This window comes from Coenobita brevimanus, chromosome 83, assembly GCF_032717465.1.
Source record: "Coenobita brevimanus isolate Jiangsu-jjx chromosome 83, ASM3271746v2, whole genome shotgun sequence".
Classification (NCBI taxonomy): Eukaryota; Metazoa; Arthropoda; class Malacostraca; order Decapoda; family Coenobitidae; genus Coenobita; species Coenobita brevimanus.
The window spans coordinates 517,620-661,798 of NC_137036.1; the positions used below are offsets into that span (position 1 = coordinate 517,620).

The 144,179-nt window shown below is 43.1% G+C and overlaps 1 protein-coding gene, 1 non-coding gene and 1 pseudogene across 2 annotated transcripts; 2 read left to right on the forward strand and 1 right to left on the reverse strand.

Moving 5' to 3' along the window:
* Positions 1-1,683: 1,683 nt before the first annotated feature.
* LOC145409809 (uncharacterized) lies at positions 1,684-118,651 on the forward strand. Its single transcript, XM_080280115.1, has 51 exons — positions 1,684-1,706; positions 2,742-2,854; positions 3,635-3,696; positions 6,540-6,695; positions 7,553-7,629; positions 9,523-9,632; positions 11,027-11,230; positions 12,756-12,884; positions 13,959-14,057; positions 20,306-20,464; positions 24,124-24,228; positions 28,464-28,622; positions 30,353-30,529; positions 34,100-34,252; positions 39,539-39,613; positions 40,708-40,749; positions 41,819-41,974; positions 50,515-50,592; positions 54,812-54,970; positions 59,151-59,393; positions 62,261-62,455; positions 63,404-63,508; positions 63,982-64,136; positions 68,270-68,394; positions 71,575-71,729; positions 72,737-72,832; positions 73,691-73,803; positions 74,242-74,326; positions 76,876-77,043; positions 80,197-80,417; positions 81,451-81,564; positions 81,711-81,824; positions 82,046-82,159; positions 82,229-82,568; positions 84,387-84,557; positions 89,173-89,289; positions 90,957-91,099; positions 92,886-92,976; positions 95,008-95,082; positions 96,427-96,626; positions 97,656-97,790; positions 99,754-99,931; positions 102,656-102,782; positions 105,878-105,999; positions 106,866-107,027; positions 110,100-110,162; positions 111,388-111,540; positions 114,920-114,980; positions 117,230-117,294; positions 118,153-118,232; positions 118,373-118,651. Exons 1-51 carry the CDS (start codon positions 1,684-1,686, stop codon positions 118,649-118,651), a joined length of 6,801 nt encoding a protein of 2,266 aa, XP_080136241.1.
* Positions 24,934-25,052, reverse strand: LOC145409965 (5S ribosomal RNA). The gene has a single exon (XR_013899192.1). It is a non-coding gene; the product is annotated as a 5S ribosomal RNA (ribosomal RNA).
* LOC145409986 (5S ribosomal RNA) lies at positions 92,613-92,730 on the forward strand (annotated as a pseudogene).
* Positions 118,652-144,179: the final 25,528 nt, after the last annotated feature.

A 144,179-nucleotide genomic window follows, 5' to 3' on the forward strand; every position in this document is an offset into this window, starting at 1 on the left:
GTTGAGGGTGTGGTGCATGCTGAGGGTGTGGTGCTGAGGGTGTGGTGCATGCTGAAGGTGTGGTGCTGAGGGTGTGGTGCATGCTGAGGGTGTGGTGCATGTTGAGGGTGTGGTGCATGCTGAGGGTGTGGTGCATGCTGAAGGTGTGGTGTTGAGGGTGTGGTGCATGCTGAGGGTGTGGTGCATGCTGAGGGTGTGGTGCATGTTGAGGGTGTGGTGCATGCTAAGGGTGTGGTGCTGAGGGTGTGGTGTATGCTGAGGGTGTGGTGCATGTGAGGGTGTGGTGCATGCTGAGGGTGTGGTGTATGCTGAGGATGTGGTGTATGCTGAGGGTGTGGTGTATGCTGAGGGTGTGGTGCATGCTGAGGGTGTGGTGTATGCTGAGGGTGTGGTGTATGCTGAGGGTGTGGTGCATGCTGAGGGTGTGGTGCATGTGAGGGTGTGGTGCATGCTGAGGGTGTGGTGCATGCTGAGGGTGTGGTGTATGCTGAGGGTGTGGTGCATGCTGAGGGTGTGGTGCATGCTGAGGGTGTGGTGCATGCTGAGGGTGTGGTGCATGTTGAGGGTGTGGTGCATGCTGAGGGTGTGGTGCTGAGGGTGTGGTGTATGCTGAGGGTGTGGTGCATGCTGAGGGTGTGGTGTATGCTGAGGGTGTGGTGCATGCTGAGGGTGTGGTGTATGCTGAGGATGTGGTGCTAAGGGTGTGGTGTATGCTGAGGATGTGGTGCTGAGGGTGTGGTGTATGCTGAGGATGTGGTGCTGAGGGTGTGGTGTATGCTGAGGATGTGGTGCTGAGGGTGTGGTGTATGCTGAGGGTGTGGTGTATGCTGTGGGTGTGGTGTATGCTGAGGGTGTGGTGCTGAGGGTGTGGTGTATGCTGAGGATGTGGTGTATGCTGAGGATGTGGTGTATGCTGAGGGTGTGGTGCATGCTGAGGGTGTGGTGCATGCTGAGAGTGTGGTGCATGCTGAGGGTGTGGTGTATGCTGAGAGTGTGGTGCATGCTGAGGGTGTGGTGCTGAGGGTGTGGTGTATGCTGAGGGTGTGGTGCATGCTGAGGGTGTGGTGCATGCTGAGGGTGTGGTGTATGCTGAGGGTGTGGTGTATGCTGAGGATGTGGTGCTGAGGGTGTGGTGTATGCTGAGGGTGTGGTGCATGCTGAGGGTGTGGTGTATGCTGAGGGTGTGGTGCTGAGGGTGTGGTGCATGCTGAGGGTGTGGTGCTGAGGGTGTGGTGCTGAGGGTGTGGTGTATGCTGAGGGTGTGGTGCTGAGGGTGTGGTGCATGCTGAGGGTGTGGTGCATGCTGAGGGTGTGGTGTATGCTGTGGGCCTAGTGATGCTGCATTATTAATCATTTGAACACTAAGGGTCATTACGCTTATCTGATTTACTCCTACGCTAACCTAAGTCCATCCCCCTGACCTATCTTAACAAAATACAAGGCTAACATCCTAACTTAATGTAACCTAACTCTGTAATAGGCCAACGTAATCTAATCTAACAGGTAATATCAGACAGCAAACACTTCTCCAACCGTTAGTTCCTCTTCCATGTTATATCACATTATTTCTCTCTCACATCCTCAAGGAATAGATTATTGTCAGATTTTTCTTCCTGGCAACGTTACGAAATACTGAGGCAGTCGTTTTTAGTATTATTATAGAGTATTAAGTTCATTTGTACTATGGCAGTGGCGGACGTGCAGGGGTAAGGGTAGGCTGGCGGAATGACCCTCGCAAAGGTGAGTGTTCTTGCATCAACAAACTCTCCGTGGTCGTTTTCGGGGCTGATGACTGGAAACTGTATGTAGCCTGTAAAAAGGAACAATGTGTCGGGCTTTTAATGTATGGTATACGTTATTTGAAACCTCATTAGGAAAGAATATTGTTTCCAAATCATGTGTCACCTTTTACACATTTCAAAAATTAAATACACGTACCAAATCGGATTTAGGAGGTAGGTCTGGTGCAGATTAGGAAGCAAGAGAACAACTCAGGTAATTCACATGGTATTTTCCGAAGAGCGATATGGGTAACGTGCCATTCCTTCCTCTCTTCCAGCCTTGTGTCTCTCAAAGACCGAATTTTATTAACTTCCATCTTCTAGAATAGCGTCATTTGATTTAAGGTGTATTTTGCAGCAGTTCTGAAAACATACCCGGTGCTATAAGAGTTTTCAACACGAACTTTAGGATACACTGAAAAAAAATGAGATGGGTGATAAAGCTGAGCCAAGAGTCCATAAATCAGTGTGTAGGCGTAGAGGAAATAAGTGAATATACAAGGTTCTTTTGACATGACGGTAGGAGAATGTAGATTGGCGAACAGAACGTGAGGTGCAGTCTTATCTTTTATGCTGATCCACCGGAATGTTTTTCAGATATACATGTAGAGTCTTCAGGTGACTGCACTAATGGTTTCTTGTAACCAGGAAACCATTTCCTACGTTGGGTGGTAATCATATAACCAAATGGCGTCTGGTGGCCCTGTGATTTAAGGCCTTTCATCCGAATGGAAGCCATAAGTGTTTACATCAGAGAAATGATTGGGGTTTATTGCCCACATAATGTCGTTCAGGGGCGTGAGACTTAAATGTCGAGAGTATGTATCGTAGCCTAGGTTCACGCACTGCTGATGGAACAAGGAAGGAGTGGATAATGGATGGATGGATGAGGCTCAGTACATCTGTTGAATTTAAACACCATATGTCACTTCTTTCCCCTCTCAATCTTCTACCACACAGAGCCTGGGAGAACGTGACTGGGGACGGGGACTGCGCTGCCCTCACGGCCAACACCAAACTCAAAAGATTCTCTTGTGATACGCAGCTGCCCTTCATATGTCACCGCAATATATGTAAGTGGCTGCAGCAGTTATTACTATTTATAACTTACAGCATCCATGTGCATTCTTGTTACTATGATTACAACTTACCGCAACCCCATGGAAAGTTTTATTTTTTTTGTCAATATTATTATTATTATTATTATTATTATTATTATTATTATTATTATTATTATTATCATCATCATCATCATCATCATCATCATCATTTATTTCAAAATTGCGATATTTCAAAAGCCATTTGGCCTAGAGCTTCAAACTTGGTCAACTTAGTCAGACAGCTGACCACTTCTTTTGGCCAAATATGGTGACGATCCGTCAACCGGATCTCTGGATAATATCCGGAACGCAAAAAAGTGGGTCAGCCACGCCGTCTTAAGAACCGTTTAAGCTAGGAAGCTGATATTTTACTACAGTATACTCCTGCTGACGCAGTGCGGTGAGGGGTGTAGTTTCAATCGACTGATTATTCTTTGATATCATCTGAGATGATATCAACTGAGACTTTTCCGTACATTTCGGATGTCACCTAATTTCCATGAAGGATTAAACTTAAAGACGCCAAACTTGGTGGACTTATAGACTGTGATGACCTAAGGTGACAGGCACAAGATCAGTGACCTTGGCCTCAAGGTGCCTGTATAGCACGGCTTCTGGTAGGCAAGGGCTGTGGGAAGCTTTTCCTTATGAAAATTGTCTTTGGACAATTTGACGCTGTCACCGTTTATCAAGGAGAAGCATCGCGGGAGGCCAGGCAAGCAATTTCATGGATTTTCCTGTCTTTCCCCACAGCCACACCACCAGCCTGTGAGTTTGACGACGACTGGGAGGAACAGAACCACATGTGCTATAAGGTGAGCCAGCAGGGGCACCTGGGGAGCAGGGCAGGTGAGGAGGAGAGCAGGACTGAGGAAGCATGAAAGAGAAAGAGAGAGAGAGAGAGAGAGAGAGAGAGAGAGAGAGAGAGAGAGAGAGAGAGAGAGAGATGTGCCCAAGGAGAGATGAGGGACGAGGGGAGGAGGAGGAGGAGGAAAGGTCAGGAGGAGAGAGAGGGACTGAAGAAGCATGAGAGAGAGAGAGAGAGAGAGAGAGAGAGAGAGAGAGAGAGATTTGTGTCCAAGGAGAGAGGAGGAACGAAACGGGATGGAGAGAATGTCAGTGAGGGAGTAAAGCATGGAGGGTTTAGGAGAAAAGGGATAAGGTGGAGAAATAAGCAAGGGAAATCACGAAGAGGCTATGGGTGAGGAGTGAGAGGAGGAGGAGGGAAGGGAGAGAGAGGAGAGAAAATAAGAGAGGAACTAAGGGAAATAAAAGGATAAGGAGGAGGAGGAGGAAGAAGAAGAGAAGGAGGAGGAGGAAGAAGAAGAAGAGGAGGAGGAGGAGGAGGAAGAGGAGGAGGAGGAGGAGGAGAGATAATTAGTAATGGAGGAGAGAGAAGAGAGGTCTAGGAAACGACAGGAGGGGGGGGGGCGGAGAGGTGAGGAAGAAAGAGTGAGTGAGCAGTAGGGTGAAGGAGGAATGGTCTGGAAGGTAGGGTGAAGAAGGAAGGGTCTGGAAGGTAGGGTGAAGGAGGAAGGGTCTGGAAGGTAGGGTGAGGGAGGAAGGGTCTGGAAGGTAGGGTGAAGGAGGAAGGGTCTGGAAGGTAGGGTGAGGGAGGAAGGGTCTGGAAGGTAGGGTGAAGGAGGAATTAAGGGTCTGGAAGGTAGGGTGAAGGAGGAAGGGTCTGGAAGGTAGGGTGAAGGAGGAATTAAGGGTCTGGAAGGTAGGGTGAAGGAGGAAGGGTCTGGAAGGTAGAGTGAAGGAGGAAGGGTCTGGAAGGTAGGGTGAAGGAGGAAGGGTCTGGAAGGTAGGGTGAGGGAGGAAGGGTCTGGAAGGTAGGGTGAAGGAGGAATTAAGGGTCTGGAAGGTAGGGTGAAGGAAGAAGGGTCTGGAAGGAAGAGTGAAGGAGGAAGGGTCTGGAAGGTAGGGTGAAGGAGGAAGGGTCTGGAAGGTAGGGTGAGGGAGGAAGGGTCTGGAAGGTAGGGTGAAGGAGGAAGGGTCTGGAAGGTAGGGTGAGGGAGGAAGGGTCTGGAAGGTAGGGTGAAGGAGGAATTAAGGGTCTGGAAGGTAGGGTGAAGGAGGAAGGGTCTGGAAGGTAGGGTGAAGGAGGAATTAAGGGTCTGGAAGGTAGGGTGAAGGAGGAAGGGTCTGGAAGGTAGAGTGAAGGAGGAAGGGTCTGGAAGGTAGGGTGAAGGAGGAAGGGTCTGGAAGGTAGGGTGAGGGAAGAAGGGTCTGGAAGGTAGGGTGAAGGAGGAATTAAGGGTCTGGAAGGTAGGGTGAAGGAAGAAGGGTCTGGAAGGAAGAGTGAAGGAGGAAGGGTCTGGAAGGTAGGGTGAGGGAGGAAGGGTCTGGAAGGTAGGGTGAAGGAGGAATTAAGGGTCTGGAAGGTAGGGTGAAGGAGGAAGGGTCTGGAAGGTAGGGTGAAGGAGGAATTAAGGGTCTGGAAGGTAGGGTGAAGGAGGAAGGGTCTGGAAGGTAGGGTGAGGGAGGAAGGGTCTGGAAGGTAGGGTGAAGGAGGAAGGGTCTGGAAGGTAGGGTGAAGGAGGAAGAGTCTGGAAGGTAGGGTGAGGGAGGAAGGGTCTGGAAGGTAGGGTGAAGGAGGAATTAAGGGTCTGGAAGGTAGGGTGAGGGAGGAAGGGTCTGGAAGGTAGGGTGAAGGAGGAATTAAGGGTCTGGAAGCTAGGGTGAAGGAGGAAGAGTCTGGAAGGTAGGGTGAAGGAGGAAGGGTCTGGGAAGTAGGGTGAAGGAGCGGTCTGGGAGGAAGAGTAAGGGAGGATATGGATGAGGATGGAGGAGGGTGAGGGACTGAGAGAGAGAGAGAGAGAGAGAGAGAGAGAGAGAGAGAGAGAGAGAGAGAGAGAGGTGAGAGCGTGACGAGGTGTAACATAGTGAGAAGTGAGGGGTTGGTGGGGAGTGAATAGGAAGGAAGGGAGAATGGTGGAGAGGGGTAAGGGAAGAGGGATGAAGGAGGGCTGGTGAATGGAGGAGGGAAGAGGGAGAGAAGGGTGAGAGAGAAGAGAAAGAAGGGAAGGACGTCTAAAAGCCTCCTAAGCCCAAGAAACCACAGTCCTTAGTTACATAATCCGCTGTGCCAATAATCTGTGAAAGTTTGTAATATGCTAGAGTGTTACTGCCTGTCTGGCTTGAATTCTTACTAATCCATAAGCCGAGTTAGTTCCCCGCCCCCCTAAAAATATATTGAAAGCCTGACACCTTAACTTCAGAAGGGGTGGCCACAAGCAAATCTCCTCCATATCACCTTTTCCTCCGCCATCAGTCTGCCCTATCGTCAGCTCACATCCTTTCTCTCATACACCGCAAAAATAGAGGAAAAATCTAGAAAAGTTCAAGAATGTTCCCAAGTGAGTGGAGAAACGTTCCGGAAATTTTGAGCTTAATCTCTTTACACAGTGGCAGGTTTATAGTTTATGGCAGTTATATTCAAGTTATTATATTGAACTGAAGACAGATTTTTCAAACTGGAATGGCAGAATAACCTCCATTAGTTCCTTGTCATGAGAGGTCTTTCATAATTTAGCCAGATCGTTTGGAGGAAGCAGAAAAAAATAAATAAATAAATAAATAGCAGACGTCACTGGATGCATGGAGTTAAGACAAGAAAACCACCATAGCAAAGTTCTTCATCCGTATTTTTCAGAGCCCGAGCTGGACCAACTCGTGGCACGATGCTCAAGTGGACTGTGAACTTGAAGGCGGCTCCCTGGCCACCATTGTCAGCGACTTTGAGCAGCAGCTGGCACATGACTTTGCCCTCATCGCCGGGGACAGCCTCTGGATTGGTCTGACTGAAGAGGTAAATTGGCATCAACAGTTTTTTTTCCATACGAGCGTCTTTTTTTTTCTTTCATTCTTCTGGTTTTGGAGATTTATTTTGAAAGAACTCTCCGTAAGTTCGTGTTATGGACAATGAGAATGAGAAAGTTGAGAGATGGAATGGAGAGTTGTATGTAGAGAAGAGGAGAGAGGTGAACAGATTAGTAAGGGTAAGAAGAGAGTGGATGAGGAGCTTGAAAGGAATTTGAGTATCAAGTGGAGGGAATGTAACAGAATGTTCTCCCTCTGTCACTCCATCGCCACACCTTGACACGTCAGCTAGGAAGGGGCCACATCCTTCGTGTAGGTACTGCCTGGGTGTCTCTTGCTTTCATCCTAAGGTTACACGCATGGGGCAGGATGAGACAGCTTTGATCTGGTCATTATGGGGTGGAATACTGCTTGACTGCCATCTGATAGTCCTGGGTTCGACCCCTGGCACAATACAGGCGACTTAGTCTATCTATCTATCTATCTATTGCCAGACGCCTTAATCCCATACGGGGTGGCCACAAACAAATCGCCTCCACGTCGCCCTGTCCCCCGCCATTTCACTGCCCTGCTCCCAACTCACACCCGCCTCTCTCATATACCTCTCCACTCCATCCCTCCATCTCATCCTTGGCCTCCCCCTCCCCCTCTCCCCCTCCACCTCACTCACACACACACTCCTCGTCACTCTCTCATTCTCCATCTTCTGCACATGGCCAAACCACTTCACTGTGTTTCTCCTAACGCTTCCTATCACATCCACATCCACACCACAACGCTCCTTCACTTCCTCATTTGTCAGCCTGTCTCTCCATGTGACTTTGTAATAATATAATACTTCCACAGGACCACCCCGGGGACTTCCAGTGGGCTGACGGGTCCCCTCTTAACTACACCATGTGGCAGCCAGACCAGCCAGACACGTAAGAGTGTGTGTGTGTGTGTGTGTGTGTGTGTGTGTGTGTGTGTGTGTGTGTGTGTGTGTGTGTGTGTGTGTGTGCAATGACAGTCTTTGCGAGTTTTCTTTCTATTTTATTTAAAGTTCTCTGACTATATTCTTGATTAGTATGAAGTGCAGTCCAGTCTTATGATACAATACGATGTTCTCTGTGCAACCATATTGAACTGCACAGAAAGATACAAGGAAATATAGCACAGCACGACTTACTGGCAGTGATGTTTCCAAGGCTGCATGGCGTGTGTGACCAGAAAGGGATCCGGTCCTCTCCCCGGGGCGGATTCTTGTGATTAAGATACAATGGTTTGTAAGTGTACTCACAGCTGTCTCGAATGACTTCATGAACATAGTGCAGCTGTACACAGTTCTTAATTTTCAGCGAGAATATTTGAGGCTAATCGTTTCTTTCCCATAGGTGTTTTGAACTGAAAACAGCCGTCTGACCTAAGCCAGAATAAAATACAAGATTCACATTTTTGAAACTGAAAAGTTAATCCAGTAGCTGCCAGTAACCTACCGTGCATTTTGTTTTGACTGACCTCAGACGACAGTGCTGTACTCGTCAGGTCTAGGGCACCGAAGCTGTTAAAACCGACTGGCGTAACCCACAGCATCCCAACATGAAACAACGCATGCACGGAAGCCAACTACCAACGCAATATCCTAATGAGAGGGAGAGGGCAGCTTAGGTTCCTGCCTCCCTGTTTCCTTCAGTGCTTATAATTCAACTTCCACTTCGCATTCTTGGTCATGGTTGGTGGGATTTGAACTTGAAAATAAAAAAAAATGCAAGGAAAAGTTAATGTACATGTGGATTTGGCGACTGCGCTAGTGGCCTTCTTAAGAACTGTCGTAGAGAACTCGAATTTCAGTGCTCCTTGGGACTGATTTCTTTTTCAGCACTTAACCATTTCACTACAATTACGTCTTTTAAATATTCTTGCATTCTCCAGATGAATGTATTCGTTAAGTAAGGCTTGCCAAAGTTGGTGATGGGACACAGCCTTCGTTAGCACCATCACTGGAGAGGTCCTTCATGAACCGAATAGCAATGTCTTGGGGTAGTAAAAAAAATGACGCTCTGAGGCTGAAGAGGTGATGGAAATAGCATTAAACACGAGGTGACGAAGAGGAAACTAAGCCCTTATAGTTGTTACAAAAAAGGTAAATAAAAGAAGTCAGTGAGTCGTTCCTACCTTACTGACATTTGCTGTCTTACTGGAATGCGTTTAAACGATTTCGCATCCTGACATATGTTTTTAAAAGACTGCCATAAATCAGGGCCTTGGTTACTTCTTCGCTTCTCAGTTTGAATGAGATGGTCAGGGTCGTGTTTTCTCCGGTGTTTTATCTCCACTAACACCAGAAGGTTATATTCAGCTGATAGCGAGTTTGAGGAGGCTGGAAATGCTACGGTTATCATCAAATCTTTCATTTTAGGGACAGCTCAAACGTTGTACGAGTATACCAGGCAACGGCAAACAATTATATTTAACGGAGAGTGTGCTGCAGAGTCGGAAAGTAGCGGAGAGTGTGCTGCAGAGTCGGGAAGTAGCGGAGAGTGTGCTGCAGAGTAGGAAAGTAGCGGAGAGTGTGCTGCAGAGTAGGAAAGTAGTGGAGAGTGTGCTGCAGAGTCGGGAAGTAGCGGAGAGTGTGCTGCAGAGTAGGAATGTAGCAGAGAGTGTGCTGCAGAGTCGGAAAATAACGGAGAGTGTGCTGCAGAGCTGGAAAGTAGCTGAGAGTGTGGTGCAGGGTTGGAAAGTAGCGGAGAGTGTGCTGCAGAGTAGGAAAGTAGCTGTGAGTGTGCTACAGAGTTGGAAAGTAGCGTGAGATAATGCTGCCGTCTTCTTTGTGTCAGGTCTCAGAATGGGTACGGGGCGGCAGTGGTGGACGCTGAGTACTCTTATGGGATGTGGAAGGTGGAGAAGGTTACTGATGAATTCCACTTCCTTTGTAAGAAGCCTCAAGGTTGGTGTGTGTGTGTGTGTGTGTGTGTGTGTGTGTGTGTGTGTGTGTGTCTCTCTCTCTCTCTCTCTCTCTCTCTCACAGTTCTTGTCTCTCCTTTGTTCGTATAAAGTGTGCACAAGGAAGGCCGCAACTGTTGTATTTTATTATTTATGTACATCCAGATACTTGCATTTATCTACGTAGTAAATAATATGTGTGTATCTATCTATCTACCTATCTATCTGTCTACAATATCTATCTACCTAGCATCAACCCCTTCAAAACTAAGGACTCTCATCTGTAGCATGTAACTGGTAATTGTATTAGAACAATAGTGAAGACATAATCATTCCTGAAACACCGATGTAGCCTTACTAAGAGACTGGAATTCTAACTTGATCTTACGTATTTAAACCTGTTCTGGCATTTCAATTATCCCTTTCTAAGCATAACTATTTTTAAACTAGCTCAGCCCGTCTTAGTCTATAGTATTGTAACTTGTTGCAGCCTATTTCAACAAAACTTAATCTTCTTCAGTTAAACCTGTACTGAATGAAGCTAGCCTTACCAAGATTACACTTTATATTCCCCTGTACAAAGAAAATGGGGGAAAATGAAGCCTGTGGTAATCATATGGGCATTTGTCTTCTTAGTGTTATTTTCCTACCATACAATTTATATTCCTAATCTGATTTTTTTTGACCATGCCTATGTGAACCAGGCACAGTTGATTTGCGGTTGCCACACTCGGTTTATGTCTTTCTTGTTATAGGTCACTGTCGATGATTCATGGCCCCATAAACCACTCCATTCCAGTATGTTCAGTTCTATACGGTCCTCACCCTCCTTAGCTCTCTCAATTTTCACACACACCCTCCACATTTGCTTTGTTTATATTATCAATTCATTTATCACTCATTTCTTCGTTCGATCGTACAAACCTGATGTGTTTTGATCCAGCCTAACCTACTCTCCAGACCTACCTAATCCCACTGCAGCCACAGAAACATGTTTGCTTGGATGTTACATGCTCGAGGACTCCAGCCGCTCCTTAGGCTACAGTACGTTAAAGTCTATCTATCTGTAGCCCGATGCCCAAATCCCGCAAAGGGTGGCCGCAGACAAAACGCCTCCAAGTCGCTCTGTCACCCACCATTTGACCGCCCTCTCCCTAACTCACTCCCCCCTCCGTCATATACCTCTCAACTCCATCCCTCCACCTCATCCTCGGTCTTCCCCTCCCTCTCTCTCCCACCACTTCACCTACATACACCCTCTTAGTCAGTCTTTCATTCTCCATTCTCTCCACATGTCCAAACCACCTCAGTGTATTTCTCCTATTTTTCTCAATGTTAAAGTGACATACATTACAGTGGCCTTTTTAGCCTGACCTACCACGTTCCGCCATCACACAGGAGCGTGCCTGCCTGGGTGGGAAGTGTTTGAGGACTCGTGCTACTACTTCAACACAGAGACCCATGACTCCATGACGTGGATGGCGGCCAAGGATATGTGTGACAGCGTGGGAGCCGCCATGGTGGTGCTGGATTCGCCCGCTGAGGATGATTTTATTAGGGACCACACTCCTGAAGGAGAGACGCTGTGGATTGGCCTGTACAGTAAGTGATGATTTGCCTCAGAAGGTGCTAGAATGTTGCTAGATAAATCAATAATAATAATAATAATAATAATAATAATACATATGTACATGCATACATCATACATACATACAACATACATACACACAAACATACATCATCTAATCTTGTGTTGCCCCATGAGGAGCGTAGGAGCCCGAGGCTAGGCAATTGGTCCTGACATTTAAGATGAGAGTGACCAGCCTCACTCATCCCTGAGTGTCATTACATGAACAGTAAACCCCAACCATCCCTTGGATATAAACCTGCACCGGTTCAATCCGACTGGAGCGCCTTAATTACCCACAAAACCACCAGGCGCCATAATTTGGTTATATGGTTACCACTCAGCGTAGTAAATGATTTTCCTGTACCATTTGACTTGTTGCTCAGTGCAGAGTCACCCATAGACATATGAAAAGGGAAAGAATGAAGGACAGAAGGACAAAAGAGGCAGTGTAAAGTCACCCGTAGGCAGAAGGCCGTGGAAAGAATGAAGGAAAGAAAGACGGAAGAGGAAGGAAGGAATGGAGGGAGGAGAAGAAAGGGCAGACACCCGAGAGCAGCACTACATCGAGTGAGTGGATGGTGAGCGCCCCCACCTATCACATACAAACACTGCCACTCCAGCATAATGCATTTTCACATCTACTTCACACACTTCCATAAAATATATCTGGCTATGGCTCAGTAAAATATATCTGGCTATGGCTCAGTAAAATATATCTGGCTATGTCTCAGTAAAATATATCTGGCTATGTCTCAGTAAAATATATCTGGCTATGGCTCAGTAAAATATATCTGGCTATGGCTCAGTAAAATATATCTGGCTATGTCTCAGTAAAATATATCTGGCTATGACTCAGTAAAATATATCTGGCTATGTCTCAGTAAAATATATCTGGCTATGGCTCAGTAAAATATATCTGGCTATGGCTCAGCAATATATATCTGACTATGGCTCAGTAAAATATATCTGGCTATGACTCAGTAAAATATATCTGGCTATGTCTCAGTAAAATATATCTGGCTATGGCTCAGCAATATATATCTGGCTATGGCTCAGTAAAATATATCTGGCTATGGCTCAGTAAAATATATCTGGCTATGGCTCAGTAAAATATATCTGGCTATGTCTCAGTAAAATATATCTGGCTATGTCTCAGTAAAATATATCTGGCTCTGTCTCAGTAAAATATATCTGGCTATGGCTCAGCAATATATATCTGGCTATGGCTCAGTAAAATATATCTGGCTATGGCTCAGCAATATATATCTGGCTATGGCTCAGTAAAATATATCTGGCTATGGCTCAGTAAAATACATCTCATTTGTCTCAGAAGAACAAATTAGAAATAAACGTTTTGGGTAATCTGGTACGGAAGAAACTGTGACTGCATGGGACTGACACGAATAACAAAATTTTAGTCATGTCTTAGGGGAATATTAATCAGTAAAATTGGTCATATGTGTCTCAAATAAAGCAAATTAATTATGTTTGTTTCAGGCGACCCAGACCAGAAGAAGCTACTGTGGGTGGATGGGACCGAGATGAATTTCACCCAGATGTCACAGGAGAACATAGACGATGCCCTCAGCTCTGGCACCCAGCGCTGCGTCCTCTTCAATACCATAGGTGAGGAGAGGAGAGCAAGCTGGCAGAATACATGTTGTTCTTACTAATCTAGTACTGCCCCCCTCCCCCTCCCCTGATTTTGGACACATGCCACATAGCCTGTACCTGATGCCCAATAGTCTGACTTCGCACATGAGACTGCACCACACATCATCTCATGACCACTAGGGCACCAAATACACAATATCCACACTGAAAACATGCAAGGGAGAACTTCATCAGGTCTGATGTGATAACTGTCGTGGGATAGATGACATGTGGTAGGTGTGGTAGGGCTGTGGCAAAACTGTGAAGACTATTTTAACGAAATTCATATCCCTAAACTGTTTTCGCCTCAGCCGGGGATCAGTCATGCGTCCTTTTGAACTGCACTGCAACACTTAAGAATGTGACCACCACTTTCCCCCGATAGCTTTTAAAAAATTGCCACTTCAGCTGAGCGCTAGCAGATATCATTTGTTGTGATCATGGGGAAGGAATTTTGTGTTGAAGAGCGAGGTGCATCAAGTATGTGTTGTGGTGTAAGGAGGTGAATTATTCTGAAGGTAGGCCTATAGGGAGGTATTGGTGAGATTTGCCTTAGTACTAAAGCAGGGAAGGAAGATAGCCACACCAAAAACTATCTGGCAAGGTGAACTCGTCTCTGGGAAGGATAATGTCTAGTGGAAAGTGATAAAGGATGTTGTCAGGCTGAAGATCGGTTGGCTGTAGCGGCTGTGTTTGTGTGTATATTTGTCAACTGAGGTATGCCTGGAGGAGGAGGGATGATGGTGATTCAAACGTGAGATGCCATTTTCAGATTTAATGAAAGAATGACTGTTTTCATGATTTATTTATGTCGTTTTCACCTTATATAAGAGTGGAAAAGAGCAATAGGATGATGATGATGATGATGATTAGAAACTGGATTAGGAATGATGATAATTATGATAAAGATGATATTGCATGACTGGATGATTTTATAATGGTAATAAAATAGGATTAGGATATTGATAATGAAATAGGTACATGATAATGCTGACGATGATGAAGATGAAGATGATGATAAATATTAATACTGTGTTGCTCTGCCAGATTCCGAGTCGACGTGGGTGCCGGTGGTGTGCAGCAATGAACTCCATTACGTGTGTGAGGTGCCAGCCGGCCAGCCCATCACACTCCTTCCCAACGACAGTAAGTTAGCATGCCACTCCTTTCATCACCAACACACTACCAACACCAGCCATACTGCCAACACCATCCAGCCATACTACGAACATCAATATACTACCAACATCAGCTATACTACCAACATCAGTCATACGACCAACACCAGCCATACTGCCAACACCAGCCATACTACAGTACCAACATCAGGCATACTACCAACACCAGCCCTACTACCAACATAAGACATACTACCAACACCAGCCATACTACCAACACCAGCCCTACTACAGTACCAACATCAGGCATACTACCAACACCAGCCCTACTACCAACATCAGACATACTACCAACACCAGCCATACTACCAACACCACACATATTACCAACACCACCCAGCCATACTACCGTACCAATTTGGGAGGTGGGTCAGGAACGGAGCCTTTCCAGGTCTCAGTAAGAATGTTGCGCATCATTTTCATGAAAATATCCATCTAACGACCTCGGTGATTCCCTGACATACGTCTCCCTGTCCCTTCCCATTGAAACTGTTGCTTCTTGAGACATATCTTGCTGCTCCTGATGCCCAGCCAGTCTACTAGCGTGGTTCACATCAGCTGCAACCAGTGTCCGAGATCAAAGAGAGGATTTGTCTTGCTAGGACACTGGTTACTGTCCTGGTACAGCACTCTTGTGATGGCACCCACCATCCACTTACTTGCTGTCATTCGGTGACTCCTGTAATTCAGGAAACCATTTACTACGTTGAGTGGTAACTACACAGCCAAATGGATGGCTGTTGGTTTAGTGGTTATGGCACTCAGCTGGATGAGGCCAGTAAAGTGTTACGTCTGGCGGAAAGATGGATGTTATTGCCCACCTAAGCCAGTCAAGGACGAGCGAAGCTGGTAACTTTCATCTTAAATATCAGGACTGGATAGCCTTGTGCTCCTAGTGGGCCAAGAACATAATGCATAATAGACTGACAGATAAAACTCCAATTAAATTAGTCAACAGAGTAAGGGCAGTGTTCTAAGTGGCATAAGGGGAGGCCTCGTAATATCTGTTCTGCAGGGATTTACCTGTTACAGCCTAACGTCCTCTTGTAGGTTATTTATGTAGCTTTATTGTTGACATCGTTTGCATCAATCCCATATAAGAGGATATGCCTGTATAACGCGCAGAGTAAATTGCTGAGAATGGGGTTTTATGACATCTCAGTTACCATTTAGAATACGACTCACCGTAAGTTGTCAAGGGCTGAGAAGAGAGTAAAAATCCTGAGGCCTATGTGAGAGAAAGAGGGAGACTGAAAGACTGACTGATTGACTGACAGAACAAATGACTGGCTGACTGAATGATTGACACACTGACTGATACTGAATGACTGATTCAGTAGCTGAGTGACTCATTAACTGACTGATTAGTTAATTGACTGTCCTACTATTCAATGACTCATTACGGGGGCCTTCGAAACCGAAAATCGGTAAAAAATAAAATTTTTGAGAATGTTTATATCTTGTATCTATAAGTGTAGCGTCTTTCTGCAACAATATTTTGGTCCCATGCGCAGTTAAAGGGACCAGACTGGCAATTAAATACCCATGTGTGGCATGTGACAGCTGTGAGGGGTTGCCAGTTCACAGGTAGATCGCGAAATAAATAGTTTGAAGGGGAGGGGAAATGCTTTGCTTAGTTACCCTTCTATACATTCTCTCTTATAGGCTGCGTTTTCTCTTATAAACGATGTTTACAAACAATAGCTCTCCTTCAGGGCTACCAGTGCTTGAAATTTCTTTCAAAATCTTGAAATATTTGTTTTTAGATTGAAAGCTTGAAATAAAGTTGTGCAAATCTCTCGAATCTTGAAATTTATATAATTTACGGGTATTATTTTACTTTAATCCCACCCGGTCGCTGGAAAATGTGACTTATCTCTATATGTCGGGTGTATTGAGTACATCATTTTCTTCTCAGTAAACATCCGTCGCAAATAAATACTTTCCGAGATATATGTTATTTTTCTTAATTATTTGAAGGATCCAGGAGCCAACATGGTGTTCACTCGGTCTAAGTCGGCTGGACTCGAGTGTACTCGGCTGGTAATTTCGTATATGTTAGCTTTAAGAACAGCCAATCAGGCGTCGCAAAGGAAGAGGGACTTTTGATACCAGCCAATCACAACAGTCGTAAGTAAAACCAGCCAATCAGCTTGAAGTGTTTGTGGGTGACGCAAGTACGCCCGAGGTTTGAAAGTCAGTCACAGTCATGGCCTCCGGTGCTGAAGAATGTGTTGTCGATTTCAAAGCTTGTATCGGGTGTAAGACGGACTGCTGGCAGATTATCAAGGACTATCACAGTAATAACGAAACATCTATTGAACTACTATGAAAACACGGGGTTTTGCCAAGTGCAGTGCAGTGTAAAGAGTGTGATTTGCCCTGCAAATATCGGGAAGACAGACATCAGTGGTACTGTGGCCGGTGGAAAAAAAAGTAGGAAGAGTAAGGGGAAGGTGCAGTGCAAATTCACCGTTTCTGATCTCTAGGTAAGCATTCCCCTAGGATAGGTTAGGTTAGGTTAGGTTAATGTAATGGGGGTCTGGGGGGCGAAGCCCTCCAATTAGGAAACACGGCCAGGGCTGGGGGGTCTGGGGAGCAAAGCCCCCCAGTTAGGAAACGAACTCAAGGAGCTGAAAATTATTTTCCCGAAGGATTTTAGTGTTCTTCGTTTGATTTGGATACCAGTTCCAGTCGGAAATCACTCGATTTTCCGTGTTTCCCCCACCCAAAACCACGCTTTCCCTCAGGTCCCCCATTATTCTTTCTCAGGAGTTTCAGAATGCAATGTTTTAGTGTTATGTGATTCTGGTGGTCATTTTCAGTGAAAATTACTCGTTTTCGTCGTATTCCCCCAATAACCTTGGTACAGTGGGGGGGGGGGTATGCAAAACGAGTGATTTGCGACAGAAATGACTATCAGATTCACATGAGAAACACTGTAAAACATTGCATTCTGAAACTTGAGAAAATATGGCAGGGTGGGACTAAAGTAAAAGTTTACCAATTTACGCCCCGAAGGAGAGAGAGAGTACGGTTCGTACCACGTACTGTACAAATGAGTTGATCGTGACCAGCTTTGGTAGACATTGGGTATAAAAGTAGCAGCCTACACCAACATTGTTACATCCTTATTACTGTGGGGATTGGTTCATATCTTACAAATTCAGCTTGTGGACTTTTTTTTTTCCAATATTCTAACATAATTATAACTAAGCTGAGGTGGGGTTGTACCGTACTTGGTGATCTGCGAAAGTCCGCAATTGCTAGATATACAATGTAGCGGAAAACCCCGCTAGCCCCGCTGCACCGGTCAGTTGACTGACTGACGCGCGACTGTCGGCGGAAACGCGCACGTGAGCTAATTATTGTATTTCTGGTCATGTCTGATGTAATTTTATACCTTTCTATATATATTTATGATAATCCTAAGGTACTGTAGATCACGGAGATATGAGTAAGTAGAGTGACTATTAAGCTTTAAGGCATGTTTTAGGCCAGTTACAGAAGATCTACTTGTGTTTACATTTGTTTGCCTGCTTCTGATGTTATTACCTTGTATCTAAGCTTCAGTGCATTCAGGGTTTATTAGCCTACAGTAAGAGTATAATAGTTTTCAACCCGCTTTTAATATTATGAGGAGTAACAGGAGTATGTTCTTCTTTTGCATGTCCTTTATTAAAGAATTACGTTTTATAATGAAAACTACAGCAGCAATTTTTGTATGCATTTTGTCGTCGTATGTACAGTGAGTCTGTGAGCTTGAAATAATAAAAATTGCATGTATAATAATGATTGTTGCTGTTGTCTGCCATACCGTGAAATTTTTTTATTGATTTTGAAGGAAATTTGATACAATTCTTGAAAGATATTTTCTCTGGCGCTGGTAGCTCTGCTCCCCTCTATAAAAGAAGAAGAAGAAGAAGAATCTGTGAGTTCCGGCCATGGCTATTTTATTCTCCTTATATTATTCGTGCTCCAGTGATTATAGAAGATGCCAAAATGCACTAAGAACATAGAAGCTGCAGAGTGCTTGCTGGAGGCTAACATAATCCCCAAGGCCCAAAAACAAAGTGTTGTAAGTAGCCCAAACGGCAGTGCTGTGCCAGTATGCCTAGAAGATATTTCTCCTGGGCCTAGCTCCCCCACTACTATATCAAAAGATTTTTCCATTCTGGAACTGTGACAGGAGCTGTAAACCACGATGATGAGAGTAAGGAGTAGGGACGTGAGGCCAGTGTAATTGTTAGTGTTTCTTGGTTGTATGAATTATTTGAGGAGACATTAGGTTGTAGTGGCCGAGAGAATAACCTCTGTTATGTGCGAGGCACACTCAGATTGCTCTCGGCCATTGAAGCAATAATCATTTCTCAGAAAAGTAAAGAAGTACTGCCTGAGGGCCTTCTAATCACCAGCTCCAAAGAGCCATACCCGCCGCTTCTTGGGAGGGTCCACAGGCCTTACTGGAGCGATAGGACAGGTTAAGGTAATAAGGTTGTGACCAGAGGAGCCCAACAGAATAAAAGATTAACAGTAAAGAAGAAGGATTAGTTTTTAGGAAGAGGTAAAATATGTTGGAACTCTTTCCAAGGCCATCAGGAATATGGGTAGGGTGCTGTATAAGCTGATCAAGGTCATGAAGAATAGAAATGATGTAGGCTTGTTCACCAGGTGGATCAGTGAAAGGAGAGGAGAGCCAAAGGTGGTGATGAATATTGAAATTACCTAGAATGAAGATTTCAGAGAATTGAGAAAATGATGGGATGTGTTCCATCTTACAAATAAGATAAAGAATATTTCATAGTGGAATTTGGGGATAAGTAAACAGTGCAGATATATTTAGTCAGAGAATGACAGGATGGCCGAGGCCTGAGAGTAGAGAATTCAGAATGTTCAAGTTTAGGATCACGAGAGCAAGGGATGTTGTTGCATACATGTACACAACAGCCACCTTTGGCACTGAAGTGAGTATAGAGAAAGTAGGAAGAAACAGAGAAGGGTCTTCTGTCAATCGCCTGATGGATGTATGGAGGTGTTTGTTTATATATTTATATTTTTATTTCTCAGTTTATGTTTTCATTCACTTATTCACTGGGATATCTTTTATATATATATATATATATATATATATATATATATATATATATTCATTCATTCATTCATTGCCAGACGCCATGTATCCCAAACGGGGTGGCCAAGGGCTTAGAGTTAATTGTTTTACAGGGAGGGGCACTAATCCTCCACCAACCCCACTTGACACGTAGGGATGCCAACAGCATCTGGTGTTCCCAGGCGGTCACTCATCCAAGTACTAACCAGACCCAACGTTATATATATATATATATATATATATATATATATATATATATATATATATATATATATATATATATATATATATATATATATATATAAACTTAATAGTGTAATTACTTTTTTATTTATTTTTTTTTTTACTAGAAACATATGTCACTCCACATCATGGTAGGAACAAGACAAAGGGCATACTTGATTTATGCACCTCACCCCTCAGTGTTTTAGGAAGAAAAATTATTTATGGGTTAGAGGGACCCTCAGGGGTCCCATCCTGCCTCATACTTGGTCCAAGTGGAGGTCTTCCACTGTGCAAAGTTCGTGGTTCTAGGTGAAAAAAAAAAATTAAGGTGTTGTCTTCCATGAAGACCGTCTCCCTCTGTGAGACAGATGAGACCCACCTTGCCCACAATTTGGTCTGGGTGGAGGCCTAGCACTTTGTAAAACTTCGATTTCTAGGAAAAAACGATGTCAAGGACCCCCAAAGTCCGCCTCCCCTCGGGCAGCAGTCTTCATGGACTCCATGCTGCCTAAGATCAGGTGTAGCTAGAGGTCTGTCAGTGTGTAAAAATAATGTCTTTATAACAGTGTTGTCTGGGGCCCCTAGGGTCTGCTCCTCCTTGTGGGGCAGCCATCGGGGGTTCCACCCTACCTAAAACTTGGTTCAGGTGGTACTGCACTACTGTGTGAAATTACTTTTTTCTGACACTCCCCTCCCCTCTTAAGGTCTGAGTTCCATCTTTCTAAAAGATACAGTAACTCAGTGGGTATGTGAGTAACTGAGTTATGACCCTGTCATGGACTGCCCTTTGTGGATGTGGCAGAAAAGGTCATGGTGATGATGATGATGATGACGGGAATGGTGATTCATTTTTTCCTTTACTGGTTTTCTTGATTCCTCAGACATGCGGTACTGTCCAACTGGATGGGATCAACATTGGCACCACTGCTACTTCTTTGGCTGGAATGAGAAGACTTGGCCAGAAGCTCGACGCTATTGTCAGTGGCATGATGCAGACCTAGCGTCAGTCCTTACCTGGGCAGAGGAGACCTTTGTGTCCGGTATGTTGTCTACTGATGGTTTCTTGTTAGCCTGAATGAAGGAAGCCTGTGTGTACAGTACGTAGCCTACAGCGGGTCTGATGTCAGTCCTTTTAATGGATGGAGGAAGGATAGACTCTTGGTCTGTAGTTGGTTTGTTGTCTGTCCATTAACCTCATCCATAATCAATGCTTTCTGGACGGGCAGGAGTTCTGTATCACCGTGACCCATAAAAACTCTAGCCTTTGCCTGCCCGCGTTCAGTGGGGTCATTTGTACAGGTTACAAGGATGCAAAACACTCCCCCTTCCCCTTGCAACCACCCGCATCAGCAAACATTTGGTGTGATACAGCCAGCGTGGATGGGGGCGGACTCCACTTGTATATACGATACTGTGGTCTGCAATCGGTTTGTTGTCATATAAATGAAAGACATTATACTCGTATACTTCCGATACGTAAGGTAAGAATGAGTCACCTTACTTGCTAGTCATATTGCCCCTGCATTCTGCCAACACTTTGCTATCATTTGATCTGAATGGGGTTGGGAATCATCTGTGGGTTAGAGCAAATTGTTTATAATCATTTAAGTTCTGAAGGCCAATGAGGTCTCCTTGATTCAATTTTTGCTTCCCCGTGACGATATTATGTAGCTTACAAGAGACTTTGAGTTGGATGAGGGAGCTGTGGTCTTTAGCAACATGTCCACCACTGATAGGCACCCTTCCTAAGATGAATAAAATAATCTGGTAGTAGTAAGAATACAATGAGAAATGTATCATTGGACTGAAGGAGTAAATGCCAGTAAAATGTTCATGTTTTCATCAGGGCTTCCTTGTGCCTACTCCTTGACAGTTTAATTTAAAGCACGTTCATTTATTTGCCAGTTATTTATGAAAGCGATGTCGATAGTAGAGAGAGAATCAGTTGCAGAGGTCACTTTGCAACTACCAGTGTAGAGGGGCAGGGATTCTCGCCCCAGTGAGCCTTGTGCTGCTATGCACGCCGCTGGTCAGGACCTCTCAACAAAATAATAGTTATATAGTCAGAAATACTGATTCATGTATGGAAGGGAATAACTCAGAACATCTCGCAAACCAACGTGACGCAATAAATAATATGTTGTAAGTACATTACTGGAGATAAGTACAAAAGTATACAGGGACAGGAGGGCTGACACAACCAAATCAACTAAATGAAATGTAGTCTTCCAAGAGTGCTAGGAAGGAGTGAATCTCCCTAACAGTTCCGTCGTTTGTAGCCTTCGACGTATGGCTGATTATGGTCATGTTCCCTCACACCCGAGCACATTCAACTACAGTATATTTCCCGCATTCCGTTGGTGCCGTCTAACTGTATTAACGCAATCCACTTAGTTTCAGCGGTTTTATCCACGTGTAGAAGTTAACTTTTTAAAACTCTAGAACTGATGATGTTGTGTTACAAAAATTATAACCAACATTGCACACATTGTCCTTTTTTTTGGGGGGGGCGAGGCCGAGAATATTACTTTGCACAAACTCATGTATTCAGTGTTTGGGTTTTTGATACATGGTCAGGAAATTGTAACGGCCATTGTCGTCTTTATCTTCACACGAATTTTTCCAGCCATGTTTTTAATTATTGAAGTCCTCTGATTTTATCTCTAGTACCGTGGTTCACTCTTTCCTAGTTCAGATAGACCTCTCCCAAACGTTTACAGTTATCTCGGTCTTGTACTGTTTCTTGTCCATTCCAGAACCCTCAGATCTCTGACGAATTTTCTGTGTTCATTGATTGCCCTTTTTTTTTTCTGGGATTTGTACCTCATGATATAATTTTTTATTTCGTTGCACCACCTAGTTGCTGTTCTTGTTCCTGGTCTTTTTAAATCAACTATTACCCAGTCTGTTGCTTACCTTGTCCGTCTGTCATCGTGTCTTCTACAAATATCATCCTCCTTTTTTTTTTATTTTGTTATGTCTTCAACCTCATTTCTTTTCTCGATCCAAGCTGACTCATTTCCATCTCTTAAAGTGACTCCAAACATCGATCTTTCCATATCTCTCTGGGCATTTCTTAACACTCTTTCCAGTGGTTCAGTCATTGGCCATGTCTCGGAGCTGCAAGTCATTACAGGAAGAACACACGGGTTGAAAGTTTTCCACTTTAACTCAAAGGTAAAGTACCCTTTAATGAACTGCTCTCTACCAAATGTGTGTCAGCTCAGCTCTATGTGTCTACTAATTTCAGGTTTGAATCACGGTTTAGTCTGTGTAAATTGCCTGAGGTATACAAATTCAACTAATATGAAACCTTTATTTTGGATTCTTGTTTCCTCAATATGAGCTTGAGTATAAAATATAACTTTAGTCTTTTTGGTATTCATCTTCAGTTGTTTCAGTCTCTTATCAACTGTTGCAGTCGTCCACTTGACTCACTAAAGAGAACGATAACTGCGAACCCGAGGTTACTCAGATACTCATCTTTTTTTAAAATGTATATTTGCCATGTGTTATTTTGTGTGTGTGTGTGTGTGTGTGTGTGTGTGTGTGTGTGTGTGTTTAGATATATTCATTGTCTGTTTGGCGCTTTATGGTCACTTTTCCGTCTCTGTATATGTCGAACAATATTCTGCAGTAGTTTTCATCTGCACTTTGTTTACGAAATGCACTCAATAACGCTGTTGCTTCTACTGAATCAAAGGTATTTTTGTAATCAGTGAATGCCATACATAAAGATTTCCTGTGCTTATTGTCTTTACAGTTATTTAATTTATTGTATGTTTGTGGTTGCTGACTGACTATCCACTTAGAAAGCCTGCTTGTTCCTTCGTTTAGTTAGAGCCTGGCACATCTGAAATTCAAATGGTGACGATCCTTGTCAATAATTTGGATATAACTGACAACAAGTTAATAAGACTACTTTCTTATATATTATGTTTATTATTGCATTTTCCAGGCTGGTGGGACTTTTCCTTCTGTGACACATTTTATAAAGGGTTTTGGTAGTTTTTCCAAGGCAATATTTCCAGCTCACACCCATAACTATACCCTTAATATATATATATATATATATATATATATATATATATATAATTATCTTCAGCACTTGCGTCCACTGTTGAACAACGGCCTTCCCAACCTTCTCAACGTATTCCTTGACTGAGTCATTCTTTGCCACTTTCACCTTCTCAAACTTGAACTTGATATATATATATATATATATATATATATATATATATATATATATATACACACACACACACACCTCGAGCTGACACATTTGTAATCTTCCATTCCACTCTGCCACATCTCATTCATCAGCAAAGCATCTCCTTCCTTGCATCTTCCTCGCCCATTCATGCCCAGTCTTACACATTTCACACCCTTCCACTCCTCCGCTTCACACCTTTGTTTCACACAATGCCATCACGGCATGTCTCGCACTCTTGAACGCATTCCCCACCTCTTGCTCTCCTCATTCACGCCGCTCACATTCCATATGGCCATGCTAGTCTACCCGTTTGATTGGGACCCTGGGCAGGTACTGGGTCCTCCGAGGCTCTCCGAAACATTTGCCATGATTAAAGTAATTTTAGATAGGGGAATCGGGGAAATTTCAGCCACGTTTTCGTAGAGGTGGATGCCGTCTGTTGGAGTGAACGTGTGTGATACTAAAGACTAATGTTGTCTCTTGCAGTTTTCCTCTATGGAGACTCTTGGCTGGGACTCAATGACCGGGCTGAGGAGAATAACTTTGTGTGGAGTGATGGCAGCAGCGTGCTGATCACTGACTGGGAAGAAGGTAAGTCTCTCTCTCTCTCTCTCTCTCTCTCTCTCTGTCACCTGTAAAGTAATTATTGATGAACATTGATGTATCTATCTATCTATCTATTGCCAGACGCCTTAATCCCGTTTGGGGTGGCCACAAACAAATCGCCTCCACGTCGTCCTGTCCCCCGCCATTTCACTGCCCTGCTCCCAACTCACACCCCCCTCTCTCATATACCTCTCCACCCCATCCCTCCATCTCATCCTCGGCCTCCCCCTCCCTCTTCCCCCCTCCACCTCACTCACATACACTCTCTTCGTCAGTCTTTCACCCTCCATCCTCTCCACATCACTAAGCTGGTAATTGTCTGAGTTTATTCTCCTTTGTTAACATCTCTTTCCAATCATTGCACTGTATACCAGCATGAGGTACCGTGTGATATTCATGCCACCTGTGTAGATGATATTAAGACTTTATTCCAGTGACGTATTGTTTTTAGTCACGCTACAACGATATTAAACAGTTGTAGATTTCAAAGTTTCCCTACAGCTGAGGACAGTCGTTCCGTATTACCGAGTCTAAATCGACGCACTTGTCCTGAATGGAATAAAGGATTGGAGATTCATTCATTCATTGCCAGACGCCATGTATCCCAAACGGGGTGGAAAAGGGCTTAGAGTTAATTGTTTTACAGGGAGGGGCACTAATCCTCCACCAACCCCACTTGACACGTAGGGATGCCAACAGCATCTGGTGTTCCCAGGCGGTCACCCATCCGAGTACTAACCAGACCCAACGTTGCTTAACTTCGCTGATCAGACGGGAAGCGGTGTACTCAACGTGGTAAGGCCGTTGGCGATAATAAAAGGTGATAGCTTACGACCTATAGTAAAAACTGTCCCTGGCAAACGGTTGTGAGTAGGACACCCAGGAGATGGAGCTTCTGTGTGAGACGACCTTTAGGGGTCCCACACTGCTTGAACCTGGCCCAGGGGGTGCCTACCATTGTGCAGAAATTTTTCTACTACAACTGTCATAAAGGCTGGACTCCATTCTCCAAGACAGTACAGTAACACAGTGAATGATTAGCAGAACTCTTGTATTATTTTCCAGCTAACACTAGATAATGTGTATTCTTCGTCTTGCAGTCAGTGCTTTTATTTCTTCAAACCACACATCTGGAAAAGCTGTTTACCGGAGAGTGACGACGGGAATAGATGCGACTTGGATACCTTCACTTCCACAACCGATGGAAGTCAAGTCAGGTCGAAACACTTGCATGCCCCTGATATGCAACGTTCCCCATATGGCGATAATTCCTTAGCGAAATTATTCAGCTGGAAGTGAAACTGTTAATATTCTCTTGCACAGTACTGATGCAAGTTGTGCCCATATTTTAAAAAAAGTGATGATATGAGAAGCAGTACTGTACTTTAGGGCGCATGCACAGAATTAATCGGGAAGGAAGTGTTACGTACTCTCCATGGTCAGAGAGAGTATGATGTTAATTTTTGAGTGTAGTAGCATTCAACTGCAACCATTTATATATTGTATTGTTGTTTATGCCACGGTGAACTCAATCTTTGCATGACCTCTTCAGTATGGTGATTTTTTAATGTATTTTTCTCACCACCAAACGGTTTTATTCAGCTTAACAGGACCGCCTATCGTGAAGGAGCAAGTCCCACCGATTTGAGAGGTCTCCTTAGTTGAATTAAACTGTTTGCTTGTATGAGAGGTAAAAAAGACGATTTTAAAAATGATCTGGGTGAGGACGTCAGTTTTATGTTAAACTTGATATCTACTGTACAGTGTTTATTCAGCTAAGAGTAGACCTTCAGTTCATGGGGTAAGATAATTTGTAGCCTTTACTCTCTTATAATTACCTATTCCACTGCGATGCTCGGTACCAGAAAGAGATGCCTTCATGTAGTGACACCAGTATAACGGACGGCTCTGCTGCCCGGTTATACACACGTCCCTTGGCTCCCTGCACATCCTCCAAAAGAGAGTGGACTGCAGGAGAAAGGCAGCTTCAGCCTTAAGTCTGCTTGGTTAACATTCAGTTGAACGCTGGACTGCAATCACTTACATTACTACTGGTGTGTTCGAAGGTAGATTCTCCCGTAGGCTAATAATATAAGATTTTGTTCAGCTGACAGTTATCCAGGCAAAGAAATAAAAACTGACTTCATTGACCCTTTAGTTACGGACACACCTTAGTACATTATGGACACCTTAGTATGTTACAGACACCTTAGTATGTCATGGACACACCTTAGTACATTATGGACACACCTTAGTACGTTATGGACACACCTTAGTACGTTATGGACACACCTTAGTACGTTGTTATGGACACACCTTAGTACGTTATGGACATGCCTTATTGTGTTACAGACACCTTAGTACGTTATGGACACCGTAGTACATTATGGACACCGTAGTACATTATGGACACCTTAGTATGTTATAGACACCTTAGTATGTTATAGACACCTTAGTACGTTATGGACATGCCTTAGTGTGTTACAGACACCTTAGTACGTTATGGACACACCTTAGTACGTTGTTATGGACACACCTTAGTACGTTATGGGCACACCTTAGTACATTATGGACACATTGTAGTACGTTATGGACACACCTTAGTACGTTATGGACACATTGTAGTACGTTTTGGACACACCCTAGTACGTTATGGACACACCTTAGTACGTTATGGACACACTTTAGTACGTTATGGACACATTGTAGTATGTTTTGGACACACCTTAGTACGTTATGGACACACTGTAGTACGTTATAGACACACATTAATATGTTTTGGACACAGTACATTATTTCCAACAATAACAGGTGATTAACTTCAGCTGACAGATGTCCCACCATTAGCACTTTGACTACTATGGCGTCATTACTAAATATTCATACCACCTACACACAATTTTACTTAATTTGCCGGCTGAGAGGTTAAACTATTTCTTCCCAGAACTTATTATCTTAGGCAGGTAACGTTGCTGGGTGTTTGCAAGAATTGTTATAAAGATTTCTTAGGGGTGAAGGGGTTAGATGCCGCAGCACAATTCAGCCATTAAACTCTTCACTACAATGGCATCTATTATTTCAGTCTTTTTTTACAGACGTTTTATCTAATCTTAAACTAGTAACGTTCGATATAATTGTCCTTACCTCCGTGAATGAGTCTGTATCTAAGTTAAATCCTGTAACAATAGCAAGGAGTCAGTTTAGCATCATTGTAGTGAATGGGCTTGATATAGTCTTCATTAACCCCTTCACTATGAGAGGCCAGTAGTGGTTGTCTTTGCTGAACAGATTTGAAGATAACGAGCATAATAACTGTGACTTCCTCGTAGTGAAAGAAGAAGATATAATCCGGAGTTAGCAGGAACAAAATATATATACTCTGTGAAGAACAGAAACGGAGATGGGCAGGTCATGTAGCAAGAATAAGGGATAACTGATGGAACAAGAGGCTGACTGACAGCCAAGATACTGTAAGAGTGGCAGAAAAAGGCTAGACAGGAGGTGGAGAAATAAGATGGAGAAATTTGCAGGAAAACCGTGGCAGAGATTGTCTCCGTCGAGGAATTCTTGGAGAAGGTTGGGGGAGGCCTTTGTTCAGCAGTGGACTTGCAATGACTGATGATGATGATGATGATGATAGCGATGTGGGAGGGGTCTGGAATCTGGAAGCAGGAAGAATTAATAAGATGTAACTTTCATTCCTTCGGTATGATGGTATTTTCCTTTCCTGAATAAAGCAGCGTTGTGGTATTTAGATGGATGTGACTGAAAGCATTAAGAGAAATACTGTGAGATGGTTTGGCCATGTGGATGGGATGGAGAGTAAGCGGCTGACCAGAAGAGTTTACGGTGAGAGGAAGATGAGATGGAGGGATGGAACGAAGAAAAAAAAGAGAGAGAGAGAGGGTGTGAGTTGGACTAAGGGTAGCCATATGGTAGACAGGGTGACATGGAGGTGATTTGTTTGTGGCCACCATTTACGAGATTAAGGCATCTAGTTATAGACAGATAGAGTAACCTCGCAGTATCTAGAACAACCTATATAAAGCTGTGACTATAACCTTCAATAACTCATTCGCTCCAACAGTTCGTCAGCTGGGTAAGAATCAGCTTAGTATAGCTATAGGCGTCTCAGTCCATCACTACCACAGTTCTCTCCGATGCTAAGTAAAATATCGTGGAGGTGGCGAGAGTAAAGCTAATTAAGACGTCACCTACAGGGGAGCCCAGCGGAGGTGACAAGAACTGCGTGGAGATGGACCGCATCACTGGCCTGTGGAGAGACACCGAGTGTGAGGTGGAACAGTGCTTTGTGTGCAAGAGGAAGGCCTCATCCTACCCCCTGGACGTCATCACCACCACTACCGCCCTGCCTGACTGTGAGTTCATAGGAATTCCCGCAGGCATAAGTCACTTCATAGTGCCTGTTCCTTGGTGATTTATTTTTGCTAGTGCTTCTTAATATCTACTTGTATGTGTATGTGTGAGATGGAGGGATGGGGTGGAGAGGTATATGAGAGAGAGGTGTGGGTTGGGAGCGGGGCAGTGAAATGGCGGGGGACAGCGACGTGGAGGCGATTTGTTTATGGCCACCCCGAACGGGATTGAAGTGTCTGGGAATAGAGATAGATAGATGTGTGCAAGAAGGAAGCATCCACCTATTCCCTGCGTGACTGATATTACAATGAGCAGTGTTATGGTGTGCTTAGGTGCCTTCACAGTGACGCATTCTCAGTGACACATTTTCCTTGACATGGCACAATATTCTCTTTTATGTAACGGATGCACCACCACCACCACCACACTTCCTGGAAAATGAGTTTAAGCTTGAATTGATGCATAGTCTGACTGCCATAAGAGATATCACAACATCTCTTCCTACTGCGATTTATTTTCCTTACTACACCTGAAATACGTCAAATTGGTGTTTTTTTTTTTTATCTTATTGTTGCTGGTGTTAGATGATTTTACTGAGTTTAGGAAGAACCCCAAGTAATAAATGGGTTGTTGAAGGCCATGTCTGTCCCCTCCGAATCAGAGATGTCTCCTAGGTTAGTTAATACCGCCTGGACACCACAGGAGTATAAAATAAATGATGCCATTGTAACAAAAGAGTTCACATGCACCTGTATGCAACGGATGCATCACCACCAATGGCATGCCTGGCTGTGAGTGTACCATTCGTCTGCTTGGTAGGAATCGAACATATCTTGATTTATGAGTTTCCCTGCTTGAAGTTCAGCAGTACACTGAATTACAATGACATGCTCAAGAGCTGTATGTCCAGTCAGGCAAATAAGTCTTCCGCCCCGCTGCAGTGGTAATGCTGCTGTTTTACATATAGTTTGGCCTGGAGGGCCTGTGACTGCTGACTCACATGTTTGTATAGACTAGGAGCCTCATTTTATATGTACGAATATATCTATATATATATATATATATATATATATATATATATATATATATATATATGTGTGTGTGTGTGTGTGTGTGTGTGTGTGTGTGTGTGTGTGTGTGTGTGAAGTGAAGAAAAGAGTGTAGGAAGGCAGGACAGTGCCAGGGACATTGAGCTAACTGTACACTGTTACATCGGCACAAACATTAACTGCTTCTTAGTTTAATTACGGTACTAAACTCATATTCATACATTCCTCACCATTTGTTAACTAATACAGACTGTGTGTGTGTGTGTGTGTGTGTGTGTGTGTCGCAGTACATGTCATGTAGCGGTGAAGTGTAATACACCTAACTATGCATACTTCCATGTATATTACTAAGTACCTACTTACGAGTATACTCTCTCTCTCTCTCTCTCTCTCTCTCTCTCTCTCTCTCTCTCTCTCTCTCTCTCTCTCTCTCTCTCTCTATATATATATATATATATATATATATATATATATATATATATATATATATTTGTTTCCCTTGTCGTCTCTGTCTGTTTATCAGTCAGTCAGTCAGAGTATCTGTCATGTGTCGGTCAAAAGCACCCGCCACAGCCAGTGCGATGAGCTACACGGAGAAATATTTAACTTCAGTCTCTCTTATCTATCAGTCTGTCTGTCCATCTGTTTGCATATATATCTATCCACCTATCTCTGTGCACCAGCCTCAGCGTGTGGGGAGGGGTGGAAGGAGAACCCAGACACAGGGGAATGTTACTATCTGGTGCTGGAGGAACTGACCCTCGCTGACGCCCGCCTCCATTGCCACGAGCTGCCCTCAGACACTGCCCAGCCTGACCTGGTGTCCATTTACTCACTGCAGGAACAAACCTTCATCTTTAGTGAGTAATAATTAACGCCAAAATTAGTGCATATATTTGTATTTTGTTTTTTAGAGGGTCAGAAGTCAAGGATCCAAAAATATGCCATACTGTATATCATGCTTTCAGTGACATATATATTTTTTTAGGACCAGACATGCCCTGTACAACTGGTATATGATTCTTTTATACCCACCTCAGGAACACTGTCCTCTCTAGTGCATAACAGTCTTAAAACCAAACTTTGTCCACATCTTCAAACCTTCGTAAACAAGTCAGCTCTGGAACTGTCTCCCTCTGTCTGTATTTCCTGCTGCCTATGATCTCCAGTCTTTCAAACAGTGTGTCCAGGCATCTCAAAATGATCGGATCTTGAATTTGGCTCTCTATTGTATTTTGTTTTTCTCTTGGAGGGAACTGTTACTGCGGGCTCATGGCCTTTGGTTCCTTCTTCCTCGCATAAAAAAAAAAAATCATGGTCCAGTGTGTTGCGTATTTACATTTGCACTGTCAGAGAGCGGGCACCTAGACCAAACCTGTGCATCTGACGTCAGTGGCTCATATACACCGTCCCAGAACCATTTCGAGACCTAATCAGCTGTTACTAAACCTATTGACAATATTCAAATGGGTTGTAATTTCCAGACACCATCTCGAAACATTATTAGAAGGAAATAAGATTATGTTGGGTAATCATCAGTAACAAATCTCGCCATAGTAGTTTAGAGCAACAGACGTGCCAGTGACGTACTGACTGTGTGCATTCCACTAAAATGTATAATAACTCAAGCTGTGAATTCCAGTTAAAAATATACAATTTTTTTTACATGTCGCACGTGATTATATATTTTGATTCGTATAATTATTTAAGTCACCTAGTTTGGCTGCAGTCAATTTTTTTTAGATTTTCATATTTACTAGGTAGGTGGGGGCGCTCACCATTCACTCACTCGATGTAGTGCTGCTGTCGGATGTCTACCCTTTCCTCTCCTCCATCCTTCTTTCCTTCCATCCACTTGTGTCTTTCCTTCATTCTTTCCTCGTCCTTCTGCCTACGGGTGACTTTACACTCCCTCTTCTGTCTTTCCTTCATTCTTTCCTTTTCCTTCTGCCTGTTGGTGACTCTACACTGAGTGACAAGCCAAATGGTTTCCTGTACACCAGGAAACCATTTACTACGCTGGGTGGTAACCATATAACCAAATTTTGGCACCTGGTGGTTTAGTGGGTAATTATTGCGCTCCAATCGGATTGAGCCGGTGAAGGTTTATATCCAAGGGATGGTTGGGGTTGATTGCTCATATAATGCCACTCAGGGATGAGTGAGGCTGGTCACTCTCATCTTTAGTGTCGGGACCAACTGCCTATCCCCGGGCTCCTGCGCTCCTCATGGGGCAACGTAGGATTGGATGATGGATGGATGGATGGATGGACTAGGCATTTTGACACAAATGGATCAACTCAGTTTTGAATAGGTTTCATTCAAACAAAATAATATACATGTTTTGGGGTGCTAGCTTTTCCTTGCAAGAGCTTTCTGATCCAGACTAATGGAATTTTACATTTATGGACAATTAAAATAATGAATGGAATTGCAGGAATGTAGTTACACTCAGAAGGGCATGGTAGGTCAAGATGTACGTGGATGGATAATGTGAATGAGTGTGTGAGAAACCAATACATGAAAGCTGATGACACTGGGATGCTGACAGGGATCGAGCCTATTATTTATGCACGAAGGAGAACATGGTAATGAGTTGACATCCTGTTAGAGCATAATAAGCATCGGACTGCCTGTGATAGACACTGTGAAACAGGTATGTAAAGATAAAATGTACGGGTGGTTGTATCTGTTATGTGGAGTCAGGATTCCGGGGGCTTGAATGATGAGTGAATGTTCCGTCCATTTCACTCGGCATCCAGCTGATTATTACACCCTCTGTCGTTTCTTGCTCTCAGAACCCTACCTCACTCCAGTCTTTGGTGGGAAAGACAAATCACTGTAATGATGATGATGATGATGTTGATATAAAGACTAACCAATTTCAACAAAGCTCTAAAGTCATATCAGTACATTGCATACAAAATATATTAATGAGAGTCTCCTGAGGAAGTGCAAAAAAACTATAGTAATTAACTGTACCTCAATGTACTTGATGTGTGTCAAGGGTAAACCGTCGTTGACTCAGCACGATGATGCCAACTAATGTATGTGTGTCTATCTATCTATTGCCAGACGCCTTAATCCAGTAAGGGATGGCCACAAACAAATCGCCTCCATGTCACCCTGTCCCCCGCCATTTCATTGCCCTGCTCCCAGCTCACACCCCCGTCTCTCATATACCTCTCCACTCCATCCCTTCATCTCATCCTTGGCCTCCCCCTCCCACTCCCCCCCACCACCTCACTCACATACACTCTCCTCGTCAGTCTCCCATTCTTCATCCTCTCCACATGGCCAAACCACCTCAGTGTGTTTCTCTTAACGCTTCCTATCACATGCACATCCACACCACAACGCTCCTTCACTTCCTCGTTTGTCAGTCTGTCTCTCCATGTGACTCCACATGCACCTCTCAAATACGGAAACTCTATTTCCACTGCTCTCACTCTTGACTTGTGTCCTTCCAACAAGATCCAAGCTTCACTTCCATACGTTAGAGTTGGTATCACAAATACTGTCATGTAGCTTTTTCACTTCCATGCTCACTTCCATGCTTCTTATCACTGCTTTCAAGGAACTAGCAACCTTCCTTCCCTGTTGCACCCTTGCAAGCACTTCACCCTCTAAACTTCCATCCTTACTCATCACACTACCCAAGTACTTAAATGGACTCACATTTTCCATTTCCTCCTCATCCAACCTCACTGTACATTCACTGACTTCACTTCTCTCAAAGACCATACCTTTACTCTTCCCTACATTGACCTTTAGATTCCATTTCTTACACACTCTCCCAGACTCATCCACCAAGCCTTGCAGCTCCCCTTCGTCGTTACTTAACAACACAGTATCATCAGCAAACAACAGTACAGGGAGTTTCCAAACACTGCCCTCTCTCACTAGGGCTGCTCCAACATCCACTACCCTACCTTGTATCTCTTTTTATAACCTCATCCATATACAGATTGAACAACCATGGAGACATGATACATCCTTATTTCAATCCAATCTTCAAGTAGAAAAATTCACTCAGTTCACTATCCACACACACTGCAGCCTTAGCACCATAATACATACTCTTCACGGCCTTCACCAATTCTTAATACTTTCCACAATCCTTGTCTATCCACCCTGTCATATACTTTCTCCAAATCCATGAAGGCCGCATACAACTTCTTTCCCTTCCCTAGAAACTTTTCCACTAAAGATCTTAGAATGAATATCTGGTCTAAAAAAATGGCCCAAGATTAACCTTTTTGGGACACCAGGCATAAGTGTTTTGGTAATATTTATCCTATATACTTTCTGTGCTGAGGCTACATATTGCCTTATATATGGTGCCTGGTAACGGATAGTCTCCCCATGTAGTGTACTTGATGCTGCTCACAGTTGGAATGCTTATCCTACGTGCTTTCACCCCTGCCCAGCCTACGTCTCGCAGCAGCACCTGAGTCAGACGTCTCTGTGGCTGGGTCTGAAGAACACCATAGACGGGCTGGCCTGGATGGACGACTCCCCAGCCCCTTACTTCAACTGGAACGACGGCGAACCCAATAACCCCTACGACCAGGAGTGTGTCGGTGAGTTACCATTTACACAGTATATTCCTTTACACATCCTTAATTCAGCTTCACATTCTGTATACAAAACATGAGGATGGACGATTCAATAATTCTATCATTTCTAACTTTAAAGACGGAAAGCTCAGTGCTGTTTTCGCCTAGGAGTGTGTCGGTTAGGTTGTGTTGTAATCCACTTTCATTCATTCAGTCATTGCCAGACGCCATGTATCCCAAACGGGGTGGACAAGGGCTTAGAGTTAATTGTTTTTACAGGGAGGGGCACTAATCCTCCACCAACCTAAATGGCTCACTTGGTAAGCTGCTGTACTCACGCAGTTGCAAGCGCTGTAATCCACTTCCTTTCCTAGATTTAACCTCAAGTGGCATATATCACTTGACCCATTAACCCCTTCAACCATGAGTGTGTCAGTTTAATTACATACCTGTGCTGTATCACTTGCTAAATTCAACCCGATATGCCATACGTGAATTACAGAGAAGAACCCAGTAATTCCTCCGGCCTGGCGGAAGTGAATCATGTGTAAATTTTCACCTCTGTTTTAGTTCACTGCTGGGCTTCAGGTTCACGTTCTACTTTCACCACTTCAGTCGGGTGACCTTTTTATCCAGCAACCACCGGATGGTTTTATTTAACTCAGGAAAGGTCTTTATTCAACTCAGGATGGGTCTTTAACACAGGAAAGGTCTTTATTCAACTCAGGAAGGGTCTTTAACACAGGAAAGGTCTTTATTCAACTCAGGAAGGGTCTTTATTCAACTCAGGAAGGGTCTTTATTCAACTCAGGAAGGGTCTATTCAACTCAGGAAGGGTCTTTATTCAACTCAGGAAGGGTCTGTATTCAACTCAGGAAGGGTCTTTAACTCAGGAAGGGTCTTTATTCAACTCAGGAAGGGTCTTTATTTTAACTCAGGGTTTTGAGTAAGAAAGGGGTTAACAAGGGCAGAATCACAGTCCAGTTGAATCCCTTCACAACTGTGACTTCTTATTTCATGTTCTTTCTCCAGAAGATTTTATTCATTCCAGAAGAGATTTTCATATTTAAGGAGTTTAGTCCTCATTAAATTCTTCACTGCCAGGGACCTCTCCTGTGTTGAATAAAACAGGGGGTAGCCTGAAGAAATTAAGAGCCAACTAACTGAAGAGACTGACCCTTTTAATCCGATGACATTTACTCAGGCCACCAGCAGCTGCTTCTGTTCACCTTAAAGATAATCTCTAGTGGTGAAGGGTTAACCAAGCTTCTGTCTAAGTCATCTAGTTTGAAAAGCGTCTTCTAAGCTGAATAAAACTGTCCTCAATGTTGTTGTTCTTGTTTTGGTGGTGTTTACATATCACTAAGCTCATCTGAATGTGACCCCAGTGGACTGCAGACTGAAATTGTACTTCCACTACAGTATACAATCCATCTTTCAAGGAACAGGGAGAGAGTGAAGGGATGCTCGTAAAATGTCAGTGCGTTAGTGTAAATTATCTGTGACATGGGGGCGTCATTCTCTAAACAACCACCTATGTAAGAAAGTAAATTTATGTTCCACCTCGCATCATAAATTCATCTTCAGTTTCCAGCCCTTAAATTTCACCTCAGATCCCGCAGATAACTTCACAATGCAGAATCAGGTTCGTATGCTGATAGTCATAGTGAAAGCTGCACCAACATCACTTTCCACATCCTGTTTGGCATCACGTGCATAACTTCGCATCCCATACATCACTTGGCATCCCACTTGACATCCCATAGATAACTTGACATCCCCCTTGACATCCCATAGATTACTCGACACTCCTTTTGGCATCCTATACATTACATGGCATACCACCTGACATTCCATGGATAGCTTGAGATTCCACGTGGCATAGCATAGGTAACCTGGCATCCCATCGACAACTTGGCATCCCATTTGGCAACCAATAGATTCATTGATTCATTGCCAGACGCCATGTATCCCAAACGGGGTGGCCAAGGGCTTAGAGTTAATTGTTTTACAGGGACGGGCACTAATCCTCCACCAACCCCACTTGACACGTAGGGAGAGGTTAACTTAGCATATTATTTCATTTTACATCCCAAATTAGAGTTCACAACCCACATTCCACCTGAAACCACTGAAACCTGTGACATATACCGGTACTTAGATTATCTTGTTACTCCAGACGATGTTATTCAGTTCGAGAAAGGCCTCTCGTATGGAATGGATTTTCCTGAAGGTAAAATCTCTCGTTAGCTGAAGAAAAGCATCTGGGGCTAAAGGAAATAAAGATATACAGTATAGCAAGTCCTTCTGGTGACCTGGCTAACTTCCTCAGTTCAGTAACATCATTTTAATTGGCTTCGAGTTTCAGGGTACAAGGAAGTTTAAAATATCAACATTGATAATTTTAGCCGTATTAGCACAAATCTCTCTTAAAACAGAAAAATTTTGCCTGAAAATAGCTTTGATATAATATTAAGTGCTTCAAAAATAACTGTATGCAGGTACTTCAAAAATATGCTTCGTTTTTGCCATAAATAATGAAATTACAACATTGAAGATTTCATCTTCTCGTAGCGTCTGAAAACCTGTTCATTATTTTCCTTATTTGCAGCTAAATTGAAGCACTGAAGCACCCGTCTAGCAATAAATTCTCATTCCATTTCTTTCCAACTCTCTAGTGCAAGAGTTACCCGTTACTCCCAGTCCTTTATTTGTGCAACGGGCCAACTCTGGATCTGTCTCCCTTTGTCTGTATTTCCTACATCCAATGATCTCCAGCCTTTCAAACGCAGTGTGTCCAGGCATCTCAAAACGAACGGATCTTGAATTTGGCTCTCTTTTGTATTGTTTTTGTTTTTTCTTGGAAGGAACGGCTTGCGGCCTTCGGTTCTTTCTTTCTTGCTTAAAAAAAAAAAAAAAAAAAAATCAACGCTTATACTGCGAACATTACCAGCGTCGATATTTTCAACTTTCTTGTCGCCCAAACCCGCAAATGGTCAGTTAGGACACCATGAGATGATTTCATTTTTACACTAAGGAACTGTTGATAATAGTGAAGGATTAGTGAGGCATAATTAACACTTGCACTAAAGGTCCCTTATCCTGAATCAAGGGAGCTGGCAGTATCAGGATTAAAGACCATTGCCGTTAAGAAGGACACAAATATTATATTAAGCCTCACATAGCACATTCTTAGAATATAATGTATACTGTATATATATATATATATATATATATATATATATATATATATATATATATATATATATATATATATATATATATATATATATAAAACTTCACAGCTTAAATAATTACTAGTGCGTATAACCTGACCTATACCATAACATCCTGTGTATATTTTAGCATCGCAAATAAAACTCAACATGTAATTTTGCGTCCTACATATACAGTTAAGTGATACCCTAAATATAGCGTGACTTGTGATTTGACATCTCTTATACTAGGTCATCAAAAACAGTATTGTAAAATCACAACACTTATAAAATTTGAGTGATAAAATATGGCCGTGGACTTTGAAACCTTGGAGGAGGTATGTGCCCTTTGAGTGTTAATAGATTATCCGGTATTGTGAATACATATCCGTTGTACTATGTCCGTATGGTGTTGTATGAATCACATTCATGGCCGCTTCCTTGGTGGTAGGTGGTGGCGACCATCATCCACTCCATGTAGTGCTGCCTACCTCTTCCTTCACATTTATCATTCGTTTTCTTTTACCTCCGCTCTGCCTGCTTCTCACATCCATTCGGTCACTTTTTATTTCTCTTCTTTCCACATAAGGTAGCACTACACTGAGTGACAAGCCTAGTGCTTTCCTAGGAATCATGTACAGCGCTGGGTGTTAACCATATAAGCAAATAACAGGGTGTTGTGGAGTCTGCTGTGGTGCTCCTGTTAACTGGGTGGAGAGAGCAAGTGCGGCATTCATCCGGGAACCAAACCTCCACAATTTCTCCCGTGCTTCACTGTGACGAGGCGGTATCTACAGCAAGGGAACAATGGCTCCCTGCACAGGATGGCCCTGCTGAGTGGTTGCTTGCCTGCAGTTGATAGGTCTGCTCAATCAGACAGACCGGGCTTCCACAACAGCAACAACAGCCGCCTCCACTGTCGCTGTTTCATGTCATGATGCTGACCAGTGAAATCGCTTTGTATCCTCTGCCATAGACACATCTGGTGTTGTGCTTGCCCAGTGTACGAGCCATTAACGTGAGCCGTATTTAAACAACTGACAAGGAATCTTTCGTGAGAGTTATAACCCCCACTGAAGCTTTCAATGCTGGAGTATTTTTTCACTGTGATGTAAACAAGTCAGCTGTGGATGTGACTCACAAATAATAGTGTACCGGATAATCTGCTCAAAGTAATGCACACCATCTTCAAGGCTGAATTATTACCACAAAAAGGGGGATATCTATCTATCTATCTATCTATTGCCAGACGCCATAATCCCGTATAGGGTGGCCATTTGACTCTGAGTTATTTGTTTTACAGGGAGGGGCACTAACCCTCCACCAACCCACTTGACACGTAGGGAGCACGTATGGTTTGGTTATATGGTTACCACCCAGCATTGTAAATGGTTAGCTTTGCCATTATGATAGTTGGCCAAGGTGATTGATGCGGATGATATACGAGTGTGTGAGAAAATGAGTTATGAAAATGAAGGATGTTAAATAATGAATAAGGGATAAAAATGGACGAAGCAAGTGTTGAAAAGCCCATGACAAGGCATTAGCATCCCTATATTGCCATATTGGTGGATGTAATGCCTCTTTTCCACAAATATAATTATATATGAAGCGCATTTAGAAGAAACAACCACACCAGCTCCACTCCACAGGAAGGGACTCTGAAACGTAGAGATTTACACCAGACACAAATAATGCCATAGATAGCCACAAAAGATTCCATAATATTAGTTACCCTGAAAACTGTTTACTGTGACGGAAAGCTCCCTGTTACTTGGCAGTGCTGTTCTAAAAACGTTTCTTGTCCCCATTGTCCTCACACGACCTATAGAGTGAGAATAGCCCTAAAAATTGTGTGGATGACTTGCTTGTGAAATGTAGTCAGGAGTTTGATGGCTTGAATGATGTGTAACTGAGCAGCCCCTTGTGTGGAACGTGTTTGCTGCTTCCTCTGTTTTGCGCTTTATATTTTGCTGTTCCTAGACCCTACCTCACCCCATCGTAGGCGTGAGCGAGTGTTTAAGCATTGACGTAAAAACCACATTTGTCGTACTTTCATAGCGGTTGATAATGTGTTCCTTCCTTCTGTCCTCAGAGATGTACACGGGCACAGGCAAGTGGAATGACGTCCAGTGCAGCACCCGTCGTGCATTCATCTGTGAGAAGAAGGGTGGGTAGTCGGTGATAAACTGGTATTTATTAATGAATATCACACACACACACACACACACACACACACACACACACACACACACACACACACACACACACACACACACAGAGGCGGAACTTTTGTTGGAGAAGGAGTGAGCTTAGTAGATGTGTGACAAAATTATTTAGTGATTGACATGTTAAGTAATTTTTATTTTACTACAAAATGAGACAGTATTGTTTGCTCATTATTGTAGCTATGAAAGGGAAAATTTGGAGATGCCATGATCCAGTTGTGGACTGATACAGGGTGATGCTGTTCCTTCAGCTATTACCAAGCTGATGAACAGGGCCAGGATGCGAGGGGCAAGTTAAATTTTACACTGACATGACACGACTGTCTGTTTGCATGAGAAGTTTAACTGAATTTCCTACAGTTGTTAAAAATAAGTTCGATAAGTAAAATGACAAGCATGAAGAGTTTCCTGGTCCAGTAAAGGGTGTCACGATTTTATGAAGCTGTTGGCATCATTTTACTTTATGTGCGTAGTTGATCATGGCGTCGGTGAAAATATATAAAGCTGGATATGCCACTGAGGTGCAGCCAGGATTCCCAAGGCTTCAGTTGCATATGAATGAGTGTGTGGCTCATTGCACTGGGCATGCTGTTTATTAGCTCACTTTTTTCTCCCTGGTTCCTGCCTCACTCCACATTTTCCAGTGGGATGAGTTCTGGGATAATGATGATGAAACACATGGTAAATGGTGAGGGCTTAGGATGTGTATACTTGCTGTGTTACTTTTATGGGAACAGAAGAAAGATAATCATTTCTTTATTTCCCCATGACCCCAGACTGCTTTTCACTGGTCCTGTAAATCACTGTGTTGGAGCCATAATTTTGTTTGGAAGGCAGTAATATTGAATAAATGGATATGTGGCCCATTTGATTCTCCGTTGATGGTTCTAGTACTAAGACTGCTTTCTTTTTCCCTCTTTAATGGATCCTCAGAGTCCATTGATTAGTGGGGAAACAGTGATAATGGCGATGACGACGATGGTGGTATTGGTGGAGACGATGTTGACAGTAGTATTTAATTGTCTTCTCTCCGCAGGTCCAAACTACGTGGGTCCACAGCCTCCCGTTGCACCAGAGGGTAAGCCATGACTCCACACTTCCAATCCTTCAGTATGATGATGTGTATTTTCATTCAGGCTATTTTAGGACAACTGGTTTAGGTTAGAAGAGAGATATTCTGTAGTGAAGGGGCTGGAAGCAATCTCCACTAACACTTTCAGTTCAGTGATATCCTGATTCATTATAATTACCACTGGCTGATTACACTTAGCTTTAGGGAGACTTAATTAAGGGTCAGTATCGATAAGAATAAAGTGAAATATTCACTCGTCAAAGGATTATATATATTGGAGTCCGGTAGCCCAGCCTCGACCCAAATACTGCAGAATAGCCAGGTGTTAGTAAGAATATCAGATAAAGATGGCCTCGGGCTGAAGTGGTGAGTAAAACGTGCAGCCAAGCCAAAATGAATACTGATCTTTAACTGTTAGGGAGACCGGCTGTAGTTATTGTGGACATTGTTGAATTCTTGAAGTTTGTGACGTCTTTACCTTCTGCTGTGTCTCTCCCGGCCGCTGTGTTAAGCTCAGGAGTGTCCTCGTGTAGTGAAGAATGTAATGAAGACTGTATTTTACCTCACCAGTTCAAGAATCTTCCTAAACTGAGTGAACGAAAGTGGTGGTGATAAGGATGATGTACCCGTATAAGATGCCGCAGTGTTAAGCTCCTTTTCGTGTATTATATGGACTGGACTAAACACCATTTATCTGCCTTGATCTTATAATGATGAGTCTTTTTTTACTGCAGGGGGGAAGAGGGTGTTACGCAGTTTCCCTACAATTTCCAGGGTGTTAATTTCCCCACAGTTATCAATCAATTTCCCTACAGTTCCCAAGGGTGTTCATCTATTTCCCTAAAATTTCCAGTCAATTTCCCTACAGTTTCCAAGGGCATTAATCTATTTCTCTACAATTTCCAACGGCGCCAATCAATCTACAAGGGTGTTAATCTTTTCCTTACAATTTCCAACTGCGTCAATCAATTTCCAAGGGTGTTAATCTATTTCCCTACAATTTCCAAGGGTGTTAATCTATTTCCATACAATTTCCAAGGGTGTTAATCTATTCCCGCACTCTTTTCACCCTCAGCTAAGTGTCCCGATGGCTGGGTTTTCTACGGTGACAGCTGCTACTATTTCTCGGATGAAATGTCGAGCTGGGATGCGGCCGCCTCCCACTGCCACAGCAACAGGGAGAGTGACCTCGCCTCCATCACCAACGCTGACGAGAACGCATACATAGAGCGTGAGTTGTCATAAAGGATCTCTGTCTCTCTCTGTCTCTCTCTCTCTCTTGACTGCCATAGTGTGAATAGCGAGGTAATAAAGGGGTAGGTGGGGAGACTGAGGTGGTATATATCAATAACACTTCGTCTGTGAGTAATTATATTCAGTTTCCTTCATCATGACAAACTGTGCCTTTTTCGCAGCGTCAATTCCACGTCAAGATTACATGAAATTCAATTAACCTAAGTTATGAGTTAGGAGTGAGTGTCCTTGGTTACTAGTCAAATTAACCCTCCAGTTTGACTACACTCGGCTGCCAAATGAGATGAAGGAAGTTAGGAATCTTTGCCATATGCATACAAACTGACTATACGTTAATGTAAAAAAAGATAAATGAAGAAATGGAGTTTCTTTTGTGTGGAGTGAGTACGAGAGAGAGAGAGAGTGAACTGGGTCTGGACATTGTTACATAGCCTATGATTTCATCATCCTTTGTGTAATTTTAACGCACAGTATGCTGCATGTTTGATCACGAGCGTGTTCTGCCTCAGTCCCCCCCTTCTACCGTTATAGTAGAGTAAGTCGTCCTTTCTGTTATTCAGTGCGGGATTGTCGACCGTTTGTCCCCATCGCTTCATTTGCGCGTCCTTATTACAAGTTGTATCAGGCTCTGCTGGCCCCTATATAATGAGCTCAGTCTCTGCATCATTGCCACTTAGATCTGCTCCTCACTTTGTTCACATCTCTGTCCTCCCCTATACAGATATTATTATTGTGAGTGCTCAAGAAATCTCCAACCATCTAGCAGCTGTGTGTAATTTGAGTATTACTGTTATTGCATTTTTTCTTGTACTGTATAGCATAAGTTTAATTTGTAGGCTTAGTGAAGTTTTTGTAATTCATGTATGGATCTTTATGTCAGTCATTTTTGATAATAGTTTGTATCTGCAATAATTTATCTGGCATTCACTGAGTATTATCTGGTATCTCATTTTATCAGGGCTGACTTAGATAAATTTACTCTTGCTAATTTCGTGTTAATAGAGGCTATTGCAGTTAACCATATATTTAACCTGTTTATTTGCCATTACATTATCCTTATGAGTCCTGAATGTTTTGTTGTTAGTTTGTGCATTAAACTTTAACTTGTAATTTTACCTAACTCTTTTGTTTTGAACCTGGAACTTTACGGGACAGTGGTGACTCTTGGTGTTCTCACTTAAAGTGTACGTTATCTTTCTCTGTTCCGTAACATAAATTTGGCGACCTCATATCAGGATATTCAGGATATTATCATAAGGATATTGTTTGATATTTTGTGACTGTGATATATTCATGATGGCTACTATTTCTACACTTGATGAAGCCAAGGACTTTTTGTCAAATGTGCAAACAGTGTGTGATATAGAAAACAGAACAAAGAATGAACTTAAGCTTGTTGCTCAACAATTGGGAATTGCAGTTCACTCTCATCATTCTAAGGATCAAATTGTTGGCATGATTAATAAAAGCTTGTTTAATGTAACTCCTCCAAATGAGCAAACGCAGATTGAATTAGCTAAGTTACAGCTAGCTCTGCAGGAGGCTCGTGCTAAAGAAGCTGAATTTCAGGCAAATGCTAAGCAGGCGGAGTCTCAGGCTCGTATTCAGGAGGCTGAATTTCAAGCACGTGCTAAGGAGGCTGAGTCTCAGGCTAAGGAGGCGGAATCTCAGGTTCGGATTCAGGAGGCACAGATACAGGCACAAGTTGAACTTGCTAGGATTCAGGCAGACCATGAGTATCGCATGAAACAAGGTGGAACTGGATCATCTAGCTCTGATGATTTTGATGTGGCTAAAAATGTTAAACTTGTCCCTCCTTTTAATGAATCTGATTTAACAAAGTATTTTCAGTTGTTTGAGAGGGTAGCTACAGGTTTTAATTGGCCTAAGGAGTATTGGCCAGTACTCCTTCAAACTGTTCTCACCGGTAAAGCTCAAGTAACTTATGCATCTTTGCCCCAGGATCAATCTGATAATTATGATGTAGTTAAGAGCTTGATTCTTAAGGCCTATGAGCTTGTTCCTGAAGCCTATAGAGTAAAATTTAGGACAACTTACAAGCAAGATAAGCAATCCCATGTTGAGTATGCAAAAATCAAAGAAGATTTGTTAGAGCAGTGGTTAAATTCTAAGAATGTGGATTCTGATTTTGACAAATTTAAGCAGATGATTTTGCTGGAGGACTTCAAAAGGTGTATTTATAAAGATGTAAGCCTATATCTTGATGAGAAAAGAATAGATAATTTGTCTGATGCTGCAGTTTTAGCTGATGAGTATGTTCTCACTCACAAGAGATATTCTAGAGAAAAAGGGAAAGCTGAGAGTAAGTACGTTGCCTCTACTCAGAGTACAGGTAACAGGAAAGAGAATAAGGATGATGTTTCTCAGGAAGTAAATACCAGCTTCACCTCTAGATTTCAGAAAAGTAAATGTACTTATTGTAGTAAGCTTGGTCATACTACGGAGAGATGTTTCAGGAGACAGCGTGATGTGAACAAAAAGGAGTCTTTAAATATTCAGTCAATTGGTCTAGTGTCCACTCTTGAGAGTTCCCAGAATTCTTTAACTGAGTTAACTGAACCTGCTTTGAGGGGTAACTTAAATTCTCATGATGGAGCTCCTCTTTTGAGCAGTAACGTGGGTGACACTCTCAAGAGTTCATGTGCTAATTTCCTGTCTGATGGTTTTGTCAGTCCTCTGGACAGTAATGACAGGAAATCAGTTAAAATATATCGTGATACAGGTGTTTGCCAATCCCTTATGCTGACCAGTGTTCTAGGCTCTAATTTTAATTCCTCTGATGAAACTGTAATCTTACAAGGTGTAGGGAATAATTACTTCTCTGTCCCTCTGTGCAGAGTGAATTTAGAGTCTGGTTTTGTTAATGGTTCTGTTATGGTTGGGTTGGTTGAGACACTCCCAATGTCAGGTGTAACTTTCTTACTTGGAAATGATATTGGTGGAAGTCAAGTGTGTCCAGCTCCTCAGTTGTCTAGTGAGCCAGTGGCTGCGTCCCAGGATTGTGATGTCCCTGATGTGTTCCCTGCATGTGCTGTCACTAGGGCTAAGTCTAAAGTTACTGGTGATTTAGAGGATAATGATGATGATGATGTTATCCTAGCTGACACTTTTCTTGCTAATTTGGACCACTCACCAGATGAGGCAGTACCCCGTAGTGTTGATAATTTGTCTCGTCAAGAGTTGGTTGAGTTGCAGGTTGCTGACCCTGAGTTGAAAGGTCTAGCTAACTCTGCTTACAGTGAAGAAGAAGTCAGCCGGTGCTTCTACTTGTTATTATGTAAAGTCAGGAGTACTTATGAGGAAGTGGAGACCCCCAACAGCATCAGCCGACTGTGAATGGGAGGTTGTACATCAAGTTGTCATCCCTCGTGTTTGTAGGCAGGATATCATTCGAGTGGCTCATGATTCCAGTCTGGCAGGACACCTTGGAGTGAGGAAGACTGTGGCACGCATTTTGAAACACTTCTACTGGCCAGGTATCTTCAGGGATGTTTCCTGGTATTGTAAGTCTTGTCACACCTGTCAAGTTGTGGGGAAGTGTAATCAGACCGAAAAGGTTGCACCTCTAGTTCCCATTCCTCCTTTTGAGGCGCCTTTCACCCGTGTGTTGGTGGATATTGTGGGCCCTCTTCCTAAGACTTCTTCAGGATTTTCTTATGTGTTGACCCTGATTGATATGGCTACTCGTTATCCTGAAGCCATTCCACTTAGAAATATCTCAGCAAAGAACGTGGTTAAGGAAATGCTAGGGTTCTTCACAAAGTTTGGTCTGCCCAAGGAGGTACAGTCAGACCGAGGAAGTAATTTCATGTCAAACATTTTCAAGCAGTCTCTGAAAGAGTTGGGCATCACCCAGATCACGTCTTCAGCTTACCATCTCCAGACCCAAGGAGCGTTGGAGAGATATCATCAAACACTCAAATCGATGCTCAAGAAATACTGTTTGGAACATCAGAAAGACTGGGATAAGGGTCTTCCATTCGTTGTGTTTGCTGCAAGAGAATCTCCAAATGAATCACTGGGCTTCTCACCTTTTGAACTACTGTTTGGCCATGAAGTAAGAGGACCCCTTAAGCTACTCAAGGAATGCTGGCTGTCGGAGGAAGATGACGTCAACCTGCTGGAGTATGTGATGAATTTCAAAGAACGGCTGTCCACTGCTTTACAGCTGGCGAGAGAGAATTTAGGAGCTGCTCAGGAGAAGATGAAGACTTGGTATGATAAGAAGTCCAGGTTACGCCACTTTCAGCCAGGAGATCAGGTTTTGATTCTGCTACCAGTTCATGGGCAACCTCTTCAAGCCAAGTTTAGTGGCCCTTATTTCGTGGAGAAGAAACTCAGTGATGTCAGCTATGTCATCGCCACACCAGATCGTAGAAAGAGCAAGCAACTATGTCACATCAACATGCTAAAGTTATATCACAGGCGGGACGAAAATAATCCAGTCTGCACTGTAGCTGTTCCACCCGAGTCTGCAAGTGAAGCTCTCCCATGCAGTATGAGCCTGAGTGATAGTTTGGGGAAGAATCCTGATATCATGAATGATCTCCAGACTAAGCTTTCTCATCTACCACCCAAGGAAAGGCAGGAGTTTTCGGCATTACTGCAGGAGTACCCGCAAGTGTTCCGTGCCACTCCAGGAAGAACCACTGTGTTGATGCATGATGTCGATGTTGGAGACGCAAAGCCAATTAAACTGCCTCCTTACCGTGTGAACCCAGTGAAAGTTCCTCTCATCCAGAAGGAGCTTGGCTACCTGTTGGACCACAAGATGATTGAGCCCTGTCAGAGCGAGTGGAGTTCTCCTGTCACTCTGGTCCCTAAGCCAGGTGGGTCACAGCGGCTTTGCATCGACTACAGACGTGTTAATCAGATAACCAAAACAGACACTTACCCTCTCCCTCGTGTGGAAGATTGCATAGACAAGATTGGAAAGGCTAGGTACATAAGTAAGTTTGATTTGTTAAAGGGATACTGGCAAGTACCTATGACTGAACGTGCTAGGGAGATCTCATGTTTTGTAACATTAGGAAAGGCTTTTGCATGTTCAGTAATGCCGTATGGTATGAAGAATGCACCAGCCACATTTCAGAAGCTCATGAATGTTGTAACAGAGGGTTTGGCAGGGTGTGTTGTTTATATTGATGATGTATTAATCTTCAGTGACAACTGGAAAGATCATCTATGCCATGTCAGTAAATTTCTTGACCGTTTAGTTCAGGCTAATCTTGTAGCTAATTTATCAAAGTGTGAGTTTGGTCAAGCTAAAGTTCAGTACCTTGGGTATGTAATTGGTGATGGACATGTTGCACCACCAGGAGCTAAGGTTCAGGTTATAAGTGATCTTCCCAGACCTAAAAGTAGGAAAGAGCTACAAAGATTTTTGGGAATGGTAGGTTATTACAGGAGATTTGTTCTTAACTTTTCTATTCTTGTATCACCACTTACAGACCTACTGAAAAAGGGAGTTGAATTTGTCTGGACCGATAACTGTGAATCCTCTTTCAACAAACTTAAAGCTATTCTATTAAGTCAGCCAGTGCTCGCTACTCCAAATTTTGCTAAGCCTTTTAAGATGGCTGTTGATGCAAGTGATACAGGAGCTGGGGCTGTTTTGCTGCAAGAGGATGATCAGGGTATTGAACATCCTGTATCTTATTACAGTAAGAAGTTCACTCCACCTCAAAAGAACTACTCCACTATTGAGAAAGAGCTTTTGGCCTTGATTTTGGGTTTACAGCAGTTTTCATTTTATTTGTGTTCTGGTTTTGACCCCATAGTCATTTATACCGATCACAACCCACTGAAATTCCTTAGTAAGTTTAAAGATAAAAATCAGAGATTGACAAGATGGAGTCTACTTCTTCAGGAGTATTCATTAGACATACAACATGTCAAGGGGAAAGAAAATGTTATTGCAGATTGCTTATCTAGACTTTAGACAGATTGTTTTAGAGTAATAAGAAATTTCCTTTGTAAATTTCTTTTTCTTTGTGGGGAGGTGTTACATAGCCTATGATTTCATCATCCTTTGTGTAATTTTAACGCACAGTATGCTGCATGTTTGATCACGAGCGTGTTCTGCCTCAGTCCCCCCCCTTCTACCGTTATAGTAGAGTAAGTCGTCCTTTCTGTTATTCAGTGCGGGATTGTCGACCGTTTGTCCCCATCGCTTCATTTGCGCGTCCTTATTACAAGTTGTATCAGGCTCTGCTGGCCCCTATATAATGAGCTCAGTCTCTGCATCATTGCCACTTAGATCTGCTCCTCACTTTGTTCACATCTCTGTCCTCCCCTATACAGATATTATTATTGTGAGTGCTCAAGAAATCTCCAACCATCTAGCAGCTGTGTGTAATTTGAGTATTACTGTTATTGCATTTTTTCTTGTACTGTATAGCATAAGTTTAATTTGTAGGCTTAGTGAAGTTTTTGTAATTCATGTATGGATCTTTATGTCAGTCATTTTTGATAATAGTTTGTATCTGTAATAATTTATCTGGCATTCACTGAGTATTATCTGGTATCTCATTTTATCAGGGCTGACTTAGATAAATTTACTCTTGCTAATTTCGTGTTAATAGAGGCTATTGCAGTTAACCATATATTTAACCTGTTTATTTGCCATTACATTATCCTTATGAGTCCTGAATGTTTTGTTGTTAGTTTGTGCATTAAACTTTAACTTGTAATTTTACCTAACTCTTTTGTTTTGAACCTGGAACTTTACGGGACAGTGGTGACTCTTGGTGTTCTCACTTAAAGTGTACGTTATCTTTCTCTGTTCCGTAACAACATCAACAGAATGTAAACACATACATCAAGCGTGAGTGAACTGGCACAATATGTGGTTTATCTATCCATCTGTCTGTCTATCTGTCTATCTATCTATGTCTGTCTGTCTAGTGATCTATCTATATATCATTTGTTATGGAACTGTCTTCTTTTACCTAAGGAGGTTTGCTAGCATCACATCATTTATAAAGGCTGCAACATGCTTGAATGCGTTGGCTTGACTCTCCACGCTGTGTGATCTCTGGCAGCCTCCCTATTCACTCCCTTATCCCTGAGGTCACACTATATGACCTCTTCCCAGGTCTTTTTCAGTCTGCCTCTTACAACCCTACCCCCGACGTTCACACTTCTCACATCCCGTACCCACTTGTCATCCTTCATCCTCTCCACATGCTGGAACCATCTCAGTCTGCCCCTCCTCATCACATCAGTACATCAGTCCCGTTCAACCCGTGCCACACTTCACGCTGAGGTTATTGTAACTAATAATTGCTATACCGTAACGGGTCCAATATCAGGCGTTATTGAACTACAGTTACTAGCGACATTATTGGTGCATTATGAGGGACCCCATTTTCACTCACAAGATTTTAAGCAGTTGTATGTCGATAACAGTTGAGACTTGAACTCGATGTTGATACGGCAATTCTTTCTCAAAATTGGTCCTGAAGTTTGGCACACGTTTCACAGGACACCTTGTAAATGCAATAAAGGTGCATATATACACACGTATGTCTCATAAAAGGTGAATACTGTGTTGTTGGCCGCAGGAACTAGATAGAGTCCTAACCACATTGTGATACGGCCTTGGGAAACGTCATGTTCAGTATGGGTATATTTTGTTTTAGTGGCGTTGGATGTACTCTGTGTATGCGTGCGTGTGTGTGTGTGTGTGTGAGAGAGAGAGAAAGAGAGAGATTCACCTTCACTTTCCAACAGAGGTACTGGGCAGCACACGCAGCCACGCCTGGTTGGGACTGCATGATGATGATGGAGGCAGCTGGTACTGGACTGACGGATCACCCCTTGCGTGGACCAACTGGGTGGAAGGAGAGCCTGATGGGGGAGCGGAAGAGCACTGTGGCAAGGTGAGAGAGAGAGAGAGAGAATGGAGGGAGAGGGAGGAACGGGAAAGGAAAACAGATAAGAATGGAGAGAAGTTGAAAAGGGAGAGGGAGGGAGAGAGTAAAATGTGAACGGGAAGAAAAGGTTGCACGGAAGGAAAGGGTTGAGAGGGAGGAAAGAGGAAAAGCAAGAAGGAAGGAAATACGAAGGAGGAAAGAGATGGGATGGAGAGACTTAAATAACAAGAGGGACAAAGGTGGGAGGAAGAAGTGGGAGGATAATTGAGAATGTGTCTGCAGGTGGGAATGAAAGTCAAGATAAAGATGACTTCCCTCTCTGGCTCCGACCCATCTCATATACAGGTGGGAAATAGAGTTATGGTTTTATTTCTATATCAGGATCCTAGGCGAGCTATTGTTGAAATATGATGATGATGATGATGCCTGTTTAGTGATAGGGCATGTGGTGTTAGTGGAATGGTGATGACAAGGACGATAGTATTGATGGTAATGGTGATGATGTAGTTACGATAATGGTGATGATGACGTCCTCTCTACGTCTGGGATTTACAGTGCATTGTTTATTGGTATGATAAATAGATGATGATGTTTTTTGTCCAGATTTCAACCAACACAGGCGTGACCGACGATGACGGTCGCTGGAGAAGTGACAAGTGCTCCGAGCAACACTACTACATCTGCAAATTTACCCTGAGTAAGTTGAAATACAGGCTCTGGTGGTCCCTTTACGCATCTGGGGTTCCGAAACAATGAACTGTGATTCGAAGCCTTCCAGTCGATTTGAAAATTATGTTCAGTCAGTCATGTTACGCGTCTGGGGCTTCTAAATAATGAACCTTGATTCGAAGCCTTCCAGTCGATTTGAAAATTATGTAGTCAGCATTGAACGTCCTGTCGCCCATCTCATTTTTTCTCCATGGGCTGTCAAAATTGGAATTATAACTCCACAGATAAACAACACTGATAAAAATGATCTGTGGAAAAAAAACAATTACCTGCTTCTCTTTACCCACATATTTTCCGAGTGACAAGCTGGAGATAGGACAGGACAGTTGATGTTGACTATGCAGTTCTGGTCAGTAGTTTAATTGCACCTTCTCAACACCTTGTTAAAATCTTGTGAGATTCTTATGTTAAACCACAATAGTTAACCCCTCCAGTCTAGTGACGTATTATTCATTCTGTTAATGCTGCCGTCAGACGAATTTATTCAGCTTCGGAGACTTCTCAGACGAGAGTAGTTCGATACGTCTGATATTAATTCTTTCACTACTTGAGATTTGCCCTACTTTGAACAGAATTGCCTGGTGATAGCAAACCTTAGCAAAACCAAAAAGGGCAGAATACATTTTCGGGCTGAATGGGTTAAAAGTGTTCGATTATTGCTTCATCGGTTCTGAACGCTGGAAGTAGGAAGTAATTATTGACCATTGTATGCCTTCCTCAATTATCCTTTAACACGTTTGAACTTCCGAATAAATGGAGTGGTATTCCAGCCCCACTAATTACCGCGAGGGTGTGCTTGTAGCGGCGTTGTGATTTTACAGACGGCTGGATTTAGCTTTCACTGATTAAATTTTTCGAAAGGTTGTTTAGCGGTAGTGTTATCTTTTGAAATTAGGACACACAAGCAAGCCTACTTATGGTTTAATTCTAACGTAACATATTTCCTCCCCCATATAACATTTCGAAAAACTGAATCCGTTATATTGAAATCCTACAGTCCTTAAAATTACAGTGTCATGCCTGTAGGACCTGTAAGATACTCGTAAACGAGGAACATTCATGGCCATAGATTTATTTGTACTTATCATTTTTAATCACAGCTGTTCGATGTGTTGTTTACCAGAGCTGCTGATTATTGTTGTCTGGATGCAGGTACATTATTTTTTTTTAACTAAGCCTTGTAGGAAAATAATACTATCTATCTATTGCCAGACGCCTCAATCCCGTTCGGGGTGGCCACAAACAAATCGCCTCCACGTCGCCCTGTCCCCCTCCATTTCACTGCCCCGCACCCAACTCACACCCCCCTCTCTCATATACCTCTCCACCCCATCCCTCCATCTTGTAGCAAAATAATACTGAGTCTTGTAATTGGCAGTATTGTGTCCAGTCAGGAATTAACCCTTTTAGTATGATGACGTAATTTGCACTTTGTTCTTGCCTCCTTCATACGATTTTGTTCATTTTAGCAGAGTTCTCACTGTGACGGTGGTGACGGAAGCCGTTGGTAACCCATCTAGCTCGATAAGTCACTCCTAAGATTAATGCAGTGGAGGTAGCAAGAATCTATCTATCTTAATCCCGCAAAGGGTGGCCACAGACAAAACGCCTCCAAGTCGCTCTGTCACCCACCATTTGACTACCCTCCCCCCAAGAATAACACCCCAAAATACATAATGGGAGTGAGGGGGGGGGGTAAAGACAGCACTGTTAACCTGGCATCGCAGGGAACGAAACAAACACCAATTCTGACACTCTTTTTACAACACAGGGTGAAAGTTTAATGAAATTTGACAGTGTTACCTTGTTATGTACGCTGCGTAATGTGGAATGCAGTCTAACCATTTCCTATCACCAAAGACGTCTAAAATATTGACATTCATATGCCAGGGCTTTGCAGACACGTTATTGTATTCAGTCGGAAGTAATATAATCGGTATATTTTAGTGACATGAATCATAAAGGCTTTGAAGACAAGAAAGGTGAAACACTGAGTCAATCCGTGGTCTGTCTATCAATCTATCTATTGCCAGACGCCATATTCCCGTGCGGGGTGGCCATTTGACTATGAGTTATTTGTTTTACAGGGACGGGCACTAACCCTCCACCAACCCACTTGTTGACACGTAGGGAGCACGTATGGTTTGGTTATATGGTTACCACCCAGCGTTGTAAATGGTTTCTTGGCTTACAGGAAACCATTTGGCTTGTCACTCAATGTAAAGCCACCTGTAACGGAAAGAAAAGCAATAAGTAGTGACAGGAAAGATGGGAGAAATAGGAAGAGAGGAGGGCAGGCACAGAAAAAGAATGATAAAGGCTAAGGAAGAAGTAGGCAGCACTACATCAAGTGAGTGGATGATGGTGAGAAATAGGAAGAGAGGAGGGCAGGCACAGAAAAAGAATGATAAAGGCTAAGGAAGAACTAGGCAGCACTACATCAAGTGAGTGGATGATGGTGAGAAATAGGAAGAGAGGAGGGCAGGCACAGAAAAAGAATGATAAAGGCTAAGGAAGAACTAGGCAGCACTACATCAAGTGAGTGGATGATGGTGAGAAATAGGAAGAGAGGAGGGCAGGCACAGAAAAGAATGATAAAGGCTAAGGAAGAAGTAGGCAGCACTACATCAAGTGAGTGGATGATGGTGAGAAATAGGAAGAGAGGAGGGCAGGCACAGAAAAAGAATGATAAAGGCTAAGGAAGAACTAGGCAGCACTACATCAAGTGAGTGGATGATGGTGAGAAATAGGAAGAGAGGAGGGCAGGCACAGAAAAGAATGATAAAGGCTAAGGAAGAAGTAGGCAGCACTACATCAAGTGAGTGGATGATGGTGAGAAATAGGAAGAGGGGAGGGCAGGCACAGAAAAAGAATGATAAAGGCTAAGGAAGAAGTAGTCTAATTGAAAGACAGATTTTACTGGGAACCAAGCCGCAAGACGTCAGTGAGGGAATGGAAGTATAAGACTGGGGCTGGTACAGTGTTAATTATACACTCAAACCTCGATTTAAGGGACCTCCATTAAGGGATTTCGAATTTAAGAGACTCCATATTCTACCTGACAAACGGGCAAGACCATTCAAAAATGACACGTAATGTCTAGGTTTTATACATTAATATGTTTCTTTATACAGTACCCATAAAATAATATTCATAATCATATAAATAAGTAAGATAAGTGAAACAATCATTGCATTTCATAAAAAGATTGTCTTTATATGTGGTAAAACAATGGCCATTTTCAAGTAAGGTACATTTTCAAGTAAGGAACATTTTCAAGTAAGGAACATTTTCAAGTAAGGAACATTTTCAAGTAAGGAACATTTTCAAGTAAGGAACATTTTCAAGTAAGGGACATTTTCAAGTAAGGAACATTTTCAAGTAAGGAACATTTTCAAGTAAGGGATATTTTCAAGTAAGGGACAAGTTGATTCCCCATTTAGTCCTTTAAATCGAATTCTGATTGTGTTTCTTCAAAGCACGTTGTTTGGCTGTCACACACGGATGTTTTCTATAAATTACGCTGTGTGATAGGAAGGCACTCCACACACCACACTGCACCACGTCATGTCATGCTTTGCCTCGGGAAAAGCAGGCACTGAAAGATTATATACTGCTAATTTCTTACTTATATACTTTCTTTCATACTGTACTTACTTGCTTTGTTACATACTACCACTACTGTTACTACTACTACTACTACTACTACAACTACTACTGTTACTGCTACTGCTACTACTGTTACCACCACCACCACTACTACTGCCACAACCACCACCTCCACTACCATTACTACTACCACCACCACCACCACCACTGCTATTACTACTACCACTACTATACTACTACTACTACCACCACCACCACCTACTGCCCAATTAATTTGACTTCCAGCATTTAGGAGTTGTATAGAGTTATGCTGTGAAGAAGCAGACTCTTCACATTGCAATCTGTTGACCCCAAACACGCCAGTCACTGTGCTTCCCAACCATATGCTAGATCTGTTTGTCCCGTGGCTAATGTAAGGCATTAACTTATTACAACAACTCCTCCTCCTTCTCCTCCTCCTCCTTCTCCTCCTCCTCCTCCCACTACTACTACTACTACTACTATTACTATTACAGTGATAGTGATACTACAAATAATAGTAATAGTACCAATAATAAATGTGTAATTTTCTCCTTCAGTACTGTGCCGGTCCAACATGGTGTACGAGGCAGGCGAATGCTACTGGACCAGCGAGGTCCTACTCTCCTGGTCCAAGGCCAGGACCAGCTGCCAGAGCTTCAACACCAGGGCAGACCTGGTCACCATCACGTCACAGCAGCAAAATGACATCGTTGTGGGTGAGTGTCAGTTGCTGGCAGGCTGCAGTTGGGGTGCTGAGAGGTGCCTAGCGCTGATTACACATTGGGCCGTTGCTTGATCATAGAATGATTTTTTCAAACTGGACTTGGATGAATGCACACATATTTTTTTTTTTTATGCAAGGAAGAAGGAACCAAAGGCCAGGAGCCCACAAACTGTTCCTTCCAAGAAAAAAAAAACACCAAAGAGAGCCAAATTCAAGATACGATCATTTCGAGATGCCTGGACACACAGCATTTGAAAGACTGGAGATCATAAGCAACAGGAAATACAGACAGGGGGAGACAGTTCCAGAGCTGACCTGTTGAATACATGAAGGACTGGGAGTAACAGTTAACTCTTGCATTAGAGTTGGACAGAAAAGTAAGAGAGTTTGTTGCTAGACGGGTGCGTAGTAGACGTGGAGGGATGCAAGCAGACAGTTCAGAGGAACAGTGACCATTCAAGTGGCGATAGAAAAGAGATAAAGATGGGGGAGGCGGTGGCTGAATCGGTAGAGAGGTGGCCTGCAGTCCTAATGGACCCAGGATCGAATCCCGGCTGGGGCAGGGAACAGTTTAAGGATCTGAATTTCCTAAAAAGCAGGCTTTCTTGATCTACCAGAAGACCTGCCGACATGTCGTAAAAATACCCCTGCTAATACCAATACACCAGTCCTGCATGAGACAGCCCTAGCATGTATTCAATATGGATGGTGGGTATTAGTGCCGAAGTGGTGACATGTGGAGGTGTAGGAGGACTACCGGGACTTGGGATAGATCACTGCTCCCAAGAAATAGGCCCTGAAGCCTTTCCCCAGAGTCGGACACACACACACACACAAACAGTGCGGCGAAGAGACAGAGGTTGAAGGGAGCCAGTAAAAGGAGGAGAGTTGATGAGACGAAAAGCCTTTGGAAAGAAAAGTTAACAGACGATGTCTCTTTATTAGACTGAAAATAAGTCACCCCGAAGACGGTGTCTTGTCTTTCACTAATGGCTGGTGAAGGCAGCTACGATATCAACCCAAGAAAATGAAGACATTTTCTGACAAAACGACCAAGACCATTCTAGGACAATATCCTCCATGCACAGTATCCCCCCATGCATAATAGAACAGTCTATCTGTCTATCTATCTATCTGTCTGTCTGTCTATCTGTCTGTCTATCTATCTATATGTCTATCACTCTATCTATCTGTCTATTACCAGACACCTCAGTGTGGTAAGGGTTGGTCATAAATAAATTGCTTTCATGTTGCCCTATTTTCTGCCATTTAGCTGCCCTCTCTCCAACTCATCCCTCAATCTCATACATCTCTCCACTCCATCCCTTCATCACATCCTGGGTCTCCCCCTCTCTACCCACTCACATAGAGTATTCTGGTCAGTTTCTTACACTCAGTCCTCTCCACATGGCCAGACCATCTCAGTGTTTCTCTTAGCACTTTCAGTCACACCCACATCAACACCACAACACTCCCTTACTTTCTCGCATATCTGTCTGTCCCTCCATGTAATGCTACTTACTCCTCTCAAATCACTCACTTCCACTGCACTCACTCTTGACTTGCATCCTACCAACAAGGCCCCTGTTTCACTTCTGTATGTTAGAGTGGGGATCACGGCACTGTCACACGGCAATTTTTTTTCACTTCCCTCCTCACTTCCGTATTCCTCATCACTGCATTCAGTGACCCAGCCACCTTTTTGCCTTATTGTACCCTTTCAAGCACTTCATCCTCTAAACTTCCATCTTTATTCATCATACTACCTAGGTACGCGTATTCTCTATTCTCTATTTCATCACCATCCAGCTTCATTGTGCATGCTGTGACTTCATTTCTTTCAGAGACTATAACTTAACTCATATCTAAATTTACTTTAAGAATCTGTTTCATACATACACTTCAAAACTCATTCACCGAGCCTTGCAGTTCATTTATCATTACTTATGAGGACAGTATCATCAGTAAGAGACAATATAGGAAGTTCCCACACCATACCTTCTCTCACTTGAAATGCACCAACATATACCTTTTTTATAACTCCTTCCCTATATAAACTGAGCAGCACTGAGACATGAGACATCCCTGCTTGAATCCAACACCCAGGTAAAGAAACTCGCTTAACATAGCATCCACATACACATAGCAGCCCTAGCAATCTTAAACATACTCTTCACAGCATTCAGTAACTTCGCATCCACTCCATATATTTTTAATCCTTTCCACATTCCCTGTCTATCCAATCTGCCACATGCTTTCTCCAGATCCATAAAGGCAATTTACAACTTCTTCTTCTCTAAATATTTTTCCACTAATAATATTGGAATGAATATCTGATCTACACAGCCTCTTCTCTTCCTAAAACCCCCATGTTCTTCTCCAACTCATTTCTTGGTTATTACCCTAACTCAGTAACTCTCCTACCACGTATTTTTCGTATTGTACTGAGAATATTACCACACACTTCTCATTCCTCTTTTCTTTTGTATAGGGTAACCATTAACCCCACGTTCAATATTCCTGGATCCTACTTTCCACCAAGGCCAGTCTGCACGTCTACCATATCCATTCTGTCACTAACGCTCCTCGGTATTTCAGCATTTCACTACATACCCCATCAATTTCTAAGGCTTTCACTATTTTGACTTTCTTCACTGCATGTGATACTTTCGTTCAACTGACTTCTTCCCTCCTACTCGCCTCTCTTCTTCTCCCAGCCATTCTCTAACCTCTTACACTTGCCCAGCTTTCATTCTCTATCTCCAACGGTTCATTAAGTGTTCTCTCTACCTGCTAACCTGTTTCCCCCTTTCCACCAAAATTCTGCCATTTTTATCCTTTATTCCTCTGCTGCGTCTCTTATCATCCTGTTACCTTTCTTGCATCCTTTCAAAACAGTTTCCTACGTTCCCTCCATTTTACGGATGAGACTTTCAAGTAATAGAGAGTGGAAAAAGATGGGAGAGACATTTTTCCTTCAGTAGACTAATTCAGGCTACTGCTACTGCTGATGATGATGATTAAACTAAAAGTGGTTACATTATGATTTATCTCAAATCTCGTTCAGAGCTGTGCATGGATGAGTGACCTATTGCACTGGACATCCCATGGTTAGTTATCTGTCCCCTGTAGTTTCCTCTTGTTAAATCCTTCCCACGTAACATTTAGGAATTAATATACCGTCACCTACAACCGAAATCTGTCATCTAAAGCTTTACTGTCTTGAGTTTTGTGAAGGTACAGTTGAAACCCCGCTCCTTCAGGTCTTCTGGAACATTACAGCCACAGTTCTCAAGGTCTTTCGAAACTGCTATTAACAACGCAAGTGGTATATCTCAAATATGTCCTTGCTACTTCAGACGACTTTTTAACATTACAGTAAACTTTGGAAATAGAAAGGGGTTGAGATTGTCTTCGTTAACAGCTTCACAGCGAGAAATCTTAAAGCTGAATACTGTTGTCTGCTGGCGACTAAAATCCACCCAGTAAAGCTTCGGCCCATTAGAGTTCCGTAGTCATGGATATTAAGCTTCATTGTAAGCTTTTGAATCTGCACATACAGCCTCACTACCCTAAGCTTTCCGGAACTATAGTGAAAGCTTTACTTCCCTACACCTGAGACGGCAACTAAAGCTCCACGTCTCTAGGTCTGTTAAAACTTTCCTAAGCTTCATAAAACTTTAGGTTAAACTTCATTATTCAAATTGTTTTAACAGAACATCATTAGTTTTATTCTTAAGACATTTTCAAACTCCCCAAATATTCTACAAACTATTGTGAATACTTTACTCCGACAGACTTCCTTAAATTACAATAAAGCTTTGTTGGCAGCATAAACCTTTTCAAAACCACAGTTAAAATTCCATTACCCAAAATTGTTCCAACCATCCATCCATCATCCAATCCTACGTTGCCCCATGAGGAGCGTAGGAGCCCGAGGCTAGGCAGTTGGTCCTGACATTTAAGATGAGAATGACCAGCCTCACTCATCCCTGAGTGGCATTACATGAGCAATAAACCCCAACCACCCCTTGGATATAAACCTTCACCGGCTCAATCCGACTGGAGCACAATAATTACCCACTAAACCACCAGGTGCCAAAATTTGGTTATATGGTTACCACCCAGCGTAGTAAATGGTTATAAACTAAAATTAAAGTTTATTCCTTCAGGTCTGCTAAAGCAAGAGGGCGTCTCGTGCTGGATGGGTCTGAGGTATGACAAGAACACGACCGAGTGGCTCTGGCCCAACGGAGACGAGGCTGAGTACACCAACTGGGACACCAACGAACCCAGTGACGGAGAGAATGACCAGTGTGCCGCGCTGATCGACTCCACCGATGTGTCTAGTAAGGGCAAGTGGGTGAACTACCACTGCGATTCCGAATGGGGCTATGCCTGCGGGTTCCAGCCCAGTAAGTCTGCTTCTTTTAAAACCTATGGATAATGTCTTCATGCACTTATAAGCCTTTATAAGTTTTATTTAATTTAAAGGCTGGACACATTCTACTGTATCAGTTTCTCCCTATCATCACAATAAACTCTTCCCCATCTCCCGAAAGGAGAATGGTGGACTTAAGAAGGGCAGTTTCAGCCTGCAGTCCACTGGATTAACAACCAGATGAGCTTAGGGCTAAAACAACAGCAACAATAACAATTACAATCACAACATCCTGTGACTGTCCTCTTCAATTACTGATTCACATAGTGTACAAACTTTCATCATTCTGTCTGTAACCTTTAAACTGGTGAAGGTTGAGAGTTTCCTCTCCTAGATAATGGGGAGGACCTAACCTTTTCCGAACCACCTTTTGCTTTATGAAACAGAAAAATATATATAACACTGGCCATGAGCATTTACAGTAGAGTTCAAGAGTCCCGATACACATGTAGTTGTGTTGTCTACTGTTGTGTCCACCACTGGTAAGAAGTTGAACTGTTTCGCTTCATACCCGATCAAATTATATTCAGTGTATCAGGCAGTAAGCGCAAAGTTTCCACATTCCAAAAGCAGTTAGCATTACATTAGACAACACGCCCACACGTGTACTGGGACTCTTGAACGTGACTGTACTTCCTTCATACAGACGTTCCCTAGTGTTTACGGCACATTTAGCACTTCACGCTACCTTAGCTACTGAAGCAGGCTGTGCTACATTCGCTGTGTAACTTGTGAGTGTGGAATAATAGCGTCATAATCACGTAGCAACCCAAATACCTTCAGTGAATAATTCAAATGGTACTACCGCAAGTGAAATGTAGAAATATACACTATGCATTTCATAAATATTGTCATACTTTCTCCATTACAACATGAATATATTTTTTTGTGGATGTGGATGTGATAGGAAGCATTAGGAGGAACACGCTGAGGTGGTTTGGCCATGTGGAGAGGATGGAGGGTGAGAGACTGACGAGGAGATTGTATGTGAGTGAGTTGGAGGGGGGGGAGGGGGAGGCCAAGGATGAGATTCAGGGATAGGGTGGAGAGGTATATGAGAGAGGGGGGTGTGAGTTGGGAGCAGAGCAGTGAAATGGTGGGGGACAGGACGACGTGGAGGCGATTTGTTTGTGGCCACCCCGTACGGGATTGAGGCGTCTGGCAATATAGAATTTCCTTGAAAGTACAGAATTATCACAGGTCATAAATATGTTTACTTATTTCCCATGTATTTTGTATTTCAGTGTTCCATCTGTACTGTTACGCACTATGGCTTCAAAACACCACTGTCATGTGGTGTCACACACACACACACACACACACACACACACAAATGAAATCCGTATAAATATAATACGAAGTTTTAGATGGTCGCACTTGGAACTGTGAGACATGATAGGGCAAGTGAGTTTATGTTGCTGTTTTAGTTATGATATGAAGTCTACCATCCGACTACCGCAATATTAATTGTATTTTAGTCAGTGTAGGGGCATTGGACCCTCCTGCCCAAACATGACGGCTCTCACAGTTGACTCAGTGTTTGTGCTCAGTTGGGTGTTTTACGGTGCTTTTTCAGCAGAACATTTTGGAAATTTGAGAGGAAACACGTAAATGACACTGTTGTTCTTAAATATACTTTCCGGTGATGTGTAGGTTCACTGGTGCTGTTCCTGAGAGTATCCGGTTCTGGTGCTCAGGCCATTTTGCTTTATGTTCGTTTTTAAAAAGAAAATATCGACGCGTTTTTCGATAACCATAATTATCATAGATCACTTTTCAAGAAGTTTTTCAATGATTTACGTCGATCCAGTGTAGATGTAAGAGCTTGCAAGTTGACACAGTTTTGGTGGTCAGGTTAGCGCTTCTCTGACCTTATTCCAGTAGTATGAAGGCAAAATCTAAGAAACTCCTTTTAACTAGCAGCTGTTAATTCTTCCTAAGCTGTCTAATGATCCCTGGGGCATTAGTAGTATCATAAGCGACAGAGTTTCGATGCTGTTCGGTGGCTATTTTGGCCTCTGTGGCGGTGTTTAGCGCTATGGATGGCCAATTTGAGAAAAGTCATATAAGTTATACCTACTGCTTTTTCATAAGCCTTCCCGCAATTTCCTCACTCACTTGATGTAGTGCTGCCTACTTCTTCCTTAGCCTTTATCATTCTGTTTCTGTGCCTGCCCTTCTCTCTTCCTATTTCTCCCATCTTTCCTGTCACTTCTTATTGCTTTTCATTCCTTTACAGGTGGCTTTACATTGAGTGACAAACCAGATGGTTTCCTGTAAGCCAAGAAACCATTTACAACGCTGGGTGGTAACCATATAACCAAACCATGCGTGCTACCTACGTGTCAGCAAGCGGTTTGGTGGAGGGTTAGTGCCCCTCCCTGTAAAGCAAATAACTCGAAGTCAAAGGGCCACCCCTTTTTTATATATATATATATATATATATATATATATATATATATATATATATATAAAATAATCTAAATTTACAACCACCCACACTGCAGCTAAGCACATAACAACCCTCACTCCCTTCCCTCTGTACTGTATATCAGAGACATCAGGTCACATTGAAATCGGATTTTTTTTTTTTTTACTTTTTCATCATTTAAAAAAAAAAATACTTAAGACCCAGCATGCTACCCATCAAGAGGCAGCAGTACACTACAAGACACATAACTATGTGATATTTCATGACTTGTAGTAAATACTTTCTGATATTTGCTCCAGAAACGAAATCTCTGCACCACCAATTCTTGTTGATGATAACAATACCCTCCTCTGTCTTCGTCAACTGGAGAGTAATAATAATAATAATAATAATAACGTTTCTCCCTGCAGCACACTATTACGGCTGTGGTGACGGGTGGGAGAGCTTTGACCACTACTGCTACTGGTTCTCCAACTCCGACTATCAGTACGAGATGTACACCTTCAGCGAGGCCAGGGAGCAGTGTGAGGCCATGGGTGCCGACCTGGCCTCCATCCACTCAGCAGCAGAGAATGACTTCGTGTATTCCATCATTGACGAAGGATGTTAGTATAGGGTTGTGGTTCTCTCTCCCTCTCCCTCTCTCTCTCTCTCTCTCTCTCTCTCTCTCTCTCTCTCTCTCACACACACACACACACACACACAGGGAAGGAGAGTGGCAGGTGCTATGAAGGCCTGGATAAGAAGCTGAGGTCCGAGTGTGGCAGCTGAGAGAGGCATGTACAAATGAATTATAGTGTGTAATTTAGCATACAGGTGTGAGAAGGTAAAATAAAGTAACGAATAGGAGCAATGGAAATGAGGCGGTTGAGGAAGGTTGTGTGAAATGCAGAGTGTGGACAGAGAGTAATTCGTGAAAGATATGATGTAAGGAAGTCTGTGGATAACAGAGTTGAAGAAAGTGTACGTAGATGGTATGGTCATTTGGAGAGAATAATTGTGAACAGAGTGGTGAGGGTATATCTGAGCGAGGTTGAGGATGTGAGGAGACTTGGTAGGGCGAGAGGAAGGTGGATAGACATGGTAAATAGTTGTGTGAGAAAGAGACGTATGGATGAGGCTAGGAAACTTACTTGAGGGTGTGTTGGCTGGGTGAATTTTGTTGTGAGGAGTGTGTGGCCAGGGTGTAAGAGCCCTTATTAACTTGACAGTCTTCGCAGTAACTGAAGGATGGTAAATGAGAAGCTATATGTGGAGTAAGTGTATATCTGTCACATGGAGTCGGGATTCCGGGGTATAGAATGGTGATTGAATGCATGTGTAGCCCATTTCAGTGGACATGTTAGCTCTCACACTGTTGTATTCTTTCCTCTTTCCGGCTTTCTGTGCACTACTTCACGCCACCCGTGGAAAGCAAAAAGAAGCAGGATGACAATGATGATGATGATGATGATGGTGAATTTAGGTGAAGTTTGTGTGTGTGTGTGCGTAAGGGGAGAGAGAGAGAGAAAGAGAGAGTAAAGTACCGTTCCATGGTCCCCCAGACTCCACAGTACCCACCTGGATTGGCCTGACTGACAACAGCAACGCAGGCTCCCTGACGTGGACCGATGGCACTGACGTCACCTTCACCAAGTGGGACATCTTCCTCACCAACCGTAAGTCATCATGGTCATCGTTATAGGAATTATATATTTCACTAAAGAGGATAAAGGCTGTATCTGATCTACCGACTTGGAAATAGCTGTCCAGGGCTGATCATAAGCCTCCGTCAATAACATCAGTAACGTACAAACTATGCTCTCAGGTAGGTGGGGCAAAAACCTTATTACCTCTTGTGAAAATGGTTAGCCAGTTCCTCCATTTTACACAGCAGTGATGTGTATGGATAGCGTTGTGATCTGGCACACATGCACGGCGCATAGTGAGAACTGCCTGTATTCCCTCCATCCTACCGACCTGGTCGTGTGGGGAAACAATAGCGCTATTTTAGAACATCTCCATGTAATATTAACTGCCGGTATGCCCTCTGTCCTTCCCATCAACCCTCTGTCTAGATAATAACTTGTGATATTCTGAACCCCATGCCTGACGTTCAGTGAGGCTTTTCTAAGTAGTGTCTTTCCCTCAGCCTTTTTCTACTACCCTACGTGTGTGTACTACGTGGGTGATGACACCGAAGGGCCGGCCCTGTGGTCTGCTGTGGACTGCGACACAGCCAGCTATTTCGTCTGCAAGAAGCCTCAGGAGCCAGTGGAAATCAGCAACGGGACTGGCTGCGATCAGGTGGGTCAGCTACGTGCCGCATTGGACGTGGCTCTGGAGGCTTTGTTGCGCCTTCTTAATAATGGTTTAGTATTAACAACCGCAGGAGAGATGGAGGGATGGGGTGGAGAGGTATATGAGAGAGGGGTGTGTATGTTGGGAGCAGGGCAGTGAAATGGCAGGGGACAGGGCGACTTGGAGGCAATTTGTGGCCACCCCAAACGGGATTGAGGTGTCTGGCAATAGATAGATAGATAGACAACCCCAGGAATCATTGGATATATTTGACACAGGCTGCATTCTGTTAGGTAAATTAATCTTCAGGTGAAGTGTAGGGACGGAGGCTATTATTTTGAAGCCAGTTACCATTCTATTCTTGCTAATGCCAAACTATTTCAGTAAACAGAAGGGAAACCTGAGGCAACACAAATATCATCGATAAAAAAGATAAACTGGTATTTCACAACAGCTTATGACGAACGATTTTGTTCAGTTCATAGAAACCCGAGGTCAGAGGTTTGAAGGATGAGTGAATGGAGACGTGCTGTATTCTATTAAACACCCAGCCTCACTGTCTTAAGCTTTACTCTTCTGGACTGACGTAACCTTGTCTTGTGCTCCTGTATCTCAAGAGAGGATGATATGGCACTGGCTTTTTTGTTTCTAGTAAATACTGTATCTGGTTTTGCACGACTCCTAATACAAAAAATGCACTGCAGCCAGAGAGAGGTATTGGCCAAGTAGCTAGACACCTCCTATCCCAATGGACGCGGGTTCGAAGCTTGGCTGAGGCAGGGATTTGAATTTCGTCGGAGCAGACTTTATTGATCTACTACTGGACCCGCTGACATATAAAAACACCACCGCTAATCCCGGTACACCAGTCCTGTATGAGACGTGTGTACTGGGAATTCAGTGTGGACGGTGGGTGTTAGTGCTGCAGTGGTGACGTGGAAGGGTATGCTATTTTTATGTAAGGAAGAAGGAACCAAAGGCTAAGAAGCCTGCAAGAATAATAAGATAACAGAGAGCCAAATTCATGATCCGTTCGAGATGCCAGGACACACTACGTTAGAAAGACTGGAGGTCATAGGCAGTGGGAAATACAGACAGAGGAAGACTGCTGGGCCTCATGGAGTGGGCTTTTAAGCTTATTGCCACAGTAAGACATACAGAGAAATAGCAGTATCTTTCCCTGCCCCTCTTTCATAATTACGGTTATTCTGGCACGAGGCTGGTAGGGGGTGGAATATTCTTGATGCTGTTTTGGGCCACAGCACACTGCAGACGGTGCTGAACGTCATGTGTGGAGGGTGTTATGGTTCGTGCATGACAGGCCCGCCAATGCATATACCTAAGTCGGGATATACTGGCACCACACACCTACGAACTACAACTTAACTTTTGCAATATCTGTCTGTCTGTATCAATCTACCTCTGTCTATCCATGTATCTATCTTATATCTGTCCATCCATCCATCTATGTCTCTGTTTATCTATCTATCTATCTGTTTATATGGATAGATGAAGAAGAACTTAAAAAGACTCCATGAAGAAGGTAAGTGCATGAAGGAAAATGTACGGGAAAACGATGTATGAAGTAGAGACAAAATTTACAAGTTGGCCAACATTCCCAAGGGAGTGCAAGATGGTCTCCACACAGCTGTAGTACACCAGCATGATTCTGTTCAAATTGATTAATGAACATACAAAAACTCTCAGTCTCAGAATTTGCCTGTTTATGTAGTCTCCTGCGACCCCATTCATATCTTTAAAATTGTCGTATTGCATCGTTTGTAAAGCCTCCAACATGCTTGCTTGCGTCGGCCCTGGTCACCTAATGGCGGCTGTCCACGCGGCTTGATCTTTGGCAGCCTCCCTGTTCAGTCCCTTATCCCTGAGGCCACACTCTATGCCCTCGTCCCAGGTCTTTTCGGTCTGTCTCTTCAACCCTACCTCTGCCGTTCACGCTTCTCACCTTCCGCACCTATTTTGTCATTCAGAATAAAATAATGGAAATATATATGTGACTACTGAACCACGGAACAATTGTGTTAAGGCTGAAGCGAATTGGTGAAGAAACAAATGAATGGAGCAAAGTTTAAGAGGCATTTGAAAGACGAGAGGAACGGAGGAAATACTAATGCTCTTGATAATTCGAAGTGGAGACCTAAGAAGCAAGAAGTCACAGTATATTGACGAAATTTATGGAGTTTTGAGCTTATTTCAAACTCCCTTCGTTATGAGGGGAGCGCGGTAGCACAGTGGTAGCGCGCTGGACTTGTAATCGGGGGATTGCAAGTTCGAGCCTCGCCCGGGCTGCCGTGCCGGGAGGGGTAGCTCCCTCCTGTAACCCTAGCGGGGCTATATAGTCCAATACAGGGCTTAGCTCGGGGGAACTCCATTTCTCCCATTTTTCTCCCTTCGTTATGAGAGGTGTTCCCTTACCTGATTAAAATTATACGGTGGTAGTAAGAATATTATACATGGTCCATTGTACTGTGCAATTTGTGGTGAAAGACGCAAGGAAAGTAAGGAGAGTTGTGGAAGAAAAGGCTATATTTATATCCTTTGACTGCACGAGTGTATGTGAATGAGGTGGAGGGGGGGGGGGCAGAGGGAGGGGGAGGCCAAGGATGAGATGGAGGGATGGGGTGGAGAGGTCTATGAGAGAAGGGGGTGTGAGCTGGGAACAGGGCAGGGGAATGGCGACATGGAGGCGATTTGTTTGTGGCCACCCCTTACGGGATTAAGGCGCCTGGCAATAGATAGATAGATAGACTGTATGAGGGTCGCTGAGACAGACAGAGGATGAAGGAAACAGCCTTTATCCAACAGTCTGTCCGGCCTGAGAATCGAACTGGAAATATTCCAATTGTGACCTGGATTTGCTAACCAATTCACCACCGGCTACCCCCCCCCCTCCCCCTGCCTCTTTTCCCCTCTTCAGACCAAGAATGTCATTTTGATTTCTAACTATTGCCAAAACAGTTTCATTCAGAATATACCCAGCTGGTGATGGGGTGCGTGACGACCACATCTGATCCTTCGGGTTCAAAAATTCTCTTAAAATATAAATAAATTGGTCTGTAAGAAGCAAAAATAAGTGTAAATTCTTTGAAGCATATTGGGGTCCTGAATAATCCTCTAATCCATGGGTGTATGTAATGTTTTTATTCATGCCACTTCTAGATGGTTTTATCCAGCTTCTGACTGAGGCTTAAAGTAAAGGAATTACTTGAAAATGTCACCTCAAAGCAGAGTACATTTGCCTGATAATAACAGGAGTAAAATACAATATATGTCGTTGGGTTAAAGTGGTTAATGAACTACTGTGTCTGTCTATCTGTATATGTAAACTAACCAATAATTCCGTTTCACCTTGTCGAAACTAGTCTCAGCCTAATTAGAGCTTGCTTAACTCACAGTAATCAGGAGGGTTGGTGGCTTGTTTTCTTGCTGAGGGTCGAAGCTAAGAAGATAACCTGAGATCATCAAACTCTCATATAATTGATTGATCTTGGTGTAGGAGGAACAAGAGACGTGGTAAATGTCAGCACTCTTGTCATTGCCCTTCCATCAAAATATTAGCCTCAACGGGGAATTGATCGTGAGTTTGTGAAGCAGCGTCCTGAGCCCTAGACCTGTTGTAATGTTTAATTCTGGCCCCAGGGTCAGCTTAACATGAACCTGGTGGACTGCTGGCTGAAACTACCCTCCTGCAGTCCATCCTCCTCATTTCGGAAATAGGGAGGGAAATGGTGGACGTTTGTATAATCAGACAGCAGCGTCACCTGAAGGAATTCTCCGTCACCGCAGACATGTAGTAAAACCATTAACACTGATGGAACTGATCGGAAGTTTGAGACGTGTAATAGGAATCTGAACGCAACAGGAATTTGAATGTGAGTTCGTAAATGAATGATGCGGTGTATAAAGCGGTGGCTGACTGCGATGTATAACTGTAGTTAGTACTGTACTTCTTTTACACTGAATAAACTAACCAGTAATATTCACTTGTGTTGGGAGGGATGGAATCACACGTGATCAGTAGAATGTAATTAAATTAGAAGGCTTAAAACTTCACGTTAATAGTGCAGAAGTTTATAAGTGTAAAGGAATTTTTGACTACAGATGTTTCTTTTCATTAATAGGGTGACCAGGCATACAAGGGGTCATGCTACCGGCTGGGTGACTCCACCCTAGACTGGTCATCAGCCAAGGACGACTGTGACTCTTCCCAGTATGACGGTGGCCACCTGGTCGTGCTGAACGACATGTAAGTGCAGCCACACGAGGCGTCTTGGCTTCAGGTTGTCGCGGGAAAACCAGGCTTCCCAGCACCTGTGCCCTACTGAATTACTAGACCCGTGTGGTAATGTGGGGGTTGTCCTGCCCTGTGTGTGTGTGTGTGTGTGTGTGTGTGTGTGTGTGTGTGTGTGTGTGTTTGCAGTATAACACAATTTTGATCCAATTTCAACCATATGTTGGTGGAAGGATTGACGGTCAAACAAGAGTAAGTGATTCAATTTTGAGAACAACAGGTAAGGAGGCAAGATCACGGGACAGGATCAGCGTACGGAATTCTGATCCAGTCTGGGTCAAACTTGAAGGAAAGGTAGGGGGTCATGCCAGGTCGAAACGATTGTATTTTGAGAACTATCACTCAGAGGTCAGAATTACTGGGCAGCATCAGAAGTCCGTCTTTTGACCTTTGAAACGTCGCTGGTGATACATTTTCTGAGTACTCCTTCTCGCTTTGGGCTTTACACTGTGTCATTCGGGATCAGTGATATTATAGGTCTCCCTGACATGATTCCTGCGCCAGTCTAACACCCACAACAACACCTTACAAGCCATAAAGAACAGTCCTTCACATCATCACTGGCTACACACACTCTCTCTCTCTCTCTCTCTATCTATCTATCTATCTATCTATCTATCTTTGCATTACATAAAACTTCTCCCTATTTACTAATGTCCTCCATGTCAGAGTTCTGTGCGACGGCCTGTGCCAACCCACAACACCCCATTTACACACCAGAGCCACACAACACAACTAGTCACATAAAACAGTCACCACACAACACAACTAGTCACATAAAACAGTCACCACACAACACAACTAGTCACATAAAACAGTCACCACACAACACAACTAGTCACATAAAACAGTCACCACACAACACAACTAGTCACATAAAACAGTCACCACACAACACAACTAGTCACATAAAACAGTCACCACACAACACAACTAGTCACATAAAACAGTCACCACACAACACAACTAGTCACATAAAACAGTCACCACACAACACAACTGGTCACATAAAACAGTCACCACACAACACAACTAGTCACATAAAACAGTCACCACACAGCACAACTAGTCACATAAAACAGTCACCACACAACACAACTAGTCACATAAAACAGTCACCACACAACACTAGTCACATAAAACAGTCACCACACAACACAACTAGTCACATAAAACAGTCACCACACAACACAACTAGTCACATAAAACAGTCACCACACAACACAACTAGTCACATAAAACAGTCACCACACAACACAACTAGTCACATAAAACAGTCACCACACAACACAACTAGTCACATAAAACAGTCACCACACAACACAACTAGTCACATAAAACAGTCACCACACAACACAACTAGTCACATAAAACAGTCACCACACAACACAACTTGTCACATAAAACAGTCACCACACAACACAACTAGTCACATAAAACAGTCACCACACAACACAACTAGTCACATAAAACAGTCACCACACAACACAACTAGTCACATAAAACAGTCACCACACAACACAACTAGTCACATAAAACAGTCACCACACAACACAACTAGTCACATAAAACAGTCACCACACAACACAACTAGTCACATAAAACAGTCACCACACAACACAACTAGTCACATAAAACAGTCACCACACAACACAATTAGTCACATAAAACAGTCACCACACAACACAACTAGTCACATAAAACAGTCACCACACAACACAACTAGTCACATAAAATAGTCACCACACAACACAACTAGTCACATAAAACAGTCACCACACAACACAACTAGTCACATAAAACAGTCACCACACAACACAACTAGGCACATAAAACAGTCACCACACAACACAACTAGGCACATAAAACAGTCACCACACAACACAACTAGTCACATAAAACAGTCACCACACAACACAACTAGTCACATAAAACAGTCACCACACAAACATTACCAGACACTCCTCGACAACATCTCACCTCCAGACGTTCCTACACCTGCAGTGGAGAAACCCACATACGTCACGTGCAGGGCAATACAACAGCAGCAGCTAATCCAGTCTCTGCAGCAGGAATGGGCTGTCATCCATCAAGCAACTCTTCACAGTGTCATTCGATTCATGCAGCGTTGATGTGTAGCTTGTATCAGTTGATGGTCACTCGCCATCGACACATTTGATAAGAGATGTGCCGTTGTAAAATGCAACAATTAACCTCCTTTAAGGCAGTGTTTTGTTGATGTTTGAACTCCATTTTTTTTTTTCTTTTATGTGTTCTCAAATGATTAAATTTCCAAACTCGTTCAAGTTCGTAAGTTTCATGGTTCAGTTTTCCCAGCGATATTTTCAAATGTCCCTTAACCTTTTTGAGTAGTATACAGTAAAGTTTAATATGGCTTGGATGTGAAAAGCCTAGAGTAAGAGTCGAGGAATGTGTGTGGGGTGAGTGGATTGGTTGGGCTAAGAAACAGTGACTTAAGAAAGGCTGCTGGTAATAGGGTAGGAAAAAGGGTACTTTGATGCGGCAGTCATATGGAGGAAATGGATGTAGATATCATTGCTTTTATGGCCCCGTAATAATCTGGATATGAACGTGGTGTAATGCAGACTAAAGTTACTCTTCTGCAGCTATCCATCATCCATTTGAAATATAGGGAGTTGTGGTAAATTTGTGTTACGGGGCAGCGGAGTTCCTTGTTACATCGACACCACCATGTTAAGGCATTCATCTTTAGCACAATATAGAGGGTGAAAACGTATATGTGAGGCTGGAGGTGGGGGAGGCATGACAGGCCAAGAAGGCGGATGGATACGTAGAAGTTTGTGTGAGAAAGCAAGGTGAAGTTGATGATGCTAAGGAACTGACAAGGGATCGCGCTTAACCGTGAATATGTATAGCGGGGCATGTGAAAAGGGTTTAGCACATTCTTTTTTAAGTCAATGGATTACTGTCTGGCAGGTGTATGTGTAGTGCGTCTATGAGAAAATATACTAGAGAACTAATAACCTACAGCTTGTTGCACACGTGAGGTTATATTCTGAACAGCTATTCTCTCTCGTATGTCTTCTCATCTCAATAGGACCATATGTTTAGGTGGGAATAATGGTGATGATGATGATGATGAACCTCCCACAGGTACGAAGCATCCTTCATCTCGGCTCTGGTGGGTGAGCTCGGCAGTCCAGTGTGGATCGGTCTTTCGAGCTCCGAGTCGTCCGAGGGTGTTTGGAGCTTCGAATGGGTTAACGGTGACCCGGTTGACTTCACCTACTGGGCAGAGGATGAGCCGTGTAGGTTGAAAGAGCTCTGCCACATCTTATATGTCACTCTGAATATTTTTAGGCCATGTGGAGAGGATGGATGGTGAGAGACTGACTAGGAGAGTGTATGTGAGTGAGGTGGAAGGGGGGAGGGGGAGGCCAAGGATGAGATGGAGGGATGGAGTGGAGAGGTATATGAGAGGGGAGGGGGAGGGGAGCAGGGCAGTGAAATTGCGGGGGATAGGGCGACTTGGAGGCGATTTGTTTGTGGCCACCCCATATGGGATTAGGGCGTCTGGCAATAGATAGATAGATAGAATTTGTATTACTGCACATTTTAACCAGTGAAGTACGAAGAAGTTTGATTCTGTGCCTCATACCCCAAGACAGTGTTAGTCAGCTTAAAGGACATATTAGCTGTCTTTTCCCTACCCCTGCTTACGTTCATTCTCTCTCTCTCTCTCTCTCGTTCCTCTCCTATCCCCCTCCTCCCGTTTCTTCCTCCTTTACGTCTCTCTTCTTGCTCAGCACCCCTCCGCCAACCTGACCTTCCCTCACGCTGCTCCTTTTCGTCACTTCCCCCTACCCTCCGTCTCCTCTCTCTCTCTCTCTCTCTCTTTCGTCTACCTCAGGTTCACATCTTGCCCGTTCGCCCCTGGCTCAATCGGTAGAGAGGTGGTCTGCAGTCCTACTGGACCCAGGTTCAAATCCTGGCTGGGGCAGGGAACGGTTTAAGGATTTGAATTTCATGAAATCAGACTTAACTAATCTACCAGAAGACCCGCCGACATGTCGTAAAAATACCCCTGCAAATAACAATACACCAGTCCTGTATGAGACAGCCCTATCATGTAGTCAATATGGACGGTGGGTGTTAGCGCCGAAGTGGTGACATGTAGAGGTGTATTGTATGGAGGACTATTGGGCCTTGAGAGCAGGCTGTGAAGCCTATGCCCAGAATCGGACGCATTAAAAAAAATAAATAAATAAATATCTCGGCCGTTCGCCCCTGTCTCACGTTCCATCTGGCCCCGCAGCCCCTGAACACGGTACCTGCGTAGCCGCCTCAGGAGACGAGACCAACCCTGGCCTCTGGTACGTCAACCACTGCCAGGACTCATTTAAGTATTTATGTAAGTACCCCGGGTGTGGAAGTGGCTGACGTGCAAGAAATCTCTATCATTCTTAGTGAATAGGGCTGTCTCTGGAGCAACTGAGGATGCTTACAGCAATATTTTACAGCAAGCTAGACAGTTGAGGAGGCATGTGAGGACTGAAAGATATTAGTGGCAATAATACATCTGGAAAAGCACATGATAGAAGGAACATCAGGGATTACAATATGAATGAGCAGTTCAGCAGCCTTTTAGAGTGAGGAACATTTTTGTATGATTATTTTGTAATGTGATAGTTGCTGAAAATTTCAATGGCTTGCATATTCTATATATATATATATATATATATATATATATATATATATATATATATAAGGGATGGGTGCTAACCTGGAAAGAGGAAATTATAGAGACATAAAAGTATTGGACGAGATAAGGAAGGTGATGGAGAGAGTGGTAGAAGGTATGATTAGGGAAAGATTGAATAATGACGAGATGCAGTTTGGCTTTATTACCACAGGGTAAGGATTGATCAGATCCTCCAGGGACATCCTGTATATCCTTCTTCCTACCCTATGGTGCAGTTTGTGTGCACCGTGTCCCTGGCCACCCAGCAGGACAGTTAGGGACCTGGATGTAACTTTGGTTGTTGTGTGTCAGATCTAGGGAAGGATTGTCATGGCAAAAACTTATTTCTGCCTTACTCTCTACAACAAAATTCCTTAATCCTGGAGGGGGTGCCCAGGAAGTAATTGCCTCCATGCCACTTGTTGTCCAGCCTGAGACAGCCGTCCCTGTATCTTACCTGACCCTCCTCATGTACCTCGTGCAATCAATAGGCACTAATCCCAAGCCTTGTTCTTCACGTGGGTCCAGGTGAGTACCCCCGGCAAGGCTACACCACCCCCACACCAGAGGCCACCACCATGGCTCCAGGCAGCGGCCAGTGTCTGCCTGACTGGCACCACGTCAACGACCGATGCTATAAGGTAACATCACATCAACGCTCTAGCCTCACTAACTCAGTACACGACACTCTCCTGATGTTTATAAAGCTGACGAGTAACCAAAAAATTATAAGCTTATCATTTCTTATCACAGTCACAAAAGTCAAGGCTGTGACTCCGAGTTTGATGTTATAACCAACGAACAGCCTGGCAGTTTAGACAAAAAATAATATTAAATGGTGTAGTAGTAGTATTACTAATAGTAGTAGTAGGAGTAGCCCATAAGGCCATAAGGATGTGAATTAAATCAGGTCATATAGGGTTTATTGATCACATAATTCCCCTTGAGATGAACGACGAATCACTTTCACCTCAGATGTCTGGGGTTGAGCAGCCAAGACAGTAATGGATAGACGGAGAGATTCATCGTGACAATAACATCACAACTATTACTAACGCCATGTGTGTTTGACTCTACAGGTGATGAACGCCTCGTACACGTGGGGTCAGGGTGAACAGGTGTGTGTGTCCTATGGGGGTCACCTGGTCAGCGTCGGTAGCCTCAGTGAGCAGACCATCATACAGGCGTGAGTTGACAGAGTGCAGGTGCATCATGCCTCACTATAATCCTTTCACGTTCATTTAGTCCAGATTATTTGCCCTTCCTCAGCTTGTTTCACGTAGCGCAGTGGCAGAGAAAGATGATAGTACAGTTCTACAGTCCTTCCATAGCCCTTCTTCGTGACTAGCGTGGTATTGTAGTATATATAAAATTAATCTTTTATTGCAGCGCAGTATTTTAAGATAACAGATGGTAAAATAGGGTCAGTAGAATAAAAAGAGTACATAGTGTGTTTGTGTGTGTGTTACATGAGGCGTCAGACCACAATACAAGGCTGAATGTAATGCAGCTAACTATTACACAAGTCTGAGTTTACTGTTTTAGATCATTTGTACGTCTGCATTAGCAAAGATACGTCCTTAAAAGAATCATCTGGCGTCAGTGGAAATAGGGTATACTATCTACCTATCAATCTATAGCCTGACGCCCTAATCCGGCAAAGAGTGGTCGCAATAGGGTATATGTTTGTTGCAATACTGAAATGGTAAATCGAGGTTGCATTTAATCCTTTCAACTGCAGACCTCCTAAAGTAAATAAAACCATCCTAAATATAATATAAATGGTGAATTAGTGGTAATGAAAATATTGTACATTTATGAAGCAGAATAACAGCACACTAGTTCATAATTCTCCGTCTTGTGTCACAACAGGAATCCACAAAGACTGTCATTTTTTTTTACTATGTCAAGTGTGGAAAAAATGTATTACTAGAGAGAGAGAGATTGAGAGACTGTGTGTGTGTGTGTCTGTGTCTGTGTATGCTTGTTTATGCATATATATGTGCATATAATAGTATGTATATGCTTTGTGTGTATGTGTGTGTCGGGGGGAGGTGTTCTATTGTGTATATGTGAATGTATGTGTGTGTGTCATTGCATGTAGGTATATATGAAACTGTTGACACAAAGTTAATCATTTTGTAACTATGATCAAACCTTCATTAATCTTACTTTAAATGTTACAGGTTAATTTTAGTTGGTTTATAAGAGACCTATGGATGGGTTAGAAACAGTCACCATGAGCATTATTACACCGCCACATGATTTTCCTCAGCGTAAAAGACACCTATTGTAATTACTCCCTTCTCCCCAAATGCATATTTTTCCTGTTAGTCTTGCTACAAACAAAATATTTTTCACTTTTGGATAGACTTTTCGAACCTGGGTGACTCAATACAGCCTTAAACACCTCTCGAACACAATATACCTTTTCTGAATTGAACACAAGCATCTGGAGCCAGCAGGAACACACTCAAGACGCCGCCACGCCAATTTAAGAGGTTGCTGTGTCACTTTAAGCCCGTCATTAGGATAACCTTTGTTTTTTAGCTCCTCTCAGTTTCAGAAAGGAATATTCAAATTAGGACAGACCCATCGCAGTAAGAGCTAGAGAGATTTTGTGGCCTTTCTTTCACCGTCTGTTAGTCTTCCTCTCAATGGACTATTTAATGAAAGGAAAGGAGTTAGTCAAGGATTTTTTTTCGAACTCTTCGCCGTACATTTCACCTTCCTGAATATTTGCATTATTTCTTCATTCAGTTATTATATTCATTATCTTTTCTCTCCGTTCTTAGCTCTATCCCTGCATTGTGTTTTTTATTTTCCTTCTTTTTTCATTACTGTTGGTTTAGGGGATTTTATATATACTTCTGTGTTCTTTATATTATGTTTAAGTAATTTAATTCTTACTTTCATTTGGATTGCGTACAGTCCCTCCTCTCTCTCTCTCTCTCTCTCTCTCTCTCTCTCATCCATTAACTTTACCATTTCAGATTCCCAGAGTTAGGAGCGATAGACGATGTATACAACTCCGTGTGGATCGGCTTGAAGGCAGGCGCTGAATCTGGTATGTGAGAGAGAGAAAGAGACAGAGAGAGAGAGAGACAGAGACAGAGAGTTTCTCGTGACTGTCCTTGTATTAACTCCTGTGCTACACTGACCAAAATAATTATGACACACATCGCACCATCTTGAGACATCATCATCATCATCATCACCACCACCACCACATCATCATCATCATCACCACCATCACCACCACCACCACCACCACATCATCATCATCATCACCACCACCACCATCATCATCATCATCATCATCATCATCATCATGAATCCGAACTCACTATTGTATGGGGTGGGTATGATGCAGAGAGAGAAACAGGTCATGGAGGCAGGACTCTGTTAATGGACTGTGCAGTGTAATAAACCATCTATTCCTTCAGTTATCATTCAGATCTTCAAAATTCTTTGCAAACTTTACATACTATCTATCTATCTATCTATCTATTGCCAGACGCCATAATCCCGTAAGGAGTGGCCATTTGACTCTGAGTTATTTGTTTTACGGGGAGGGGCACTAATCCTCCACCAACCCACTTGCTGATCATGCATAATTTCACCATACATCTTAGTGGGATGCGGTGGAATTGCTGCCTACTTCATCTTTTCGCCTTTTTCAATTTGTATAACACGATGATGTGATGTTCAAGGGTACGAGTGGACGGACGGCACTCCCTTCACCTTCATAGACTGGGACCTGAACCAGCCCGACGCTGAGGACGGCAGGAAGGAGTGTGGCTCAGCTAACGTGTTCTCCCTCAAGTTTTCTGTTTCGTACTGTGAAGCCAACCTGCCCATCATCTGTGAGGCCAAGGAAGGTAAGCCGATAGATAGATACATAGATAGATAGAAAAATAGATAGATGGACAGACAGCTAGATAGGTAGATATAGATAGATAGATGAATAGATAGTAGATAGATAGACAAATGGAGATAGGTAGATAGATAGATATAGATAGATAGACAGAAAGATAGGTAGGTAGATAGATAAATTTAAACTCATTTGATTAGAGGCTGTACCCACAACTTTTGACGTGCACACTCTGCTTGGATAACTATTGCACCCGGGTGTTTGTACATTAACACACAGTTGCTTGTGGCTCCAAACATAGATAATTATAGATAAAACAGCTTCATTATCATCATCACTTAAGTACTTAACACATCAGCATCATAAGCTGCTGGTAATATGGTTCTTTTTTCATCCAGCCATCCATCATCCAATCCTACGTTGCCCCATGAGGAGCGTAGGAGCCCGGGGCTAGACGGTTGGTCCCGACATTTAAGATGAGAGTGACCAACCTCACTCATCCCTGAGTGGCATTACATGAGCAATCAACCCCAACCATCCCTTGGATATAAACCTTCACCGGCTCAGTCCAACTGGAGGGCAATAATTACCCACTAAACCACCAGGCGCCAAAATTTAGTTACAGTATATGGTTACCACACAGCGTAGTAAATGGTTTCCTGATGTACAGGAAACCATTTGGCTTGTCACTCAGTGTAGAGTCACCCACAGGCAGAAGGAAGAGGAAAGAATGAAGGAAAGAAAGACAGAAGAGGAAGTGTAAAGTCACCCGTAGGCAGAAGGAAGAGGAAAGAATGAAGGAAAGACAGAAGAGGAAGTGTAAAGTCACCCGTAGGCAGAAGGACAAGGAAAGAATGAAGGAAAGGAAGACAGAAGAGGGAGTGTAAAGTCACCCGTAGGCAGAAGGAAGAGGAAAGAATGAAGGAAAGACAGAAGAGGGAGTGTAAAGTCACCCGTAGGCAGAAGGACAAGGAAAGAATGAAGGAAAGAAAGACAGAAGAGAATGGAAGGAAAGAAGGATGGAGGAGAGGAAAGGGCAGACCGTATATAACTGATCATAATACTGGTATGTTCAACAAACTTCTAATATCTTACAGGGATTTTCAAGAACATGGCAAAATCGTGTTCTGTGTCCAGTGATGAAATCGATAAAGTCCTTAGGCCAGACATTCTACAGGTTTATAATTCCCAGCACATAAACACGTCTCCGGCCACACCCTCTACGATGCAACTTCATCTAAGCATTTGCCATAAAAGTATCTGTAAAATAATGCAAGGAAGGCAGCATTCCATCTCACCTGTAGGGGAGGTAGTTCATTTGTAATTACTGAGTTATGAATTATTCTTCTTGCTTTGTTCTGAGTCTCTTTCAGTTGTTGTAATGCAGTAAGGGTAAGGTTAATCTGTGTGGATATGAGTCAGATATACTCGGTTCTGGTGAGGCATTGGGGGAACGATCAACTATACAGATATATTTGATTATATTACTGTGAATTAGTTTGTACAATGAGTAATCAAAATATGGAGCGATGATATATTCAAATTTACTATAGCAACAAGTGTCTACCTTGTTGCGAAAGTTAGTGAGCAGATGGTAACCAGGAAAACTGTATTAGCTTAAGTCAGTAGCGGGAGAGACTTGGGCTTGTGTGTGGTATACGGCAGGTGGAGATATGGATTCAAGGAAGATGTGAACGGAAATCAGATTGATACTAAGACCACGGATGACAGTAAAATTCAAGGCCGGATCTGCACTTCTCCCCTGACGAGCATGGTTTGTTGCACAGTCGTTTGATGGCGACCAGGAGAGCCCTGTGTCACCAGCCCTGTCCTGCAGGTGGTGGCAGTGTGAGGCACCACAGCATTTGCTCTTAATATTGCAGCTGCCATTGTTCAAGAGGGGATGGATTAGAGGTTGTGATGTATAATGTGCATGTAGTTTGGTGTGGTGTATACAGTTGGACGTAGATATTTATGAGAGTATCCTGGGTGCAGCAATGACATCATCATAGTGAATGGGTTAATGGAGATTGTTTCTAACTCATTCACCATGAGTGTTATCCACTCAGCTGTGAGAGAGAAAAAAAATCTACGTGGCATTTGTCAGAGTCTGAATTAATCCCAGTGATATCCTTCGTGCAAGAGATTGTTCCAAACAACAATACGTCCAGACAATGGACTCTTTTCCATTGTGCAAGATTTGGGGAGTATGACACCCCCAGCAATTCTTGGGGGTCAACCCTCACCTAATAATAAAAATGACCAGAAATAAGGGGTTGTGAACAGATGGATTTTGGCGAGGCAGCTCAGCTCAGTTCGTGTTGGTCAATGGTAGTATCTTCCACTATGTTAAATTTTCTACCAATATTTATAGGGGGGTTGGACTCGTGCGGAATTTATAAAGCATACAAAATAGGGGAAGGAGGGCAGATACGTTGTGATATCTTAGTACATGTTGCACAGTGGACCATAATGCAATATTTGGGAGGCCTGGCTCCCCCGGTAATTCTTGAGAGGTCAGGCACGTTCCCCAAAATAAAGAGGATCAGAAATTGGGGAAAGCGAGCACGTGGATCTCAACGCAGATTACATACATATGACAAGATTTGGTATGCTGTTTCCAGGGTTTCTTTGAAGGCACAAGAAGTAACTGCAAATCTCTGTTATTATGAAGTATAGCATCCCACTTGTTTTGGTGGTCTTACTGTACTAGTGTGATAACTGTAAGTGATATGAAGCTTGACCTGAGTGGATGATAGTGTGTTTTTTATGGTACTTTTTGTATCATACTAAAACTCCTTAATTTTGGTCACTGTTTTCAGTATGTAACTTGTGACATAAAAGAGCATAGTTATTTCTGCTTAATGATCGTTCAGTGAATATTTCAACGTCCTGCAGTAGGCATTATTTTGTAATTCAGTACTTCACCTGTACCTGACTCTTTTTGCAAAATTGGGCGTGTGCACTGCTTGTTTAGCCCATATCGGGGTTATTCAGTATAGATAATGAAATATACTGGTCCCGCATAAATCACTGAGGAACCCAACTGTCACCGGTCCCAGAGATGACGTTCTGTTGACTATTTATTGGTAGTTCCTGCTGTAAGTCGTGAAGCCAGTTACAAAGACCAGTATTACTAAAAACTATTCCATCCTTCCAGGCGCCATGCACACCACGGCAGCCCCACCAACAAAGCCACCCACCACCAAATGCTCGGACGTCGACTCCTGGACCTTGTACGAAGACAACTGCTACAAGTTCGTGTCTGAGTTGCATGAGGCGCCGCAGAGCTGGTGGCAGGCTCATCTACTATGTCGCGAGGAGGGCGGCGAGCTGGCGTCCATACATTCCCACGAGGAGAACTACTGGATTGAGGCCATGGTGAGTGACGAGACGAGGGTTAGGGAATTAGATGCCTTGTGGTCAAGTGGGCTGAGGCGCCAGGGGGAAGGAAGATCACTTGCCTGACCCAACACTATGAGTTATTTCTGGATTTTAAAAACAAATGATTATCTCTTATTGCTTTACTGTTCTGTAATTCATGCTTCCTACTCCCATTGGTACTACGGGCTTACTTGAAGTTACCTGTAATCATCTGGGGGTGAATGGAACTTGAATTTGGCTCTGTTACCTCGTTTTTGTTTTTTCTTGGAGGGAACAATCTTGCCGGCTCCTGGCCTTGGGTTCCATCTTTCTTGCATTAAAAAAAAAGAAGCCATAAAGATGTCTCGTTGTCCTGAAAACATTAGTGGAGAATGGGCCTAATAATTTCAGTACAAAAACCTTGCCCTAAGCTGAATAAGATCCCATGGTGACGATGAATGACATAAAGAATCATCGTACTGAAGGTGATCAAGACAGCAGCAACGACGTCTATGGTGTGTGGGTGGTGAGTGGAGGAGGAAGAGAGCAGCTTTGAGGATGAACTATGACCACAGTGAAGAGAGAGAGAATGATGCTGATGGAAGGAGAGGACAGTAAGGCAGGATATGATGGAAGAAGGACAGGGAAGGATGTGTAAATAAATGTAGAATAACTATTTTGAGTTCCTGGTAAGTAAATAGAGGGAGGAATTATATGAGCATTAAGCATAGCAACCACAGTATAATGAGAAAGAAGGAGGGAGGAAGACAGTTGTATATTGAAGGATAAAGGGAAGGATAACAGTCGAGGTTTAGAGCTTCTCCACACACACCTGAATCTCTGCCACTAACTGACTTGTGTGATGTTGCTGCAGACTAACTTGTGTGATGTTGCTGCAGACTAACTTGTGTGATGTTGCTGCAGACTACCTTGTGTGATGTTGCTGCAGACTACCTTGTGTGATGTTGCTGCAGACTCTACCTTGTGTGATGTTGCTGCAGACTAACTTGTGTGATGTTGCTGCAGACTAACTTGTGTGATGTTGCTGCAGACTACCTTGTGTGATGTTGCTGCAGACTCTACCTTGTGTGATGTTGCTGCAGACTCTACCTTGTGTGATGTTGCTGCAGACTCTACCTTGTGTGATGTTGCTGCAGACTACCTTGTGTGATGTTGCTGCAGACTACCTTGTGTGATGTTGCTGCAGACTACCTTGTGTGATGTTGCTGCAGACTCTACCTTGTGTGATGTTGCTGCAGACTCTACCTTGTGTGATGTTGATGCAGACTACCTTGTGTGATGTTGATGCAGACTACCTTGTGTGATGTTGATGCAGACTCTACCTTGTGTGATGTTGATGCAGACTCTACCTTGTGTGATGTTGCTGCAGACTCTACCTTGTGTGATGTTGATGCAGACTACCTTGTGTGATGTTGCTGCAGACTACCTTGTGTGATGTTGCTGCAGACTACCTTGTGTGATGTTGCTGCAGACTCTACCTTGTGTGATGTTGATGCAGACTACCTTGTGTGATGTTGATGCAGACTACCTTGTGTGATGTTGATGCAGACTACCTTGTGTGATGTTGATGCAGACTACCTTGTGTGATGTTGATGCAGACTCTACCTTGTGTGATGTTGATGCAGACTACCTTGTGCGGTGTTGATGCAGACTCTACCTTGTGTGATGTTGATGCAGACTCTACCTTGTGTGATGTTGATGCAGACTCTACCTTGTGTGATGTTGATGCAGACTACCTTGTGTGATGTTGATGCAGACTACCTTGTGTGATGTTGATGCAGACTCTACCTTGTGTGATGTTGATGCAGACTACCTTGTGTGATGTTGATGTAGACTCTACCTTGTGTGATGTTGATGCAGACTCTACCTTGTGTGATGTTGATGCAGACTCTACCTTGTGTGATGTTGATGCAGACTCTACTTTGTGTGATGTTGATGCAGACTCTACCTTGTGTGATGTTGATGCAGACTCTACCTTGTGTGATGCTTGTACACTGCCTTCCCTTCCTTTTCCCCAGATATCCGTCCTCCCTGATGACATGCTATGGTTGGGCGGACGTTCCATGGTGGACTCTGGCTATGAGTGGCTGGACAGTTCCGCCTTTGACTACTTCAACTGGGATGATGGCGAACCTAACAATGCCTATGGTGAGATCACAGTCCATTCATAGAGTCACATAATGGTTAAAACACAAAAGCGTCAGTCAGGTTTATTTTGTTCAGAGCACTTTATTGTAAGAACAGTAAATATCTATACAGTGAGATCCTTGGGGAGACCAATGATAAGATGGAGGGATAGTGTACAGAGGCATAGGAGTGTAAGCTGGGGGGAGGGCAGCAAAATGGGAGGGGACAAGGCGACATGGAGGCAACCTGTCTGTGGCCACCCCTTACGGGAATAAAGTGTATGACTGTAGACAGATAATGAAGGTCACACTATCATAACAGTATTAAATATCCATACAGTAAGATCACATAATCTTCAGAATATTAAATATGTACATAGTAAGATCACTTTACGTATTACAGTCTTTCAGTTTCATGTTGTAGAATCACTAGACCTCCATTTATTTTCTTAATATAACTTCACCGAACACTCTAGTTTCCTGTGGTAATATCCCTAAACATTCTACAGTCCCCAGTGATAATAAATACCACTGGCTATTCAAACAATTACGTATGATAAAATAACCTAGCATTCCTTCAGTGTGCTAAGCTAAGATCACATTAAGGTAACAGCACAACATATGAGATGGAGGGATGGGGTGGAGAGGTATATGAGAGAGGGGGGTGTGAGCTGGGAGCAGGGCAGTGAAATGGCGGGGGACAGGGCGACTTGGAGGCGGTTTGTTTGTGGCCACCCCAAACGGGATTGAGGCGTCTGGCAATAGATAGATAGATAGACAACATATTTCACCATCATACAGTTACCTTTCCATGCAAGTACACTAAGAGAAACAACAATCTTCCTGTTTTACTCAGAACATTATATGCAGGTAGGTTTGAATTCCCCAAAAGTGGCTGGAGGGGAATTACAAGTTAAGCAATATCAGTTATGGCATCGGCCTCTCATTTACCCTTGGTTATTTTGGACTACAGCAGCCTAGCCTCGGGCCCCTACACCAGGCATGGGGTAAAATGAGAGAGACCACCTGCTATCTTTTGTTCCTGTTTATTAACCTCTTCAGCCTGAACACGTCTTTTGTATTATATTTAGTTATTTTCTGACAACTGTATTTAGCGTAAGAGAGACTTTTTGAACTAGGGGGAGAGAGTGACAGCTTCCAGTACCCTCGTCAGCCATAGAGGACTCTGTTTAGCTTATTAGACTTGCCTGGTGCTGCAGCAGAATATAAAAAGATGTTATCGTACTGAAGCGGCTGTATAGAATTAATTGTAACATTTTTCATCAGTCCTAGAAATCGTAGATGTACCCCAGCCTGTCATGATTAATGTGGTAACAATGATACCGAGGATGATGTTTGTTGATGATGATGCTAATGTGCAGAATCTAAGCTATTCCTATCTTTTACTGTCGTGTATCTGAGTCGAGAATTATGACAAAGGTGTATAATATATATATATATATATATATATATATATATATATATATATATATATATATATATATATATATATATATATATATATATATATATATACGGTATATACTTTGATCCTACCCCTTCCACTGGTTTGGGACACAGGTATAAGAAGACAGTTTCTGTGATGATGATGATGATGATGATGTTAACTGGTGTGATAATATGGGAATGGTAATGATTCAAGTGTTAATGCCAGTGGTGGTGAACAGTGTAATGGTGAATACTATGATGGCAAAAATTAATACGATGACAATGACGAAGACTGACGTTGATGGTGATGGCGATGACAATCATTATGATAATGACGATGCTAACTTTGGTGATATCAATATACTTTATCCAAATGTCCCCTTGTGTGCAGGCGAGGAGGACTGTGTCAGCATGTACACACACAAGCAGGGCTACTGGAACGACAAGAACTGTGGGTACACCATGGGTCGTGTGTGTAAACGACCACACGGCGTCACACACCCACCACAGCACACCACACAACCCCCAGCAGGACACTGCCCTCACGGCTGGCTACACACCGGTACGTCCCTCTCTCAGCAAGGCAGGTGGTGGCCGCGCTGCCTCACCCCATTATATCAGGGACGCATGGTGGGTGTCTGTGTCAAAACCCTTGTGTGGTTCATTGGCGTAAATCTGCTTTAACTAAGTCCTCTCTCTCTCTCTCTCTCTCTCCCTCTCTCTCTCTCTCTCTCTCTCTCTCTCTCTCTCTCTCTCTCTCTCTCTCTCTCTCTCTCTCTCTCTCTCTCTCATCCTGGTGAGTCAAGTTCTTTCACATAACCAAAGCTACTTTAGATATCGTTGTGGCCGCTGGTATTTCCCTCGTGTACCACCATTATCTGTTTATGAAATGTGTTCCCAAATGGATATAAACAAGGGTGAAATTCAGATTAAATATTTACCGGGAAGAGCATGGAGCAGTGAGCAGAGGGTGGAGCCAGCGTTAGGTTAGGCTTGGTTAGTTGTAGTTGGGTTGGGTGTTGTTCAGTTAGATCTGGTAAGAATGGTTTAGATTAGGTTAGGTTCGGGTAGATTTTGGTAACTCGGAAAGGACGATTTGGGATAGTAATGAAGGGCAAAATATGTCTATCTATCTATACCTTGGCTGCTTCCCCAAAAATTTATCTATCTATCTGTCTACAGTATATACCTAGGCTGCTTCCCCAAAAATCTGTCTATCTGTCTATATACCTTGGCTGCTTCCCCCAAAATCTATCTATCTATCTATATACCTAGGCTGCTTCCCGCAAAGAAAAGGGAGTAGCCGAGACAGGACGACACACTTCCAATTTACTCACACACACACACACACACACACACACATTTATTCATATCTTAGCCCCAAGGGGAGAAGGGACAGATCCTCACCACACCACACCACACGAGGGTCATCTGCGCAGTGCCATCAGCAACGTCCGCAGCAGGGCAAAGAGAATGAATAAAAAATGACATTACAAAATCAGATCATTGCACGGATGCAGAATTGACCAAAATTGTTTACAGAGGAATTAGGGTCAAAGAAATGGACAAAAATGGATGTAGAAATCTTGTGAAGTGTTTAGAGTGATGGGTTATGAGTGCCAGTGATGTGTGTGTGTGTGTAGTTATAGCCGCAAGGTTATCGACTAACAGAGGAACAGAATGGCGAGACGTGAAGGCAGAGTACAGTGAAGGAAAAAAGAAAAAAGCATTGAGGAGAAATCTGTTGTATGTAGAAATGGAGTAATACAAAGAAGAGCAATTACCTGTTTAAATCTGGTATGTCAGAAGACCAGGATGTGTGAAACTGTAATATCAGTGGCGAGGAAAATTGTACGCTTGAAATACGCCGAGAATAATTGTGGTGAATGCCGTAGGAACGCTGTATGAGAGAGAGAGAGAGAGCGAGCAAAATAAATATCAGAATATGTGATTGGTGATAACACAGAGGTTCCGGAGTGGCAGAGTATGTGAGGATCGTGGGATTTATTTACAGTAAGACTGATGGTGAAGACAGCAGGTGAAAAGGAATAAGTATTTGGCATTAATGGATCTAAAAATAAAAAATAACTTTAGTATGAATAGATAATATCATGGAAGGGATCATATGATGTTATTTACCTCATATTATGGAAGGGAAACAGTTGAATGTTGTAAAGCGTTTCTCTGATGGTAGCGAAGCCTGTGTAAAGCCACGCGTCTGTTTGAGGTAGTGTATAATGTTTACGTTTTATTTCAGTATAGAAAATGGTTGAGGTTATGAGAGAGATGAAAACAGTCATGAGTTAAGGGAATACGAACGAAGGTAGTGAGACATGTTGGGGCTATTACTGAATGGTAAATAAAGAACTTTAAAAAAATGGTATGGTAGGAATAATTATAGTGAATGGACGCAGATGATGCCGTACTGCAGGCTGAAATTAAATGAGATCTTTACTAACTTGTACTTTTTTATGTATGCTAGCTGTCACGTCTGAAAATTAATATAGAAAAAGGTTAAGCAGTGGTCGTTGAGAAAGATAACTCACTTATATTGTGCTGGCGAAGAGAGTTGAATTGGTGGGAGGCTTTTAATATACAGGTGTTGTAATGAACGCAGAGGTAAATGTGTGACACTATCGGAAAGCAGGGTCGTGACGTGGTTGGTGCTGAGAGGGCTAAGATATGAAAAAGAGCTCTGAATGCTGAATCTGCAAGAGGAGTGTTTGATGGTGCTTTAGTATTCAGAATCAACAACTATAAGCTGTGGGTGGAAAACTTTGGTGTGGCGTGAGTTTGGTCATTCAAGTGAGGCTGACAAATGAGGATATAAAGGAGCATTGTGGTGGGGATGTGGATGTGATAGGAAGCGTTATGAGGAACACACTGAGATGGTTTGGACATGTGGAGAGGATGGAGGGTGAGATACTGATGAGGAGAGTGTATGTGAGTGAGGTGGAGGGGGGGAGAGGGAGGGGGAAGCCGAGGATGAGATGGAGGGATGGGGTGGAGAGGTATATGAGAGAGGGGAGTGTGAGTTAGGAGCAGAGCAGTGAAATGGCGGGGGACAGGGCGACATGGAGGCGATTTGTTTGTGGCCACCCCTTACGGGATTGAGGCATCTGGCAATAGACAGATAGATAGTATGTGCTGGATGTGTAGGCTGGATTACAACGGGCAATAAAGTGATCGATAATCTGTTCATATATTAAACACACAAGGTTTGCCGTTAAATCGGTTAAAGCCCCAGGAATTGATGGAGTGTGTGGTGAAATGCTGAAGCATGTGGGAGAGATAGTAGTAGAATGGATGTGGAAGATGTGCAGATTGGCCTGGGAGGAAGGTAGAGTCCCGGAGGATTGGAAGTCAGGTATAATTATTCCCTTGTACAAAGGAAAAGGGGAAAAAGAAGTGTGTGGTAATCATAGGGGCATTTGTCTTCTTAGTATAATAGGAAAAGTGTATGGTAGGATACTTATAGACAGAGTTAGAGAAAGAACAGAGAAATTAGTTGGAGAAGAACAGGGAGGCTTTAGGAAGGGAAGAGGTTGTGTAGATCAGATATTCATTCCCAGATCTTTAGTGGAAAAGTTTCTAGAGAAGGGAAAGAAGTTGTATGCGGCTTTCATGGATTTGGAGAAAGCATATGACAGGGTGGATAGACAAGGATTGTGGAAAGTGTTAAGAATATATGGAGTAGATGGGAAGTTGTTGAATGCTGTGAAGAGTATGTACGATGGTGCGAAGGCTGCAGTGCGTGTGGATGGTGAACTAAGTGAATTTTTCTCTTTGAAAGTTGGTTTGAAACAGGGATGTGTCATGTCTCCATGGTTGTTCAATCTGTACATGGATGGGGTAATAAAAGAGGTACAAGGTAGGGCAGTGGATGTTGGAGTGGCCCTGGTGAGAGAGGATAGTGTTTGGAAACTCCCTGTACTATTGTTTGCAGATGATACTATGTTGTTGAGTGAAGACGAAGGGGAGCTGCAAGGCTTGGTGGATGAGTTTGAGAGAGTGTAAGAAACGGAACCTAAAGGTGAATGTAGGGAAGAGTAAAGTGATGGTCTTTGAGAGAGGTGAAGTTAGTGAATGTACAGCGAGGTTAGATGGTGAGGAATTGGAAAATGTGAGTACGTTTAAGTATTTGGGTAGTGTGATGAGTAAGGATGGAGGTTTGGAGGGTGAAGTGCTTGAAAGGGTACAGCAGGGAAGAAAGGTTGCTGGTTCTTTTAAAGCAGTGATAAGAAACAGGGAAGTGAGCATGGAAGTGAAAAAGTTACTACATGACAGTATTGTGATACCAACTCTAACGTACGGAAGTGAAGCTCGGACATTGTTGGAAGGACACAAGTCAAGAGTGAGAGCAGTGGAAATGAGTTATTTAAGAGGAGCCTGTGGAGTCACGTGGAGAGACAGGCTGACGAATGAGGATATAAAGGAGCGTTGTGGTGTGGATGTGGATGTGATAGGAAGCGTTATGAGGAACACACTGAGGTGGTTTGGCCATGTGGAGAGGATGGAGGGTGAAAGACTGACGAAGAGAGTGTATGTGAGTGGGGTGGAGGGGGGAAGAGGGAGGGGGAGGCCGAGGATGAGATGGAGGGATGGGGTGGAGAGGTATATGAGAGAGGGGGGTGTGAGTTGGGAGCAGGGCAGTGAAATGGCGGGGGACAGGGCGACTTGGAGGCGATTTGTTTGTGGCCACCCCAAACGGGATTGAGGCATCTGGCAATAGATAGATAGATAGATAGGTTTGCCGTTCAGAAGCAATACAAGAGTGAACTGATTATGTGAAGGAGCCATGTGTGTGACTCGTTGCCTGTGAGATGGAACTGGAAATGTGGAAGTATAAAAAAAATGACTGTGACTGGATGCACAGCGCACTTCATTAGGCCTTGTGTTGATATTTCTATTACTTCTGATGGTACCCTTTGTCTGTTTGTGGACCCTACCCACCATATTACAGTAGTAGTAGTAGTAATAATAGTAGTAGTAGGAGTAGTAGTAGTAGTAACTGGTAATGATAGCAGTGATGATGTTAAAAATAATTATAATGCTGATGGTGACTTATAAAGATGATGATTATGTGTGTGATAAAATGATACTGTACATTACTGCCACTGCTGTTGATGATGCTACTGCTGCTGTTACTGATGCTGATGGTGATGTGTGACCCCCAGGAAGCAAGTGCGTGCAAGTGAACCTCACCCTGACCTCGTTTGCCTCGGCCCGAACAGCATGTCAGGAGCAGGGCAGCGGGGTGGACCTGGCCAGCGTACACTCAGCGGCAGAGCAAGGTGGGTACTGCTCCACGTCCCTGTTCCTTCACGATATATTTTGCAGATTACAGCTTCTTACTCCCTTGTATGCTATTTAAATCTTTGTTTTTTGGAGAGGTGGAATGGAATGGTATGCGAGAGGGGTGTGAACTGGAGAGAGGAATGCCGGATGACGGACAGATTGTCATAATATTCTTTCGTGTTAATATCCGCATTGTTTACATAAATAAAACACGAGGATATTTGAGTGCACGGTGCAGAGTTAGTCGCTATGGCGGAGGTATTACATTTCCAAAGACATTTGTGATACGACCTTTTTTTTGTACACTTTATTATTACTTGTACTCTGCTTTCCTACATATTCTCATACTAGCTTTCACTCTCATTCACTATACATTCGCCCATCTTGAAGGAGTGTGTACTGTTAAACGGGGACAGTTGGGGGGCTTTATTCTGCAGTTCCCGTTTTTATTTATTTATTTACCCATGTTCACTGTTTCATGTTTCACACCTTTATTTCAGTCTTCTATTCACATTTCCACTTGCAGTCGTATTATGCTCACCTTTTGACTTTACTCAGGTAGTTTTTTCGTTCACCTGCGTGGTTCTGTCCTGCTCATTACTGTTTTCAAGGGACTTATTTTATGTCAGTCTTCGTCTTCACCTCACCCATTAAATTATCATCCAAACCACAACATCCACGTTTAGCTCGTATGTGCTGCCCCTGCCCTTCTTCAGCACCCGTTGCCATTCCAACCCTTTCCCCCCACACCTGTCCACTCACTCCACTCTTTTCTTGCTCTCCACACCTATCCACTCACTCCACTCTCTTCTTTCCCTCCACACCTATTCCCTCACTCCACTCTTTGCTTGCCCTCCACACCTATCCCCTCACTCCACTCTCTTCTTTCCCTCCACACCTATCCCCTCACTCCACCCTTATCTTGCCACTCTGATTCCAAATTTTGAAGGGAAATGTAGTTGCCACTGCTGCTGATGACACTCATAAAGTAATATTCTTAACAGGGCAAAATAATTCAATTCTTCTCCATCGCTTACTACCATCCCTGTTCGTCTCACGTACTGCTCTCTGTCCAGCTCACTTATCGCTTCCTAATTGAACATTCAGACCCTCGTTAACTACTAAATAGTCGACTTCATATGCTGATGCTTTACTTTTATATACAGGATGCCCCAGGACCTGATGTTTTAACTCCAGGAAGCGATGGGTTCATTTCTCAACCGTTGTGGAGTTTGGGTTACAGAGGACTTTACCGATGATCTCTCTCTCTCTCTCTCTCTCTCTCTCTCTCTCTCAGTGTATTCATCAGGTCACCAGTATTTGTAACTCTGCAACGGTTAAGAATTGGAGCTATATTTATAGCATTTATTAATTCAAATTAGCACAGGAATTTCTACTGAACTTAGTATATATCAAGTCTCAGAAACTCTTTATATTGGTATGTTCACTCTTGCTGCCATGTCCGAGTGCTTTAAGAATGCTTGCTTAACAAAATCAGTCTATCTGTCTATTGCCTGACTCCCCAGTCCTGCAAGGGGTGGCCACAAACAAATCACCTCCATGTCATCCCTTAAAATCCTATCATTAAAACCTCTGTAGTGATAAGGACAGTTTTGATAGCTAGTGTTCGTACGCTTAACAATCCTTCTCGCTTCGGCCACAGCGTACATGACAGCGTTGGTGTCAGGTGCGGGGCAGGACCTGTGGCTGGGTATGCAGTATAACGATGGCTTTCACTGGGCCGACCAAACCGCCGTCACCTACACCAACTGGGCAGAGGGAGAACCCACTGGACACACGGACGGGGTGGGTTGCGTCGCTTGGGTTTGCCTTTGGTGGTGTACAGATCTAATAGTACCATTAATAGAATATACTGAACGATGAAATTTTAGTCTACAACTTAATTTGCGAGGGAAAACTAACAGTAATTTCCACGATATTCCACTGTTATTGCACCTAGCAGTGTTTGTGAGAGAGAATTTTTTTTTAAGCTATGAACATATTTGGCTAGTTTAGGCGACTTTAAAGTGTAACTACCATGCCGCAGTCTGCCACATTCCTAAGCATTTTTGTTCAGTATGTGTATAACCCAGTCAAATATTTTTTTTTCTTTTACTTCATTTGATTGGAAACGTCTGCCAATAATTTTATAACCATCAGCTCTAGTGTAATTTGTGGTAGGTGGTGGCGACCATCATCCACTCACTTGATGTAGTGCTGCCTACTTCTTCCTTAGCCTTTATCATTCTTTTTCTGTGCCTGTCCTCCTCTCTTCCTATTTCTCCCATCTTTCCTGTCACTTCTTATTGCTTTTCTTTCCTTTACATGTGGCTTTACATTGAGTGACAAGCCAAATGGTTTCCTGTAAGCCAAGAAACCATTTACAACGCTGGGTGGTAACCATATAACCAACCCATACGTGCTCCCTACGTGTCAACAAGTGGGTTGGTGGAGGGTTAGTGCCCCTCCCCGTAAAACAACTAACTCAAAGTCAAATGGCCACCCCTTACGGGATTATGGCGTCTGGCAATAGATAGATCTAATGTAATTCCACCGATCCATTGTGACGTACTTACCAACTGCCATTTGCCACGTTATTTAAAAATTCTGTACACCTGAATTAGACTCCCTCGTAGTCTGAACATTTTAAAATTAAATAGCTTTCCCGCTTGTAACAATTTCTTGTGCAGTTGGTTCCTTAGTCTGGGGATCACCTTTGTTAGTCTTCGCTGTACTCTCTCTAATTTCTCCATATATTTCTTGTAATAGGGTGACCAGAATTGAACACTGCTTCGGAAGCGTGTGCACTAAGCAGTTATACAAGGAATGGATTATTTTCTCTGCATTCAACAGCTGTGTATATAAAGGCAGCTTGTACAGTATGTTCGCTTTGTTTAGTTTTTCAATGCACTGTCGCCTGGGCTTTAAAATCACTTGTTGTTTTTTAAATTTTCAAAGCTCATCTTTGTTAAAATCGTGAGTTGACTGCTGTTCATACTTTTTTTTTGTTTACTCCCTATGTGTAGAACTTTGCACGTGTCCATTTGTTATGTTTGAGCCTAACGGAACAGTTTATTAAGATCTTTTTGAATCATCAGTCGTTGTTCAGGGATATCCATTGTGTGACTGATTTTTGTATCGTCAGCGACTTTGGATGTTATGCTAAACAAACCTTCGTTAAAGATATATATGTACTGTTTATTTGAATTTGTATATTTGAATTATTATAGGACCCAAAACTGAACCTGACACTGCTTTTAACATTCAAGCACTCTGATTCCTTCCCGATAATTATAACTCATTTGCCAACGTTCCTAATCCATCTTAGTAAACCACGTTGAGTACACCGCTTCCCGTCCGATCAGCGAAGTTAAGCAACGTTGGGCCTGGTTAGTACTTGGATGGGTGACCGCCTGGGAACACCAGATGCTGTTGGCATCCCTACGTGTCAAGTGGGGTTGGTGGAGGATTAGTGCCCCTCCCTGTAAAACAATTAACTCTAAGCCTTTGGACACCCCGTTTGGGATACATGGCGTCTGGCAATGAATGAATGAATTATGATAACAGTGATGGTAATACACGTTCTTTTCAGGAAGAGTGTGTGCAGGTGAGGTACACAACAGGTCGCTGGGATGACGTGAGCTGCACCAACGAGTATGGCTTCGTTTGTATGATGAACCAAGGTAGTATTTAGGAGCCTGAATATTTACTGTATTCTTGAGTAGAAGATTTTGAATGCATTGACAGTAGTAGGAAAATGAAAGGAGGGAAGGGAGGAAGAGGGGAAGGGAAAAGGAATAGAATGAGCTGGCAGAAGGAAAAAATGAATGAAAAAGGGAAAAGAAAAGAAGAATGAAGCGTAGGAGAGGAAAAGGAGAAGGAGGAAAATTAGTAGACAGCAGGAATATATTAATGGAATGGAGGAAAGAAAGGGAGAAGGAAAGTAAGAAAGAAAGGAGAGGAAAAGATAAAGGAAATAGAATGAGTAAAAGGAACTGAACTGACAGGAGCGTGGGAGAGAGGAGGGAATGACAGAAAGAAGTCTAGGTGTGTGATTCGTACCATAGCCTTTCACAGTCTGAGCAGTTGTATTGTAGTCTATGATTGTGTAATTGTACTCCATTCTGTTGTAGGTTTAGTAAGTATATCGTCTCTATCTATCTATCTATCTATAGCCCGACGCCCTAATCCCGCAAAGGGTGGCCGCAGACATAACGCCTCCAAGTCGCTCTGTCACCCACCATTTGACTACCCTCCCCCAACTCACCCCCCCCCCTCCCTCATGTACCTCTCAGCTCCATCCCTCCACCTCATCCTCGGTCTACCCCTCCCTCTCCCTCCCTCCACCTCACCTACATACACCCTTTTAGTCAGTCTTTCAATTCTCTCCACCTCAGTGTATTTCTCCTAATCTTCTCAACCACATCCACATACTCTTTATTAGTCTTAGTGTTTGTAATGCACTATGCTGTAGCCATTCATAGCTTAAGAAACTGTACTGCTGTGTGTTGTAATCCTTCAGCGTCTGAGTAACTGAATGTGTATATCAACAGAAGGAGGAGAATGAATTTAGTTGAGGTTACTTGACTAATATAAATCTAAATGTTACATAGGCAAGCGTCATGAAGGCAGATAACCACTTTGGATTTAAGATTTGAGCAGGGGAAGGTCATTGATCTTTACTTCCCTTCGACAGTGAAGAGAAAATGGATCGAGGAAGAGGAAGGGAGGGGGGAGGGAAGAAGGAAAAAGGGGGGGGGAGACAGGATGAGTAATTGTGTAATGGTCATGAATCGATAAGGAGAGCAGATGATTGAATTGTTGGAAGAAACAGAATGGTAAGGAGGGAAGAATAAGGATGGAAGAAGAAAGGAGAGATAGGAAGGAAATGGAAGAAGAGGAGAGGAAAACAGTTAATAGGGAAACAAGAGAAAAAAGGAAATGACGTCAACAGCACTGAGGAATATGGCTGCGTGTGTATGCTGAAGTGAGGCAGTGTTTTATTATACTGTGTTCTCACTGGGGTCTCCTGGGTGAGTAATATTTCACCAGTATCCCTGCTTGTCGTAAGAGGCAACTAAATAAGACCTTTTTGTCTCTCGTCTTCCTCTCCTTCCTGTCTTCCACGTCTCCTCAGTCCATTCTCCCTTCTTGATATTTCCGTGTTTCTTGCGGTATTTAGTTTCCCTCCAATTCTATCAAGATGGATATTCAGTTTCATGGCAGGGATATCTAAAGGACCGCCCAATGACGTACACCCTTCCTGCTTCCAGTCAAGCTTTTACCTTTTAACTAACCAACCAAGACGCATCATAGCCAAGCCATTTCAGTGACAAACCCACTTTAAACCCCCAACTTCTTCGGTGCCAAAATCACTTACATTGTCAAGCCACATCAATGCCACACCACATTAACGCCACACCACATCAACGTCAGGACCACTACCCTTTTGTTTACCTCTCTCTAGTGCCATGTAGCCATTGTCGTTTGGCGCTATAATGTTCATGTAATCAGTCAGTTTTAGTTGACGTGCAAGAATTTGTTACGCGACTCCCAAGGATATTTATTCACCCTAATGTCCTAATTCTTTGGATAACATCGCGTATGGTATAATTTTTTCCTGCTGCTACGGAGGATAATTCACGTAAGATTAGGTTGGGTTATGCTGGATTAGGTTATGATAGACACTGTGTAACCTATTGTATTATTGGCAGATCCGAGCTTAGACGGTGATGACCTGGTGCCGTACTGTGCATCAGTATATGGAGTGACCTTCATCTTGTACAAGGGTGGATGTTACTGGCCCTCACCCACACCCTTGTCATGGCAGGTAAGTACACACACACACACACACACACACACACACACACAGAGGTTTATTTATTCCTTACACACACACACACACACACACACACACACACACACACACACACACAGGTTTATTTATTCCTTACACACACACACACACACACACACACACACACAGGTTTATTTATTCCTTACACACACACACACACAGGTTTATTTATTCCTTACACACACATGGTGATGGGTTGATATGGTGAGCGACAGGGTGTAAAGATTAGGCTGTGTGTCTCCTTGTGCCTACGCCTCATTCTCGCCCCAGGGACTCCGTAAGCCTTAGCAGTGTAGTGGTGGTGGTCAGTAGCAGCCGTTGTTGTCCTGTCGCCACGTTAGGTTAGAACACTACATCAAGAACTTGTTTATAGTCAGCCATCACCTGTACTGAAGAAGAAAACTGTATATTATTATTATTATTATTATTATTATTACTACTATTGTTATTATTGTTATTATTATTATTATTATTATTATTATTATTATGGTATGAGGGGCACTCATTATCCACTTAATATAATACCCATCTCTCTCTCTCTCTCTCTCTCTCTCTCTCTCTCTCTCTCTCTCTCTCCACGTGACTCCGTTAATGCAAGGATGAAGGGTTCTTATGCAAGGACACATAGGCTTGTTCACCAGGTGGATCAGTGAATGGAGAGCCTGAGGTGGTATTGAACCCTGAAATCACCAAAGATGAAGATTTCAGAGAAAGGAGAAGTGAATGTGACAGCACTGGATGGGAAGACCCTGTCTGACAACAAATGGACAGGTGACATTAGCAAGATGCTGGACATTGCTACAGAACTCAAAACTGATCCTTCATTCACCAGACTCTCAGTTGGAGAGCCCCTTATTTCACTGAGTGACAGTGTCATAAAGGATCTCTGCTGATCAAGTGTACGGGAATAAGATCACACATGCCACAAGGACAGTAGAACTTCCCACAGATCTGGTCCTTCTTGAAACTGATCCAGTGAGCCATTCAAGGTGGTTGACAACAGCAACAGGCTTTGTTTCCTATGGGTTTCAAAACATGACCTTAAAGGTAAAGCCCTTAAAAACTTAAGACTGATTGTGGAATACATTGTTGGTGTGTACAACCCCTTCTGGTTCAGCATAAAAGTCAAATGCTCTTGGATAGAAGGCCCACGCCACATCTTGTCTCAGCTGCGGCTACTTAGGCTGCAAAAGAAGGCTGTACGTTTTGCCAGCCAGCCAGCTCTCAGCATGGTATGCATTCAGCGCAGTGATAATCCAGACACTCTTGTGCTCAGATGACAGTGAGGAGAGGAGAGCTGGTGTCCAAAAGATTGTTGACATGAGAGGTGGAGATGATAACACATTGGGAGATCTTTCTGTACGACCCAGGCAGACACCTTCCATCAACCCCAGTGCTTCTTCCCTGTTGGAGCTGATTGACTGGTCTAACGGGACTACAGCGGAAGTAAAGAAGTTCATTGACGAGCCCATGCAAGTTCCACAGTGACCCTAAAATGCTGTGTATAGAGTGGTGTGTAAAACAAGCCACAGAGGCAGCAGGCAGGGTGTATGCACATGAGAAACCTGAGGGCTATATCAGAAGCCATGAAACAAGTCGGCAGCTGATGTCCAAGAACGAATCAAAACAAGACCTCATGAAACTTGTTTAAACATTTTTTTAAACTCATACCGTTACTTTCTAATGTTGTTTTATAATTACAAGGATATGTTTTATGCTTACTAGGACATGTTTATGCAGAGAAACTAATATTTTGATAGCATTATCTGACATTTTGAGAAGCTAAAATTAATATATGTTGTTTTCTGAGAGCAATTTATGTGTTTTTTAATCAAACGTAGATTTAGTAAGCTTAATGTTGTGCAGTTCCCAGAAGTAATTGCAGATTTTAATTCTTCACCTCCTATAACATATTTTTAAAACCCCCTCACTAAAGAAATATGCAAAAATTAATTTTCACTTCCCAAAATGACACACACTAAGTTGGAGCCATTATAAAGGAAACAGGATGATAGTAAAGGTATGTCTGAGAAAGGATGTGTTTAAACTGAGGAAGCAAAAAAAGAAAAATTATATAGTGTGTTTAGAGATGTGTGTACCGGTACATGACAAGGGTTGTGTACAATTTCACCATAGTAATGGAAGCAGTGACTCTGTACCTGAGGCATTTGTGAAATGCATCTAAAAGATAAAAACAAAATAACCACATGGATTTTGCTTGTGATGTTGAGGAAAAAAGTCGCTTTTAATTGATGTATGAATTCGTATATGTGTTTCAGTGACTGATCGTTGACATTCTACTTGCTTTTCTGCTTGGCTTTTCCTGTTTCTGGGTGCCATCCATCTCATAATTTAGTGGGCACTGAGATGATGATGATGATGATGATAGTTCCATACATTTCAGAGTGAGCTTAGAATTCCATACATTAGTGTGTGAGTTTAGAATTATGATCAGTGTCACTAGGTTGAAATATATAAAGGCCAGTGTTTCATATAATCTTTCAGGCAGCAGAAGAACAGTGTGTGAGTTATTCGTCTCATCTGGTGTCGGTGCTGAGTGTAGGCGAGGACAGCTTCACCTGGGTGCTGGCTCAAGAGAACTCCTTCGCTGAGATGTGGGTCGGCCTCTCCAATAACCAGGCAAGAACATTACTATAGTCTGTTTTTAACCCGTCACGTCCCGAGGTTTTCCGCACCTCCGACATCCCCCAGTCCCGAGGTATTTTCGAAATTTTTTTTTTTTTTGGCTAAAACCTTCGCTTTTGGTGAGAAACATCGAAAATTCATAGAGAAATCACTCACCTGAGGTTTAAAGTGCCCAATCCAGGTAGGAGTTCCTCCTTACCTGAGTGGGTTTTCTAACATGCTGGCACCAAAGAAAACGAGTTCTATGGGAGGGTAACTATTTTATCCACTCATAAACGGTATTTATTTATTTACTTGGTACGAATGTATATGTAGTATGACAGTATATTGGTTTTCAAGCAGTAATAAAGGCATTATAAGCATTGTTTCACTCACTAACTAATCACCATACCTGACCTATTTTTGCCACACTACCTGATCATTATTTCTGGCTGTTTCTTCTTCTGATGCTATGTAAACATTGTCCTCCACATTGTCATCGATTGGGGAATCACTCTGGCCCTGAATAACTTTACTAGCCAGGTCACTGGTAACAGGTCCTTTGCCAAGACAATGTCGTGAGGGGGGGAGGGGGGAGGTTATGCAGTGTAAGGCATTGTCCCTGCTTGGTATCTTGTACAGGAATAGAGGAAGGTGTCCCGTGTATACATACGAAAAATCACGTGCGAAAATTGAAAACCTTGCAATTGCACGACGTACTGGTACGTCGCCGGGACTGGCAAATGCAAATCGTTGCAACGTACCCATACGTCGACGGGATGGGGCGGGTTAAGTATCCTGGTAAAGACGTCCCTCCCTCCTTGCTACTGAATAACTGATGTAATTGCAGGGAAGGATTTTATATCAGTTTCACATATCACTGTCTACAAATAAATCTGTAATTCCATGGTACAAGTAACTGACTATGCTGATGTTCAAATTACAAAAAGGTATGGACATGCGGAGTGAATGGGTGTCAGTAGGGTAGTGAAAGGGGTGTGTATAGCAAATGTGAAGGTGGGAGATGTGCTGGACCAAAAAAGTGGAAAGATACGGTAAACGAGTGTGTGTGAGAAAATCAGGTAAGGATGCTGATGAGGTTAGGGAACAGACAAGGAAGGCGTCATTTCAGATTGTGTGATCGATTTTCTTTTTTCTTTTTCTTTGCCTTGTGGCGTCACTATTTCCTCCCCCATGCTCATGTTCCGTCGTGTTCTTACTTATACCATGGTGCACAGTTTCGTATCTCAAAGAGGTGGCTGGGTATAACTGATAAAGTAATACCGCCAAGGATGTGGCCTAGTCATCGCACTGAAATAGTTAATGAACAAAGTGTCCGATACGTTTATTACCAAATCCCTTTAACCCCTTCACCACTGTTGCTTAATCAGTGTAGTCTCTTAAACAATGCCATGAAGGTAGCAAATGTGAAAGACCAAAATTTGCTGTTCTCCTTAATTGCCCGCTTGCATCGCAGTTCCATTATGGCGGGCACACAGCACCGGACTAACCACACACTTCCTTTGTCTGTTGAACTCTTTAATGCAAGAGATTCCCAGTACTCAGGGTTTTTCATACAGTATATGCAACCAGTCAGCTCTGAAACTATCTTCCTCAGTCTATCTTCGCCACAGCCTATGACTCCCATTCGTTTAAGAACAATGTGTCCAAGCATAAAGAACGGATTTGGATTTTTTTTTTCCACAACGTTCTTGCTGTGAGCTTCTTACTGTTATGGCATAAAACGTTTCATATAAAGGTTTCCATCACCACAGCCAAGAAGGAAATATTTACAACCTTTTGCTCATGGCTGTAAATGTTGAAAGGAAGTTACTTTTGGCAACTTCAGCATTATAGATAGTTCATAATGCAAATATATTCAATTGTAGGTAGCATGAATAAAATTAAAATATATAATAGAGGGGTCTGGGTAGTCTTGTGCTACAGTATTTATTAACCCACCCGAACCCTACACCAGGACCACCAGGTATTCAAGTGGTCAGATGGGTGGCCAGCTGTGTACACCAACTGGGGGCCCGACCAGCCCAACCTGGACAGCCGCCAGCCTGAGTGTGTGGCAGTGAACGGCACAGATGGGTTGTGGGCCACCCAGTCCTGCAACATCACACTGCCCTTCCTGTGCAAGTATACCAATGGTTAGTGCAAGCATTTTATTTGTTTTAGTTAATTGTGCTCAGTATTGTATACACAACGTTACAACACAACACATATGACGCTGCCTCACTCCAAAACAGACCTGAATGGGAACGATTGTCTTTTGGTGGTAGGAGCAGGTATTATCGCTGATTTATTAGGCATACATTATAATTACCTCCAACAAACAAAGGTGGAGGAGGTTCTGTGTTCACCCCTGTTTGTCTGTTTGTTTGTCCACAAGATATCAAGTAAATTTACTGACGGATTTCAAAGAAAATTTTGCGGATATCGGGGTTATAGACCAAGAAAGAGTTTATTAAAGATTGGTGATGATCTGAGTTGTCTTGTATAGGCCTTGTAGGAGGTATGTGCTCTTTGAGTGTGCTTAGTTATAATGATAATGATGATGATGATAATAATAATAATAATAATAATAATTTATTATTATTGTTGCTGCAACTACTACAACCACTTCTCCTCCTCCTCCTCCTCCTATTATTATTATTATTATTATTATTATATTAACATTATTATAATCATTTTTATTTTTATTGCTCTTGTTATTGTTCTTGTTCTTGTTGTAATTCTTGTTTTAGTAGTAGAAGTAGAAGTAGCAGTAGTAGTTTTTGGTATTTCCACTTTTTTTTTTTTTTTTGGGGGGGGGGTATGTCAGTATTTCTCTCCCTGTAACACATCAACATGGTACACTTTTCCAGAAATTGCTGTAAAATAAACGTGTTGGTAACAAGAATACAGCGTTGCAGAGACCGTCTTTGGTCCAGCCAGCTGTGTTATATTCTCTCCTTCGTCCACAAATACTCCAGTGGTGAGGCACAGACCACAGTGTTCTCTTGACCTCAGCAGGCTCCGGACACCCTTCTCTCTCAGCTGCCTTGTTTTTGCACACTGTTTCCTATTATTCCCTTGCCTGCCACACATTTACCATTAAAATCGACTGGGAGTTAGCAGGATTTGACAGCAACAGATGGCCTATGGTGTTGACAGTCTTGTAGCGTCACTCTGCCTCTCGTCTGCAAGTGCTCCACAGGTGAAATTCATGAGGCCATATTCATTTCACTTTAGGAGGCTGTCTTGTGTCTCTTCCCCTCCAGTCTGCCTCTGAAAATGACGGTCTTAATCGTTCTTACTCTAATAGTTGTTAAAAAAGAGAGATGTTGATTGCGTGCAAGAAATACGAAGTTCAGATATGCATAAAATGTTGCTGAGGAAAATGCTGGTGACTCCTGATCTGACGAGAGTAGAAGCCTTGGGTATGTGCAGTGGCTGAGGGAGTTGTAATGTTAACCAGCTTGTCTTATAAGGAGTGGCTGAGGGAGTTGTAATGTTAACTAGCTTGTCTTATAAGGAGTGGCTGAGGGAGTTGTAATGTTAACTAGCTTGTCTTATAAGGAGTGGCTGAGGGAGTTGTAATGTTAACTAGCTTGTCTTACTGGATTGTCCTACTGGCTCTGTCATGACTATCTTCCCAGGATTGAAAGGCTAACCCACACCCGTCTTCCTTAGCGAGAATATATTGTTTCCATGATGGATCTTGATATTTTCTTACATGCTAGCAGTAATCCTTTAATATTATTTGGATGTAACAGTAATACACAGCAGCTTAGATGTGTTTCGTAAAGCCTGAACTGTTGCCTGTCTCTGTCACCGTGTCACCTCTCTGCCCTTCGTCTGTGGGTGGCATACTCGTGGGGGTTGACGAATTTTGGTGTATTTTCTCACATATTGTTTTCTCAGGCAGGACAGTAATACACAATTGTTATCTTTAAATTCCTCGTTACGGGAGACCTTTCTTGACTGTCTATCTATATTGTCTGGCGCCGCATCCTGTAAGTTTTTTTTTTTTTTTTTCAATCTTAGGGTTGTATTCTAACTGGCAAATGAGGCTTCTTAGCAGTTGATCATTTGCATTTTTTTTTCCTCATATAACGTATTAACATGCTCTTGGATGTTCATTATATCAGTATAATATCGGCTGAGTTTATATCAGTACCAGAAAAGAAAATACAGAGGTGCAGTGTGCAGAACAAATAGCTGAGGAAGAAGTATTACAAATTCTCCCCAAGCCACCTGCAACAGAGCCCTTAAACTGAGGACACTGTGACTCTCTTTGTGTTGTCAGGAAGCGTGTTAACTCCCCTGGTCGTATGCTGAAGCAAAAATATAATGGCCGTGAGTCGCACTTGACACCAACTGATATAAATGTCACAGAATAGACATTTTGGGGATGCCACATCTGCGCCACAGTGACGTAGCCAGAGGGGTGGCTGGATGGCATTGGCGACTCCTTAAATTTGCCTAGGTGACGAAATCTGGGGGAGAATGACTGTTGACCCGCTTTAAATGTTCTCCTTGGCCTACCCCATAATTAAACCAGACCACCCCTTCACAGAGCCTTAGTTTAAATCCTTGCTACGCCCCTGTTGTGCTGTCTTTAATCGCAGATTAAGCGGGAAAAATGTGAAGTGTAAGTAACTTCACAGCTGCTTTCAAACGCAAATAACATAGCGATATAAAACCACTCTTCTTGTACCGTCACATTTACCAGTCTCAGTCCAGTGCCACCACAGTGACTAAGCATACGCACCAATTATAGAATTCACTTGAGGAGCAGGCCGATTGCACAGGTGTGGAGTGTCAATATTTAAGGATACCTTAGGAATACGACCACTGAACTGACAGTATTACTTGTGTTGTGTTGCCAGAGAGCGTGTTGACTCCTGAGCCGCCTGTGGATGGCTACTGTCCTGACACTCACTGGCTGGACCTGGGTGGCTCTTACTGTTACCTCTTCTCCACAGAGCGCCTCGGCTGGAGCGACGCCAACTTGAAGTGAGTCTTAGGCCTGTATAAGCAACCCCTTCAGTCCGATAACATATTTTTATGTATTCTTGCTACCACCAAACATTTTAATTCAGCTTAGGGCAAACCGCTGATAGTAAAAAAGTGGTTAATAGATATATCAAACCCGTTAACTCTGAAAAAGTCATTTGGAGGTAACATGAAAATCAAAAAACAATATATCTCCTGCTTCAAGGGGCTCAACCACAGAGTTATACATATAGAGTGCGCCACCCTGGTTTGAAAGTGACGCAACCGGAAGTGGCTCAGCGGCCATATTGGGATGCCCAGTCTCACGCTCAATTCAAAACAGGTAAGATGTTCTCGCTTCTCTGTGATCAGGAAATAAAATAGAATGTAAATATATTCAAGCACTGCATCAACTTCAAGAAGAGGAGGGCCTTCATTTAGGAAATAAACTCAGGGATATCCATCTTTCAAGGCACACTCAAAAGATGAAAGTAAAACTTGCTGCGCAAACACTGAGTTCTAGTGTAGCTGATGCATTAATCTTCTGTCGGGATTCATTACATCTCCCACAGTTTAAGGATTGTCAGGGTACAGTTAAATTTCTGCAAATGGCTGATAAACTTTTTGATGTACTGAACTCGAGAAACAAATTTGCTAGAGGAATGAAAGCAGCACTTCAACCTGAGACAGAAGTAGTTTCAATGTCATTCTTAGATCAAGCATTTGCTTATCTAATGACTATCACTAATTCTGATGACATCCTCATGTACAAAACTTCTAGAAAGACACCTTTCATTGGTTTTTTGGCTGCCATTAAGAGTGTTCAGGCACTTTATAAACAGTTTGTAGGTGTAAATAAGCCACTCCAGTACTTTCTAACTTATAAGCTGTCACAGGATCACTTAGAACTCTTTTTCTGTGCAATTCGAGCATCTGGTGGCTTTCGAAATAACCCTTCTGCGTTAAACCTCATGGCAGCATACAAGAGACTCCTTCTGAGGCATGAAATAAAAACGTCAAACGGGAATGTCTCTGCACAAGACCTCACTGAAGTGCTCACATCTGCAACATCTAGCAGTGTCATGAAGAAAGCTTTAGAGGATAAAACTGAAGATATTATGATGGCAAGAAGATATGATATCATTCCTCGTAGTCCTGCCCAAGAAGATCATGATTATGTAGACTGTCCAAACTTTACAGATGTGTCATATTATAAGGAAGCTGCAGTAGGTTGCATTGCCGGATATGCAGTTAAAATGGTAAAGAGAAATATTTCATGTCCAGACTGCTTGTCTGCACTTACAGCAACAGAAATTAAGAACAATGATAAAAGTTGTGCATTGATATTGGTTAAGGACAAAGGCGGCTTGATAAAGCCCTCTATGAGTGCTGTGTCTGTCTGCAGATCCACAGAGAAAATATTTCAGAAAATGTTGAAAAGTCATGACAAAGAGCTACGTAACATTCCCAGAATTTCCTCTCTAGTTGCATATTCTGTATTGAAAGAGACTGGTAGCACTGCATTTAAAACACATAATTCCCATATGTTTGAATGTTCACCTGATAATAATCACATTTTTTCTCTTATTAAAGCAGTGGTGCTTGCATATTGCAAGATACGTTTGCATCATCTTGCAAAAGCAACCACTGCTAAAGTAAGAGGCTGTTATGTTAGGAAAACACTAAGTTAGTATTATTTAAGAACCAGTAAGTGAGGACACTCACCATCCACTCAATTAATGTTAGCTATTAATAAATTGGTATATGTTCGCTTCTAATCGTTGATTTTTGTGTATCCAAAGTAAAATGGTGCGTAGAGACAAGGTAAGGGGACCGGGAATAACTTTTCTTCTCACTTCATTCAGAGCGCAATAGTAATAGAGAAAAGGCCTAAAATAGCTAAAGTAATTATACTGATAACTGCTCTATCTATTTACATCAGAATATACTGCAAAAAACACTCGGGAAAGGTTAGTATTTGTGAATTATGATGAGCTGTACGGGAAGGTCGGGACTCGGTAGAGTGGGCATCCTAAGATGGCCGCCGCGCCGGGCCCGCTGGCTTCACTTATCGCCCATACCACAACACAGGAACGCGCGCTCTATATGTATAACTCTGTGGGCTCAACACAACCAGTACTCAGCCGTAGTAATACTCCATGTGTATCCTAAAAATTAAATATAGTATCAGTATAGTAGAAACAATCTTTAGTGCTATTCTTATTTTATCTGCAAAATATGCATAATATGAGTATCCATCCTTTATACTAAGCATGTCTTAACCCCCAAATACGCATAATGTTAGTATTCACCGTTAGTCTTATCCTTAAACATAATGTCACTGTGTGTGTGTGTGTGTGTGTGTGTGTGTTACTCTAGTTGACATCTAAGAATTCCATAGCGTCAGTATACACCCTTAGTGTTATCTCTGTTTGTCTTCATAATATTCATAGCGATAATACTCTTTTTGTAATCCTTGGTGTATCCTCAAAGAATCGTTAATCATCGCAGTGTTTGGTGTTTTATGCAACAGTAACTTTCTTGCACTTCTGGTTCAGTAATTGTAATCGCTGGAGGAGTATTCGTGTTAGAATAAATGCAGTACCGCCTGGAATTCCCATTAACAGAGCTGGCCCTCACTGTATGCGGCATTAGTCGATAAACAGATGGTTTTACTGTATCTTGTTGGATAAAATAGATATCAGGTGCGACAAATAAAGATCCCCCCTCCACCTCAATCCCCCTCCGTTGCACAGATGACAAATTCAGTCTTACATCCACATCGGTACATTCATTCCCACATCACAACAAATTTAATCACACATTCCACCTCACATATTCATCACCACGTCACATCAAACTCGATTATTAATTCTACTTGGCATTTTCACCGCACGTTGGGTCTGGTTAGTACTTGGATGGGTGACCGCCTGGGAACACCAGATGCTGTTGGCATAACGTTCTCCCTACGTGTCAAGTGGGGTTGGTGGAGGATTAGTGCCCCTCCCCGTAAAACAATTAACTCTAAGCCCTTGGACACTCCGTTTGGGATGCATGGCGTCTGGCAATGAATGAATGATGAATGAAATTTTCACCGCCCCTTCTCTCGTCCACAGCTGTCTACAGGAAGGATCCAACATGGCCTCCATCCACTCCAAGGAAGAGATGAAGCTGGTCTTAATGGCAACCGGAGACATCACTGAACCTCTGTGGATTGGCCTGGTGCAGAAGAGCAGTGGTATGGCAAGAATTATCCATGTGGAGAGGATGGAGAGTGAGAGACTGACGAGAAGAGTGTATGTGAATGAGGTGGAGGGGAGAAGAGGGAGGGGGAGCCCAAGGATGTGAAGGAGGAATGGAGTGGAGAGGTATATGAGAGAGGGGGGTGTGAGCTGGGAGCAGGGCAATGAAATGGCGGGGGACAGGGTGACATGGAGGCAATTTGTTTGTGGCCACCCTGAACGGGATTGAGGCGTCTGGCAGTAGATAGATAGATAGATCGCCGTAATTACAGTCAGCCTAAGTAGTGATGACAGTAATAAAGGCTATGTAATTCCCGCAGTTCAAAAAATCTCTCCTAATCTGAATAACATCATTAGGAGGCATGAAAACTAAACCATAATGATGTCCCAGGGTGAAGAGGTTAATGACGTGGCTGTTATTTTGTTGGGAGTGTTGTTGTGTTGATGAGGATGTGCGGGAACTGATGTGTCCCTCTGTGGTTTGGTCATGTAGGGGTGGGAGAGGGATAGACTGGCTAGGAGAGTGTCTGCGAGTGAGGTGGAAGGGGAGAGGGGAAGGGGGAGACCAAAGATGAGATGGAGTGATGAGGTGGAATGGTATGTGAATGAGTGTGGTGTGAGCTGGGGGTAGGCCAACGTGATGACGGAGAACAAGGTAACATGGAGACTATTTGCTCTGGAATCAAAAGGATTGGCTATAACAGACAGACAGAGAGACAAACACAGACAGACAGATACATTAGGTATATATATATATATATATATATATATAGACTGATGGATAGGTAAGTAAAGTAGGTAGGTAGGTAGGCAGGAAGGTAGATAGAATTTGCTTACTGTTAATGTGTTTTGTTGCGTGCAGGGTTTGGGTGGAGCGACGGGACGGGACTGGACTACATCAACTGGGAAAATGGGGAGCCCAATAATGAAGAGGACAAGTGTATTGAGATGTACCCAGACACAGGCACGTGGAACGACGCTGACTGCAGCTCACTCAACCCATCCATCTGCAAAGTGAAGAAGAGTATGTTGACTTTGTAAGGTATTTTCAGCTGATAGGAGGCTAGTTACGAATATTAAAGTTGTTGGGAGAATGTATACAGCAAACTAATATACCGTTAATTGATATGGAACTAAAGAATCAGGTAGTGAAGAAAATTATCTATGTACCCAGGAGTAAAATATGATAGTTGAAAACCCAAGCAGCAGGGGATGCCTTGTATAGCGAGATGAATTGAGTGATGGCTGAACAGGGGACCGTAGATAAGTGTTCATAACGAGTACTGGGCTCAAGAACAGTCTCTAAAGAATTACTGGTTCAGTGTGTGGCTGGACAAGGGACCCACCTAGACATGATGGTGAGGTAAGGGTGTAGAAGCCGTAGTTAAAATGGAAAGAATACTGTTTAGGGAATAGACAAACGGTGGTAACAGAGAGCAATACTTGGCTGAAAGTGTGGAGCAGGAACATCTTGAATCTCAAATACTTTTACTGGATAGCCTAAGTACTGCTAATGTGGTATTTAAGTTGGCTAATTAGATGAGGGAAGACAGAGATATAGGTGAGCAGTGTGTGAAGAATACTGAACGAAGGGTAGTGGTGGATAGTGAAGATATTAGGGATGCATGGAGAGAACGTTATACCCAGCTGCTGAATGAGAAGTTTGCTGGAACAGGGAAGGTTTGAAGTCAGTGGATCTAGTGTTTGACCCTTGATCTTTGGTTGATGTTCATACCCCAAGCAGGGCAATATGCAGGATGCAGTTTGGGAAGGTTGTGGCTGTGTCTGGGTTGGCTGCTGAGATGTGGAAGGCCTCAGGAGATAGAGGAGTGAGTTCTGTTACATATTAGATAAATTCTGTTATATATAACTCTTGTGCTCCAGATGACTTGCTGAAGAGCATGTTTCAAATAGCCTGTGTATAAGAAGAAGGGTGATACTCTGGAAGAGGAAACTATAGGGGCATAAAACTTTTGAACCAGATAGACATTCATAAAATTCCTGGAAGGTATGATAAGTGAAAGAGTTAATACTGATGAGATGCAGTTTATGTCAGGCAGAGGGACAACTAATGCAGTATTCATTGTCCGACTGCTTCCAGATAGATAGATAGATAGGTGGATGGTTAGATAGATAGATATAGTATAAGATAGTAAGGAAGAGAGTGCTTTACTTAGCTATTGTTGATTTGGAGAAAGCCTTTGACAGAATTCCAAGGGAGGTGGCAGAGTGGGCATCAAATCTTCAGCAAGCCATTTCCTTAACAGCTTTCAACTATTCATAAAAATGCAGTTGTATTGGACTCCAGCATATGACAAATGGAGAGAAAAACCCGTACTGTAAATGTGTAACTTGGAAATACTTGAGTCACCATGACGTGAGTAAATCTCTACATGGGTAATGAGCTTATTATAGATAGAAAATTACTGCCTTAAGCTAGAAGTATATTACGAGGACACAACAGAGTGGACGGAACATGCATATATGATGGACAGTAGTTGGATTGGTGGAGGTGAGGGGTGAGGTATGACAGCTGACATTGTGGCGAAAATTCGTAAATCAGTACCTTCAGTAATTAAAAGAATTATTTAGACCTGTATCACACGCTTGCAGTGCTACCCTCCTGTGCGATATCATGATGTTAAATATTACTGCCCTTCTTAATAATTTATGTGTTATATGGAAAAGTAACTCCTGTGTGGTGTTGCAGTCTTATACCCAGCCACCCATCCCCTCTCAGACCTTCTACCTCACCAACCACCCATCAGCCCCAGCCATCCCTCTCCTCACCTCTGATTGGTTCGAGTCGTTTTGAATCTCCCGCGGTCCACACCTAATACAGGGAGAATTGGCAAGACAAAGTATTAATTTCTGAACCTTAGCAGTCTGTTCCTGTATAAAAATTGGACTACAAGAGCCTGGCCTTGGTTCATACACCTGGCAGGGGTTTATATGGGACTGAATTTTTATGTATACAAATCCTGGTTCTACGTCTACCCCTCATCCATTTTTTTCTTTTTGTTATTAAATCCACAGTATATTACAGAAACATTGCCTGTTAAAGTTTCCAATCTTCCAGTCAGGATATTTCGCCCCGTCCCTCAGTACACAGCATCACCTATAGGGACAGAATTTGTGATGCATTGTAGCACGTACTGAAAATGGCGACTCTCATTCTATTTTTTCTTTCTTTTGTTCTTTTTCAGCCTCAGTAATCTATCTGCTAGTTTCTTTTACCTGCATGGAAATATTTGGGATATTTTAAGACAAACCATTGAACTAAAATGAGAACTACCTGCATTAAGAGGTCAACCTGTGCCATTTTACAGTCAACATATCTGATATACAACTTTCCTTCATGTAGAGGGTCACCTTGATTTACAATGAGAAATATTTGTACTAAGATTTATTTATTTATTTTATTTTTTTAGTTTTAATTCGCCATAGCTGTCCTTCAGTGCTGCTTAATTAATAGTTCCTTTTGACTGATAATGAGAGATACGTTTGTTTTATTTGACTTACGAGAGACGTTAATTCTCTTTGACTTACGAGAGATACGTTAGTTGTATTTGACTTACAACGAAAGATACGTTAGTTCTCTTTGACTTACGAGAGATACGTTAGTTCTCTTTGACTTACGAGAGATACCCGGTACGTTAGTTCTCTTTGACTTATGACGAGAGATACCCGGTACGTTAGTTCTCTTTGACTTATGACGAGAGATACGTTAGTTCTCTTTGACTTACAACGAAAGATACGTTAGTTCTCTTTGACTTATGACAAGTTATACGTTATTTCTCTTTGCCTTACGAGAGATACGTTAGTTCTCTTTGACATACGAGAGATACGTTAGTTCTCTTTGACTTATGACAAGATATACGGTAGTTCTCTTTGACTTACGAGAGATACGTTAGTTCTCTTTGACTTACGAGAGATACGTTAGTTCTCTTTGACTTACGAGAGATACGTTAGTTCTATTTGACTTATGACAAGAGATACGTTAGTTCTCTTTGACTTATAAAAAGAGATACGTTAGTTCTGTTCGACTTGCAACGAGAAATACGTATTCTGAGATGTACACTCTTTCATATTTCAGCTTCCTCGCCCACCGCTAAACCAAGCTTACCACCCACGGATGAACCAGGTGGTGATGGAGGAGGTGAGTGGCTCTGATTCCCACTTTAACTGCTAAGGATTTCTTTATTAGATTTTATGTAACCCTACTGTACTACGCGTGCAAGCTGCTGTACTTATTCCTTCTTACACTTGAGGTATGGTGTACTTAAATTACTTTGTCCTCCTGCAAAACTGTGAATTTTAGCATAATTTGGGTAGTAAAATACTTCTCCCAAATTCAGTACATAATAGAGATGAGACGCAGGGGTGGGGGGGCTCCGGTGCATTTTGTAGGCCTTCTTGTGAATAGCATTAGAACAAGCATGATTAAGTCGTTTTTTTTTCCCCCTTAGTCTTGGGATAGGGGAAAGGAATGTATGTTTCCATGCCTGAAAGAATAACCTCCTTAATGCTCAAGGCTCACTCACATGGCCCTTGGCCATGGAAACATTAATCATTCCAGGGAAAATCAAAGAAGTACTGCCTGAGGGCCTCCCAGTCAGCAAGTCCAAAGTGCCACAACCGACGTCTCTTTGGAGAGTCCATAGGCAATAGGACATTATAAGGTGATAAGGATGTGATTGGAGGAGCCCAACGGAGAGAAAAGATTAACAGTGTAAGCAGAAGGATTAGTTGTAAGGAAGAGGTCAAGTATGTTGGAGCTCTCTCCAAGGCAGTCAGGGGTGTGGGTAGGGTGCTGTACAAGCTGCTCTAGGTCGTTAAGGATAGAAATGATGTAGGCTTGTTCACCACATGGATCAGTGAAAGGAGAAGAGGGCCAAAGGTGGTGGTGAACATTGAAAACACCCAGAATGGAGATATATAATTTTTTAAAATGAAGGAATGTGTGACAAGGGTTTGGTATCAGTTAACAGTCATCGGAGTAATTCTGTCTGATAGATAATTATGAAGACGCATGGGAACAAGTGTACTCAGCAGATGGAGCTACGATTCCAGGGGCATGAATGGTGAACGAGTGGGTGTGTGGCCTATTTCATTGAGCTTGCTGTTAATTAATTTGCCCATTATTGCATTCTTTCCTTTCCCTCCTGCAGGCGAGAAAAAGTGGCGGAATGAGAGAGAGAGAGACCCTAAGCTGAACAAAATCCTCCGGGAACAGCAAAAATGATGTATATGATGTCAGTATAATGTAGAAAGTGACCGTCTCATCTCTAGTACTCTAGTCCACGTAATGCTGACTTTTTTTTTTTCAGTTGAGGTATAGGATTCTAATGGTAACTGATTCTACTTTCCTCCTCATGTTTCAGACAGTGGCAGCCCAGGCCTAAGTCCCGGTGGTATCGCGGCCATTGTGGTGTCGGTATGTGTGGTGGTGGCTGTGGTGGCAGTGGTAGCGTTCTCATACATGCTCAGGAAAATCAACGCTACCAACCTCAAGAATGTGCCAACGATAACAAAAGGTATCTGAACCTTTAAATTTCTGTGTATGGTAACAAACCTGCCATTCAGTGTACTTATGTTATTATTATTATTATTATTACTGAGATATTATTATTATTATTATTATTATTATTATTAATTATCATTATGCCACTCGATGTAGTGCTGCTCTCGGGTGTCTGCCCTTTCCTCTCCTCCATCCTTCTTTCCTTCCATCCTCTTCTGTCTTTCTTTCCTTCATTCTTTCCTCTTCCTTCTGCCTGTGGGTAACTTTACACTCCCTCTTCTGTCTTTCTTTCCTTCATTCTTTCCTCTTCCTTCTGCCTGTGGGTCACTTTACACTCCCTCTTCTGTCTTTCTTTCCTTCATTCTTTCCTCTTCCTTCTGCCTGTGGGTCACTTTACACTCCCTCTTCTGTCTTTCTTTCCTTCATTCTTTCCTCTTCCTTCTGCCTGTGGGTCACTTTACACTCCCTCTTCTGTCTTTCTTTCCTTCGTTCTTTCCTCTTCCTTCTGCCTGTGGGTGACTTTACACTCCCTCTTCTGTCTTTCTTTCCTTCATTCTTTCCTCTTCCTTCTGCCTGTGAGTGACTTTACACTCCCTCTTCTGTCTTTCTTTCCTTCATTCTTTCCTCTTCCTTCTGCCTGTGGGTGACTTTACACTCCCTCTTCTGTCTTTCTTTCCTTCATTCTTTCCTCTTCCTTCTGCCTACGGGTAACTTTACACTCCCTCTTCTGTCTTTCTTTCCTTCATTCTTTCCTCTTCCTTCTGCATGTGGGTGACTGTACACTGAGTGACAAGCCAAATGATTTCCTGTACACCAGGAAACCATTTACTACGCTGGGTGGTAACCATATAACCAAATTTTAACGCCTGGTGGTTTGATGGGTAATTACGGCGCTCCAATCGGATTAAGCTGGTGAAGGTTTATGTCCAAGGGGTGGTTGGGGTTTATTGCTAACATAATGCCACTCAGGGATGAGTGAGGCTGATCACTTTCATCTTAAATGTCAGGACCAACTTGCCTAGCCCCGGGCTCCTACGCTCCTCATGGGGCAACGTAGGATTAGATGATGGATGGATGGATGGAATATTATTATTATTATTATTATTATTATTATTATTACTGACATAGCTAGGAGTACAATTAAAGAGGATTGGAAACACAGGGTCTATACAAGAAACTCAAGATTCTGAAATTAAGAGACTTGAGTTTGGAGGGTGAAAAAACTGACGAAGAGAGTGTATGTGAGTGAGGTGGAGGGGGAGGCCGAGGATGAGATGGAGGGATGGGGTGGAGAGGTATATGAGAGAGGGGGGTGTGAGTTGGGAGCAGGGCAGTGAAATGGCGGGGGACAGGGCGACGTGGAGGCGATTAGTTTGTGGCCACCCCGAATGGGATTGAGGCGTCTGGCAATAGATAGATAGATAGTTTGGATAGGGTGTAAAGAAAGGTATATTCGGGAACCTATTACTGAAAGAATTAATCTAGGGCATTTGTAACCCACAACATTAACACTACAAACCACTATATTCATCTCAACGCAAATCCCAGCCTAACAGAGTGGACGAGGCGGGAAGGAAAAAGCACAAACGTAGATTTAAAACACAGTGTACTTACAGGACAGACTTTACAATAATTAACATTTCATCCAAGTCTTTCAATTATATCTGTTGCCAAAAAAGACGTGGGTGAGAGCGTTTGATATCCAGTCATTTGATGTAATGCTATCTTTCCTTCAGGTGACTCTACACTGAACGTCAAGCCAGATGGTTTCCTGTAGGCTGGGAACACATTTGCTACTTTGGGTAATAACGAGAGCGAGAGAGAGAGAGAGAGAGAATTACCATCTCCGGTGTGTTCTTCCTCCCCTCCTTTAGTACCATGATGTGTGTTTTTAATTTACTGTGGCTTCTGTAACCCAATTTTATCCATCAAAGAGGAGACTTATTCTAGTGGAGAGGTTAGAAATTATCTCCACAAAATCATTCAGTAGGACACAAATTTTGTTTACTATCTCTTTCTGTTGGAAATAATAGATCTAAATTCCTCAGAACAACGAGAAGAAGCGATAGACTTTGACATAGGAAAATTGGTATGGTAAATGGGTGCGTGAGAAAATGGCGTATCTATGTTTTGAGGGTAAACAGACAAGGGATCACGTTGGTGGGGTGAACTCTGTGTGGTGGTGAAGGATGTGGTGAAGGTCTGGTACTTCCTTTTATGAAAATAGCAAAACATTTACAAAAAAGAAGAAAAAATATGTGCAGATGATTAGGAGTAAGAGGTGGAGTGAGGATTCCTTGGGCTTGAATGATGAATAAATGAGAACTTTTTTGTATCACTTGACATGCGGTTGATGACCTCCCTCTCTCGTGTTGTTACTTTCCTTCTTTTCTGGATACTACTTTGCCACGTCTTCAGATAGGAAATGTTGTGGTTGGTGATGATGATGATGATGGTGATGATAAGTATATACCTGTATAAATAGATAAATAGATAGTGGATAAACACACACACACACACACACGCACACACAGGGTTAAAATGCAACTTTCGAGAGGGTTTTGAAGGGTTTATTGTATCCTACCTAAGCCCACACACTACAACCATTTTCCCTAACCTTAATATAGAGCAAGAACTGATATAATATTGGTCCTCGGGCTGACAGGATTAAAATACAGAATACCTCGATGCAAAAGGGCTATTTAGAACATGAAGTGATAGAACTGAAGGAAGTTGTAGAATCTGAAGGTATATTTAAAATTAAAGGAATATTTAAAACATCAAGAGTTATTCCAAATTCAAATCAGAACTAAGGGACTGTGAAGATGTAAAGGAATATTTATAATAAGAAGAAATATGTAGAAATGAAGGCATATTTATTACCTGATGCATTAATTGAGAACGGAGGGAATATTTTGATCCGGTGTAATGTAAGGACTCGATCGGATACGTTTGTGTGAAGCTGCAGAATGTGGTGAATGTTTTTGGTGTATCCGGTGGAGCCAGGATTCCGGGGGCTTGAATGATGAGTGAATGGCAGCGTGGCCTATTGGAAGGGCAAGTTTGTGCTGTCGGGACATTGCTACTCCTCACCCTGCCCTTGGGTGGGAAAGGAGGTCCGGATGATGATGATGTAAGGAATATTTCGAACAAAAAAATATAAAACCTGAATCAGTATTGAATCTGAGGGAATATTTTGGACTTGAAGGGGCATTTTGAACTAGATGCATACTTAAGACATGAAACAAAATTAAAATAACGATTACCTGAATCCGTCGGGGTATTTAAAATTGTTGAAATAGAAACTGAAAGTACATTTTGAACATGGAGGAATATTTATAGCTGAAGAAGATTTAGAGGTGAAGGACTATTGACGTGATTTCTGTCCGCAGGTAAGCAGTCATCAGAGGGCACTAGCATCATTATGGAGAATGTGATAGAAGGATCAGAAGCGTAGAGCCCTGCTGTGCCTTCCAACTCCTATGGGACTAAGGTCGCTGCTCCATCTTACAACTTTTTTCTTTGCGGCTTATATTTCTGCCTTCAAACTCTACATTCCTGAGGCGTGTAACTCAGCCCTGCCTTAAAACTCTACATTTCGTACATGTAAATAAGGAAAATACAAATAAATTTCAATACTCCATAATTTATAGAGCATCGTTGTATGAAAACTTTAATAATTTTTTTAAATCCATTACTCGTTCTCGAAGGATGAGCAAACCAACTCTTTAAGGTCAGTGAATGGGCGATATTTCACTTCTGGGCCACACACGCAAATGTCTACCCATCTGTCTATCTATTTATCTATTTTCCTTTTAAATACTAAGTTTGTGCGTGTTCGCCGTGCAAGTAAAGGGTGTGCAATTTGTCATAACCTGTATTGTACACGTGGGTGATATAAAGAATAAAATACAAATAATTACCCAACTGTATACGCTACGATAAGGCATGATTTTTAAAATGTAAATTTATGTATTCCACCACAGATGTCTACACAGTATTGCAAACCTTCATTTCTCAATTGTATACGCAGCTGATGGTCATTAATAACATACAGATAAAATCGGAGTTTAGGAAAAAAAAAAAATCCAATTATTCTACCCACCAGCCCATCTACCAATCATACAGCCCCTCACTGCACCAACAACACCATTCAGTTTAGACATATAAAGCTAAAATGACCAGTAGTTATGCTCTGAGCAGCCTTATATGAATAGTATTGCCCAACCATTCCTTGAGTTTAAATCCTTATTTGGCACATTCGGCTAGAGCGTCTGAGGTAACTAGACCACCAGGTGTAAATCTGTTGGCCATGTAGTTGCCGTTCATTTACTACTTTGAGGAGTATTAATATTGCCAACAACTGGATGCCTGATGGTCTTGTTTCCGTGTAATTAGCAGGTCTTTGCTCTCAGGTGTTTGAATGTAAAGTATCTTTGTCTACGTCTCCATATAATGTTATAATTTCGAAATAAAGGTACTGAGTTTTCCCTGAAGTCTATTCCCTCCCTGTAAGAGCAACTGCGTAGCATAGGGTGAATACGCACTAGTGGCAAATGTCTTTCGTAGCACTTTCTTCAATATTAAATTGGACAGGGGGGTTGGGTCCGCCGAGGAGCATGGAGTGGCATTGGTCAGAACAAAATACGTATGTCATGAACTGTTCAGTGAATGATGAATTAAATGGGAAGATAATTAGGTGAAAAAAGGAAGAGTTATTCATTAAACTGATTTTGTATCTAGATATTGGATCAAACATTCGGCAGTATTCGTAACACAGGTTCCAGATATTCTTACCTAGGCACAGTGACCGAAGAACATTGTATTGTCTTTCCACATTCTCGGCATCAATCTATTGCTCTTTTCAGTCCTCATCTCTGTTTCAACTAAGGTGCTGTGCCTATGAGCCGCATATTCATTAGTTAAAGAAGGCCTCCCAAGTCCCAACATCTGTTCATTTCTGCTTTTCACTAGTTATTATTCTCTTGTATGTACTTATGCAGTCTACGTCTATATTAAAATGACATAGGTAATATAAAAGTGAAATGTAAGGTGTACTATACAAAATAGGTCGCTATGGAATAAGCTTTAGAAAGCTTCCTAAGTCGAGGAGAATACGATCCATGGTGTTGTGGGACCTCCTGGTACAACTTGCAAACGTTTGTTTTTCTGCGACTTTGCCAATAAATGGAGTTAGTGTACCTGGATTCCCACCGCCTGTGGACAGAGGCACTGTGCTGTTGTTCATGGGACCACTGAGATGACCGTCAGAGGCGAGGGATGTACTTTTAGGTAAATGCCCTGCCCTGTGTCTGGTGTTACGGGGCCATCTGGTATGAGTTCCAGAGGCCTTTGTGATACTTCTGGATAAAGATGCTATGCCCTGGTGTTAAGGGGGCACCTGGTATGAGATTTAGGAGTTTGTGCTTTACTTATTCACCTTTAGATGGTGTTATACATGGATCATGTGACCTCATGCTTTTATTTCTTCATGGTCTTACCTGTAGCTGTTATTATAATTGAGATGCCCGCCACCACGGGAAGCCCAGGGAAGGGTGTCGCAACACCCACCCAGGAAGGACCCACGGCCCCACACCCACCCTAGGAAGGGACCACAGGGAGGCACATAGAGACAGCGCAAGGCCCGACCGAGATGGACCTAGGTGCCCCACGACCCTAAGCCCCTCTTCCTCTCAACACAGCCAGCAGCAGGAACGCAGTCCCGGCCAACTACATTGCAGCCGGGCCAGCCCTCGCCAGGATCGGGGTGGGACTTGTCTTAACACAGTCCCAAGCAGCACCGCAGTGATGGCCACTGTACGCACCAGGGAAGGGACGGCAACTGTACGCCCTTCAGCTGTTACCCCCTGCAGCCCTGCGGTGACAGCCACTGTACTCACCGGGCAGGAGGTGACGGCCACTGTACACACCGGCAGGAGGTGACAGTCACTGTACACACTTCGGCTTCAGCCACACCTGGAACCAGCCCCGCGGTGACAGCCACTGTACGCATCAAGCAGGAAGTGACAGCCACTGTACACACCGGGCAGGAGGTGAGTCACTGTACGCACCTGGCAGGAGGTGACGGCCACTGTACGCACTTTGGATGGTAAACCAGCAAGAGGCAGACCTGCGATGACAGCCACTGTACACACCAGGGAGGAAGGGACAGCCACTGTACACACCAGGGAGGAAGGGACAGCCACTGTACACACCAGGGAGGAAGGGACAGCCACTGTACACACCAGGGAGGAAGGGACAGCCACTGTACACACCAGGGAGGAAGGGACAGCCACTGTACACACCAGGGAGGAAGGGACAGCCACTGTACACACCAGGGAGGAAGGGACAGCCACTGTAAGCACAGGGAAGGAAGGGACAGCCACTGTAAGCACAGGGAAGGAAGGGACAGCCACTGTAAGCACAGGGAAGGAAGGGACAGCCACTGTAAGCACCAGGAAGGAAGGGACAGCCACTGTACACGCCGGGAAGGAAGGAACAGCCACTGTACACGCCAGGAAGGAAGGGACAGCCACTGTACACGCCAGGAAGGAAGGAACAGCCACTGTACACGCCAGGAAGGAAGGGACAGCCACCGTACGCCCGTCATCTGCCACCTCCACAGGGAGCAGCCCCGTGGTGACGGCCACTGTACGCACTTCGGCTGTTGACTCTAGGGCTCTTGGACCCGTGGTGACGGCCACTGTAAGCACCAGGCAGAAAGGGATGGCAACTGTACGCCCTTCGTCCACAGCCCTTGGGACTGCCCCTTTGGAGGAAGTCCATGGCTCGGCCCACCACCCATCCAGAGGCCGAGTGGGATGCTTCCCTCTCTCTTTTCACAGGTGCAGTCGCCCAGAGGAGTTGCAACTAGAGGAGTTGTGGCGAGGGTCCATCACGAGCCCTGGGATCCATGCCCTGCAGCCTGCCCCTGGACGACGCCTTCCGCTGACGGATGCCACGAGGAATGGATGCCGCAGGCAGCTCCTAGCTTGTCCAACCTTGTGGAGACTGCAGTCCCCAGACACCCAGGGGTACCCCTAGGACTCCAGGACATGACCTCCCCAGCCCCACCCTCAGACAACCCTCCTTCAGAAGCAGGCGGAGACAAGCCTGCCTGCTAGCCCCATTCGGCCCCAGTCCAGAGGGCCACCTTCCCGGTCAAGGCCCCGCCAGGAAAGGGCCTCCCTCCACGCCAACCAGCAGCCCCGTCCAGACAATATCGCCTCGGCAGTAGTCCCGTGCCTCCTAATGGAAGGCACACCTGACGAGCTACCTCCCACGTCCGGGCGCCACCCGTAAGCAGGCCAGCCCCACAGCAGCCCGGGCCAAGGTCTATCAGCCTGACAGTGTCCCCCTTTGTGTATCATTGTTGTTGTGCTGTAAAGATTGTAATTGAGGCAATATACATGTAAGGTTGGTCAGCCGAGTTGTTATGCCCTGTTCCTCATGTTGTGTATTCTACAGCAGTTCCGGTCTCGAAAGAGAACCTCAGCTCAGTAGCTAACGTTCTAAGGACGAGAAGTCGCCCTAAGAACACCTAGCATAACAACAATTTTTTTTCATTCATTCATTGCCAGACGCCATGTATCCCAAATGGGGTGGCCAAGGGCTTAGAGTTCATTGTTTTACAGGGAGGGGCACTAATCCTCCACCAACCCCACTTTATTATAATCAGTTTGTACTACTTCCTTCAACAACTAGCTATCCGTTAGATTTTTTTTACCTCTTCATTAGGATGGCGTCATTTTAAAATTTATCACATGATTTTTTTTCATGGCATCAGTGGCGTAGTTAAGGGGTAGCATGAGGAGCACGTGCCCCCCCTACGAGGATCCTGTACCCCCCCCCCCCCGACTCATCTAAGGTCTTATTTCAAATAAGCCTTTAATTGAACAAAAGTACAGGTATTATATAATTATCATTAGTTAAGTTTTCTAAATACATATTATCATATGATAACTATAACTCTGTTATTGTTCACGGGAATAACATTCTATTTCACCGGATAATTTGCAGAAAAATTAAGTAGTTAGTCCTCTACTTACCTTCAGGGTCAGTTTTCTTTCGTTACCGGTACCTTATTTTATGCAATTTCGAATCTATTATTGATGTTATGAATAAGTAATAAGATGAATGATTAGTTAAATGTGTATTAACACTGTTAGTGCTTTGTAATTTATTATATGAGACCAATAATAGGTTAAGTTTGTGTAATAATTTTATATTCCGAAAGACTGGAATGCCAGTGGCGGACGTTTGGTTCAGCTTGTGTTGACAAAATAATGACACGTGATGGTGGACTAGAGGAGGACGGGGAGCCTGAATTGTCGATAGTAGTGGTACAAGAGGCAATGCAAGGAGGTACGATTATTTTTGCATTTTTATTGCTTTTCAAAAGGTTCATTGTTAGCTGTTGAGGAAACGCAACCGGCGCCAATTGCATATGCTAAGGCCAACATCGGACATTAGCAGTAATATTTTGGGTACTGGCCTATATACTCGTAGGTGTCTTGTTATTTGTGTAGAGTATGGTCGCGGATAATAAAAATTCGTCAAGGAAAAACTAGCAATTTTTTCTCGATAATGTTGTGATTGGACGCATGATTGGATGATTCTGTAGGAACGCGAATATTTAGTCAACTTTAGTAGGCTAAATTTCAATAAATTGCTGAATTCCATGTGTGGTGTGCTGAATTTCCATGGCCTGAATATTCCCAGAGTACTGACACTGTTTTGTTTTGCTTGTCGACATTTTGCACCTCTTATTGTCAGTGTTGGAGAATCATTCACCATTATTGAGTATATCGTAGTCGCCGTCGAGCTTTTCCGAAAATGTGTTAGATTAGGGATTCTACTGTAAGAAGGAGAGAATGAGGAGGTTTGGCCATGTGGAGAGGATGGAGAGTGAGTGACTGACGAGGAGAGTGTATGTGTGTGACGTGGAGAGGGAGAGAGGGAGGGGAAGGCCAAGGATGAGATGGAGTGGAGAGGTATATGAGAGAGGGGGGTGTGAAGTGGGAGCGGGGCAGTGAAATGGCGGGGGACAGGGTGACGTGAAGGCGATTTGTTTGTGGCCACCCCGTATAAGGGATTAAAGCGTCTGGCAATAGATAGATAGATAGAATGTTCGCTGTACTTGTCGTAGATGACAGGAGAAAGATAAAGATGAGTCTGGGGTTTGGCAAGAAATTGGAGAAAAATTATAGGAAAGGGAGGAGGGCTAGCAAAGCATATTCTGGCAGCTTATCATTGTTGCTTGGGGTGGATACAAAAGTCTGAAGGATCGTGTGACACCTCCGTGAGACAGTTCATGGGAGATAGTTGTAAGAAGATGAAGTAAATCGTCACTACATAAAGTCATTAGGGCATGTTATCTTGGTGGCTTGTACACAGAAACTACCGTAGCTCAGAGAGGGCATAGAGAGGATGAACAGACCTACAACCCAGGTAATGTTAGGACAATTTTAGAGTTAGTTGCCCGTCATGATCCAGTTGTGAAAGATTGGCTGGAAGGCGGCCCAAAATAATGCCAAGTACACAAGCCTAGAGAGACAAAATGAAATAATTTGTACGTTTGTTGAGATAATTAGGACATAATGTAAATGAAGTCAGGGAAACCAAAATATTTCCCCATTACAGTATATGAAACCAAAGATATATCAGACAGACCAATTACCATTCATAATCAGGTATTGTTACAAAGATAATCTGTATTTGAGTTTCTTAGACTTTAAACCTGCTTTTCAACTTGATGCAAATACGCTGACTGATGAGATACTGAATGTTTTAAAGAGACATGGAATTGATTTCAAGGCCAGCTTGTTGGGTCAGGGTTACGACGGAGCCCCAGTGATGGATTCCCGGAAAGTATCAGGAAAAAAAGTAACTAAAAAACGTAAGGGAAAGAGCTAATCTAACCTAATCTAACCTAACCTAACCTGACCTAATCTAACCTAACCTGACCTAACCTAGGAAAAGTTGTTACTTTTTTACTGTTACTTTTTTTCCTGATACTTTCTTTCCGATTTCCCCAGTGATGAGTGGCAGACATACATGTGTGGCAGCACGCATAACGCAAGAGGCACCATTTGCTTTCTGTGTACACTGTCATGCACATCGTCTAAATCTAGTTCATGATGATGTAGTCAAACCTTTGCCAGATGCTTCAAAATTCCTCTCATTGTTGGAAAAACTGTATGTGTGCATCAGTGGTTCATATGTAGGCTACATGCATTGTGGATAGATGTGCAAAAGGAACTGCATCCCAATGAGCAAAGAAGAGAGCTAAAACGACTTTCAGATACCCGATGGGCCTGCAGGCATGATGCTTGCCAAGTAACCAGAGATGGGCTGTTTGCTGTGGTACGTGTTCTAAATGATTTAGCCAATGACATGCAGACAGGGCAACTGAAGCATGGGGAATTTTAGGACAGTTTAATGGTCACTTTGTTATGAAGTTAGTTATCATGACAGATATTCTTGGTAAGATAAATCAACTATCAAATTTGCTATGGTCATCCAACCTTGACCTGGTAAAAGCTGTATAATTTACTGAAACTAACAGCACAGCGTGACGAGATGCGTTCAGGTCCATCCGCTTTTGGTGTTTTGTGGGATGAAGTAGAGTTCCTCAGCTCATGGTATTGATATTACAGAGTGTGATGTTTTAAAAAGAGCATCAAGAAAACGTAAAATTTCTACAAAATTGCAAGACTTTGTTGTAGTTGATTCAGGAAAACAGTCTGTAGGCACACACTCTGACCTCGGTGTTAAGGATTCAGCACGAATTCACCTCTTATACTCTACTTGAGACCATATGTAGTCAGAGATGAAAAGGCGCTTTAGTAATGAAACATGCCAACTTATGAAAGCATTACAGTCACTTAACCCACAAAGTAATGAGTTCTTAGCTTTGAGAAAATGTCTAGACTTCTTAATGCCTATAATTCTAACAGTGAACATCTCCAACATGAGCTGTACTCTGCAAAACGCATGTTGGAGAGACGATACAAGGACGTAATGACGATGAAAGGCTTGAATCATTGATAGAAATAGCGAAAAATCTTGGTCCTTACGAGGAAGCATTTCCCGAACTCGGCAGGCCAGCTAAAATTGCTTTAGTGTTACCTGTTTCATCAGCTTCAGCTGAGGGAAGTTTTTCTGCTCTGAAATTTTTAAAGACAACACAGAGAAATGTACTGGGCAATGCCAGATTAAGTAATATTGCTGTGCTGTCTATTGAAAGCCTGCGAGTTAAAAGACTGGATTTAGAAGAATTTGTAGATTAATTTGCAGAAAGTCACATGAACCGAAGACTAGTGCTAAAGTGAATCTGTCTTCCTATTTCCAATTTTGTCGCGGCTGCACCTGTTTATTTATAGATTGTATATCAAAATATATTAACTGTAATTTATATATTGTATATTATAAACAAATCTATAAGAACCAGTCTTTAACCCTTAGAGAGCCGTGAAATAAGTTTCACTTCATATACAGTACGACTTATACAGTTTGACTATTTTTTGTTAAATTCAACGGGTTAATACGTATAACTAGCGTCTACTCCAATACAGTTATTATCCATTTTAATTGTTTTGTTATGGTTAATAATAAAAATGAATCTTTAGTTTCTCATGCAAAAAATATATATCTTGATTTTTCTCTGATGGCAAACCAAAGATGATTTTATAAAATTTAGGATCCGTCACTAACAGTGTTAATTTACGTCCTTGCAGTTCAGTGGTACTCTTGGGTTTTGCAATTCACATACATAGAGAAATTATGAAGCGTGTTTTGCACAGCACACTTTAATTTTGACGTCCACGATCCACATACACAGGATTAGGACAGGTGTCATTATCAGGTCTGAATAGTAAATAGTCCACCATTTTCAAACTTTTTTTTTTAAATCCTCAGCACACTTTTTAAATCATAGAGCTATTTAACAATATCACCACGGCATAGATGATGACACGTGAACTGAATCCTCTCTGAATATTTGCACACACACACACACACACACACACAGGTTTATTTATTCTTTTCACACACACACACACACACACACTTCATGTCTCACTGCAACACTGATCTGCCACTCACTCAGCGCCCATCTATCCTAACACAGGTCCCATCACTGCCATCCAAACTCTCAGCAGCAGTCACATATCCGTCACTGCCATATATTCCATACAGTCCTTTTCACAAGCTTTCTTCACTGTGTGTTTGACTTCAGATAATTCGCACATCCCCTATCTATCTATCTATTGCCAGACGCCGTAATCCCATGCAGGGTGGCCACAAACAAATCGCCTCCAAGTCACCCTGCCCCCCTCCATTTCACTGCCCTGCTCCCACTTCACACCCACCTCTCTCATATACCTCTTCACTCCATCCCTCCATCTCATCCTTGACCTTCCCTTCCCTCTCTCCCCCTCCACCTCACTCACATACACTCCCCGTCAGTCTCTCACTCTCCGTCCTCCCCATATGACCAAACCACCACAGTGTGTTTCTCCTAACGCTTCCTATCACATCCACATCCACACCACAACGCTCCTTCACATCCCCTACCACTCCTAAAACCACCCTGTTCATAACTCACCAAATATTCCTACCTTCCTTACCTTCTCTGGCATTATTCTTCCACATACCTCTCCCACAACCCTCTCTAGCCGTGGTGTGCTCTTTTTCCCACTTACTACGATCACCTGTGTCTGTGTACAAAGCATAATCACAGCCTTCTTCCACGCTGCTGGTACAATCTTTCTACATATTTCCACCCAACACTTCAATGCTCTTTTTACCTTTAATCATCTCTATCCCGTAACACCTGATGTCTTCTTATTTTTTCAGCCTTTACACAGCATTCCTCACTTGACCCTTTCCTGCACCAATTAAGTACTTTATAGCTTGAAGTTGGCTGGGAAGTTAGTAGTTACTTTGTACTCACAGTAGTACTTTAGAACAAGTTACTTTTGTACCTTAACTTGAGTACTGTACATCTACCCCATGATGCTTGTACTGTGACTTGTGTAATATTTTTAAAGTGTAATAACACTCTATATACCGACGTTGGGTACATTTAACAACTGTGCTGCTGATACTATGTGATGGTAACAGTATTGTTCCAGCGTGACAGCAAGTTATTCTACACACACACACACACACACACACACACACACACACACACAGGTTTATTTAATTTTATTCTTTCCACACACACACACACACACACACACACACAGGTTTATTTAATTTTATTCTTTACACACACACACACACACACACACACACACACACACACACACACACACACACACACACACACACACACACACACAGGTTTATTTAATTTTATTCTTTCCACACACACACACACACACACACACACACACACACACACACACACACAGGTTTATTTAATTTTATTCTTTCCACACACACACACACACACACACACAGGTTTATTTAATTTTATTCTTTCCACACACACACACACACACACACACACACACACACAGGTTTATTTAATTTTATTCTTTCCACACACACACACACACACACACACACACACACACACACACACACACACACACACACACACACACACACACACACACACACACACAGGCCAACCTTGACTCGTCCCTTACCTAGCCAGTGGCAAGGTTTTGGCGCGTGACGTAGCCATACTTCCTTCCACACACGTTCGTTTTGGAGATTCCGGAACGCATCTTCTCTAGCGATTTATTCTTTCCCACTTGTATATTTTCACTGCAGGGGTTTGAGTCGAATTATATTTTTATTAACGATACGAAAATGAAATAAATAATGCATTGTGTAATATTTTAATAGCTATAATAACTGTTGTCTGGAAATAGAGATCCACAACGAACTCTATCTATAGCCAGACGCCTCAATCCCGTAAGGGGTGGCCACAAACAAATCGCCTCCATGTCACCCTGTCCTTTGCCATTTCTCTGCCTCCCCAGCTCACCCCCTCCCCCTCATGTAGCTCTCCATTCCATCCCTCCATCTCATCCTCAGTCTCCCCCACCCTCTCCCCCTCTCCACCTCACTCACATTCACCCTTCTCGTCAGTCTCTCACTCTCCATCCTCTCCACATGGCCAAACCACCTCAGCGTGTTTCTCCTAACGCTTCCTATCACATCCACATCCACACCACAACGCTCCTTCACTTCACAACTAACTCACCTGGGGGTATTGTACGTATTAATTGGCCGGCTCAGTCTGCAGGGGTGGACGTGGGTGTGGCAGTGGTAGTGGGAAATAAGTAAATGATGCATCCATATACAGACTGAACAGCCATGGAGACATGACACATCCCTGTTTCAAACCAACCTTCAAATAGTAAAATTCACTTAGTTCACCATCCACACGCACTGCAGCCTTCGCACCATCATACATACTCTTCACAGCATTCAACAACTTCCCATCTACTCCATATATTCTTAACACTTTCCACAATCCTTGTCTATCCACCCTGTCATACGCTTTCTCCAAATCCATGAAAGCTGCTTACAACTTCTTTCCCTTCTCTAGAAACATTTCCCCTAAAGATCTAAGAATGAATATCTGATCTACACAACCTCTTCCCTTCCTAAAACCTCCCTGTTCTTCTCCAACTAGTTCCTCTGCCATTTGATGTCGTGCCTAGGGGACTGGAGGAGGTAGGTTGTATGTGGATCGTCCTGTGTATAACATTATTTTTCTCCAATTCACCTTTGTATTAGTGTGACTGCTTCAAACTTTGTCTACAGTATATTGACAGATGAGTGAACTTTTTTTATATTATTGCACCTTTTCATTGAGGTGGTTTGGACGTGTGGAGAGAATGGAGAATGAAAGACTAAGAGGGTGTATGTAGGTGAAGTGGAGGGAGGGAGAGGGAGGATGAGGTGGAGGGATGGAGTTGAGAGGTATATGAGGGAAGGGGGAGTACGCTGGAGGGAGGGCAGTCAAATGGTGGGCGACAGAGCGACTTGGAGGCGTTTTGTCTGCGGCCACCATTTGCGGGATTAGGGCGTCGGGCTATAGATAGATAGATAGATAAACTTTAATATCCTAATTTTAACTGAATCAAACATAATCTAAATATATATAAAAAACGAGTATCTTGTTACCCATTGCACCTTAATATTGCCATTGTAGATAACTCAGTACCAGCCAGTCCATATTAACAGGATAGGGGAGTACAATCTTGAATTCTCCTCTTCCCCTCTGATGGGTAATTTTTTTCGTGTTTCAGGGACGACTTACAGGGCTTTCATTGTCCATCCTGCACCATCTATTCATTGCCCACTCCCACTGCCAAACCCACACCCACACCAGCAGACTGAGCCGTACCCACAACACCCAAGATATCAGTGTCTATCCTGCATCTATTCATTTCCCACTGCTACGCCCACACCAGCACACTGAGCCGTACCCACAACACACAAGATATCAGTGTCTATCCTGCATCTATTCATTTCCCACTGCTACGCCCACACCAGCAGACTTAGCCGTACCCACAAGATATCAGTGTCTATCCTGCATCTTATATTCATTTCCCACTGCCACACACGCCCACACCAGCAGACTGAGCCGTACCCACAACACAAGATATCAGTGTCTATCCGGCATCATTTATTCATTTCCCCCACGCCCACACCAGCAGACTTAGCCGTACCCACAAGATATCAGTGTCTATCCTGCATCATTTATTCATTTCCTACTGCCACTGCCATACCCACGCCCACACCAGCAGACAGTCAGCGTTTTCATTCCCCATCCTGCATCATTTATTCATTTCCTACTGCCACTGTCACACCCACACCCACACCAACAGAATGAGCCGTACCCACAACACACAGTGTATAAAGTGTAATATGGAAAATACACACCAAAGGAAGAATTATGCCTCTCTGTCCTTAGCCAGGCCCAGATTTCTGTTTTTCTCTAGTTTTATCACGCAGTTCAGTGGCAGAGAAGGACAATAGTTAGGCTCTACAGTCTCTGCACAGCACTTCTTCGTGACCGGCATCATAATCCAGTGCTAATCTATTATTACAACTCGGCAGTCAAGCTGGAGCGACGGCAATACTGTGTTCCTACATGATGGACTATCCCGCCACACACACACACACACACACACACACACACACACACACACACACACACACACACACACACACACACACTTTCGGGCATTTTTCCTATTCGCTAAAGTGGAATGTGAAACAGCAAATCTGGGACAACTAGATAAATAAAAAGCAAATTATTGATCCACAGTGCATAACCAAATCCCCCAAAGAGTACATTTTAGGAGCTGCCGATTCAAAGGTTATAACCCGTACACAGCGTCTGCGTGTAGTGTACGTTTGTAGACGCACAGTGCATACATAATCATACTTACACTTGCACAGAATCTTAATAAGTACGTCTACACACACACACACACACACACACACACACACACACACACACACACACACAGATAGATAGCTAGATAGATTTTTTTTATAATGAATGGAGGAAGGAAAAACAAAGGAAAAAAAATAAGTCCCTGTGCCTGAAGGCATCCTCCATTCATATAATACTTATAACAATTGGATTTAAAATCGAGAGGATTAAATGTATGTGGGAAGCAACTCCCAGGAAGTGAATTCCAGAGAGTAGTAGTTCTGGGGATAAATGAATTTTGATAAGCAGAGGTTCTGCATTGCGGGGGAGAGAGTGTGAGTTCATGGGCGCTCCCAGCTGCCTGAGTATTTCGGGAGAAAATGTGAAGGGGAGGCACAATTGAAGCCAGTTCGTTAGAGCACTTACGGTAAAAATATCGATAAAACAATGCTAAAGAAGCAACATCTCTACGTACTGATAATGGAAGAAGGTCCTGCGTTATGGCAGGATTATTGATTAATCTAATGGCTTTATTTTGAATTCTGTCCAACTGCCTCAATGCAACCGCTTCACATCCACTCCACAGTGGTGAACAGTATTCGATCTGAGAACGCACGACTTTTGTATATTGTGGCCTTCGGCTTGTCAGTGAAGAACTCACGAACTCTGTACATAAGTCCCAGTTTTTTAGAAGCATTTTTAGCAAGGGATTTAACATAAGCTGTCCAGCTTAGGTTGGGGTTTAGAGTAACACCTAGGATATCAATTGTAGTGGATGTGGGAATACTGACATCATTTAAAATCATGTGAGAGTCTGAGGGATTCTTTCTATTGGAGAAATTAATGTATTTAGCTTTCTGAGCATTGAGACCAGATTTTTTTGTCCCCATTGATTAATTTTAAAAAGGTCCTGGTTCAGAGAAATTGCTGTGTTTATTTGGGAATTTATAATATCAAATTGTGTAAAGGAGGTACTAAATGTGAAAGAACTATGAAGGGTCGAGTCATCAGCATAAGAGTGTATTGGGTTGTGAGTGACAGATAGGAGGTCATTTATATGTATGGTAAAGAGGGCTGGCGCCAAAACTGATCCCTGAGGTACGCCAGCATTTATGGAATGAAACTGAGAATAAATTCCATCTACCATGACCCGTATTTTTCTATTATGAAGATAAGAAGAACTTAGAGGAACCAGTGATGCAAGGCCATAGTGTGACATCTTAGACAATTAGGCCTGGTGCCATACTCTGTCTAATGCTTTTGAAATATCTAGTGCCACTGTGTGTGTTTCACCATGTTGGTCTATTGTTTTGTTAATCTGATGGGTAAGAAGGCAAAGAATATCTACAGTTGAACGTTCCTGTCTAAATCCATACTGCCGATCATTGATTAATTTATTGATTTCTAGATGCGTGACAATGTGTTTGTTGATTAGTGTCTCAAAAACTTTACCGAGAACGGAAGTTATTGCAATTGGTCTGTAGTTTGATGGATCAGAAGTTGCCGCCTTTTTAGGAACAGGATGGATATTTGCTTCTCTTCATGGGGCTGGAAAATTTGAGGTACGGATGCATAAGCGGAAAAAATTTGCTAATACAGGAGCCAACACTGAGGAGCAATTTATAAGTACTATTGAAGGAATTTCATCTGGACCAGTGGCTTTGTCTGCTGATAATTGATTGACTGATAGGTAGGCACACACATACACACACACACACACACACACACACACACACACACACACACACACACACACACACACACACACACACACACAGAAAGATAGCTAGACTAATGATTGATTGGTAGATAGGTAGGTGTCTATGTATGTTTGCGTGTATGTATATATGTGTGTGTGTGTGTGTGTGTGTGTGTGATGAGAGCAGAGCAGTAGTAAGCAGAGTTTGGTGGTGTGCAGAGATGGAGCCTAATGCCAGATAATGTGGCACTGTTGAAGGTGAAAAACGCTGTCAGACGGTTTATTGATGAGGTGCAACAGTTAACCGTTACTCCCAGCCCTTCATTTATGCAACAGGTCAACTCTGGAACTGTCTCCCTCTGTCTGTATTTCCTACTTCCTATGATCTCCAGTCTTACAAACGCAGTGTGTCCAGGCATCTCGAAATGAACGGATCTTGAATTTGGCTCTCTTTTGTGTTGTTTTTGTTTTTTTCTTGGAAGGAACGGTTTGCGGGCTCCTGGCCTTAGGTTCCTTCTTTCTTGCATAAAAAAATGATATACAGAGATTAATAGTAGTTGGGAGATTGGAATGAAGTGTCTGTTGGAAATGTGTAAGAAGGCTTGGATCAATGTAATTACCTATCTACCTGTCAAAAACCAAATGCCCTAATCACGGTAGGGATGGTCACAAACAAATCGCCTCCATGTCGCCCTGTCCCCTGCCATTTCAGTGCCTTACCTCCAAGTAACACCCCCCTTTTCTCATATACGTCTCCACTTCATCCCTCCATCTCATCCTCAGTGTCCCCCTCCCTCTCCCCCCCTCCACCTCACTCACATACACTCTTCTAGTCAATCTCTCACAATCCATTCTCTCCACTCCATCCCTCCATGCCATCCTTCTGCTTCCCTTCCTCCTCTCCCCCTCCACCTCATTCACATATGCTCTTCTGGTCAGTCTCTAATTATCCATCTGTAAGGAGAACACGGCCATGTAAAGTGATGCCATCCTTCCCTCACTGTAACTCTCACTATACTCCTTTCATTTTAACTTGGCCAAAAAATCGTTCTTTTGCAGCTTACTTCACGCAACTCAGTGGACGAAAACGACAATGTTACATCTCTGCTTCCTTTCAACAGCACTTCTTCCTGACTAGCAGGGCCGGGTCCAGCACTGTGGAAAAAAAAGTGCAGGAACATGTGCAATCCCTTAGGCAATTTTTGAAGAAGGCATGGCACCTATTCAGATGTCTAAAATACAACCTCAGTGTAAATAAAAACATAGGTGGCAGTCTGGAATCTTGTTAGATTCAAAATGGCGGCCAGTTTCAAAGATTGCCTCATAGCGATAATAATAATTCTTATTGTTGCAGCTAAATATCACAGGATTGTTCGATTTTAATAATGTATACATCAAATTATATGTTTTTGGTGATGCCAAATCTGATTCTGACCTTAAAAAATATATTGCAATGACCTGTGTCCGTTTATTGCATATTTCTCTAATATCGAGGCAAATAATTACATGTACATGTAACTCAGTTGAAGAGACCTAAAATATTAAATAATAAGGAATATATTTCAGTATTTGAAACAAAAGCCTTCTATAATCATGAATTTTGAGACAACTATATTGTTTGGTGTTTAAGTCAGACTATATAAAACGTAATCATACAGCAGCAGGAATAGGTGATCAGGTTTACCTAAATAGACTATTACCCAATATGCTAATCATTTAGTTTTTTCTAACATCATTTAGTTTTTTCTGACAATTATAAAGTGCAGGTAAAATTGGCTGAAATGTCACTTACATGTGCTGTTAGAATTATGGCCTGGAATAAGATACATACGTTTATCAAATAACTAGCGATTCATATACGCCAGATCAACAATTACCTTTGAATGTACATAATTATGCTGTTAAAGGTTTTCTCACTGTTCAAATTGACTTAAAAGATTCAACCAGAGAGCTATATTGTACAATAGTCCCTGGATGCTGCCTCTGCTGATAAATTATGTTCATGCGTAAAAAGTATAATCTGCGAAACAGAGAACTAGAACAACAAAACCCAACATGGCATTACTTGCTATGCCTCTGTATATTTTCATCGCTAAATAACATTTAAATTTTCATCATCACTTTCATCTTCCAACACTATGAACTCTGTATTTTCACATTCTACCTCACTATCAGTGCAACTGCATAAATCTGTACACCTCAAGTCTGCACTTAGACTAGTACAACGGCCAGTGTAACAGTCAGACTTTTTACAGCCACAATTAACCAAGTGAATCACTGCATGTGGTGCTGGTGGTTGTGTGGTCATAACTGGTTCCCATTCTTTACCATCAGACTTCCAGCCATAACCCTCAGGTGATGGCAGTCTGGGGTTGGCAGGTCCATCTTGGTTCCATACTAATAACTGGTAATGTGGGCGCAATATGGCCTCCAGGAGTGCCTCAGAGGTTGGTCGGAGTATTTCTGACTCATTCTGCTTCTTCTTGAAAAACCACCATCTTAGGTCTTTCAGCCTGGAAATACGAGTCTTTGGAAGGTAAATCTGACGAACAAATTTCTCTATGGAGGTGAGTATTTCATCTGTTGGTCGGTCACTAGTGCCTAGCCTTGTCAGTGCTGGTAGAACATCATCCTCTGCTTCCTGAAAAGCTTTCCAACAGCTAAGTTTCCCCTTGCCAGCAAAGCCACCTGTGTTATCTGCACCATTGAGTGCATGAAATGCTGGAAGAGTTCTGTTTGGACCAAGTGCCACAACATTTGGTCTCAGAGGGATCACTCTATGCCGCTGTCCCATTCCCGTCACAAACGATGTGTCTTGACACGAATCTGGATACCGCCTGATAGCGGGGACAAACACGTCAGTATCTGGGGAATGAATCTGCAGAGTTGTTGCACCTGAGGCTGTTGCATCCACAGCATGTAGCAGAAGTTTGGTGTCTGCCTCTTCGTGGTTGCTGTCAAGGAAGCTCATATTCCTGTGTGTGCCCTGACACTTGCTACCGCTAGCCACAGTTACATTTCGCTGATTTTCAGTAGCTGCTCTCAGTAGTTTCTCTGCCACGTATGTTCTTAATTCATGCTTTGTGTATGAGACAACAGTGTCTTCAAGGATAGGCCTATGCTGGCAATGTTTGTTGTGTCTGTTATGTGTTTGCGTGTTTTGAGTCATATATCATACATGACTGAAAACACGCAGAGCTTGTTTATCCGTTGGATCTGTTTGGTTATGCACTAGTTATTCTTGTTTATTACAAGCTGTTAGATACCACATACCCAAGGCAAAAACATGCAAAGTCATGGATGACGATGACAAGCATGGTTTCCATCCTGCTGTCTTTGAACCATTTGAAATGTTCATATATCTATCTGTATATAAAACTTAGTTTAAGAACAAGTATAAATATAAGAATAACATGATACATAAAATTAATGTACAAATGGAGCAGTCTGTCAATATTGTGAGACAGTGTCTAGATGACATTATGCAGTCACTGTGATGCCTAATACCTATAGACATATTTAAACAGCCAGAAGATAGAAATGGCTGAGGTGTTTGACTAATTTTATGGTCAAGATGTACCGCTAAGAAAAAACGAAGGAAATTTAGATTTTTTTTTCCCATACTTCTACCTTTATTTTTATATTTTGGTCCAGAATTCTTGATAGTTTCTTAAAAATAGTGTAAAATTTCATTTCAGCATAGTAAAAAACATGCAATTTGATGAAAAGATCATGAGCATCGGCCTATCCTGTCAGATTTTATCCGTATATTAAGAAATATCAACATCGCTTGGCGACGGCTTTCAAAATTGGCCGCCATTTTGAATTTAATAATTTTTCAGACTGCCACCTTGGTTTTTCCTGTAGCTGACGATGTCCCTAAGACATCTAAACAGGTGCCATGCTTTCTTCAAGAAGTGCCCACAGGATTTCACATCTGCACATATGCACCTGCACTAAAAGGAGGGGAGGGGAGGCGTGGTTCCTAGCGAAATTAGAAGTTTGAACTGCACTGTCTTTACCAAACTTCAAACAACATTTCATCTTCTATTACAGATCTGCCGAAAATAGGAGACATACACCGCCACCCCAGTGCGTGCCTGACCTAGTGTGTTTCTACACAACTCGGCCCTGATGATGAAGGTGTGGCAGTCATAGGCCAAGTTAGAGTGAAAAGAGTAGAGGTAAGCATCAGACAAATATTCCTTCACATATCGCACCCAACCATCACTTTACGAATCAGGTCCCTTCTTTCATCTGTGCTTTTCTATACAGTTCGGCCCTGAAGATGGAGGTGTGGCAATCATAGGCCAAGTTAGAGTGAAAAGAGTACAGGTAAGCATCTGACATTCCTTCACATATCGCACCCAACCATCACTTTACGAGTCAGATCCCTCTTTCATCCCTAACGCAAACTGGGCAAAAGAAACGCGGCCAGATGTGATGTCACCTTTATTACTGACAGTTTTTTTGTTAATAAAGAACAGGTAAAAAAAGTATATAGTCTTTCCCCATTAACTTGGCCCAAATATTCCTTTTGTATTCCTTATGTCACCTAACTCAGTACTACGTCCCTACATCCCGTCCATAGCACTTCTTCATGACTAGCATCAGTATTACGTCTCTACATCCTTTCCATAGCACTTCTTCATGACTATAGTAGGACTCGCGCACGTTTGCGGCTGTGGTGTGGCCCGCACCTGTGTACAATGGTGCCACGTTTCCCCAACTTGCGATGTGAAACGGAAGCTATTTATGTACAAGGCAACACAAATACGATAAATTCAGATGAATAAAACTTACACTTGTGTATTTTGATGGATGAATCAACAGTAATCTTATTATGCATAAAATATTTATACAGTAACACAGAAACATGGCATACATATTGTACAGTGTTGCTAAAAGAAATTGTAGTCACTTTTAATGGTTTTTAGCGTAGTTTTAGGGTGGTTAATAATATTACAGTTATGGATATAAGATAATGAGCCTGAAAAAAGAAGAAATATGCCAATATCCAAAGTAAAAGAAATAATTCATATAATTCTAGTGAGTGGCAACACTGACACACCAAGTCTGGCCTAAGGTAATGTACGTACCCCTTCGTATACCCAACCATAGCTTGTACAGGTGTTGCTAGGGAAAAATGCTCACATTTACTGGCTTTTACCGTAATTTTAAGGACGAGGAATAATCACATTTATAATCATAAGCTAATATGTAGGACAAAATAGTAGGCATATGCCAATACCGAAGTAAAAAAAAAAAAAACATTATTCACTCGCGAGCGGCAACACTTCCACACCCAGTCGGTGGCCTTGACCTCAGGAGTGGTGTGGAGAGAGAGATGGAGGAAGGGGAAAGAGAATGAATGAATGAATATCAATCATGGTACTGCAATAACGGGTCATCTGTCGCCGTATACAAAAAATGATAAATATCACTAAATATAACAAAACCAAAATAACAAATGAAAGCACAATTATAAACAACTTGTAAAAGAATCAAAAGTACTCAGGGTGGCTCACATCTCCCGCCAGGAGAGAGAGAGAGAGAGAGAGAGAGAGAGAGAGATAACGGTATAGAAAACGTGGCAACACTGTACATAGGTGCGGGCCACACCACAGCCGCAAACGTAGACGAGTCCTACTATAGCATCTTATTCTGTGATTAATCCATTGCTAAAAATCATCATTCAAGGTGAAGGCATGGCAATTTTAGGCCAAGTAAGAGTAAAAACCTATAGATTGGACAGCATCGGAACCCTTCACCTTTATAACACTGTATTCTATGGCGCTGACTACCTTGTTTCCGAAAATCATTAGTGAGTGACTGACGGACTGACGAATTCTTGGAGGCATGAAAGTGTTGTTACATTTGAAGTTGATGTGTCACTTGTCTCAACCATGTGCCAAGTAGTACACACACACATACATACATACATATATATACATAGATAGAAGCAGACATACATACATATATACATACATAGAAGCACACATACATACGTATATACATACATAGAAGCACACATACATACATGCAAACATACATACATACATACACACATATATACATACACAAGCACACATACAGTACATACATTCATAAATACAAACACACAGCAACATATATACATACATACATATATACATACCCACATACACATACATATCTAACATACATACATACACACATACATACATACATACACACATAGATACGTACATACTGTATATATACAAACACATACATACATACACACATACAAACGTACATACACATACATACATGAGTACACAAACATACTTGCATACACACATACATACAAACCTAACAGACACAGAATATAGCGTTGTCAGTACAGGGGCATTATCCTGAGCAAACAGTAAAGGATTTCATTCCACAAAGCAAACTAAAGCATTGTAAGGGCTGATGGGGAAGGCTCTGAAATCTTTACTTCATTCATTCATTCATTGCCAGACGCCATGTATCCCAAACGGGGTGGTCAAGGGCTTAGAGTTAATTGTTTTACAGGGAGGGGCACTAATCCTCCACCAACCCCACTTGACACGTAGGGATGCCAACAGCAATCTTTACTTGCAAGGAGTAAAAGTACAAAGTGAATTTATCCACCGGTAACCTAAACAACATCCTATACTCTTTTTACTCTAACTTGGTTTAAAATTGGCATCTCTGTATCTTGCATGCTGAGTTGCAACACGAGATTAATCCCTGTAGGCGATGCTAGTCACGAAGAAGTTTTAGGGCATGGATGTATAGCCATCGCATAGTTTTATTCTTCCACCGAGCTACGTGAAATACGCCGCAAAAGGATGAAAATCTTGGCCAGGGTAGTGTAAACAGATACAATGGCATCCACCGTTAAGGGCAGGGTTAAGAGTGTGTTGTATGTTGTTTACGTGTTGGTAATACAGACAGCGTGATGTCCTGTGGCTGCATGCTGTCCCGCCTGGCCTGGCATGGTGGTGGTGAGAGCAACATCTTCAGCTGCTGTCGAAACTTGCCCCCGCTGACAGTGTACAGCGCCCAGTTCCACGAGGCAGCAGCAACAAAGGTCCACCAGGCGAGCCAGTGTGTGAGGGGGCTGGTGGTGGCCCAGTCAGCTGCCACGTCAGTCACCACCAGACCTGTTGCCACAGCAAACATGACCACCATCATTGCGAAGATGAATGTGGCTTGCCGCATCTCGTTATCCCTGGTGGAGGAGTGGATTGTGAGAGTGGACTGAGAATGACGAGAGTGGAAGACAAGAAGGATGAGCGTTGTCACTCCACACACCACCACAGTCACCCCCGCCAGCCCCAACACACACACCTGGAGATAGAAGACCCACTGTGATACAGAGGCCGCTCCAGCCCCAATGTTGAGGGTCAGCTTAGTGATGGGGTCGAAATACCCGGCAAAGTCCATCCCATCCTGCCGCCAGTTGACCAGGGCTGAGAGCAGCACTGCGGCCACCCACGCCCCCAGCACACCTCCCAGCACCCTGCTAGAGGACAGTGGCCGGCCTCGCACCACACTCAGCCGCTCTATACTCAGCAGGGTCAGCGTGAAGAGTGACACCACCACCGACGTGTTGAAGGCCATGCTGGCCAGCACGGGTAGGATGTCCTCACGCTGAAACCTGAGCTGCCGAAAGCCCAAGGACTGGCGTAGTATGAGGCGGTTAAAACTGGTAGCTAACATTTCACTGTCCAGATCTCTTAGCGTGAGCCATCCAGCCATGAGGCCGATGGTGTCGTGCAGTGCCAGAGGAGCCGCCACCAACCCCAGCAGCAGATCCGCCATCGCCAGTGAAGCCCGAATGATGAACGTGGGTTGTTTGATTAATCCAGATGTGACCATCACCACCAGCACCAAGACATTACCAACCAGTGTAATGACTGTCACCACAACAGCCACAACCAACAACACAACCTCCTTCCTCTTACAAGTCTCGCTCAAGTACCACCAGTCCACCGCACCTTCAGGTCCACTGGTCCAGTACGCCGCCATCATGTTATAGGAGCAGGTGGGCCAGAACTTGTTGATGGTGAGCTGATTTTCACTGAGAGTATGTTTTAATGATCTCACTGTCCTCCGTGGCAGTGAAAGGAAGCATGAAATCTCTGCCATGTCTTTAGGAATGGGTCCCAAGGTTATCAGTGGATGTTCATAACTCAGGCTAAATCTTCCACTGTAAATATCTTCAAGACACTGCTCATTGCCTGTAACTGCTGCGTGTAGCAAGATCTCGACGCGGAAAAGAATGGTGTAAGTCACGTCAGTCAAACTGCCATGTTTATATAATTTCTCACCAAACCTAGAAGTAGCTGGGTTAAATCCGAATTTGTATATGTAGTATGAGGCAGACCCTAAGGATCCATTGACCAGCAACGCCTCAACTTTCTCAGCATTAGTGAGCAGGTTGCCACTCACTGTCACGTTGTTTTCTTTCATTGGGAAGATGGCAGCGTGGAAAGACTGGTTCCTGTGAATTTCAATGAATATTTTAACTGACTCTGCCGTGTAGATAATGCAGTCTTCTCCAGAATTCATCAGATAGGAAACACGAGACAGTTCACGTACGTGTAAACATGCGCCTTGCCACTGGTCAACCAGCTGGGTGGGATGCCAAACCCAGTCTGGGGTGGAGGTCTTAAGCTTGTTAAGAGTAGACACGGTGTCATTTGAGGAGCCTTCAGTCAAGTAAGAGACTGACCGTGATATACTTACCATACTAACCCAATTTCCTTTTTCACAGAGTTCCTCCAGAGTGAGTTCAGTGGGGTGGAAGTGGGACAGGAGCAGAAGAATGGCCTTATGCTGACCCCAGACCTCGCTGCTCTGACAGCTGTGATCAATAAGTAAATAGCCAGGATCATGCAGGGTGACGGGGAACTCACTGCCTCCTCTGTGGCACAGTGTGTAAGCTTGAGAGTGGACAGAACATTCAACACCACCTCTTTGGAGATCACTGATGAAACTGAGAAAACCCTGAGACTGTGAATCCTGCTCCTTAAACGTAATTATGTTACTGTGTCTGTGGGTGATGGCGAGGGATCTAGGCACATGCAGCAAGTAACTGACAGATGCCTCAGAGAAAGTCACGTTCAGTGTTGCCAGCCAGTAATAAAGAAATTCATTAATGACGGGTATTCCATGCTTAAGGTGAACAATATACACGTTCTTGTATATCGGTAATTTCTGTGTAGACCAAAGTTGGTTTCCATAAATGCCACAGAGTGCAGAGGAGTGTAGAGAATGCTTAGTGTAGCATGTGTGATAAGCGTTGCCGTGGTACATGTAAGCATATATATTCATGGGGGTACTAGCACAACAAGTTATGTGCCCCCATTCGCCCGAGATGTAGATGATATGAAAAAAATCTCTGAGACGAAAGTTCATGGCCTGCGAAGTGATAAAGAAGACCATAGTGAAGTTGGTCTCTGCCAGATGGAGAGAATGGACGGCCAGATGGCTGTCGCGATACAAGGTCTGGCGAGGATGCTGGAGACATGGGCTGGCGTCTGTGTCACTGGCATTCCTCTGGACATACAACAGCACAGTTTCATTTTCCTCCTCCGTGATGATGGCCTCACAAACTATCGACCGACATGACTGAGCCAGGTAGTCATTCTCCATCTTGATTCTCCCCAGTACATGCGCTCTCAGACTTGTTCGTTTGGCGTCAAGGGATCCAGTGGGACATCGAGGCGCCAGAGACAAGACCCCTGTAATCTGGTTTATGGAGCGGGGCAACGAGGTCAGTCGATGGTGTTCCGTGGCGCTGAGATCTGACTGGCAAGCCTCATAGTACTCGCCGGCTTGTTGGCATCTCGAACCCGAGCACACGGTCAGGTACGGAATCCAGTGCCGCAGGTTGACATCCCTGTGTGAGGTAAAGGCCATCACGTCAACGCTGGAGCTGCAGAGTAAGGAAACGCAAGGCTCTGGAAGCTGAAATATTCCCAGTCCGTTACCCAGGAAATCCTCAAAAAAGTTCTGGGATGTGAAATTTCCTAGTCCTCCACTGAGGGCTTTTTGCTGTAGGCATGTGTTGAGGTTAAGGCTACGATGAAGTAAGAAGTGGCTGGCAGAATCACAATTTGCACTCTGTACCTCCAAGACAAGGTACTTCTCTCCAGCCATCATCCTCACCACAACCACTTTATCACAAGAGGACTGCCTGGAATTCCTCACACGTACTACCTCGACCTGCGGCTCAGACGATGGACCTGATGTGTTGGTGTTGTTAGGTGACATGGCCAGCAATGTGTCATAGCATTTTCTGGTTAACACTGTGCTATGGCTATATCCAGGAGAAGAATAATTTGAACTGTGTAATACCATATAAATCAAAGGCAGCTGGTCACTGTAACTTGAGGCATATCCTTCGCAAAAGCTTAAGGAACAGGCGAGGGGCAAGACTTTGGATAATTTTTGAATGGCTTGGTGTAAAAACAGGGCCTCTGACTGAACACACTCAGGATTTAGGTACAGAAATTTGTCTCTTGGCGATAACTGTAGCGTCACACTTAGGCCTTTGGTTGTGCCAGGCCTGCTGAGTCTGTGGTAGCATTGAGAACTGATATTTTTGACCCAGTGAATCCGAATCGCGTTAAAATGATAAACAACGGTACTGTCTTCATCGGAGTGGTCCAAACATTCCTGGGGCAGAGTTAAGCTATACTCGGCCTTGTTTTGAAGCTGAGTGTCAAGTTCCAGACAATGCTGACCACTTCCATTACAATTATATATCATTACTGCTTCACCAGTTGTTGTATTAGTTTCAGCGGTCCATACTACCTCTTGATTCTCTCTTTTCCTCCTTAATTGACTCACACTAACAGTCTTATTCACTTCCTGTGTTCTGTTTTCCTGCACAGGTTCTATACGCGGTGGTAATTGTTCTGCTTCCTCCCCCACTGCACCCCCATTGCTGCTATGCCCTGTGTCCTCCTTCCCAATATCTTTCCCTATGTCCCCCTTTCCTGTGTCTTGCCCTGTGTCCTCCTTTCCTGTGTCTTGCCCTGTGTCCTCCTTTCCTGTGTCTTGCCCTGTGTCCTCCTTTCCTGTGTCTTTCCCTATGTCCCCCTTTCCTGTGTCTTGCCCTGTGTCCACCTTTCCTGTGTCTTGCCCTGTGTCCTCCTTTCCTGTGTCTTTCCTTATGTCCTTCTTTCCTATGTCTTTCCTTATGTCCTTCTTTCCTATGTCTTTCCCTATGTCCTTCTGTCCTATATCTTTCCCTATGCCCTCCTTTCCTATGTCTTGCTCTGTGTCTGTCTTTCCTGTGCTTCCCTTTATATCTTCCGTTATGCCTTCCTCTATATCCCTCATTCTTAAGTCTCCCTCTTTACCCACATTTTCTGATATTCTTGCAAATTCTCTCTCTTTAGTCTCTCCCACACCATCTCTCCTCTCCTCCACACTCTTATGCTTCCTCCTCTCCTCCAGTCTCTCTTCATTCTTCCTTTCTACCCTCTCCTTCTTCCTCACCATCATACCAGTCTCCACCAATCTCTCTCCACCACTCCTTGCTTCCCCCTCGCCCTCCATCACTCCTATTCTCTCCACCTCTCCTACCCTTTCCTCCCCCTTCCTCTCCTTCCCCGTCGCCTCTTCCACCAGCTGTAGTCTTCCACGTAACTCAGATTCTTCACCTCTTCTCCTTCCTGTGTCTTCTGTGTCTCCTCTGGGTTCCTCCTGTACCACTGCAGCCTCAGTTTGTGTCTCTGTGATGCCTGGAACAGAGAAAGAATTTACAGGTACTTGGTCAGGTATCATCATCATCATCATTAACATCTTCGTCACTGTCATCATTATCACCACTATCATCATCAATATTATCGTTATCAGTATCTATCTATCAATCTATCTATCTATTGCCAGACTCATTAATCCCGTAAGGGGGTGGCCACAAACATATCGCCTCCAAGTCGCCCTGTCCCCCGCCATTTCACTGCCCTGCTCCCAGCTCACACCCCCCTCTCTCATATACCTCTCCATTCCATCCCTCCATCTCATCCTTGGCCTCTCCCTCCCTCTCCCCCCCTCCACCTCCCTCACATACACTCTCCTCGTCAGTCTCTCACTCTCCATCCTCTCCACATGGCCAAACCACCTCAATCTGTTTCTCCAAACGCTTCCTGTCACACCACAACGCTCCTTCATCAATGTCACCATCATTATATTTAAGCACCTGTGGGGAAGTAGCCTGTTGGTCATGATGTAAATATACGCAAAACAATTTCTTGCAATAAATGGAAAGGCAACTGGTTTTCATGGCAATATTTTTAGCTGATATGCACCAGGAGATGATTTCCACGCCACCCTGTTAGACTCACCTCCCAACCCACCCACCCTCCACTTACTGACCCTTACTCTCTTTGGCCTGTATTCTCGATGGTATGGGGGACTCCTTAGCACCTCTTCCTTAGCGATTTATTTTATCATACTGAAGCTTAATATCCTCTAGAACGCCATTTACGTCTCCCTGATGCGGACGTTGATTGCGACAGGAACATAGAACACGATATAAAGGTTTAATAGGCAAAGTAAACAGCTTAGGAAGAAGTGCAACAAACGCTTCGAAGTTAACGAGAATCTATCTGTCTATCTATCTATTGCCAGACGCCTTAATCCCGTAAGGGGTGGCCACAAATAAACCGCCTCCATGTCGCCCTGTCCCCCGCCATTTCATTGCCCTGTTCGCAGCTCACACACCCCTCTCGCATGTACCTCTCCTCTCCATCCCTCCATCTCATCCTTGGCCTCCCCCTCCCTCTACCCCCTTCCATCTCACTCACATACACTCTCCTCGTCATTTTCTCACTCTCCATCCTCTCCACATGGCCAAACCACCTCAGTGTGTTTCTCATAACGCTTCCTATCACATCCACATCCACACCACAACGCTCCTTCACTTCCTCATTTGTCAGTCTGTCTTTCCATGTGACTCCACAGGCTCCTCGCAAATAACTCATTTCCACTGCTCTCACTCTTGACTTGTGTCCCTCCAACAACGTCCAAGCTTCACATCCATACGTTAGAGTTGGTATCACAATACTGTCATGTAGTAACGTTTTAACTTGCATGCTCACTTCCCTGTTTCTTATCACTGCTCTTATCACTTCCCTGTTTCTTATCAACCTTCACAAACACAACAATAAGACAGAAATTCCAGCACCGTACCAGGGCTGTTCTTTATTGCATGAGGGCAGCGTTAGCGTGGCGTAGGCAGTTGGAGGTTGGATGTTTGTGTACTCCAAATGCATCCGCCTCTTCGCAGATATTATGGGTGAAGTCGACTGCGCATATCACGCATGAGAGCCCCAAATCTTAACTTTTTGAAGGCCTCACTCCCTAAATCAGTTGGCACATATTTCCTTCCTTCCCTTCCCTGTCTGTTATTCCATCGAGTGACTTAAACTTTCCTGAATTATATGGGAGAATCGCGAATCATGTTTTTATACTCTTCGCTTCGTAACCGTTTCTCTGCCGCTGATCACAATTTAAATGCAGGATGGTGTGCCAGAGAACGTAATGCATTTCTCTCCAGGGTTGCGTCTGTTTTTGTTTGGTCGTCATGGCAACACTGCAGAAAATATAGTTTCAGAGAGATACAAGGTTCCGATTATCACTGGATATTACAACCTTCATAGGATCATAAACACAGGAACGCGAGAGATTATAAACTCACCCACATGGTTATAAACACCACCATATGGTTATTAACACCACCATATGGCTATTAACACCACCACATGGTTATTAACACCGCCGTATGGTTATAAACACCACATGGTCATCAACACCACTACATGGTCCTAATCCCAAGCACCAGCACATGATCATAAACACACTGCATGATTCAGACACCACGACACTCCAACCACTGGCCATAAGCGCTGTTCAAAAAGTACATAATAGTAATACAGAGGGGGAGGGGGGATCAAGCCAGGTGTTACAATGTGCTACTGGGGAGGCGGAGAGGCTACAAGATAAATATATATACTTTAACATCACGGAAAACCACCTCAAGACGAGCCTGTTACCAATGGCCACTCATTTAGCACAATGCTCTTGACTATCACATCCATTATAAGCATCATCACAAGGCCAGAGACACCACATGATCGTATATATATGCCATAATCATGCTGCCTGCTTCTGCCTTCACCTTTATCATTCTGTTTCTGTGTCTGTCCGCCTCTCTTCCTATTTCTCACCATCATCCACTCACGTCATGCAGTGCTGCCTGCTTCTGCCTTCACCTTTATCATTCTGTTTCTGTGTCTGTCCGCCTCTCTTCCTATTTCTCACCATCATCCACTCACGTCATGTAGTGCTGCCTGCTTCTGCCTTCACCTTTATCATGCTTTTTCTGTGTCTGTCCGCCTGTCTTCCTATTTCTCACCATCATCCACTCACGTCATGTAGTGCTGCCTGCTTCTGCCTTCACCTTTATCATTCTTTTTCTGTGTCTGTCCGCCTCTCTTCCTATTTCTCACCATCATCCACTCACGTCATGTAGTGC

Coding starts and splice junctions, on each gene's coding strand:
- LOC145409809 (XM_080280115.1), top strand. CDS start 1,684: ATGGCAGTGGCGGACGTGCAGGG. Junction 40,750..41,818: donor GCCTCCCGTTGCACCAGAGG/GTAAGCCATGAC, acceptor TTTCACCCTCAG/CTAAGTGTCCCGATGGCTGG. Junction 74,327..76,875: donor GGTCAGCGTCGGTAGCCTCA/GTGAGCAGACCA, acceptor GTGATGTTCAAG/GGTACGAGTGGACGGACGGC.